The sequence below is a fragment of the Vanessa tameamea genome, chromosome 2 (genome assembly GCF_037043105.1).
Source record: "Vanessa tameamea isolate UH-Manoa-2023 chromosome 2, ilVanTame1 primary haplotype, whole genome shotgun sequence".
NCBI lineage: Eukaryota > Metazoa > Arthropoda > Insecta > Lepidoptera > Nymphalidae > Vanessa > Vanessa tameamea.
This window is the reverse complement of record NC_087310.1, coordinates 551,207-695,385: the sequence shown is the minus strand read 5'-3', so window position 1 is coordinate 695,385 and position 144,179 is coordinate 551,207. Positions and strand designations below refer to the sequence as shown.

General features: G+C 33.4%; 10 protein-coding genes across 18 annotated transcripts in view; 6 read left to right on the top strand and 4 right to left on the bottom strand.

The window, feature by feature from the left end:
- Obsc (Obscurin) overlaps positions 1-15,952 on the top strand; it is a 415,125-nt gene extending 399,173 nt beyond the window's left edge. The window contains exon 60 of the transcript XR_010309210.1: positions 15,943-15,952. The gene's annotated coding sequence lies outside the window, so the exon portion shown is untranslated. The remainder of the gene's footprint in view (positions 1-15,942) is intronic.
- LOC113398198 (uncharacterized) overlaps positions 1-23,437 on the bottom strand; it is a 125,018-nt gene extending 101,581 nt beyond the window's left edge. For 3 of the 5 annotated variants that reach the window (XM_026636816.2, XM_026636812.2, XM_026636815.2), the window contains exons 1-2: positions 23,330-23,437; positions 6,720-6,756 (exon numbers count right to left, since the gene is read on the bottom strand). The gene's annotated coding sequence lies outside the window, so the exon portion shown is untranslated. Of the gene's footprint in view, positions 1-6,719; positions 6,757-23,298 lie in introns of all 5 variants that reach the window. The other 2 variants (XM_026636813.2, XM_064215712.1) reach the window with 2 other exon arrangements.
- A 13,967-nt stretch (positions 23,438-37,404) lies between these two features.
- LOC113398199 (bromodomain-containing protein 7) lies at positions 37,405-46,376 on the top strand. Of its 3 annotated transcripts, none has more exons than XM_064216169.1 (13): positions 37,405-37,608; positions 37,682-37,797; positions 38,144-38,266; positions 40,598-40,804; positions 41,276-41,476; positions 43,169-43,192; positions 43,867-44,023; positions 44,151-44,276; positions 44,372-44,512; positions 44,719-44,855; positions 45,137-45,321; positions 45,672-45,850; positions 46,133-46,376. In XM_064216169.1, exons 1-13 carry the CDS (start codon positions 37,581-37,583, stop codon positions 46,225-46,227), a joined length of 1,719 nt encoding a protein of 572 aa, XP_064072239.1. In that variant the 5' UTR covers positions 37,405-37,580; the 3' UTR covers positions 46,228-46,376. The 3 variants fall into 3 exon arrangements, with proteins under 3 accessions (XP_064072239.1, XP_064072243.1, XP_064072242.1); XM_064216173.1 differs by having other exon boundaries at positions 46,121-46,237; XM_064216172.1 differs by lacking the exon at positions 43,169-43,192 and having other exon boundaries at positions 46,133-46,372.
- A 7,802-nt stretch (positions 46,377-54,178) lies between these two features.
- Positions 54,179-61,034, top strand: LOC113398239 (hairy/enhancer-of-split related with YRPW motif protein). Its single transcript, XM_026636876.2, has 3 exons — positions 54,179-54,458; positions 55,687-55,895; positions 60,485-61,034. Exons 1-3 carry the CDS (start codon positions 54,283-54,285, stop codon positions 61,003-61,005), a joined length of 906 nt encoding a protein of 301 aa, XP_026492661.1. The 5' UTR covers positions 54,179-54,282; the 3' UTR covers positions 61,006-61,034.
- A 5,222-nt stretch (positions 61,035-66,256) lies between these two features.
- On the bottom strand, positions 66,257-80,042 carry LOC113398240 (uncharacterized). Its single transcript, XM_064215766.1, has 2 exons — positions 79,921-80,042; positions 66,257-66,929 (listed from the first exon to the last, which is right to left on the bottom strand). Exons 1-2 carry the CDS (start codon positions 79,966-79,968, stop codon positions 66,441-66,443), a joined length of 537 nt encoding a protein of 178 aa, XP_064071836.1. The 5' UTR covers positions 79,969-80,042; the 3' UTR covers positions 66,257-66,440.
- A 12,427-nt stretch (positions 80,043-92,469) lies between these two features.
- On the top strand, positions 92,470-96,213 carry LOC113398204 (uncharacterized). The gene is made up of 4 exons (XM_026636825.2): positions 92,470-92,706; positions 93,129-93,219; positions 93,557-93,796; positions 95,962-96,213. Exons 1-4 carry the CDS (start codon positions 92,575-92,577, stop codon positions 96,003-96,005), a joined length of 507 nt encoding a protein of 168 aa, XP_026492610.1. The 5' UTR covers positions 92,470-92,574; the 3' UTR covers positions 96,006-96,213.
- Positions 96,214-98,409: 2,196 nt separating this feature from the next.
- On the bottom strand, positions 98,410-118,066 carry Hpo (hippo). Of its 3 annotated transcripts, none has more exons than XM_026636821.2 (12): positions 117,382-118,066; positions 107,546-107,648; positions 106,435-106,593; positions 105,853-106,080; positions 105,045-105,253; positions 104,455-104,564; positions 103,826-103,941; positions 103,315-103,456; positions 102,621-102,768; positions 102,424-102,530; positions 101,650-101,847; positions 98,410-101,543 (listed from the first exon to the last, which is right to left on the bottom strand). In XM_026636821.2, exons 1-11 carry the CDS (start codon positions 117,507-117,509, stop codon positions 101,675-101,677), a joined length of 1,623 nt encoding a protein of 540 aa, XP_026492606.1. In that variant the 5' UTR covers positions 117,510-118,066; the 3' UTR covers positions 98,410-101,543; positions 101,650-101,674. The 3 variants fall into 3 exon arrangements, with proteins under 3 accessions (XP_026492606.1, XP_026492608.1, XP_064071805.1); XM_026636823.2 differs by having other exon boundaries at positions 102,467-102,530; positions 117,382-118,065; XM_064215735.1 differs by lacking the exons at positions 98,410-101,543; positions 101,650-101,847 and adding an exon at positions 101,919-101,969 and having other exon boundaries at positions 102,467-102,530; positions 117,382-118,065.
- A 9,263-nt stretch (positions 118,067-127,329) lies between these two features.
- Positions 127,330-128,407, top strand: LOC113398233 (cilia- and flagella-associated protein 20). The gene is made up of 2 exons (XM_026636866.2): positions 127,330-127,778; positions 127,954-128,407. Exons 1-2 carry the CDS (start codon positions 127,503-127,505, stop codon positions 128,269-128,271), a joined length of 594 nt encoding a protein of 197 aa, XP_026492651.1. The 5' UTR covers positions 127,330-127,502; the 3' UTR covers positions 128,272-128,407.
- A 1,110-nt stretch (positions 128,408-129,517) lies between these two features.
- LOC113398213 (BOS complex subunit NOMO1) lies at positions 129,518-137,344 on the top strand. Its single transcript, XM_026636835.2, has 16 exons — positions 129,518-129,729; positions 129,888-130,274; positions 130,807-130,966; positions 131,053-131,301; positions 131,552-131,720; positions 131,879-132,043; positions 132,637-132,718; positions 132,853-133,043; positions 133,256-133,779; positions 134,106-134,286; positions 134,621-134,823; positions 134,994-135,184; positions 135,272-135,427; positions 135,538-135,643; positions 135,882-136,244; positions 136,644-137,344. Exons 1-16 carry the CDS (start codon positions 129,581-129,583, stop codon positions 136,791-136,793), a joined length of 3,426 nt encoding a protein of 1,141 aa, XP_026492620.2. The 5' UTR covers positions 129,518-129,580; the 3' UTR covers positions 136,794-137,344.
- A 2,195-nt stretch (positions 137,345-139,539) lies between these two features.
- Positions 139,540-141,293, bottom strand: LOC113398238 (uncharacterized). The gene is made up of 4 exons (XM_026636875.2): positions 141,157-141,293; positions 140,736-140,850; positions 140,181-140,273; positions 139,540-139,732 (listed from the first exon to the last, which is right to left on the bottom strand). The coding sequence occupies exons 1-4, from the start codon at positions 141,233-141,235 to the stop codon at positions 139,654-139,656; spliced, it is 366 nt and encodes a 121-aa protein (XP_026492660.1). The 5' UTR covers positions 141,236-141,293; the 3' UTR covers positions 139,540-139,653.
- Between the last annotated feature and the right edge of the window lie 2,886 nt (positions 141,294-144,179).

Here is a 144,179-nt window from a genome sequence, read left to right as displayed (position 1 = left end):
GAAAGTAAGTGATCATCACTGCCCATAGACATTGGCGCTGGAATAAACACATCTTAAATAATAAGGAATGTATCCCTTTTGCCTGTAGTTGCATTGGCTCACTTGTCCTTCAAACCAGAACACAACAATACTAAGCTTACTTGGGACTTTTACCAAGTAAAGTTTGTTTCTAAAGGCCTTAGATTTATTTGAATGCCCGTGAACACGTTCTTTTTATTAAATATGAGGAATACAGCGTATTTGTTGAGTCTATTTAAAATTGTATTGACACTAAATTTGGATTTGTTTCTCAGAGAAAACATGTCCTCGGAAAACAAACTCAAAAATTGCACTTACGCATCGTGATTATGTTCGACTAGCTGTGCCCGCGACTTCGTGCGCGTTTGAATTTAACATAAAAGTTATTGTTGTAGCCGAAGTTACTCCTTATTAAATCAGCTATCTGCCAGTGAAAGTCCCGTTAAAATCGGTCCAACCTTTCCAGAGATTAGCCGGAACAAACAGACAGACAAACAGACAAAAAATTGAAAAAAATGTTATTTTGCTATATGTACCGTGTATACATACAGATGCATTTAGTAAAACGCGCTTATTTTAATATTACAAACAGACGCTCCAATTTTATTATATGTATAGATAAGTAAGTTAACTTATATTATTTTGTTTAAAGTAAGTAAAATTGTAAAACGAGCGCGTCTTGCCGTTAACCGGAAAAGTTTGTCGAGGATCATTTTTTGTAATAATATAATATGTACCTGATGTTTATTCATGAAAATGTTTTATTTTTATTTACTCGTCGGTACCTAGTTATTACGAATAGTAGATAAGCCTTCAACTAGGAACTGATATATATGTACATAATAATAATGACGCGTCCTTAAATTTTTAAGCCGCTCTTAATATGTCAATTCCTTTTTTTAAAACTATGAGAACCTTCACATTTGATATATATTAAAATTGTATTATAAGAAAATAACCAAATAAATTATTTTTTTTTCAAATGATCGAATAACTAGACTACGTGAAGCCTTATCCTAATTACGGATTTAAACCCGGAAACGCTATTCTCCTAATTTTTGTGCAAAATCCTTGTCGTTATAATGCAAGTGAAGGTAAATATCCCATAATGAGATGAAATACCACCAATGCACCAACTTTAGAACAATGTCGCAGAATAAGCTCCAGCTTCAGCCCAGCTGTGGGATTAGTTAATGGTTATCTTTTACTTTCTTGCGACATTGAGGTACATCGGTCGAAACAGGTATTCTAGAAGAAAGGAAAGTTAAATACCAATTTAACAAATCTTAGCCGTGAACTTGAATATTTATGATTAGAAAATAGTCTCTGAATACATTATCAAATAGATCCTTATAATTTAAATGAGATGTGTCAGCTTTCTGTAGTTATTACTCGTTAACCACATGAAGTGTTGTTATTCGAATTAATAAATAAGTTTCAACATAGTTCATTACTTTACGTTGTTTCTTTATTCGGTTCTTCTAAGGTCGGGGTATTTTCTTTTTAACTAAACGATAAACTAAAATAACGAAACGAAAGGCTCACTACACCTAACGGAAGTAAACTTATTTTAGTTACAAAGGCCTGATGAAGGACTGAGGAGTCACAACTGCTTATAAATATTGCCACAGAAGAAAGAACCTTTGAAATTATGATGTCTGGTGCCTGTGCACAAAATCCAAACGAATTTGAAACTTTCAGATTTGAGATAATTAACCTGATCACTCAAAGGCCTTTAGCCCAGCAGTGGGAAATTTACAGGCTGCTAATGCTAACCTGATCACTCTCGCCACCATAAATCGTCGTTGCTTCTATGACATTTGTATAATAACCATAAAGAAAAAATATGTGACAGTTTTTAACGGCCAGTCGAATATCCCGATGCCAAGCCTTCCTGGTGGCACCATGAGAATTGTTGAAGCACTAAGTGTTGAAGATATTCCCACAAAAAATCCTTTACGACTAAAGTCCATGCTTTGACTGTGGCTTTATTCTACTATGCCTGAAACTACACGACTTGAACCTGATAAGTATAATGTGTTTGATATAATCGCATAGATATCATAGTAGCAAACAAACCCACAAATCTCAGCGCAGAATCAGCGTTCTCAACAACATCCTCAAGACGTGTTGCATATTAATTAGCGGACAGCTCTGAGCTACTTGTTCACATTGTTATAGTTTTGCAACGGAGAGCGGGGAAATAGAGCAAGACTCAGCATCTGTTGCGGCTGGCTGCGTCTAGCGTCTGTGAGCTCTCAACGCGTGCTATTAGCACCACCAAACGACTTACTACTGGAAATGGTATGTGCCATGAACATTGGTTTCGACAGTTTCCGACTTTGAATTATAATAATACTAATTTGTTAAAGTGAAACTTCTTTGGGTGCGATGAGTGAAATTCCAAGGTCGATTAGTGCAACGTTTTATATGTAACGTTTGGTTGAAACTTTTCTGGTGCAAAATAGTTTAAATCCTGTCTCGTATAACACTGAATTGCTTTCCTTATTTAGTAAATAAAGTTATAGTTTTAGGTAGTTTATAGTTACAAACGAGAAGATTGGTTCAATTTGGTCATCCCTCGTTACCTTTTACCGTTTACCTCGTTACAATGGCGGAAGGTATATTATTTCAGCCAGTGAATGTCCAAATGTTGGACTAGGGGCTCCACTCCCTTTAAGGAGAACGTTTGGAACTTCCACCACGCTGCTCCAAAGCGGTTGGATGGTGTTTATGAAAGTACACGATTATACGAAATGCAAAATGTAATCTAAAATCGTAAAGGATTAAAATGTACTCTTGTATTTATGGCCAATAGCTGTCATGTCTAAGGCAGCGAGTTCCCTATCTGTTGATTAATATCAACGGAAAGGCTAAACATGGATGTGAAGCTGCGTGATATTCGACCGACAAGCACTTTGTCATCTCATTTCCCGTATCTGCGTTTCCAGCGGTTCTGCACGTTGAAAATAAAAAGCATTATATTTTATATCTTACAAATTGAAAACTATAATGGAAAATTATAACAAAGGTAAAACTAAATTGTACTTTAATTAATAATTACAGTTATTTTATATTATATAGATACTATTATATAAGAATGAAGAGTTTATGTGTTTATGTCAGGACCGGTACTAAAAAGAGATTTGAAGCCTTTTTACGTATAAATAGCCCATTTATTGATAAAACACAACGTATAGTCCCTCGGCTCCGGGACAGAAACATTTACGGAGAAACAGTTAACGATCGTAAAATCAAGTAGATATTACTAACTAGCGACCCACCCCTGCTTCGCACGGGTGCAATGCTGATACCAAATATACTACAGAATGTCTTACAAAGTTCACAGATTTTTTTATTGTTTAATAAAATTAGGTGTCTATAGACAGAAGAGAAAAAACGGAATTAGAAGGTGAGTAAATGAATCATCTTATGGTAAGTTGTATCTTATTTACCTCACTCACTTTTACCTGGCTGACTCATCCTGCAGAACGAAACAAAATGGTTATTATTTCTAATCGGTATAATATCTAGCAAAAACATTGCACCTGCTGAACTATACGCTAAACGACGTAGCTTAAATAGTATTAGTTTTTTTAACGAGGGGTATTTCATGTTACTAAAATGAGGAAAATAACAACAGTAGTGTAGTTACTGCTCGTATTGTTATATATAGAATTATTGTAGAACGAAAACAGAGTGACGTGGTCAAGGAAGTGACGTCACCTTTGAGGCGTAGTAAAAGAAAGGGGCATTCATCTTTGGTTGTCATGATGGTGACGAGTTCGTAACTGTCACTTGTATTCTTGTTGAATTTCATAATATTTTGTTGAACTGAAACTTAGTTAATTAGTGTCCGTCGATATTTATTTTAAATGTTTCAGTGAATGGTCGATTGTAGTATATATTAATCAAAGCATTGCTGTAAAAAGAAGCTTTGGAGCTTTAGACATTTTTCTACTATGATACTGTATATATGTAAGCAGATGTTCAAATGGGCCGCGTGTTAGTAGGCCCACAATCTATAGAAATTAGCACTGTCAAGATATATTAACCATTCTTAAAATTATCAATGAAACTCATAAAGAACTAATGAGGTAATGTTCCATGTGCCTGAAATTACACGTATACAATATACGAGTACTCATATTTTATCTCGACTAACGGTTCCTTTCACCTCTAAAATTGATGAGATGGGTTATGAACAACGTGAAAACATAGTGAATTAATTCAGATTTCAACCCGCTACCCTCGTGCCTTCCATAAATATGTATACATGTTACCGTAAAAGCTCGAACTACGGTAAATCTTAAGATTTTCCAGTAAAACCTAAGATTTACCGATGATGAATGGTATAACCATAACCATTACGTATCGGTTGACATGACACACCTGTCTTATAATATAAAATCTATTTCTGCACATAGATGGGATCTATAAAGCGAGATAGTAATAAAAATACCAGAAAAAACATAGTATTAGCGACTATTCGAGTTATGTATTTGAAATAAGCCGCGTTTGAAATAGAATCACGCAGAAGCATTTAGTGACGTTAAATAACCAATGCTAGGGTTTCGTGGGAACATCAGCCTATATCTGGTATCGAGAGTCAAGACCGGAATAGGTACGTGCGACGATTCCGTCGCCGGCGAATTACTATCATCTGTACGAACTAAGGACGCCTACAAACATATTGTATCGTTAGAAAAACTCCTGCGCAAGTATATTACGATATTAGTTACAAGCTCTGAAGACGCATTATAAAATCAATTTTCTCGCCAAGATCAATCGAAACAGTTCCCTGTTCCCTGAATTTTTTTCATGACAAATTGTGAAGCGTTCAGAGGGTTAATAATGTTTACTTTGTCATCAATAATAATTATTATTTTTATTTCTCTTAATCTTGAATTGATTATAAAGTAATTCACATTAAGATTTATAGAACATGAAATAGAATAGATGAATTTTAAGAAAAACATCGCTGGCTCATATGAGTCGTATCTATAGGTATACCTTTAGCTCTTCGGTAACACAAAATGGCAGTGAAACTGTATGGATGAGCTCTTTGCCCAGTATTAGGACTTTACGGACTTTTATAGTTTTAATCTTACCTTACCTTAAAATGTTGTAAAATAAATAAATTACCCAAGTCACTCGTAATTGCTTCGCGTGTAAGCTGCCTTTTCATACTAACTACCGATCGATTCAAAATAAAGTACAACATTGTAGAACTGATAATGAGCAGTACTCGTTTTCGATAGATGCATCTAAACGTTTCGATGATAAATCTCTCGTATACTCGCTAAGAGAAAATATCTCGTTAACGGTAAAACTTTAAATGCTATTATTATTATTTAAATGCACTTTGTATTCGCAAGTTAGATATTGCAAACTTCATAATGGCTATAATTTAAATATATATGATAACTGGTTGTTACGCGACTTCGACAAAATAGTGAAACAAACATTTTTTTACACGACTACCCTGAATTACTTCAGTAGTCTCAATTTTTTGCCACGATCTCTATCAAATATCGTTTAATATCAACGGAATGTGAACAGCAGATGCGATTGCCGGATATTGATAATAAGGAAATTTATACGAAACGAGTTTATGCTTATAATATATTTTATGCCAGTGTGCCAGCTATCTGGACCAGAGACGAGTAAAAAGCGATCACAGCATCCATCAATCAGGCGATGATCTGTATAATCATTGACATAGTTTCACACGCGCGTTATTCTTATAGTGTATTATAGTTATACCCAGATGATGGAACACTTGGATCTGGATGTGTAAGATTATTATCGTCCGTGTGATCCATGATTATCCATTAAATCTCAATGGAACAGCGTGGAGGGTTTACCTCCGCTCAAGAGCTAAAGCGTTAAGTTTAACTTTATTTCACACGCCTCTATAGTATATATAACACTTTTAATAAAGTAACCAATACAGATTTATTTAAATATATTGATAAGGAAAAGCCTGGGAAGCAATTAATCTCAGTTATAACGATTCCGATACGGTCCTAGTTTTATCCAGATCCAACTTTGATTATTCTTCGCAAAAAATATTCTCAGCTGAATAAAATAAAATCTACTACTTTATATCAATCAAATAAAATGTATTTTATTTAAGTAAACTTCACAATTAACCTTTTTTGAATCGTCAACATCGCATCAACACAACCACCGTTTCGGAAATCAGGCAAGAAACTCGCATAGTTCCTCTTTTCAAATAAACAGATCTATAATGCTGTAATTCACAATTAGTGTTCAATCAGTCCTGTGATAGAACTCGAGCCTAAATCCAGGAGTGTTTTTTTTTTGTATTATTTTAATGAATAATAAGATTTATTGATTAATTTAGTCTTAACAAACTTTTTAATAAAGGTATAATACATTTCTGATTCTATTCCAAACTTACTTTATTTGAACCACAAAATCTTTGTATTATTATTATAGAAAAGCGGCTTGAAGGCAACGATAAGTCTCTATTCGAATGCGATAAATTTAAATGACATTTTGTTGGTTAGAATTGACCCCCTAGAGTGAATCAGCGTGATAGATTAAACACCACAAAGCTATTTAGTTGTTACTTTAGGTTAAAGAGAAAAACTAAAATTAAATTACATAAGATCATTACAGGTATAAAAATGCTATACTATAACTATTTCTATAAATATATCTTTAACACTTACAAGAAATTCCAATCACTGGCCACCAGCTATATTGCACCTGCAATCGAAACATGAATATTATTAAAATTATCGCGACATAATTATCCGTAGCCACGCGTGCGCAACATTTATTGATACTATGTCAATCTTCACGAAGTAACAACAAATGTACAAAACTCAATCGGGTGGACGATGTGCGAACTTCATTCAATACATACGAGTACAAAAACAAACGTAAATAATAGAATATCTGTCTGACTGACTCGAACAACGTATAGCTTTAACAATTATCCTATTTATTTTAATAATCCATTTATGAATGTCAGGGTCGATTTTTGAGATTAGACAGTAAAATAATATGTATACTAAATTATAGTCATTCTTAATTTCAAATGCAATTACGGCAGACCGTACTTTTATCTCCAGTTTCTGAAACGTTTACTGATAAAAGTCATATTCACTAATCTGACTAAATACTGAATGCTTATTGGTTGCCTATTACGTCATCGTCTACAACATACATATATTTCATTAATTGTAAATAAACCGAGCCTCCTCTAGTTTTTGAGAAAGGGTTAATCTTACCACTGGGACTACTCGGCTCGGCAAATAGGGTACAGGAAAGCATTTAAAACGTAAACAAGAATGTATTCATGTTCGAACACATCCGATTACAAACGCAACGCGTGTAATCACAAAACGCGAATCCATAGGAAATGGGACAACATTCCAGAACCATTAGAGCGATGTTACACTGTCGGACACAGTTTTATTGCGGGATTCGAGCTATAAAACACGGTTCTGTCAACTACAACTACGATTATCTTGATTTACAGCCTGATCCAGCTATGAACAGCCTAATTTCATTTATCTTATCAATTTTAGTCTGTTGTATCAATACTGTATATACAAATGATAGAATCTATTTTTTAAATAACTTTACATAATCTGTTTTAATATGAAACCTTTTTAAATTAAAGATCAAGTCTTATAACACAAAAGTACCTTTTCTTTATTATATTAAATAATTATTGTTTGCTATTGAAAGGCTAAACCTTTGGAGACAGAGAAAAATTAAATATATTATAATTATATCTATATCTTTCTGTCTGTTGCTCTGTTACGGCCAACCTACGTTAACAAATCGCTAGGAAAGAAACTTGAACTTTAAGACTAACCCCTAGAAAGCGAGCGAAGCCGCGGGCAGTAACTCGTTCACAATGAAATCAGAATTTTTATTCAACGAGGTTGTCAGCTACGCTTATTCCTTGTGCGTTTTGTGTCTTTTTCATATTTTTTTTACACCTTACCATCTCGGAGAGATCTCGAACGATTATTTTTAATATTTTCCGTCACTTCGGCAACAACAAAAGACATCATGCGCTGAACCCACAGCTTCAACCTAAACTTCACCATCCAAGCTTAAAAACGCGACAAAGATTATTTCCAATAAAAAAAAAAACTCAGTATGTATCTAAAATCTAAATCATAATTTAAACGATACTTTACATCCTTCAAGTAAAAAAATGGGACTGTAATAGTAATCTAATCGATATAGTATATCTAGTATATCTAACAAAAAGATCCCATAAAATATACTCGCATGGTATTTAACTGTTACGCCGTTCACCAGCGGCTAGCTTTTCGATAGAACGTTCAAATTTAAGTACAATAACATCAATACCACTTGAGAAAACCCTTCACACCAAAACGCTCTATTCGTCAGCGTTACAACATAACAAAAGCATGTTAATCTCTTAAACTCGCAATCACAATCGTGTTTAATAAAAATAAAAATGCTTGGGAATATGAAGTACATAAAACAATGAACTAGTGAGCGTTTTTTCGATTTTTCTTACTAATATTATATATGCGAAACTTTGGGTGGATCTATGTTACTCAATCGCGCTAGAACGTCTGAACGAATTGAATGAAATTGGGCAAAGATATAGATTATAGTCTAGAATAGCACAGGTTACTTTTTATTCCGGAAAAATGCACGGGAACATAGTTGGATATATTTTTGTTTTTCATATCGCAAGAGAAATTATGTTTTTTTAGCGATATTTTGGGGGACATTCTTTTATAAATATGATGTATTTTTTGTTTGTTATGGTTTTACGTCGATGATGATGATGGATTTGTTTCGTATCAATCGTAGAACTTTTCTTACACGTCAGAAGTTCAGAAAATGAGTAAGGTTACCTATATATTTATGCGAAATACCACTCATCACGACCACTCCGAAGCTGTAGGTCCGATTAGCATAATTATTCCTTTCCTTTAAAAAAAAATTTTTGAGAGTTTTAACTTCAAGGAAGGTTTATTGGAGGGGTAACTTTGTATGAATTTTTATCCTTACGAAGTCGACAGCGCGGAACAAACTCCAAGCCTTCTCAAGGGGAGGAAGCCATTGGAGGGATATTTCCAGATTGTTACTTTGATTTTTGAATTTTGTATCTTGAATTTTTTGAGTACCTTTTTATCACACTTTGATCAACAATGTTCCTTATTTATAAATGTTTATAGATGTAATCGTACCCGCGTCACCGAAGCCATCAACTCTAACAAAAGCCACAGAATATTGTTATACACAATGCCTTTCAATCAATATAGTGTCCGCCGTGTGAGAATACTTTTATTATGTAAAGATATATAAAGATCTATGATGACAGTGTACTTCTGTTTTTTGAAGCATTATGCTTTCACTTGTTATAAAGCTTGCTATTCGCTTTATCACATTTAAAAAAAATATATACGTACTTAAAAAACTCAAAAAAATATTTTTAAAATTCCACATTGTTAAATATTTCTTGCAACACAATAAATACAATTAAATTATGTGACTCGACTCCTTAACTAGTTTTAACTATATTTTAGGAATCAGAGCCACCCACATCTTATTGTACGTATTAACAACTATTTATGATGCTTAAGATTTATAAAACACACAATTTCCATATTCATATAATTACATTTCGAATAAATAAATAATATTATCATAATTTAGAAATGTTCATTCAAAACGGTTGAGAAATATGAAAGAAACTTACATAGAAAATTTATTAATAATAATCAAAAAGAAATAATCGTGAACAGTTAAAAGTAAAAAAAAAAAACAAAGTATTTATCTCTTAATAATCTAAGGTCAATTCGCAGGCTTCGTCGGACCCTGGTTATGCAACCAATGTCCAATACATACGGACGGACCAAACGACCTTTCTCCAGTGAAAGTGAACACGATAATTAAACAGGTTTCTATTATTGACAATGTTGACGCACAAAAAGCTGTCGCTTCGCAAAAACGTCATCATTTCTGTTTATCTTATTCCGCAAAAGAATTGACACTAGCACACACACAAATTTTAGAAATGCAGTACCTTTATTTATTTGCATTTTAACCTTAGCTATAGTCTAGTCCAGTAGTTCCTAAACTTATTTTTCTCGTGGACCACCTATTGGCATGTGTCCGTAACCACAGTTTGAGAGAAACACTAAAATATGAACTAAATTTAAATTTGTTTAATATTGGTGCTTTTAATTCTATCCTTAGTAAGCCTACGAGTATTTCAACAATTAAAATCTATGAATTTGTTAGTGATTCTCTCAAACTGATGACGAAAAGACTTTGCAAGTCTGTACACCAAATTGTACGTAATATCGAATACGCAAGATTGGACAAGTAACAGTCGCTTGCCTTATTAAAATATTATCTGCTTAGTTAGGTACTTAAAACAATGTAGGTAGGCCCTTATAAAAACTATGCTTACATTTTTGCTCTTTACTATCAAAAGTAGATACATTTTCGTGGACCCCCATTAACATCTTATGGACCCCCATTTTTTATTCACGCCTACGTAGACCCCCACCAAGTCTCCCGTGGACCCCTGGGGGTCCACCTGGACCACTTTGGGAATCACTGGTCTAGTCCTATCGAAAAGGGAATTAAGATAAAGAAACCTTAGATTTACGTACGCCACGCGATTTTCTAATAACTTAATATTATATTATATCGTGCACTACTAACAGGTCTTGATTATTCAATATCTTTACTTATAATACAACACTGTTCCACTTAACTACTTTTATCCACTTTAATTTCACTTACAATAGTTCCGATAATAGTTTCATCGACGTTAAAAAAGCAATTTTTTTGGAAATGTTATTTATTTGACTTTTTTCTTCTTGAAATTTTGAAATAGACTATAAATATGTGAAATCACGAAAAAATATATTGCAAGTACAGTTAATATCCCAAAAATTCCACCTCCCATTTAATTTCCATATCAAATAAAAATTGTAAACTTGTCTACGTATTAGGAAGGAAATCACGAATCGATCAATCGAGTTTTAATATCCGGATAACCCGTTAAATCACCTGTTACTTAATAGACAAAAAAACTATCTCATATGTTTTAAGTTAAAGCAAAAGATATTATAAATTAAATTATTGTCAATAAAACTCTAAGTATCCAATTGAGTTGAATAGCAAACATTCCTTCAGCAAGTTTCTAATAAGATTCTAGATTTTAAAGATAAAGTAATGAATGGTAAGTCTTAGCTTAAATCTTGAACCGTAAAGCAACATTTTCCGGCAATCTGTCTGCGAAGCTAATGTCCTGTTATCAGATAGTACTTTATCGGATGAGTCGGGACGAGCGTGGGCGGTGACGAAACTTGAGGTAATTGGAGACATTGTCCTTGCTCGTGGACCACAGTCCATGGTGATGGGGGGTTTGTATTGATTAATAAATTCAAATGTATTTTACTTTGATGCAACAGTTGATTATGGACATAGTTGTCTTTCAAAATGGTATATATACTATTTTAAAAAAATATATACGTAAAAAGCCGGTGTGTTGAATCGACTTGTTCGAGTATTGTGTATAACTTTGTAACTTTTTTTACTGGAGATCAAAAGAGTTCTAAATGTAAGTAATATTAAATATATATAAAAAACAAGTTTTCAGTGTGATGGAAACACATACAAACATAATACTATAAATGACCTTTGATATTTCAAAAAAAAACCTTACTAATACATTTAAAAAAAATATATATTGGGATGAATACTATTAAGAAAATAGTTTCAACACTGACATAACCATAATTGGATAACATATTAAGGGCAAAAAAGTTATAAGAATATCAAAATGTAAGCTGTGCTGTTGCTGACTGTACGTCATTGACAAATAGCAGCTCTAGTAATGAGGAACTCGGTCTAGGGAGCTCTAATGATCTCTAGAACGAATGCACGATGTGGGGAATTAATTGTAAGCAGATAACGAACGGTATAAATGGGTTTTGGAATATATCATTTTGATATATTTTTACAAAAGTACTACCGTAACATTGATATGTCAGACATTTATGGGATTTTATTTTAAGTGAACTGTAAATAATTCGCTTTAATGATGCGTGCATAGACGGCTGATGTCTAATTATAATGCTCGTTAAGTATATTTTGTAAGGTTAAAAAAAGTCTCGGGTGCGAAGCCGGGAGGATAATAAAAACACCGGGTTGATATGTTGACATAAAATTACCTATATAACAGCCAGGAGGCTGAAATTGGGCAAAGCTTACACGACCACGCCATTTACGGTCGTGTAGGATTTGTCTTCTCTTTTGTACATATATTCATCACGGTAATATTCTTACAAGCACTTTGAAAAAGACAAAAAAATAACACAAAAATTCAGTAGTTAATGTTTTCCATCAAAAGAATTCAAATCATCTTTTTAAAGTCATTCATAAGATAACATGTCACTACTGCCCATAGATATTGGCGCTGTGAGAAATATTAACCATCAATATCATCGGCAAGCACCACTAACCTTGGGACCAAGATGCCAAGATGCCCATATGCCTTTTGACTAACTGACTAATCCTTCCATCCAAATGTATGACGTAGTACCTAACCATTATTCTACCTAAACTTTACCTATTCTACACAGACGCCCTTGCTCAAAGCCCTACCAAATTACTAGTGTAAAAAAATATATACATATTTCTTAAATTTTCACTATTGGATAAAAATAACCGTTAAATTGCCTATTAATATAAATACATAATGTTTACCTAAAACTCTTTGTTCTAGCGCTAAGTCAAGGTTATAAAACATGTTACAGCCGGTACCTTGAAGTCAATCACCATTGTATCGAGGTTTCAAAACTTTGTTTAAGAAGAAGGCGATCGCAACTGGCCAAGGTGACGTGGTCATTTTATATTCGTGGGAGAATATTTGCTTCGATAGTCGTACGAGTTACAAGCGAAATGCTTTCGTTTGTTTTCTATGCAAATACTAACATAACACCGAGGCACCCGATCGTGTCCTACATATTAGTCGGTATTTCATAATGTATTAGAGAGTTCTAGGTATTTTTATAGCGTTTGCTAATTAATTAATCAAAGTGAATTTTCGCGAAGTGTCGGTAACCTAGGAAATAGATAAAATATTTTTTTTCTGTATATAAACGGTACAATTATTAATTTCCCCATTTTTTTCATGCATTTATCAGCTGATCATATAATATCCAACCACGTAATTATATAAATAAATATTTATTATATACAATTAAATCCATTATAATAATAAAAGCCAAGAAGAGTCATGACAGACGAAAGTGAAACTCAATTAGACATAGAAAAAAAATATTTTAAAAATGCCACTCAACAAACTATATCATATTTTTAAAATTAGATCAACATAAAACTGAATCGTTTTAAAATATATAATATTTCTTAATGTTTAATCGTTGGTAACTTGTACCAAACGACGAAGCCTGCACCTTACGCAAGTTGCGCCCGCGCACGCGATACCATTATACCTCGGATACAAAAACGAAAATGCTATTGAAATTTCTTATTTTATTAGCGTATCGAAATAACACTCGGTGCGATATTTAAGCCCATTGTCATTCATGCTGTTATTGTTTTTAACTGTTGTAACTGTTTTAACGGTAAACTTATATTGCATCAAACGTTTATTGAACAGAACACTTGCTATGAACAGATATCTCTAAGTTAATTGACTAATATGTTTAAAAAATTATCAATGCATCCGACTATCTAATCATCATCATCATCCACCTGCCCTTATCCGAATTTTACTTGAGGTCGGCGAAGCATGTCTTCTTCTTCCATACTTCTCTGTCTGTCACGCACATATATCATACCTACTGGAATGAAAACTGTTGGAACACAGGTTCATTTTATAACGAAAATATCCGCTGAAAAAGAACTTTTTGTAACTTTAAGTAGGACTTTTACGGTGGTTAGCTAGTATTTTTTGTATAACTACAGAATGTTGTTGAACTTATTACAAGGTTTAACCTTGTAACAATTAGCACGTGTGGATGAAAACTCGCAACTCACTTTTAAACCAGTTCCCTCCAATAGGTGGAACTGAAAATTCGCACATATTTTTGGGTTTGGTAAAGATACAATCTAAACTACAGTACACAAAAAAATATAAAACATATAAATTATACTGTCACAGTAAAATAAAATACACGAATATATGAACCTAATACTATAATTATAAAATAATAAAATATACTAGCTGTGCCCGCGACTTCGTGCGCGTTTGAATTTAATAACAAAGCGTGACTTTATTATTATTTTACATATAATTCTAAAATAAAATTAGCCTAAGTTACTCTTTATTACATCAGCTATCTGCCAGTGAAAGTCCCGTCAAAATCGGTCCAGCCGTTCCAGAGATTAGCCGGAACAAACAGACAGACAGACGGACAGACAAAAATTGTAAAAAATGTTATTTAGGTATATGTACCGTGTATACATACATATGCATTTAGTAAAACGCGGTTATTTTAATATTACAAACAGACACTCCAATTTTATTATATGTATAGATAAATGCAAATAGAACATCTTTGTTTCAATATTGAAATGAGATTTGTTTCTTTTTTCTTTAAAAAGTGTATTGATTTGATACGATTTGTTATTAAATATTTATCTTTTTGTACTTTAAAAAAATAATAATTACAGTTTTTGTATTATGTATTGTTAGAAAAGAAAATGTTATGTATGTATGTATTGCATTGTTGTGAGTTCACACACCTGGCCTCGTCTACCGAAACAGACAAAATTTAAACTTGATATTAATTATTTCCTAAGCGAATTTTATAGAATATATATATTCTTAAATATCACCATTTTTTTATTACAATAAAGTTATACTAGTATTTTATAAATATAGATATAACTGTCAAAGGTATTACCAATATCAATATATAATTGCTGAATTGTGTTGTTTATTGTGTTTGTGTTCTGATTACCGCTGACCTATAATATGCTTAAAAATATATTACTACTTTAATAATACATCCATTTCTCTTATTATTTTACAATAATATTGTTAATTCAATAATAAATCGATATATTTAGCTCGCTCTCTCAGTTCGAAGGCAATCTGATTTTAGCGTAATTTTGTCGCACCTTCAATGAGAGTAACACTGCCAATTTTCTGACAGGTTACTACTGCGATTATTTTTTTAACTACCTAAATACCTACCTAAATAGGTATTTTTATGACTTGGAATATAAACCCGGTTTCTAGGAATCTGCAACTATATAAGCTAACCATTCAGCTAACGAGGCAGATAAGTTACTACATATTAAAACTAGAGCAAAATCAAGACAAGTATTAATATAAATTATATTGAAATAATGACAGCGTCGCAATTCGAAGAAGACCTTGTCTGAAGCGCAATCGTAAGACGTTATTTGACAAATCGCTTAGTAACGTGTGAACTAGTCGTCGTCTCCTTGCGTGACTCTTTATGTAATCGTTATGAATTTGATTACATTTTTGTCACTTGTAAATGTCCCGCTGGGATAAGACTCTTGAAAAGGTTTCTAGTCTATACCACCACGCTGTTCCGATGCAGATTGTTGGTTAAAATGTGGTAAAATCACCATCGCCGAGAATACGATTTGCTTTCCCGGGTTTAAACTCACAATCAACTTAATGTTCACCGGCTTTAACTACTAAGCAGTCTCAGCTTTATACAAAATATAATTATTGATAGCATATACTATGAACCTATAGTAACTGCTCAGTTTCTTGTCTGTGTTCTTGGTGGATCTACATTTCCGTGTTAACTTTATATCATCTTAATCCTTTTATCTAAGTACAGTATGTACTCTATCCTGCTTACATAAATTAATATTTTATTATATTAACAAAAGGTATAAATCAATATCTAATATTAAATTGAGTTAAAATGTTGTCATCTCCTTACCTCCATCTAAATTAACCCTTTTTAAAATAACGTATATGTAGGTAGTAATTACAACACACATAAAACTAATTGACACGGCGATAGCACGGTGTCGACATCAAACGTGACACTCATATTTTTGACATTAATTGCCCATATTATTACAACAGACTACAATATAATTCATCGAGATGACACACAAGACACACAAGACACACAGACAGTTTGTGAGTTTTACTGGTTTATTTTTTTTTTTACATTACTCGACCGTGACGGAAATCATCTATATTGATATTATAAATGCTAAATAAAGTCTGTCTGTCTGTTGTTCTTTCACGGCCAAACCAGTATATTAGTATGAAGCAACCTTTAACCCCAAGGGAGGACATAAGCTTTTTATACCTACCTAACAGCTGACGACCAACCTTTAATAGTCGAACGAAGTCGTGCGCGACAACTGATCATCAAGAAACTAATGTATGAAGTATGAAATTTTGGATACATATTCTCCCATGCGATTTGACTAGACTTCGCTGATAAAAATGCTTGTGATCGCAATCACAAGTGGGAATAATTGTATACAAGGAAATTAATATATTCATTTAAATATCGAGAACATGATCAAGTAAATTGATACTAAAATATTTAAAAGTCAAACAGGAAGACCGTTGTTCATGGAAAATCGACATATGTATACATATCAACCAATCAATCAATAAACCATCAAATATATTATACTAATATAGTACAATACATAAAAAAGTAAATATTATACATGTCACGAACAATGCCGTTTAATGTTGCCATAAATGTTAAACTTTTATTAATGAAAATTATTTTAAAAAAAATACTGTCGTTTAGAACCGACATGAACAAGTAACTAGAACACGTAAATCTTAAGCGAAGATAGTGGGTTTAAATCCGTTGTTATGTACGTTTACAGATCATCTCGTGCTCGATACGAGAGTTTTCCTAAGGTACGTTACACGGGTTGAGTAGAAGTTTCAGAGAAATACAGACAAAGAATTATCTTGCCTTTTGGGTTACTTAAGATGACACGGCGTAGACATACCCATCGAATTTTCATCACGATCGGATCAAGAGTTGAGAAACGCATAGAGAACCAACATATAAACGATTATTTATATATATTTGTTGCAACTGTTACTTCAGCTTTAATGAAACACAGCTGAAACTGTTCGTTGTATGTTGCACAATTTTAGTTTGATAACGAGTTAAACCTATGAGCTCAGTCTTACATAGATATAGTGCAGAATATATGATTATATCAAATGTTAATTCTAATATTTTTTTGATATATTTACTTACATGAGTAAATCGAATTATCTTTAATACTTTAATAATATATTTTTTGCATGAGACTTTAAAGTTAATTTTATAACTATCCGCGGGCTGATACACGACTTGCAGCTGACTTTTTAAATAATTACTTGTTATTGTTGAGGTCCTAATAAACAAAATAAGAATGAATACGGTTCTTTTTGTAATATTTGATTAGACCACGATTGCATCTTATCCGATGATTGCGATCTAAACCGGCATGTGTGTAATTTCAATGAAATTCTCTCACATGTATATCCCGCGTTAGAGCAGCGTGGTGGAATTACCTCAAAGTCAGAGGAGGCCTTAGCCCAGCAATGGGATATTTGCAGGTGTTACTTTGAAGTCATATTTATCTAACCGTTAATAAGGTATTAACGGTAACAAATAATACCCTGTGGCTTTGCCGTCGTTGAGAAACGGGTAGTTATATCTCTTTTGATGTCATTTGACATGAAAATAAAAATATTTATACAAAGTTGACGAGGCTGGAACTCTATATTTCCGACTTTGCTTTATCTGTGAGCATCGAGATAGGCATCTAAGGAGGAAGACGGATCATGTATCAGGCGAAGAGATTCCACGTTCACACGGTTTGTTACCCACTCGACCGGATCGTAGTAAATCTTTTTTTTATTTCGTTATAAGCGACCCTAGTTTCGCTCAATTGTGATTTACCAGTCATTGTTTAGGTTCAAAATAAGCAACTAATTGTGTTGTTGCGGTCTTTGTGGTTGATGCGGCTTTTTTAATTGAAAAAAAAAGGTCAACATTTCTATTCTGTTACTTATATTCAAACCAAGGATATAGAATTTATATAGAGTAACTAGTTAGTTACTCGGACTATCATTTCCGACTTCGTCCGGGTGAAAAAAGGATTTACATATATACATCCCAATCTAAGCCATCCAGGGAACCATTGAAATACACACAAAAATTGCATCAAAATTCAACCACTTAGGAGGACTACAGCTACATATATACGTACATAAGATTTATATATAAAGAGTTATAAAAGAATTAAAAGTATTTAAAAACCATATGATATATATATTCACAACAATGTTGCTTGCGATTTTGTTATTAATGTCATTGTTTAAAAAGAGATAATACTAAACTAGATGACTCAAACTTGCCGAGTTAGAACAAAATAGTATTTTTTTAACATAAAATATGTGTATATGTAAATAAGTTAAACGATAAATTGTTTAGATAACACTCGTTCTAATAAAGCAGAGTGTGTAGCACACCATTCCCAGTATACATGGAGCTCCGTCACACGCTCTGTCTCAACGATTAGCTATAGTTCGCATGTTTGCGCAACGCGCTCTAGCAGACTATTGCGATGACAACTTTAAGTAATTAACAATAAAAGTGAAACTTTAACTTATTTATATAAGACATATTTTTGAATGTTATAATTATTGTATAAAAAACATTGTTCAACACCAACATACATAATCATCTATATTAATATTACTTTGAAATTAATCAGCTAATGTGTTTACGATTCATCCTTTTTATTTTATTTTTAATCTGTTTTACGGAAAGATTTGCGCATAAATAATATCTGTGGTCAAATTTATGTGAATAATTGTCATAGCGAGGTATTGAATAGCATAGACGATATTACTTGACGTGCTGCAGTTCGAATTACAAAAAGTGGATAGCCCACTACAATTTCCTGTTAATTGGTTAAAAGTTGTCGAAGTTTATTAATCTCAAACAGGTATAATTATATCCGTTTTTATACTAGACGTGATGGCGCCATTTTGAATGAGACAATGACATTTCGGCTGTCAAAAATCGAAATAGTTGTTTTTTTTTTTTAGATGACGATGAATTAAATTGAATCTGCTTAAAACGATTATAGTTATGTCTCATGACATTTATAACCTTTACAGATTACAGTATTTCTATTTTGAAATTAATTTTTACAGTAATTTTTATTAATATATTACTTTTTATAAATATAATTTTCATATTAATCACAATTTCAGAAACTAAACAGAATCCATAATTTATTTATTTTTTGTCTACCTTTTACGCATATAAAGTTCAAACAATCGTATATAATCAATAATCTTCTATAATAATTAGACTTGCGACATAAGTTCGCTAACCTGTGCACCACTCATCACTATTAGTACCGAAATGATTAATTTAAAGAAAACGCACATACCTTAAGGGGTCAATATTTCATTCCGTAGACTCCATTTAAAGAACAATGATTTGTTTCCTCTGTTCATCATTAAAACAATTATATTACAGATTATACTACATTGCTATATGCTCGACTCCGTGCGCTTCCTGCAATGATTTATTTGATAAATCGGAAGGAAAATATCGATGATAGAAATCGTTGATTTTCATGCAGGATAAATAATTGGTTATATTTACACACTTATGTAATTAATTGTAGGGAAAAGAGTAACTACTGAGTTTCTTGTCGGTTAACTTTAAATTGAATGTCATCGCTGAGGTGATATTGGAAAAAGTTATACTTAGGAATGAAGTATAAAAATAACAAATCTCACTGTAAACTATTCAATAGTTTTCACATAAAGTGTTAGCAGACGGAAATATATTGTATAAGAATTATAGTTGTTTGAACTTCGATTTTTTTTAATGTTGCTTTTTAAATGTTCCCAATTAATTATTAATATTTTCAAAAGAAACACGAAACTGTTAGTTCAGTTTTACGTATAAATATTACAAATAACACATATACGAATATATATTATGTATATATTATATATATATATACAGAGCGATAGTTGTTGATGTTAGATGTTCTAATCATCTTGCGTAATTACATATAAGTGAGTGCTAAAAATATAATAACTCAAACAGAGGTTCAATGACCTCCAGTTGAGTTTTCTAGTTTTAAAACGGAACTTCAATAATTACCCTATACATAAACATATTACGTAATTTATCAATTTCATAACAACATCTGTGTTACGTGCTCTGGTATCATTGACAGTTTCGCCTCAATAGTGGTGCGCCTGCGCCGCAAACCATTGCATTGCATCCGAGTTTGTAACCAGATAGTTTCACGTAATAGCCCTTAGTGGTATTACAAGTATTTTCGTATTTACTTGTGTAACCGATAGAATTATCTGAATATAGCCTACGCTTGTATTACAAACGGCCCGCAACTGCGTTCGCGTGGTCTCTGATTATGGAGATACGGCAGGCTTCGGCAAAATGCGTTCAATATTTATCGAAAGGATTTCTAACACCGCTTTTGTTTGACGAAATCGTCAGCAGATAAAATGACAATATTCGTTTATTTTGCGTCGTTCATCGTTCTATATAATAATAATATAAATCAATTATATGAATGGCTTGAAAAAAAATGCCTCTTAATTGACTAAAAAGTTGAATGGCTGTTTAAAAGATACATTATACGTACGTGACTAAATAATTGTCAATTATTGTGCAAATCATTTGCGTACATTTTTCTTCTATGTGCAAACGAAAGCAGTACTACTAGACCGGTTAGAGCCTTTAGTTTAGACCTTTTAACTCTGTGATATAGACTCGATTCCCTATTTTTAAGTTATTGTTCTTTATATTTCTTATTCTAAATATGAAAACAGTAATTTCAATCTTATTAGTATTTATTTTAAATTCCATTTGTATTAAGGAATGTAACCATAAATATGTTTGTCTGTTAGTTAATGTTAATCACAATTTAGATTATAAAATAATAAAATGTAATTAAGTTTAAAGAGAAATAAGATATATTCAAATATAATTGATTAAAATCCGACTTAGGTTAGATTTAACAGTATTTAAAACGGGATATTTACCATGTTTTTTATTTTTATTTGGTGGAGCTCGATATTTCGACATTATCTACGAATGCCTTGTTCACGAGAATATCCCGTTTTAAATACTGTTAGTAATAAAAATAACCATGTTCATTTAAAATCTTATATAGGTTAGATTTGTTATGTAGGTTAGTTTATTTTATTTGTCAACAATATAATTATATAAAACGCATTTTGTAAGGATAGGAATGTGTTTCATCCATAGTTTTTAACATATAGGTAGAGGAAATTGTGGAAATGTGCGTATTTTAAAATAAATACCGGGATGTCTATTATAGAAACCTCATTGTTTATAATCGTAATTGCGTTTGTTTAAACGATTTCATCTTTATTACTATACTCTTATTTTAACGATGTTGAAATAGTAAAAGGAAAACAACTCTTTAAAAATACATCGTATATAAAAAATTACAGCGTAAATATTCTCCTACTGGACAAAGACCCCAACTTCTTCTGAGAACAAATTGCGAAGCTTATTCTATCAAACTGCATGTTAGTTGAATAACATCTAGTTTACATGCGTAAAATTTCCATCAGAACATGCATATAATGTTCTGACGATGGTCTTTCAATGCTCATTCATTAAGAATTATAGATACGATTTAAAAAGCCAGTGCAGTCTGTTGAAAAAAATCTGCCTGGATTTGAGTCTGCGATCTCTATTTAAATTCACGTGTTTTCTGGCTCTTCTCAGCCACATAATCACCATAATATACAATAAAGATTTTCTAAAGGAAGTATTAAAACTTTAAAGTTTAAATATTGAAAGACTACTTAAGACAGCTATTAAGTTTTAGTGCTCTTAAATATATTGCGATGCGAACTTTATAAAGATTAATGTAGTAGTATTAAAAAAAAAATACCTACCCAAACATGCGAACTAACCAGGCCTTAAATTTTAAATATTTCATATTCAATTAAAATAGTTTTATTATTTAATTAGCATAACACACACAACTGTGTAAACAGAAAATATAAGATACAGTTTGATAATCTTTCCTTTTTAAATTAACGTAAAACTAAAACATTTATTAAATAATATAATCTAGGTAATTTAGTATGTAAATTTTAGTTTTTTAAGATTTTATTTTATTTTTATTATAATGTTTTACATTTACATAAATTTAATTATATTAATTTTGAAATTGATTTCAACGATATTTAAACTATAACTCTTCGTTTGGATATAATTCTCCGTCTACAAATCCAAAAAAAACTTATAAAGTAATTCATAGATGTAATTATGTATGACATTCAAAACGCTATAACTAAACTATTAATACATTATCTTCATAAACTTAGGTGTGCGTCCTGTCAAATAGCAGTAGGTAGATAAGTTAAGATAATGATGTTTAAATTTGACTTGTGCAACTGAATTTTATGCATTTCTTGAACTGAAACTACCTATTTAATTTGTGTTAAAATAAGATTGTTGGTTGTGTGACACACACACGTGTGATAATAGCCGACATCGCTACTATGTGTGAACAGCTGATTAACAACAATTTGTACATACGAAAGTAGACTTATAAATTAGAATTACATCAAAATAACACGTATTTATTAGAACAAAATTACCTGTAATCGATACCTCGAGTATTGTTAAAGCATCGTTAATTAACAATTGAGTGTATTAATTGTAATTAGAAACGTTTCAGGTAAAAGCAAGAAAACTTCGTTACTCTAAATCTCCGCCTGCGCCACTTTGTCGGTAGCGGTCGTTGAACCCTACATTAATCGAACGAGGGTAATTGGTATTAAATCGTAAACAAACTTTTTTTGAGCAATTTGCAAAGACGATTAATATTAATATCAAAAAGAAACCATTTGAAGTACCCATCTAGAATTAAAGGATTGTTAACTTGCATTTTGCTAAACCAAACTTGCGATTATTTTAATTATTTATTAAGCTACCCTTCAATTTATATATTGACGCATTTAAAAATATATATATATTTTGTAATATATAATTACCTATTTCCTAATCCTTTAATATTTTTTTTTCTAATAATTTTTTTAATGTCGTTGTCTATTTTTTGAAGAAGAAATAATACAAAACGAAATAGACTACCATCAAGCAAATTAACGAAACGGTAAAACTTTTACCTCCATTACAAATAAACGAAGCGAATCACAGTAAATAACCTAAATAAAACTGTTATAATAAAACTAACCTAATAATAATTGATTAAACACGTAAATCACCTGAATGTATCCTGGATATGCAACACGATTCACAACACTACAACGTGATCACAACACTAGCGCTCGTTAAACGTGCGCACGCGTCAACACACCGGCCCGTTATGTCGCGGCCGGCGCGGGCGCAGCGTGGAAAGCGGACACGCTGCAGAGATTAGTTTAATACAGAAATGGTAGGTCATAAATTATTTTGACGACATATAAATTATTATATCTAAATAAACAATCAATAGTCATGTACTAATTTAAATTTGTTGTAACTGTCTTAATCATAATAAAACTGAATCTGTAAACTTTTATAGTAATTTTGATAAACGCTATCGTATATCATACTACAAGTGTTAGAGTCAACTAGACTATTATAAAATGTACATAAAAATCTTTACCAGAAAAATGTTATCATAATTATTCATTTGAACGCCACCGCAAAAAAAATAGCTTATTAATTCCACAGTCGCAAGGTTCTATCCTAATATCTACTATACTACCTATACCAATATCCCATTACTATGAATTATTAATAAGCATAAGTCTTTCTGTTAAATTACATTTTCAATGTCAACGATACCTTCCTATATACGTTTACATCACGCGTAGTTATTCTTTGACGTGCGCAGGTTATCAATGAAGATGTGGATTATCGAGCTGTCGATTGAGGGAAAGTGGACGACACGACCTCCGAGAGCTGGGAGGTAGGTTATGGTCATGTCTCCGATACAACGTAACGCAACGCAATGCAACAGTGATATGCAATACAATTATGATACACATATGAATTACTATTAAAATATTTTTATGATACAAATTTACACCTTAATTTTTACTCTCTTGTTTAATAGTGCTACTTGAAGGTGGGGCGCTTTATAAGCCCGCCTGAGTTGGTACCACCTGCCAATCACATATCCCATTGCCAAAACAATGTTTACTATTGTTATGTTCCGGTTTGAAGGGAGAATGGGCCTGGGTAGGCACTAGGGACATAACATCTTAGTTCCCAAGCGTGGTGGCGCATTGCCGATGTAAGTGATGTAATATATCTTGCTGCACCGATGTCTATGGGCGGTGGCGATTACTTACCATCAGGTGACTCGGAACACCTCAGAATATTTCTTAAAAAAAATGATACAAAGTATTATTTATGAGGTTACCTAATACGGTTTAATTGAGTTTATTTATCGAGCAGTGCTCGATATGGTTCAGCAAGACTAGTTCCTATCGTCATAAAGCGGTTTCGTTGAAATTAACGATGTAATAAATAATGTCAGTGGAAACAGAATTGGTATGACAGTAATATTTTCTTTACCGGTGATAAAATATCTTAACGCAGGACCATCTAAGTCAACCACTGATCGTTTATTCTACGCAACAATAGTAAGTAGTTGTGTTCTCATTTGAAGGATGAATGAGCCAGTGTAATAACCGTCACAAATGACAACACGACTTGTATCCGTTGTCGTCGACATTGATATTGTAAGAAGTATAACATTATTTAACAAATAATATTTGCGAAATTATTCAGAGGCACAGTTCATATATTATCTTCAAAAATTCAGCAATTTGTCAAGAAATGACTGCAAGTGTTACCACAGAGACCGTCAGGAGACAATTTCCGCATGATTTGTCCAATGCTTTCGTTCAGACGTTACGTCCGGATATGGCAAATACAAACAAAGGCGATAGATTGTAGTGCCCGAAACGTTTTTAGAAATCATTTGGCTACACCAGTTGCTGAGTTAGTCAAGTGAGTCTGCGGTCCCTAATTTAAACTGCGTGATCTAAATCACAATCAAAACAAATGTTATTTAAGGAGGCTTTACTGATCAACATCAAATTAATTAACAAGATTAAATTAATTCAAGGCTTCCATCAGAAAATTCCAGTTCGGAATAATATAGATTATCAATATATATTTACAATGAAATTTCTGCACCCCACATGAAAATCATTTTAATCCAGAGTATAATATAATAATATTCAGAGAGTTTGTTCAATAAAGGCAACAAGAGCATTGTCCAGCATAAATCAAACAACACATCGTTTCAAATACAAAAAGAAAATATACAATTTATTGTAAGCAAATACTTTATGATCTGGTAAGGTATGAGATATAAGCATATCGCGCAGATAATTTTAATCGATCAACAAACAAATGAAATACTTCCATTTTGAATAACGATTTTGATTTTAACTGTAAGATATTTCGAAAACCGATATAATTTGCAAGTGAGAAGAAGTATTTCGCCTAACCCCAATCATTTGGTCCGGTCCATCTCACATCCAAGTCACGAAGTTCTCGACCTTGACAATAGCATACAAATCAAGAAGCCAAATGCATCCTGTCTGCCTGTTTATGTATATTTTAGAAGCGGGTCGTCGGGAGAGAAACGAACTTTCATCTCTGAGTTGACGTCACCTCACATGTTTTAAATGCGAAGAATTTGTTAAGTTGTTTTATCCGACGAAACTGACAAGAATGGTAAGTAGCTTAAGTACGAAACAGGTGGATCCGTATCGAAAAATTTTCTTATGCATAATTTGTATCTATAAGTTATCTTTTACGTCGCGAGAAACGTCCTATAATAGATGTGATTCAAAGATGTTCACAAACGTTTTAATAGGAGAGAAGGTTTCTGCCCAGTAGTGGGATCATTAAAAACTGAATTCTTATACCGTTAAAACAAAACATGACAATTTAAAAATATATCTTGATTGAACACTTAGTTTTGGACTCCGCAAAGTTAATACATCCTACCTTATTCGTTTCTATAATATGGTTCCACAGTTAGTTTTAAATTGGCCTAATAAAATATTTAAAGCTCATGTCAAAGAAACATTGATAAATAAGGCATATTACACAATAACAGATTTAATTTAAGATAAAAATGCATGGACTTAGTTTTCCAACAAATCGTCGTAGAAATAATTATATGCAGGTTAATAATAAAATAATTGTACGTTACTGAGATTGTAATTAAAGTGATGGAAAAGAGTAACTGGTGAGTTTCTTGCCGGTTCTTCTCGGTAAAATTTACGTTCCGAATCGATGATAACTTTACATTTATCCAACACTTTAACATGATGACCCAAAAGTGCTTTTATGGGCCTACTTGAATAAAGAATATTTTGATTATATAAAATGGCTACTTTTTAAATTAGAAAACTTTCGAAAATGTATAGGTTCGTGTATAGGTACGAAAATGCTAACAGTTTCTATTTTTGTTGAATCGAAAATGTAATTTCTCATCTATCTCTCTAGTCTAGTTGCTAGCTCATAAAACTAGAGATCCAAAACCAGAGATGTAACAGACAATTTCCGTAAGAACTCTTAAAGAACCTTTAAATATCAATTCGGATCTATGAAAAGTTATTCGTGGAAGAGTTTGAAAGTCGTTTTTATACCGTTTTTCGGAAAGCATGTGAAGCCGCATGTAAGGTTCTTTGCCTGAACTCAATTCGATCGTGCAGGGTCGCCTTCGTAGCGGATTATGAGAATGAGGATTTACTCGCATAAGGAACTGCGTTTGTGATAACACTTTTATACCATAATATCCCCTGCAGTGCGGCTGGACTCCAATGATCACCATGGCCGTTATAGGGTAGAAGAATGACATGAAATGAAATATCTCAGCCAAAAATTAGAATATCAATATTATCTTGTGGTGGAATTATTCTTTTTTTTAAACGGAGACTAATGGAATAAGTCTTTACTACAGAAGATGAGAGAAACTGACTCGGACTCACATATTTATAACAGTTTAAATATGCAACAAAGTAAGAGATGTCTTTCGTTGGCTGTTATCTATATCTGCGTTCCTTATCTCATGAGATATGCAACTTTGTAGGAATGTTTTCCTTAATACAATAACGTATTTAATGATTTTAATAAAGAACTTTCGTTACGAGATGTATATTTATCCGAATACGTATTCACACAACATTACAGATAAAGCTAATTTCACTTGAATTGAATCCAAGAAAGATTAAAATTTTCATCCGTTTAATCTTTCTTCCTTGCACCTTTGCGAACTCACGTTCTAGACGATCCCTTCAAAACATGTAGTTCTTAACTTATCAGATTTTACAACGGCGGACATTCTTGACCGAGACTAGCTCACTGCGAAGGAGATAATTTAACTATTCCGTGCACCTGTTCTGTACATTCCTTCTAATAATCATATATTATGGATTGGAACTCCAATTCGACTTCAAAGACTTCGGAGGTCACACCAATGCCCGTGTCTTTATCTTACTTATCAGCTGAAATCATTTGTAACCTAATAACTTTTATTTGCCTGACCCGGGATTAGAATTTAGGACCTTGGTATCCAGCCCATATAAACACTAGATACTGACACATAATAACTTACTCTTAAAAATGTACTGTAATTATTGGAAATTGGAATTTTATCAATCTTCTATTGTTCGATTCTGTGTATCAGAAGTATGAAAATGTCTTTATGTCTGTCACAATACACATCTGTAAATATGCCTACATATATCTTTCGTGTACATTAATCGCATGTATTATTAGCACATATACAAACTAACATAATCCGACACGTAATACTTCAACGAACACCTGAATAACTTCAGCGGTTTTTTTATAATGCTTTTTATAATTATTCATTGGTCGGCGTCAGCGTCGACGTTATAGTTATCCAACTGCGACATAATTATTGAACAAAAATGTATGACTTAAGCCTGTGGCTACATTAACATTTAACGTAATCGGCCGTCAAAAAAACAATGTATCCTACATTTAGTGGTGGGTTAACTGGTCACAATACGTATAACAGATAACTGTATACGTGAGTGTTTTTAATTATGTTATTGTGTAATTGAAGTGAAAAACTAAACTAAGATTTAAAAGTAAGATGGTCAATAATTCCAGATCGTCGCCGTTGTTGTATAGACATGGTTTGGCTGAGATCGCGTTAATGTAGCTTATGTCTAACGAGGCTTATTGTAAGTGCGTAATTTAACGGTTAAAACCCTTTGATGTGTCGAAAAACCTCTAACGGTGTAACCGTTTAATGCCTTACACCATTAGTAAATTAACGCTTAATTACGCTCAGCTATCTCTGCTTAATATTTTACTTTGGACCCAGGGAAAGTTGCACTGTAAAATAACTGCATATGAAATTGATGTTAGATTTATTTTTTATTGCTACAAATCACAACAATTCGAATTTCAAATAAAATTTCATGCGGCGTGTGCGGAATTATTGAGTCACCTGAAGGCATTGCTTCGGAAATAATACAGATTAAAAATAAAATAATAATTCAATTGTAATTTATTAACTATATAATTCAATGGTTGAAAAAAAATTACTAGTGAGTTTCTTGTCTTTTGTTCTCGGTAAAACCGGTGGTAACTTGAATTGAATTCATTTTTAATTCATTCATTCATCCTTCTTGGTCCCTGACTTGTTCCTTACGCCTTTCTGGTTTAAGGTCTCCATCAAATTTCAAGTCTCTTTGTAGGGAGTTTGTGCTGACAGTCACGTCATTGAGTTTTATAAATATGCTAACTATTTAATCGATTAATTATCCAATTAATATTTTATTATATAATATATTAAATTAAATTAAAAGTAATTATATAATTTAAAATAATTAAATAAATGTTCTCGTTAAGCCACTTTACTAATACGAATAAAATAAATAAATGTCGTAATAGCAGTTTAAAACTTGATACAAATACTATTAAAATTATTGTAACACATATTAGTAGCGATTTATTTAGATTTCCATGTAAAAACTCGTATCGATTTCCGCTTGCGCAAGCGCAGTGCATATAATATGTGACAATTTGCCATTTGATTTTAAAAACTCCTTCGACTGGACGAATTATACGTATTATAAGATTCTTATTTTACATGAAAGCACACGCTTTAATTTTTATCTAAAATCTAATTTGTATTCAGTTAAATTGAAATAGACTGAATAATTTTGTAAATACTTACTTTAGTATGAATATATCTCATTAGCGACGCAACCCGACTTTGCACGGGTGTAATTAATTAATAAAAAAATGGCATTGTATACAGATAATTTAAAATAGCTTATAGCACTCAGGAATAATGTGGCTTTCTACCAGTAGTTTTTTTTTAGATTTGGTTTATTAGATTCGGGGATAACCCTCTACATAGCAACAAATTTTACCTATTTATAATATTAGTATAATACAGACAGACAGACAGAGTTATTTTCGCATTTATAATATTAGTGTAGTATATCAAAGTATATATTTTTTTTTTAGTTTAAATGTAGTGGCAGCACATTTCTAAAGAGGCAACAGCGATCAAAAGTGTTACAACAGTGGCAGCATTGATATATATTAATAGGGTATTATATATATATATATAAGATTTTTTCTGGTATTCTTTTTATTAGGACGACACAGTTAATGAAACACAATTGAGTTTCTCTGTAAAAAGAGATTTATTTGTTTAATTTTACAATAATAAAAAAATAAATAAAAGTTTGTATTTACCTACGCATTATTTTACAAAAATAATATTTACGCACCTGTAAAAAGAGAAACGACATTTAATGTTTATTTATTAACAATGTCTGTTCCTAAATCACAAGATACTTTATACTTTACTTTTCACAATCACGAGATTGATTCTTGGTTAATATTTTTCATGGCTAACAAAATTTAATTGTCATGTCACTGCGCGTTCAATGACGTTTGATGCGCGGAATTCAAATTAAAGAAAAATACATTTTTTCTTTACATATATATACTATGTTTGAAAAGGTACCTCAAAATGTTGATTTCCCTATTAAAATGCCACATTCTTTTTATTATTTGTTATGCATATATATTTAATATTATTTATTAAGCAGCATCCCACGAAAAGTATAGCCAGTAAGCTTTATAGCCAGTCGAAATGTCTACACCCACACATCCGCATAATTATACCAATGTCCTTCTGATCAAATTTCGGCAAAGTTGACTAAACGTTTGTAGATTTAATTTTGATTTTACTATCATACGTAATTGAGCTTATATGCTCAATTGATAACAGAAAACCTTTAATTTAATATCATTACATGCGATGAAGAGTTGGAAGAATTCGTGTATTATTATTTTTTTTAAAGATTGTCGAATATGTACCTTATATGAGAATAATTGCTTAAAATTCAAATGGGATAGTTAGTGAGGATATTTTCAAAGATTTGCGATTACGTCAGTGTATTTCCGCGGAGGCGCCTTGGACGCGCCCACGACACCTAAACTTGGAGACAACCGGTCAAGTGTTGCAACATATTCGATAATTTGACAGATAATTTGATCACATTAAAACTTTAGTAATGTGCGTTAACGTTACGATAACTTTAAACGTTAAAGGAAAAATGTGAATTTATTTACACAATGACTTATGAACGGTGTTCATTATAACGTGGCGGTGACCACCGTTAACGGTGGCGCTGATGGTTCAGAATAAATTCAAACTTTTTGCGAGTAATTAACATAATAAGGAGTTTGAGTCAACCAGTGTTGGTAATCTCACATAATCATCAAAATTATTATTATTATTCGACAATCGGAAATTGAAAACCGAAAATGATCTTCGATTATCTAAAGTACCATTATGTTATCTTCACAAAACCGCGATCGTACTCGTAGCTCAGCTAACTTTGGGTACTTATTGTAATGCTTACCATTTGACAATTCAACAATTTTACAAATCACTAATTGTGACATGGGACGTTTTATTAATCTCGTACATTTTTTGCGCGCCTCTATGTCGCCTTTAAAACAATATAAGTTACGTATATTATTTTTAAATTTTGTAAAGCTTACCTCTGAAAAATGAAGAATTCTAAGATTTTTTATTAAAATTAAGAGGAAAATTTGGGCTATAGTAACATCTACGCGGTTCACTAAATTTTATTGCTTTTGCCCATATGACCTTCGCAATCAAATAGAACTGTGCTTAATAATATGCGTCGAATGCCAATATTTTAGCTTCACTGTATTATCAAGGAAAAGTAAACGCCAGAGTCGTACTGTAGGTATATAAAATTTAATCACGTCATACCGCAGTTGATATGGACCAGATTGGCGTGGACCTGGTATTAGTTTCATCATTATCATTAAAGTCATTTTTTTACTAAATTTGTTTCGGCGACATAAATAAACATACATAATCAGCCTGTAAATTTCCCACTGCTGGGCTAAGGCCTCCTCTCCCGTTGAGAAGAAGGTATGGAGCATATTCCACCACGCTGCTCCAATGAGGGTTGGTGGAATACAGATGTGGCAGAATTTCGTTGAAATTAGACACATGCAGGTTTCCTCACGATGTTTCCCTTCACCGCCGAGCACGAGATGAATTATAAACACAAATTAAGCACATGAAAATTCAGTGGTGCCTGCCTGGGTTTGAACCCGAAATCATCGGTTAAGATGCACGCGTTCTAACCACTGGGCCATCTCGGCTGTTGTTTCGGCGATTATACTAGAACTGAGATATATCTTTTTCCGAAAGCTATAGGTACTATTGTTCGACGAATAATACCCAAATAATTACTGTATTTTAAACTCTATCATGACTATTTTCTAACAGCGATACAAAAATGTTCAACTATGATGTAAATTACTTTTGAAGTAAAACATCTTGGGGAAAAACTCATTACGATTTGGTGTTACGTACGAATGTGAGTGTAAATAACATATAATATGCTTCATAAGTTAGCAGGCAATGAGTAGACATCTCTCTCTCTCGTTGAGAAATACATCATTACTTGAAGTTATTTTTAATAGTTCGCTATGTAACTACTACATAACACATTCCAAATTGATTTTTCCTTAAGTGAATTGCAAACCTTTCTTAAAATATATTTTAATTCTTCGAAATTTACTCTTCTAAAGGTGCGTATAGCCCGTGAAAATTCACTTACAGTATGGGTAGAGCTTACAGATATGTTCCGTCTTTAATTAAATAAATATTTATATCCTGAAAACACATTAAACTGTTATTTTCGTATATATCTTACTTGTAAAAATAAATATATAAAGTAAATTAATTAATATTTTCTATGTTATCTAAAAAATTCGAAGCTCGGCCGGTCTCCCAATTAGCATGCGAGATGAACTATCAGTGACGCGGTGACGAACAATGCTGCGCCCGCGCAGCTCGATAATCGTCCCCGCGAAAACAACATAACTTTGCGCATTTTATACGCGACAAGGACTAAGTGATGGGAATTTGTATTCGCGCTACGGACATTAAATTTGATGCTAAGGTCCAATAGAATATTTTTCGTTGCTGGACAGATGGAAAAGTTTTTAGAGTTTTGAGATCAATTTATTTATCATTATTTAAAAGTTGACTTTAAAAAAAGAGAATAACAATTTGTGTATATTACTCGTCATGTTCGCTGAAAGTGAACGATTTCAATTTCAGTGATTTTTTCATATGAGGCGTACCTCGATAATGTCGTAGTTTTCTCACGAACACAAATTTGGCACAAACATTATTAATAAAATATATTTCATGCGTTATGAAATTAATTTGTTATTTCGCCTATATCAATACCATGCTCACGAGAATAACAAGAGTTCTATTGGAATGTAAATTATAATACATTTAGCATATTTTTCAAATTAAATGTAGCAATTTACAAAGTGAAATCGTTTGAAATTTGCAATATTAAAAATGTCCAATATCATTAATGCATCTAAATTTAATTTTTGCTTTGCATAACATCAACGCATTAGCGAGGTCAATTAGGTCTTACGAAAATTGTAATATCGGTATTGACAAGATTTATGATATTGTAAAACTGGTTATTTCTTCAGATTAATGTAAAGATGTAATTTTAATCACAGTTTTATTCGTGACATGATAATGGAGATTTTAACAAAAAAACAAAATCAACGTTTACAGTTACGTACTTAATTCGAGTAGGCTTTTGCAAACACTTTTGTTTTTTTACCAAATAAGAGATCAATAATCCGAGAGCAAGGTATGTTCTATAAGAAACGCGTGCGGAACTTCATTCAGTACAAGATGACGTTTGCTGACTTTCGATGACGTTTCCTCACGATGTTTTCCTTCACACACGATTTACAAACAGAAATTATGCACGTGTAACCTCAGCGATGCTTGCCCGGGTGTATTCATTGTTCTAACAATTCACTTGTTCTAGCTACCGGGCCACCTACATAACATAAACATAACATAATCAGCCTGTAAATTTCCCACTGCTGGGCTAAGGCCTCCTCTCCCGTTGAGGAGAAGGTATGGAGCATATTCCACCACGCTGCTCCAATGCGGGTTGGTGGAATACACATGTGGCAGAATTTCGTTGAAATTAGACACATGCAGGTTTCCTCACGATGTTTTCCTTCACCGCCGAGCACGAGATGAATTATAAACACAAATTAAGCACATGTAAATTCAGTGGTGCCTGCCTGGGTTTGAACCCGAAATCATCGGTTAAGATGCACGCGTTCTAACCACTGGGCCACCTAGGCTTACACAAATATACTAATGAGTCTAAGTATATCTCTTAGTTACTATTAATTTCAATATGATTCTTCACATTTTGAATTGAAAACAACTTGATGAATAGATATTTTTATTGCATTGCTTATAATAAAGTTTAACATCAAAAACTAACCTAGTTACATTTAATTTCTTATGACTGTTTATTTTTTAAGTATCAAATCACATGTCAGAAATAAGAGTTCTCAACATCGACAAGTATTTCTTTGGGACTTCAAGCATTCCTGTCTCCTTTAACTATTTAATTCGGCCTTTTACAAGCCCATAAGAGATAATCTTGTCCTTTGTTCTCGGTCCTTCATAAAGATAATTCCGGTGGCATGCAGGACTTATGAACCTGATGGTTTTAGGTATTTCTTCGGTCCGCATATTATTGATGTATGCATAATAACTTCTTCCTAGTATTTTCCGGTAACTTCAGAGAATCCCCATTTTATTAGCAATGTATGATAGACGCGAGTATAAGTCGTCACAAAAGGCCTCCACAGAACTTTGAAAACAACTTGTCATCATTTCAAAATTACTCAAATCAGGATTCTGTTTTATAGATTACTTCTGCGGTGTTTTTATATTACTTATATTCTAAGAATTATGTGCTAATAAATAACACCCAAATATCTTACATTCATCTATCAATATAATGGAAAAATATTTTATAATTAATGACTTCTTCATAAAGCAAGATTATTTTTAGGTCAAGTCATGTTTTCTAAAATTCTGCAATCTATACTTGAGCTGCCACTTAATTCAATCTATTATTACAAATAATAATCTATCTCATTAGTAAATCCTTTTACTCTGTATCAGAATATATTCTGACATAAATTAATGGAATGAATGATCACTGAATCTTGTGTAGAAATCAACTAGTAATTCGTTACAAATATGATTTTTTTACTCTTGACAATTTATTTTTGTAACATAAAATACAATTCGAATAAAATTTCAACAATAAAGCTCAATTTTAAACAATATTGTGTGCAAATAAATTATAAATAAAATTCGAACCATAAAAAATAGCCAATATTTTTTCTTCAGGCGTGTTCGTCAGTTTGAAATGGGCCCAAACGTGGAAGTTTCCTAAACCTTTTTCGAAGTCGAAGTCGGTTAAAAATAATTTATATAAACTCGTTGTATCTTCCGTTTGACGATTCAAAAGTAGGTACTTTTCACGGAGGGTTCTTAGAACTTGCGTAAAGGCTTCTTAAATACTCATTATATTACATCAAAGTACAAACTTATAGCAAACACTAGTTATGCCATATAATGGTTGGTGCCAAAAAAGTCATAGCAATTCATGCTGGGCATTAGGTAGGTAGATAACAGATAGGCTTGTGATAGGGCGTTATGCAAAATCGTCTAGATATCACCTACTCGTGACATATTCTACCTTCAAACAGGATTTTTTAGTATTGTTGTCGGGTTAACCAACTACTCTTCCACTAACCAAGTTTTCATAGTCGGTGAGGGATTGACGATATAAGGAATGCTTAAGTGCCAATGTCTAAAAGATAACTATTTAAATAAAATATAATAAAAATATATACCTATATGAAGATTATTCTTAAATTAAAATATATTTTGTTAGATCAATCGCAAATACAATTGCAATCTATAAACCAGTGGTTGGTGTTGGTTCGTGCGCGATTTAATAACAACGAGATCGAAACAAAATAATAACAGGAAATAATATTAGAAGTCCGTTGAACAGCGTTTAACGAACTATCTCCGATGGGCAACGAGGTGCAGAGACCGTTTACACTGTATCGTTTCCATATCAATATTTGTGTCATTAAACTTACATACGGCACAACGAATAATGTATTCATTAAATATATTCAAACATACATTATAATTAAGAATGAGTCATTTTTTTTGTAAGCTGTAAACACCAGTTTCTTTTTTTTTAATTACATGGAAATTTTTATAATTGGTCGTATGCTCAGACACGAGTAGATATGATTTTATGATAGATTGATGTCCCAATAGTTCGAATCTAGTATTAAGTATTTTCGTGATTTTTTTCATTTCTGATATATTTTAAGAAAAGGCCATTGCACACAAATTTGATTAATAAATGTATATTGAATACGAATTAAGTGTTTACTAAGTTTGATTTAACAGTTTTTTCAGAATATATTTGTTATTCCTGAAAAACAATCTTGAAAGATTTGGCACTTAGAATCTTTGCGAAGAAAAATAATATTTCTTACAGATTCATTTGTATCGACCTCATTACAAATTTCATTTTATGCTGGTTTGATGCTGAACGGCACCGATATTGACAACCAGTAAAACTAGTGACTTTTATTTTCAACCATTTGTAAGTTGGTTAGTACGTTATAACCAATATTTGAACCAACTGTGTTTTTGTATACACATTTCTAACCGACTTCAAAATAAGAAGGTTATCAATACGTCATGTATGTATGTAACATTGTTAGAATTGTTAGAATATTTGAGTATGATGATCGATTTAGGCTTCTAAGCATGTTTGGCTAATTTCGTAAGTGTATGTTTGTCCACAAATTTCTCGAAAACTGAAGGTCGTATCGAGATGATCATTTTTAATTTAAGTTAGTTACACTACAACAACAAAAGATTTATTAAAATCGGTCCAGTAGTTTCAGAGATATAAGTAAATTACTCTTAAGAAAATATAGGTAGGTAGTTGTTCAGTTATCTACTATTTAAATCAATATAAGTAATATACAAAATATATATATTTACAATAATACGCGTGACGATGAAATAGAAACGGTACTATAGGAGATTTATTAAGCGCGTTTTTCCATTAGCCAGCTCGCAGTTGTGGCAAATTTAATTAGCGGATCACACGGAAGGATGCTGTAACAAAACGCAAGGTGTTCGAGTCACTTTCATAAATACAATACGTGATACCTACATACATTGAAGATGATACATACCAATTAAAATCACGACATTTTCTTCTATTACCTCATGCAAATCTAATTCAATTGAGTAACTTTGATTTGCGACCAACGCCTTATTAAAAATAAATAACTTTTTACTTTCTAAAATGAAAACCCTATATTATTTAAAAAATCGTTTTTATATCTTAGTTATTTGAGGAGAGCTTTATTATAAGCTAAGCTGCATCTTACAGTGATAATTGAATCTTTATTTACTTATGAAAAGCACAGGCTTATTACATTCAGCGTGAAGCGGATGATGATGATTTGTTGTTTGTGAGAAAGAGTACATATATAATCACTACGTTATAAAAGATATCGTTCGTTTATCCTTAGCCTATTTATATAAAAAGTGGTTTAATAATTATAAGAAACCCTTGGTCAAAATTTAAAAAATGTAATATTTTGATATTATTTCAATTTTTTTTATGATCAAACATTAAAATTTTTAACAGTTAACATATAACACACATTGCTTGGTATAATCTTATGATAATAATTATACCAAGCACTCTTTTCTGAAATGTTAGGTATTATTAATATTAAAGTGGCAACAATTGCGTAATATCATTGCATTATATTTTATCTATGGCTATAGCTTAGCTTGAATTCATAAACTGGCAACTGTCAACTGACTCTTGATTTGATTAATAAATTGAGGCTTCGTAATCATTCGAGCCGTTAAAATTCTGTTTAATCATTTTTATTTTTAATAAATTAAATATTTTGTAAATGATAAGTTAATTGATAATATTATAAGAAATATAAAGCATCTAATTGTGTTGACCATAAAACATGGATGACGCGGAAAAATTGAGTTGCAGTAAGACTGAGCATAGTTGTACATGTTTGGTTAAGTATAAATTATAGTTTTTAAACAAGTTCTTCTATTTTAGAGGAAGAAATCTGCGAAATAAGTGATGTTGAACATTCTATGATGTCTCTCGATGATTCAAAGGTGAATGAAGGGAAAGTTAAGAAAAAGCGAAGGAGACGCCGGGAGATTGACTTGGTTTGTGTTTACAAATATACACGTAGTATAGACAATATTAGGTGTTGAATTGGTTATATTAAACCTTGTTACTTTTAATGTATTTAGTGTTAGTCGGGAGGTGAAGTAATACTTGGTTGAATATTAAGTCACCATCGAATGTATGTTCTGTGTACTTTGTGGGAGAAAATATATAACAATTATTATGTAAAAGATAAATAAGATGAAAGCTTTTTAAGACAGTTCTAAATTTATAGATGAATGTACTAGTCACTGTATTTTAATATTGCTTAGTAAATAGTTTGAGAAAATTGATTATAATTGCTAGGATAATTATAGTAATATATTGAAATGTATGATTTATCAGAAGTCAGAGGACGATGAAACAGAAGATGAGGGGATGTCAAAAAAGATGTACCGTAGACTCAGTCCAGGACCCGGTCCCATTTCACCTGCGTCACACCGTGAACCTCGCACTTGTGTTTTGAAAGTAACATTTTAGTAATCATTCCTAGTAATATGCTTATGACTTATAATAACAGTTTCCTATCAAAACTCAAAAACCCTCTTAAATGATACATATTATTGACATACAAAGATCTTACAAGAAATACATTAATAAAAACCTGCTTATTAATGGTATAACAGTTAAACTGTTTTATAATTATTCTGCAATATAACAAAAAAATAATTGTACTGAACTATGTACCATATCATATCTGTTAAATATTTGTTAAACTGAGTGTTAAGTGAGTAAAAAAATAAATAATCAGAATATATTTAAAAATAATCTGCCTAAATCTAATGTTACATTTGGAAGTAAGTTCAAATATACAAATTATTTTTCTTGACTAAAGAGTTCCCTAAGATTTTCATACTCGAGAGTGATTATATTTGACATGATATTTATAAGTTATTAAAGTTTTGAATAAAGTGGTATAATTCAGTAGATACATACATAGGAGAAACCACCAAATTTGTCTCTGCAAAGTCAATTCATTCCTTGTGCAGTGTTTGATTTCATAGTAAAATTCCACAAAGACATTGACAACTTATTTTAAATCTAATGTTAAAACACGAATTATAAAAGTATATAAAAATGACCCAAACAATTATAGACCAATCTCTATTTTGCCAGTATTATGTAAAATTTTTGAAAAAATCATGCTTAATCAATTGTTGTTATACTTTAACTCGAATAAGCTATTGCATTCTCAACAGTTCGGTTTTACTAAAGGTCGCTCGACTACTGATGCGGGTATAGCATTTGTTGAACACATTTATGATGCGTGGGAGAAGTCACAAAATGCTATTGGTGTTTTTTGTGACTTATTAAAAGCTTTCGATTGCATTAGGCATGATATTCTTCTAGAAAAACTTAAATATTATGGAATCAAGGGCCCTGCATTGAAATTCATTTCCTCCTATCTTAATGAAAGAGTTTTGAAGGTTTTTTGTTAACAGTGCAAAATCAAATGGCGCTCTGGCGCATTTTGTAAATAAGACTTGTGACATTGTACTGTTTGCAGATGATACATCCCTTATTTTTAAACTCGACAGAAAAATAAACAACTATGACGTTGTAAGCAGTGCTCTGTCGCGGGCTCTTGGTTGGTTTGACATAAATAATTTGGTACTAAATGCAAAAAAGACTGAATGTATTTTGTTTCTTTGCCAAATGTCAAATCAAATTCATTTTGTTTAATGAAAGACTTGAGTATGTTGAGTCGACGGCCTTTCTAGGGATAACCCTTGACTCCAAACTTCAGTGGGGCACCTATTTGTATGCCCTAGCAGGGAAACTAAGTAGTGCCATTTATGCAATAAAAAAAATAAGAAAACTAACGGACATAAGTACTGCTAGACTAGTTTATTTTTGTAATTTTCAGTCTTATGTCATATGGAATGTTGTTATGGGGTAATGCAGCAGATATTGAAATAGTATTTATTCTGCAGAAAAGAGCTATCCGAACTATTTACAATAATAGCTCTAGGACATCATTACGCGAGAAATTTAAAGAAATAGGTGTATTAACGGCTGCTTCACAATATATTTATGATAATATAATGTTTATACAGAAGAATATACAAAAGTATTCCATAAAAGCTGATTTACATACTATTAATACAAGAAATAAGAATAAACTTGTAACCCTTACTTTCCGTTTGCATAAGTTTATTAAAACTAAATTAATAAATAAGTCTTATTATTCATTAAAAGAGTACTTTTTAGAAAAAAAACGCCTGGATTTAGGCTCGGGTTCCATCACAGGACACTAATTATTGTAAAAAACAGCATTGTTAATCTGTTTATTTGAAAAGAGCAACTATGCGAGTTTATTGCAGTTTCTTCTCGCTGGAGGCTGCTTTCCGAAACGGTGGTAGTATTTTAATATTGACGATTCAAAAACGCTTCGTTGTGAAGTTTAGTTGAATAAACTTGATTTGATTTTATAATAGTTTAATTGTATTCAATTAACACACCTATGTTATTAGTAGGAAAGATTAATTACTGAGTTCCTTGCTGGTGCTTCTAAGGAGCTTCTCCATTCTAAAACTTCAAAAGTATATAAGTATATAAAAATAGAAGCTTACTTGTATAAAGTTTATTTTCATTTATTATATTTAAAAAACTCACATAACATTGTTCATAGAACTAAAGTATCACTTTTTTTACAAAGACTGAAACTTGACTAATTGATAGATTATCAATTGAGCAAAAGGGTTATTTATACTATTATTATAATTTTTTAAAATAATAACCAAATTTAATTAAATAAATAGAACAAAAATAACAATAACATTTTCTGCCAACATTCAGGCCAGCCAGAAGCGCCGTCCACTCTCCCGGCTCCTGGAACAACTTCTGCGTAACCTTGAGAAGCGGGATCCTAATCAGTTCTTTGCTTGGCCAGTAAATGACAACTTTGCGCCTGGCTATTCCACAATAATAAAGCGCCCGATGGATTTCTCAACAATAAAACAGAAAATCGATGACAATGAGTACAAATCTCTAAATTGCTTTATTGTAAGTAAATACTTGTGATAATTTAGTATATACTATAGTAGATCATTTTGTAATGGATTATTTAAAACTGTAATATAATATATGCACTAAATATGATATTTATATATATAATATTATGTTTTCATATGATTACATGGGTTATTATTTTAATTGGAAAATAAATTTATGTTTGCTATGATAAATACTTGGTGGTTAGGGCATCTATGTTGCCACCGACTCATCAGATATACACTTTGTATTGTGGCATTCAAGTTTGAAGGATGAGTGATTCAATATAACTACATGTACAAATGCATAACATCTTAATTCCCAAGAGTGGTGGTGCATTGGTGATGTAAATGGTTGTTAATATTATGTACAGTGCCGATGTCTTTGATTAATGGTGATCATATACCATCAGGTATATGACCCATATATGACACCAGATGTAAAAATTCCCTCCGTAAAACATAATTGTAATAATAATTCCAGAGCGACTTCAAGTTAATGTGCAATAATGCAATGAAGTACAACAAGCCGGGCACCGTTTACCACAAAGCTGCCAAGAGATTGCTTCACGCGGGTCTCAAGCAACTCACTCCTCAAAAGCTACGGCCGCTAGGGGATATACTAACATATATGTACGAGATACCCATCAGAGAACTAGGATTTGATATTGGAAAGATGGATGTGGTGAGTGGATTGAAGGCATTCTCGTGAAATAATGGTATAAGCTGATTAATCTTTATCAATATTAGAAAACAAATGGGACCACGGTCAAATAGAAATAACTCTAAATTGCACATCTCAATTGTGAAATTGTTCAATATGATTTGATTAAAACTTACCAACATACTAAACTAAAAAAGATACAGTAAACATAACAGACAGAACTAATTATAAAGAAAGACTTGTGCCTTAAAGAGACTTTCCAATGGACAGTGATATTGTTTTATCATATTTTACAGACATATAAATATATGTAGATTAATGTGCCTCACAGTAAATTCTCTGACTTTAAATCCTCCCCACACTGTATGAACAGAATAATTGTTAAGCCTTCGTGCAAGCCCTTCTGGGTGGGTACCACGCCCTCATTAGATATGCTAAGTCCAAGGCAGATGTAAGTTATGGTTAAAATTTCTTACCACACTAATGTTTATGGGGGTGGTGACCGCTTACCATTTGTTTCTGTTTATTTATATATAATTATGTTTTAGTGTTGTCTCTTTCTTGTAGTTCACTTCTCTGTCTACGTCACAAGATAAATAATTGAGATATGCTATTTAAATAATATAACATAAATTACACATTATTTATACACAAATAAATATATAATGTTCCTTGATTGCAATCAATGGAATTAAACATACAGTGGAATCCGTTTATAATGACATCAAAGGGAATTGACAAACACGTCATAATAAGTGAACGTCACACAAAGCGCAAATATATATATATATATATCTATATATATACCTATATATTTAGCACGTAATATGTATATACGACACATGTATGTATGTACTATATTTTAATGTAAGTAATCTGTAATTTTGTCCGCTTTTGTTTTTTCATTTATAATAGTCTCTAATACTATTGTGTATAGAAGACATAGCCATGGTCGAATTATCATTTTCAATATTGCTATGAACAAATCTGCAGGCGACCTTTGAGTGACAATTACTTACTCAGATTAAAAACAATGAGCCAGGTGCCGAACGTCGCCGGGAACGTTACCGAAGGTGTAAAGAATCATGTCGGTCACTATAACCGGACACGATTTATTAAAAATGTGTCATAATAAGCGAACTGTCACTATAAGGAAAGTCATTATATCTGACTTTTTTACAAATAATTATATATGAGAACCAAACTTCATCGTGTAATTACGTCATTATAAACGGTTGGTCATAATTCGTCATAATTCGGAGTCATAATAAACGGATTCTACTGTATTTGTTCTGCGTAAATGTTCATTTAAATGATAATGAATCTGTCACTTGTATAAGAATAATGGCAAAAACAATGTTACTGTAAATTGACAATTTGATTTTTTTTATATGATAATAAATAAATGGACACACATGCGCGACTGCAACCAAGTCTCACTAATTGTATTTCGCAATTGTGGACGTAGCATTAGTTCATGAACTAATTGTTTGTCGGCGTCAATTTTCGCTTTGCTTGGTCGCGCAGGTGTGTACGCTCCCTTATTGAGAAATATATACATTTAATAGTCATATCTGTCTATCAATAATTGCAAAGAAATGTTACGAACTGACAAGAAATGCAATTATTTTTACGAAATCCCGGTTTGAGTTTCACATTTCGTTATCTTTATCAATACTACAGTATATAAAAATGTAATGTTTTGCAATGCAGCCGTTAAGGACTTACGGTCGAAAGGTTTGCAATATAATTATATTTCGTAGTGACATGCACTCAGGGTCAGCACAGACTGTAGACGAGAGTTAAGAAACTTAAGGCATGTTTCACATGAACAATTTATCTTGTATGTAAAATGTTTGTGGGGTTTTAGAGTTTTCAAGGTTATCGCCTATTCCTGGACGAATGAATAAGGTTTTTACTGTCGATTACTTTAGCCACGTAGGCCTCCGTTCCGTTCTTACGCATGTGTTTTCGCTTGTCCCACACGCACGCGGACCGGGAACGGTTTGACGAACGTCGACAACGAGAACGTCTCCATACGATGGTCACATCTACTCGTCGCATTGGACGCGGCGTCTCTAGTGTTGTGTCTGTGCTTGCCCTTAGAACTAGTTTATTCGCTTTACCGATTTGGATGAATGTTGTTTTGTTATATTAGTTTATCGCTGTTAAAGCGTCATATATTATAGTGCAGACTTTTGCATGTTCTGTGCGTAGTGAGATGAGATATTTGGCTTCTATCCGACATTCCTCAACATAAGCATTAAGCATATTATATCATGAAAATGAATATTCGCAAGGAGAACACGTCTTACGCCTCGCTAAGCTTAATATCCCATTTCGACTGCACAATCGTGTCTGTTTCGATATTCCACTATCGATGTAAACGAAAACGCTTCTCACTCCATCAGCACAAGGTCCTAAAACGCAGCAGTCCCATCAAGAGCGGCGGCTCCGAGGCCGAGGTGGTGTCGGACGGCGGACAGGACCGCCAGGACAGCGGCGACAGTGTGAAGATACAGATGGAGGCCGCCAGGGAGCAGCACCGGCGGAGGCTCGCGAAGAAAGGTACGAGTGACACGCGGAGGGAGGCCCCCGGCAGACCTCGTGACGTATGTTCGACCGAAAAGAGTCGCAATGGAGGGCCCCCGCGCGCCTCGCAGACCGCCCCGTGACGTACGTTCGCGCGTTGCAGCGTTCCCGCGCATGGACGCGGCGGGCCGCACGACGCTGCGGCTGGCGGCGCGCGCGGCCGACGGCGACGCGCCCTCGCTGGGGCAGCTCGTGGGCCGCCTGCCGCACGGCACGGGCTCGCTGCACGGTACGCGCCCTGGCTCCCTCCTCCCTCCTCCCTCCTCCCTCCGGCCGAGGGTCGGCGCCCCCGACTGCTTCAACCGTTTGTGCGTGTGCCCGCAGCCACGCGCGAGGACCGGCGCAACCTGGCCAAGTGCGTGAAGCCGCTGCACTACGGGCCCTTCAGCTCGTACGCGCCCGCCTACGACGGCACCTTCGCCACGCTCACCAAGGACGAGTCGCATCTCATCTACCACACGCTGCGTGAGTATGCGTGCGCGCAGTACGCGAGAAGTACTTGGTCGAATTTCTTAATAAAATATCAGTACGAGTTCATCGAATGTTACTAATCTTAAATGATACGACTTTATACTTAATTGTTTGTTACTATAGTTGATGTAAAAATCTGTTATTTTTGTAATACTTTTGTAAAAAGATACCTACTACTACACTATGCTGTATTATTCCAGCGTCAGAAACGGGACAAGGCAATGAGGAGATACTACGTTTCGCGCCCGATTCGCCCTGGCAACACATTTACGACATGGAGGCCTTGTTCCCCGACAAGAAGAACCAGCCTGAACCCACGCCGGTTAAGGATGATAATGTGAGTCAAATGAGAGTACTTATACTTCTGTTTCCTTGCTATTTTCGTACAAAAGTTAAAAGTTAATTATAAGATAAATCGATCTACTTTTAACCGTCAAGACATATATCTTTAAAATGTCATTTAATAAGCAATAGTTACTCCTTTTTAAATGGTAGAAAATACACACTTAGTGTACACAAAGTACAGGAAGTATTTCATTGGATAAATTAGAACTTATGAATACCTGTATTTTAAAATTAAAATCAAAGTTCTATCTACAAAGAAGTACCACTCCACAGGATCTGTCAAAGGTGAAGATCGACATGGAGCAGCTGCGCTCGCTGTCGGAGCTGGGCATCGACGTGGAGTTCCTGGCGGACATCGAGGAGGAGGTGCGGCTGGCGCAGCACGACTACGGGCTGGCCGGCGCGCTGCAGCACACGCACGGGCTGCTGGCTGCGCTCGAGCGGGAGCAGCGGGAGCGGTCAGTGCCTCTCTGTTTGCTGGAGCTGTTGCCACCGGTGACATGGGTGGATATGTTAATGAGCTTCGTCCAAATGGTTGACTCCATTTGGGCGAAGAAGCTTATCCCGATGTTCTATAGACTGCGAGATGAGTTTGGTATGCAATGCGCTTAAGTACAAAAGGTGCATAGCGTGCCTGTTGCGAGAGCTTTAACTGTCAAGGGCCTCAGTGTAACCACCATGGTTATTTTCTATTTTTGTACTCCAAAAGACATCCCCAAAGGATACTTAGATTTCAAAACCCATAAAAGGTAAGGCGAACTTCCTACTACAGTATTACCTATGAACAAGAAATAATCTGGGTCCGCAGGCTGTCGGCGAGCGTGCCGTGGCACCTGTCGCTGTGCAGCCGCGCGGGCGGCGCCGAGCGCGAGGCGGCGCGGCTGGCGGCGGGCTGGCTGCGCGGGATGCTGGCGCGCGTGCCGCCGCGACACGTGGCCGACCTGGCCGCCCTGCGCGCCGCCATGGGCGTCACGCTCGACCACCTCGGTACCGCACCCGCACACGACCCCGGCCCCGCCCCCGCCCCCGCCGCCGAGTCTACCTGCTCACTAAGATATTCACAATCCTAGCTGCCCGACCCGAAGTCGTTGGTCACTCGTCGTTTTCTCGCTACTCGAAGCTTCTAGACTTGTCCTTGTTAGCCAAATATTTCCCTGTACTCACAAGCACGTCAATAATTCTTAAACCCGATCTTTAATAATGAAACCTCTTATAACACCTGCGCTCTGTATCGAAATCAATTAATTAGTTGTAAAGTATAATTCGCAGACACTCCGATGGCGGTCGACGATTTCGAGATGGAGATGAACGAGCAGCGAGACACGGTCTCCGACCCGGACTCGCGGTCCAGCCACGACAAGTGACGCGCGGCTGAGGCGAGCGGGGCTGTATTTGCTGTCCATTGGAACACTATCTGTACAAAACATTAATAGCTACGACGTAATAAAGCTAAACATTGTAAAGTTGTTTTTTGTTTAATTAACATTTAGTGACACTTAAAGTGAATTATAATTCAATATAAATAAATATTAGTCCTTTGAAATAATCAGTTGAATATGAATATTATCAGGAAAAAAATTTCATTGTTAACTACTTACTTGCATGTCTTATGCTAGCATGGTGCACATGCTTACTTACCTCTCAATAACTACCAGAACATTTTCTATTCGGTTAGATTATTTAAAGACATTCAGACAATATTTCCTTATCAAACCCATAGTGTACAAATTCCATAAATTCAACTCATTTATCTCATTTTAAATCAAAACAAAATACTGTATTTGAATGAGCTCTTATATATTTCTTGATGGTAGGACTTTGTGCAAGTCCGTCTGGGTAGGTACCACCCACTCATCAGTTATTGTACCGCCAAACAGCAGTACTCAGTATTGTTCCGGCTTGAAGGGTGAGTGAGCCAGTGTAACTACAGGCACAAGGGACATAATATCTTACAAAGTTGGTGGCGCATTGGCGATTTAAGGAATGTAAAAAATATTTCTTACAACGCCATAGTCTATGGGCGGTGGGGACCACTTACCATCCACCTGATTTGCAAACACTATATACAAACAGTGCAGAATGTTAAATTGACAAACCGGCATAAAACTCTGTAGTTACTCTTTTTCATCAATCATACATGCACATATACATACAAGAATTAACTGTCAAAATTATTGAATTCATCTGAAATTGGTTAAGATCTAATAAAATCGACACATCCGTAAATATATATAACATAAAGAATAAGATCTAAATAAATGTTTTAATTTACCAAATTGTAACAAAATATTTGGCATTATATTTTTTTCCTTTATTCTGATCACTCGACGTCGGGTTGTCAAACAACATGTTATAATTATTGTATTTACTATTTGATGTTACCGTGCTATATATGTACGTTCATTTAATGGCGGCTTTCTTTAGGAGCAGTGCAAATTCTGTGTAAAGTATTATAATTTATTCTTTGCTTACCACGGGCAACGTGCACTTTGTGGTACCTCTCAAAACCTCATTATGAAAATTTAAATAACTTTGTAATAAATATGGTTAGATTATTACTATTTCGTTAATATAATTTTTATATCGAATATAAATAAGGTTTACAATACCTATATTATTTTATAAGAATAGTTTTGTAAATTAAGACATAAGAATGTATTTTATTAGTAAATAAAACGAAATGAATTTATATTTTGTTTCATTGCTTTGTTACAAAGGTAGTAAACTACGTAATTAATAATCAACATCTGGGCAAAGGTTTCCTCTTCTTTTGGAGATTACGCGGCTCCACTATGGGTTGTTGGATACATGTGCATGATTTTCATTCGCAGGTTTTCGTACGATGTTTACATTCAACGAGATGAATAATAAACACAAATTAAACACATGAATTCAGCAGAGCCATTGAACTCGAAATCCTGATGATTTACGTTTTCTCACCACTGGGCCCCCATGGCTCATACAAATAATCATAATGATAACTAAACTATAGGTGCTGTAAACACATTTTAATAAGCCCATAATAAATAATTTTTTATACATAATTACTAATGTAAGTAAAATATTTGAAGATTGATGATGTTTATATCATTTTAGGCAGTCAGCATTTCTTGACTTTGATTTCACCAGATTTAGATTTTCTTTTGCAACAGCAATAAATAATATTACAGCTTTTAATTTATATGACTACAACATACAGCGAAGATATGAATAGCTGAAATAATCTGCATCAAAAATATTATTTAAACTTAAGTTAAACGAGATGGCGCTGTTAGTAGCAATATTTAACGAATATGGTGTTCTTTTTTTAAAATTTGTTTTTTTTTTAAATTAAAATATTAAAATAAATCCAATTTATAAAATAGTGACAGATTACAGTTATATAATTATACACGTGTTCTTATCTAACGTAAGATTATTTAACTCTTAGTATAAAACAAAAAATACTGTAATGGTTTTATTCCATCGAAAAACATGAATACAGAGTACTTTGATTATATTGCACGATATTCCCAACGCTTGTTTATAGTAATAAATCAAAATATTTTTTTATTCATATAGGTAGATAAACTGACTTCTGAATCGTCATGTTACGTATTAAAGGACTTTTAACTGTAATATTTTGAGGTATACCGAGGTGGTATCATATTATATTTTCCTTTGACATAATAATTATTATGATTAACCATATTTGCTAGACCGACACTAATGCTTTTCAATTGTTTAGTTTTATTTATTAATAACTGTTAAGATTGTTGATATATATAATACTACTTTTCGCCAATTATATGCTAACTATAACTATTCTACTTGATTAGTATAATTGTAATATAATACAAATATGTTATATATGTTTAAACTAATAGTTATTAAATTTTAATCGGAAGTCATGGGAAAAATATTCACCCCACTGCAATAATATATTCGCATTGATGTAAACAATAGATCACCTGCTCCCAATACTTATCGTCCCCGCGACATTAGTTGTGTGAAAGGAACGGCGCGCGCGCTCACACGCGTTGCGCACGCGTCGTTCGTCCGCGCACTAGGGGCGATGGGGGAGTCAATAACGCGGTAAAATCACTATTAAATAGAAGATTATATCTCCTATTGTAGAAGATTATATCTTGTGAGTAAGAATATTGCGTTTTCATATTCATTTCTGGTAAATAATATTTTACCTTTAAAAATGTACTTTTTTTACATAAAAAATATTCAATAACGATGTCTTATGGCGTGATGTGTAATGAAGACCACAACATCGGCAGTATTTCAGATGTCACGGAATAACTTATATATTATATAAGTATAAGTTATTCCGTGACATCTGAAATGAATATTTTTTTAAATTAATTATATAGTAGAATATTTTATTTATACAATGGCGAAATAATATATCACCTCTCGAAAGCCAAATAAAAAAAAACTTAGTTAGTTGTCAGTCTAGTAGTGTCAAAATGAATTTCCCAAATATAAAACAAATTTAAGTTAAGTATGGAAAGCTTAATCACGCTATTAATATTACAGGATAAAAATTAAATTACTTATAAATACATCGTGAAAATAGAACTGACACGTTTAGTCAAAGTCAAAAATCTTTATTCAATATGGAAATGTGTATTACTTATTGACTGTCAATAATCTACCGCCGGTTCAGAAATTATCACCTCAGACCTGAGAAGAACCGGCGAAAGAAACTAGTACTAATATCCTGATTAAAACTTAACACATAACTTACAAACAGACTTGTAATAGAAAGTTCTATAATACTAGCTTTATAATACAATGTTACATTTTATGCTCGCGTGGGTACCAGCCACTCATCACAAATTCTATTGCCAAGCAGCTTTACTTGGTATTGTTGTTTCGGTTTGAGACTTAACACCATAGATAAGAGATAGTTAATATATCTTACAGTGCCAAGTCGTCTATGATGATAAGCATTACCATCAAGCCGATTTTTCAGTCTCTACCTATTTCTAAGATTAAAAATATGTAGAAATCGTATAAGTATTGTATTTTATATTTATGATGTATTCTTATTTCTAAAAATATAACGCAATATACATTTACCGTACATTACATTATAACACGGTATATCGGAATCCTTATTATTAAAGAGCATTTTATTTCTACATATTCAAAGAAATTAAACAATAATATTAAGATACAATAACAAAACATATATTTACAAGTACCGTCGATCAGTCAAGACCACTAAATGTCACCGTACAAATATACTTATCATAAAAAATATAATACATTATCATATATTGTTTCAATTGAGTGATGTAATGTTGCTTGAACCCTAACACGGTGGTGTAGGGTATAGTTGGAATATTTCGAGTGAATATGTGAGTTTGTATAGCTCTGTTCCCGTGTGAATGCGGGGTGTACGGGGGTTGACGAGGGTGGGTACCGTTTAAAAATTACTGTATTGACAATGCCGCGAGGACTATTGTTTCTTTATAGCGGAAAATTGCGTGGGAAAATTCGAAATGATTCTGTGGTTTGTATTGAGAAAAGATAAGATACAAAAATATATTTCATCGTTTATAAGCCTGTCAGTAAAAAAATATTACGGCGCCCGTTTTGCTGGGCGTCAAACGAACGGGTAGGTATGTACAAATAATGTAACAAAATAAATATTATACCATAAGCACACTCATTTTAAATTTTTTCTACATGTTTTGGGCTTACGTAAAATTTGTTATTTGTACTACAAATACTTCTTAACAACAATTGCGTAAGCGTAAATGTATGCAGTCCTTTAACTGAATAATAGAATAATGGTCCAGTAATTGAATAATATATAAAATTGCACACCGCGAAACGAAGTGGCGGTGGTGTTCTATTATCGACAAAAAAGTTTTAATTCCGCAGCTTATTTATTTCTTGGAACTTTTGAATTTTATATTATTATAATATTAGAATAAGTTTATTCATTATTATAATAAAAGAACAAGTTCTCTAGAAATATACACGTCAAATAATTTATAAATGAATATAAAATCATTGCAATCGCTTAATAAATGGCGGTAGGCTTTCGCCACCAAATTGGAAAGGCTTACCAAAAACCTGAACACAACCACTGAAAAAACTGAACTAAATTGTAACCAGAAACACAACAGTAGGTATTAAATTTTATTAGTAGGTACATTTGTATATATTTTTTTTTAAATCTCTCCTTTTTTTGAGGCACTTATCATGGAACGTAGCGTACTGACAATGATTTTGTTACCAGCTGTTAAATCGAAAAAATGTAATGTTAAATATTTGCATATAAAGCCCTAATATGTATTATTAATATAGAACAAAACACATTGAAAAATTTCCATTTTTTTTATTCGAACAAATTCAGAGGCATGTTGATTTAACCGCAAGAATATTGGAAGCATAAAGAGAACACGACTTCAGGCTAACTCATGTATTAAGAAAACGTTAAATAAACACAGACAAACGTATTCCCACAGAGAATAAACACTCGCAGTTAATAAAATGTATATTTTATACACTCGACTTGAATTTTTCGTCCCAATTCTTTAAAAAGGAGCATTTCGCGTACAATAGTCCTGTCACAATGATTCTATACACCTGCCGAGTTCTTCTCACGCCTCCAAAAAAACGGGTTAATACTTAAAGTCGAAAAAGCTTGAGGCCCACGTTTTGGGATAGTTTTTTTTGTATTTATAAGCGATTTGAATCACATGCAAAAATACTTCGAACATTTTTTTATACATATTTGCAAAATCTTCATATGATTTTTTTTACAGTAAAAAAATAAATTAAATTTTTATAAAGTTTCATACACCTACCAGCAAACTTAAAAATAAAAAATAAAATTTGAGATAATAAGAATTGTTTTGATAACATATTATAATGATTTTTAATTTTCTACATGAAAGTACTTCGAGAGACCAAAAGTAAAAAATCCCAACGCTGGGTAAAGGCCACCTTATTTCACCTCTTGAGTGAATTTTTGGGTCTATTTCCACCATATTTCCAGCATTTTCCAATGCGGGTTAATAATGCAGATTTCCTCACACACATACAATTTGAAAGAAAAAAAAAACAAGCACATGAACTATAGAAAGCACGGTGGTTTTCACCCGGGCTTAGACCCGTAATCATCGGTTGAGATTCATATTTTCTAGCGATGCCATCCAGTTCGAGAAAATCTTACCAACTACTTTTCTATAAAACCTAGACTAGGTTTTCGCAATTTAATAATACTATACAACAAATATTCGTATCTCCTCAACTTATATGCAACAAACAGAGGTTGAGCGAGAAATCTCCATGCCTTACCTAAGTTAAATTAAACCGATAATCCGTCCCGTTCAAAAAGCCTAAAAAATCGTACCTATATAAAAGTATTCACATAAGCTTTTCATGTTATGTAATGATTAAAATTTTAACACAATTCGTTTTGAGTAGATTTAAGAATAACTTTGATATATTTAATACTATAGTTACAAGCCGGCTCTTCAACGAAATAGGATCAAAAAGAAGACAATGAACTTTAAAGCATGGATTAACTTTTTACCGTATCGAGTCTTGGGATAACTATAAAAAGATCGCGTTAGTATTTCTTTACAAAAGAATAGAATCGTGCGAATTATTCCACATCTTAAATTCTTTCTGCTTTTAATATACACGAGATAAATATTAATCCTATACCTGATACGAGTATATCAACCTTTTTTTTTAACTTTAAAAAAGTTCTACTTGCTAACTATGTACATTAAAATGAAAGTCCCCTGCTGAAATTTTTGAGCCTATAACCTGACGACCAACCGCTAAAAAGCGAACGAACCCAGGGGCGACAACTAGTTTTATTATATACTAGCTGTTACCCGCGGCTTTGCTTGCGTAGCATATGAATATATTTACAAATTAACTTAAAATATTACGTTTAGGCTTATTAATAGCGTATTTCATGTATAACTTTGGTGTTTCTTTACCGATTTCTATGATTCTTTTTTATGGAATAGTTAATACTGTTAACTTTGTTAATTAGGGATGACTGAGAGTGTTATAAACGTATAAACGTAGGAGACACATATAATCAGACAGCTTCGAACTGCTAAGATATCGGGAGTTACTCGTGTTATTGTGAGCCAACCATAAAAGATATTTTTTATATAATTTTAAGGAGAACATTTCCGTCATACGTAATTTCTGTGTAGCTTTAACCATTAAGGTTGTAAAAAATGGAGTAACTTCTCCCGTTTTCCCAACATTTCCCTTCACTGCTCTGCTCCTATTGATTGTAGCGTGATGAAAAGTATACTATAACCAGCTCAGGAGTATGAAAAATAATTGTGCCAAGTTTCGTTAAAATCCGTCGAGTAGTTATTGTTTCTATGACGGTTATACAGACAGACAGACAAAAGTTTTACTGATTGCATTTTTGCCATCAGTATCGATCCCTAATCACCCCCTGATAGTTATTTTGGAAATATATTTCATGTACAGAATTGACCTCTCTACAGATTTATTATAAGTATAGATAATACTTATGTAGGTAAGTTCAAGTTGTCAAGTTTTTATCTCATCTTGATGATCTCTACATATACGTTCACAACTTAAAATATTATTGGTAAGAGTTATGAAAGTTTCAAGTAAAGTACGTAATATATCAATCAATATATTAGAAATTAAATTCGCGATACATAGGATGTTTGGCACGCTTTTCGTTTTATCCCCAAACTTTTCCTTCACAATAAGCTATTGTTCGACGAATGAAATTGCGTTTCCCTAATTGACGCTGCTTCCCACCGTGTGCCGGCCACGCGGCCTTTTCAAACATATTATACAAATAACGCAAGCATATTCCGCCCTTATTACGATCGCTGCAATAGCTATGTTCCTGTATACACACGTCTAACTAACATTTTTGACTCGAGTCAACCCTCTTTGATCTTAAATGCAGTTGTTTTCATTTTTATCTGCAGAGAAGTAAGGTCTATTTTTAAATTTAAAGCATGCTCATGAATCGTGGTATTGTTGTGATATTTACAATTTTATTATGCGGTGGCGTTAGTTTTAATACAACAGCATATGGTTGAGATTTCTATAACATTTGGTTGTTGTATATTGGTGGTAGAGCGAGTGCGGCCGCACAGGGCGGCGGCGATGCCGGTCACGCGGCTGCACACTCCGCGACCGGCGGTCGACGCGTGCGCACGTGTCTACGTGTGCTCCGCATGCGTGCCCACTGTGCTAATTATATCAAGTTCCTGAAATTATTGAAAGTTATACCTTAAACTGCAAAGTGCATAAGATAAAACATTGTGTAATAGTGATTTAATTTAGGACAAATCCTAAAAGCTTTCATTGCGGAAGAGTCCAAAACTTTGTGAAACGGTGTTTTTCGGATTTTAATAAAAATATATAGTTTATTAAATTTTTTTACTATGGAGTACCAAAGGCATATGGAATCCAATTCGCTTCAGCAGCCTCAACCCCAAAACCCACAGTGGGGCTACGGTTGGGGACCTCCAGCACCTCCTGCGCCTACGCAGAGGAACAAGCGCACACACTCCGAAAGTGAAGACGACGCTTTTTCTGAGGAGAGCAGTAAAGATGCGCAGTACGTACATAGCTTTGATTAAAAAAATCACTTAACTTCTTCTATTATTATTTATTTCATTGAAAAGTTTTTGCATTTCCTTCGGACGGAATCTTTATAGATAACAAACAAATCAACTTATTAACACGAGTTTATTTTCAATACATTTCAGTACATACTGAGAAAAAAAATACTTCATTTTTTTTACGAAATTTCACACAAAAATCTAATTGTTTTCATGAATAGTAGCAGTTATGTCGTAGAGGCTCTACACTTGTAGCTAAGCTACGCGCTACAGTATATAATTGGATTGCTTCGAGTATTCACCTTGCTACGACCACTTTTTTATTAGCACGCTGTCATATTTAACGCAATATTTATTATAATTCATTACTTTTAAATTTTAAATCGACTTAAGGTTGATGATTATGATTAATTCTGAAGCAAGTAAAAATGGGATATTTGCGTAACGAGCTAAAAAACTGATTTGCATTGTTTGCGTTATATTACTGATAGCTCTGGCTATCTGGCTGCGTGAATGTATATTTAAAACACTACTGCGCAAGTTATATCCAGATAATAGACCAAATATCGTATATTATAGAGAAAGGCGTGAATGATGATGCATTGCATTTTTAGTGTATTTTAATATAAAAAATAAATGTAAAAAACCATATACTTTATTTATATTTATATCAATTAATATTGCAGTAAATCATTTATAAAAAGACTTATCTAATAGCTACTTAGTATCAGTAACTATAGTTACTAACTGAAGAAAAATATAAGTAAAATATTATTTTTATTAGTTATTCGTAATGCTGAATAATTTTAAATATTTTCTGTTCAATATCATATTGATACATTTGTTGGAGGAAGAATTTAAGCACCGACATAACCTTTTAAATGTCACATTTGAGAGCGTTTATGCCGGATGATCCGTTTTCATGGGTTTTCTTAAACAAAAATACTGTGTGAAAGTTCAGTATTTTACTCACACACGCGCTCGTTTATCGTTATATTTTGAGGGTTTTACCTTTTACTGTAATCATACAATCTAATTCTATAAAGGTTATATAATATTTATATACGAAAAAAGCCTTCATTAATTTATATATCAAAATATCTACGGCGCGAATTATGACTGCGTTAAATGTTAGCAAAAATTCGTTATTTCTCTCCCTTACATAACATTCAGCCTGTTTACAAAATGCCCGTAATTCATATAAAATTTCATAATTTATTGCAGATCGCCAGGAGGAGACTCATGTCAGCTGATGACACGGAAACGTCGTCGCGGCGTCATCGAGAAAAAACGAAGAGACAGGATCAACACCTCGCTCACAGAGCTGAAGCGTCTTGTTCCAGCTGCTTGTGAAAAGCAAGGCAGCGCTAAGCTGGAGAAAGCAGAGATATTACAACTGACTGTCGACCATTTGAAGATGCTGCACGCTAAAGGTAATTAAAACGATTAAATTATACATCTGCTCTACCCATATTTGTAAGTCTATTTGTAAGTCTAATCATCACAAGAGATCGCCTGTAGATCGCTATCAATGATAAAACCGACTGCGTATAAATCATTTTCTATTTTCCGAATAAGTTGTCATTTTTGTATATAACAAGAGGGCAAATATAGCAGAGTGCTTATTGAATTACTTACTATTATTCTATATGCTCTTGGTGTTATACCAAGTATTCTATTTGAGTGACATTTCTCATTTTACTTTTTTACATAAACTTACGAATCATTATTTTTAGTGACTGGTATGTTGGAGGCACGTAATTGTAGTTCCGTAAGCACGTTTTAACCGCTAGACGTTTATCCTGTCATTTGTGCGTTCAAGAATCATTTCCGTTTCCTTTAAATTAAACAAAATCCCGTTAAGATTACGCAAAAAATATTTAAGTTGTACAAAAGTAAAATGAACGCACTAGTCGTTGTATTATATCACTGTGAGTTATTTTTAGCTTTTATTAACTCTGACGTTTTCGTTAGTTTGTAAATATTTAATTGTAGCGGTTCAATAAAATTACGATAACGGACGAATACGCGATGGAAATGTTTTTTCCTTTACGTTTATATAAGACTCGACGAATTGTCGCGAAATTACTCAAAATATTTTGACATTCGTACAGTAAAGCTGAATGTATAACTGGAATTAAAACTTTGATCCAACGTTAATTCTAAGCCCAAGTACTTCGAGAGTAACTGCGAAATAGCTTAATAATTAGATTTATATTTTTAACTACTACATAATAAATACAGACCGTTGGGACAGTCATTATGCCCTTGATTAAGTAACTGATAATTGAACTGAGTTAATTATTTAAAAAACCAACGTATATCCGGAGATACAAACCCTTATTGCATTATTTAGAAACACGTCACGTAATTAATAAAACATATTAATTACTAAAACATTAACATCTAATATCGCACGCATACAATCCTTATCAGTTTATCATTTACACTGAGTTCCCACGCTTCTGTGACAGGTGGTTACACTAACAAAGAAAACTTTCAACCTTATTGGTTTGGTAATAGAGTTCAAAATGTACTTTAGTGTACATTCGTGGCCATTTTTTTCGGTTACTTTTTGCTATCCCTTTTTTTTTAATGGCTTATTTCAAATGTTTGCTTCCGTGAAGCAATATTGGATTTTAAGTATAATTCATAGGATTTGCTTTTAGTTTTAATCTAGTCACCGAAATTATATAAATATATAAAAGTAAAGTAACATAACAACACCTGTATACACGTGTCACTATGAGGATAAGGCCTACTCTTTTGAAAGTATGGAGCTTACTCTATCACGCTGCACGAATGCGTGTCGAAGGGTTGAAATATATACATATATCACGACATAGTAACCACAAAATAATTATAAAGTAACTAACTCTTCCTTCCGCCGTGAAGCCATTGACCTTTGAATTATTAAAAATCTCGGTAGCATTTTTGCGGTTAAACTTTGCGGTCAGTAACCGTCGGAAGTAAGGCTCATTCATTATGTTGATTATTTTCCATGACTATTTTAACGAACTTTTTTGCTGTTAACGACAAGAAAACGTGCCACCTGAAGACAAATGGTCTGTGACCATAACTTGGACACTAGACAAGTTATGGTCGTAGTCCTATATATATTAAGCGGAACTGTTTTGCGGTCGAATTAAGATGGTCAAACCTGTTTTTCAACAATGTTTTGTTATCTAACAACAATTGTTTGACAAACAATTTTCGCAATATAAATTGTAAAATAAAAAAAAGTTTGTTGAAAAACAATCTTGAATGATATAAAAAACTTCAAAGTATCAAAAGCTAGTAAATCGAGTATCTAAAACCACATCATAATAGGTCCGAATACATTTAAAAGGCCATCGCTAGTCCACCAGGTAGAGGGGACAGACGGACACGCACCTGGCGCTAGAAAAACTTAACAAACAGGAAGTGGCCGATAACCCGGCTTAGTGATATGTGATCTATTTTTTTGTCTCTTTCGCACTTATAAAGAACTACCCGAATATTAATCAATATATTGATTTTGATGTTTGTGTATGTAGGTTAGTTTATTTTAATAATTCTACTGTTATTGGCTAGCCACGTAAAAATATATGCATTGTTCATAATTATTCGACTACTTAAAATTTGATAGATTTATTAACTAACGATCCATACAATCCAGTTACATATCTGTTGTGAAGTGACGTTAAAATAACTAAGAATGTGTCATAATTATGCTACATCGACTACACGATAGGTAGTCAACTTAAATTTGGATTCCTGTCATACAACTCGAATTCCTTCTACGAAGACACGTACACAGACTCTAAGTAAATTAAATTTCGTATGTTCGTGTCTGGCGGTCGAGGCTTAGATTAGGAAAACACACATTCTACAGACTACCTACATACATTCTTAATTACAGCATTACGTTTTGCAGAGCTTCGTATAATTAAAACAATATTAGTATTAATAAATAAATAAATATTGGATAACGTCACATACATTACTCTGATCCCAATGTAAGTAGCTAAAGCACTTGTGTTATGGAAAGTCAGAAGTAACGACGGTACTACATACACCCAGACCCAAGACAACATAGAAAATATGAACATTTTCTATATCGACTCGGCCGGGAATCGAACCCGGGACCTCGGAGCGGCGCAACCATGAAAACCGGTGTACACACTACTCGACCACGGAGGTCGTCAAATTTTAGTATTATTACCAGACTAAGACTGATTTACAATAAAAACCGTAAACAATAAATTGGTACCAGCCACCATTATTCAATACGAATTCAATGAATCTGAAACTAAAGATAATCTCTTTTCGAAATGGGGCTGCGTGGGAACCGAACCCGCGACTGCGTCTCACTCGCCCCAGTGAGGGACGGTCCCTCTGTAGTCAAATAATACTCATAATGTTAGTCCACTTTGATTTCATAAAATGACTGCTTGACTATTCGTCACTCCCCCCCACTTTTGCCACTTTAACTACTAACATTTATGTAATATTAATAAGGAATGTAATTTCATTTAATTATTTGTCCAGTTTGGTACTTTTGCACCGTACACGGACGGACTGATTCTATTGCCACGAAGACTTGTATTATTTCTTCATTTCAAATTATTCATTTTGGTCTAAATTTCTGAAAGCTTAACTTAAACTAAACTTAACAGCTTAACACGTATAAGAAATATATTATATTAAACTTCCAAACAACATTAACGTAGAACTAAATCTAAACTCCTAATTTGCATCCCCCTAATGTATGTATCCAACAAGCAACGGAAGTAAAGAATGTTCCACCGAAAGGGTAGTTACCCCACCTGTATCTAAAAAAATGCTTAGGAAAAAAACGAGGACCCTACGGAAGTAATGGAAGAACACAATAAGTCAGATAACCAAAGACATCCTATTTAGTTTCTTAATTATTATTTAAACTCACCTACAAAACAAACCTATTCAAATATAAAGATCGCTGTTTTTAAGCACGTATTAAATATATAAACCGATTGAATATTATGAAATTAAATTTGTAATATTTTATTCAGCATGTTGCACAGAAGGTTTTTGGCTAAACAATTTGATACGTATAACGTAGACAGAGCACCGCGTGGCCGAGTCTAATAATATTAATATAAAATTTATAACTTACGACTTTTCATAATTTAAACTCAAGCAAATTGATGACCGTATTTTGACGCTTCTTTTATTTGATAGAGAATTCGCAATAATTTCTTTCGATATATTTAACTTTGAACTTTTAATAGCAGATTGGAGCACAATAATATTTTAAAAGCAACAAATGTACGCAATAATGGCCGAGCACTTTGTCAGCTCCGCAACTTCTTGGCCCGGTGCCCCACTGACTCCAGTTCGGAACCCCTCGTTTCTTTTTCAATGGGTCTAGAGGATAGCGGATCTTGTTATTAATTTTTTACCCCACGGAAGGACGCCGGAAACTCTAGGTTCCCGTTACGAATCTCTCTCTCTCTCTCTCGCACCGTTTGCTACCAATTATGCATCACTCTCATATATTGCGTAAGTCAGGGAGGGTAAATATGAATGGACTTGTGTTTTCTTGATTTCGAATGAATTTCTTTTTGAAAGCTTTTTGTATACTTAATAAGCGCATCTGCAAGAACAAGTTATTTTTATCTTCAACCCTTACATTTTCATCAACTGCAGCTGTAGTTTGCACAATAAAAATTTGGAAATACAAAACTTTATTTTATGAAAGAAAAGAAACCGGACAATGAGATGGGACGTGACGGTCATCGGTGGCCTCTGCCTCGGTAACGGCACCGTTATAAAGAAATCCTGTACTACAAGTTTTTATCTTAAATCTTATTCGCATACTTATATGTACTTAAGAATGAATATAATTTTGGTGGAACTAAGCCAACCAAGCTTAAGCAAATTTAAATGCGTTTGAAACGAACACTATTGCTTTTAACTGTCGTTATAATATTTTATGAATCTTGAGTAATGATTCGAAATAGAAAGCCTAATAAACTAATAAATCAATATTTGTTTGCAGGTTTAGACACATATGCGTACGATCCTCAACGCTACGCCATGGACTACCACAGCATTGGCTTTAGAGAGTGTGCAGCTGAAGTCGCACGATACCTCGTTAGCTGCGAGGGATTGGACATCCAGGATCCTTTACGCCTGCGGCTAATGAGTCATCTTCAGTGCTTCGCTGCGCAACGAGAACTAGCTGCAAAGTCAACAAACTGGGGCTATCCTCAATACCCCAGTGTACCTCAACCCCAGCATGGCTACACAGATTTGAGACAAGAACCACCTGCGTCAACAGCTGCAACGACGATATCAGCACCTCCAGCGATCGCCGCTCCTCTGTCTGCTGCGCCTAGCTATCCCCATTACCCTCCAGGACCACCGGCTCCGCCAGGTCCCTCAGTACCTCCAGGCCCACATCCCGCCCCAACGGCACCCCACTACCCCGCTCCTTATCCGCATCATCCACCCCATCACCAATACTCACAGAATAGTTCAAAGCCGTATAGACCTTGGGGTGCGGAATTAGCTTATTAGAAATTGCTCAAGAAATTATCCGTCGATAGAAAAAAATGTTGCATAAATGTATAATAGCGAAAAACTATAAATATTATCGATATTTGTAAATAAAATCACTCTTGAACATTTTAAATACTAAACATTTTTTGTATTTAAAAAGTCGACTGGACTGATTTCGTATATTGAACATTTCGCCGAATGATGAAAATTTGAATATTGTTGTCGATCTCAGAGTTTAATTTGAAACATCAATTTTGAAGACTGTTTTTAGAATAAATAATATTTAATAAGTTGTGTGATACATATATAGTATATTGATAAGTTTATCATTAGCTTAGAAAATATTGGGACCAAAAACCAAGCTTTAATGTTATAATTTCATAAATATATAAAGTGACACTGTCTTCTTCTCGCTCATGTCTAACTGTGTTTGTTTAACAGAGACGAAATCGTTTCATAGTTAAACTTTTTTGAATTCACTTAAAATTAAATTGTGATTTGCACATGGTTGTGAAGATTCCTTATACATTATAGTGTGTTTAGATATACACATCTAAATCATAAGTATCCATACGATACGTTTGTATATTTTTGTATAAATTTGTAATCGCTTGCGATGTTAAAGAGAGAAAATAAATTATTTTTTTAAATATTTAAACAATGCTTTCATTTGGGAACCTTTGAAATTGTTTTTTTTTTTTGTTATTTAAGTAGGCAAACATACAAGCCACTTAATATAAATATGTATGTCCTTGAAAGTGACCTAGCAATTCATAAACTAATTAACTATACAAAAGGCTTTGATTATTAAGGCTAGCCTTAAATGGTTAGTACCTTCATATTGAGATAACAAATATATACAATGCATTAATAAAATAAAATAACAGATAAATAATTATCGTTTTAAATTTAATCATTGTGGTAATATTACCACATCAAACAAAGGGCTATAAGTTTCCGTGGCAAAGTAACCGTTTACATAATAAATTAGCAACACAGGTGTCACAATTAAACTGACCCGAACAGATGCGACACTCGGGGACCAGCTAATGTTATTCTAAATCCACGCATAGCGTCCCACTTCAATGATTGTATGGGATATCGCTACCCCAGTCATTCCCACGATTGGCGTCTCGCTCGTATTTACGATTTGCGTATGCGTCGTCTCGCTCGCACAAACTACTTCCGTAGGAAGAACAGGGTGCAAAAACTTTAACTTTTTTGTCTGATCGTGTGCGTGCCGTGTGTCGGCATGTGTCGGTATGTTTGTGTGTTCGTTTTATGTTGTTACGATGTTCCTTCCGCATCTTTTGGCTTAGAGGGGAAATATATTTATTGAGTTTTTTATCTGTCTTAATGAAAAAATTACTTGGTGGTAGGGCTTTATGCAAGCCCGTCTGGGTAGGTACCATCCACTCATCAGATGTTCTACCGTCAAATAACAGTAATCTGTACTATTGTGTTCCAGTTAGAAGGGTGAGTGAGCCAGTGTAATCACAGGCACAAGGGACATAACATCTTGGTTCCCAAGGTTGGTGGCGCATAGGTGATGTAAGGAATGGTTAATATTTCTTACAGCGCCTTTGTCTATGGGCGGTGTTGACCACTTACCATCAGGTGGCCCATATGTTCGCACGCCAACCAATGCCATAAAAAAAATCTACTGTTTTCTCTTGTTATATTTGTATGATTCGCTAAAATAATTAATAAATAGGTTTACATATTGAAGCTCTAAAATAAATTAATATTTCTAGTTACCATTGCTATGTTCAACTTAATAGTTTAATTTATTAATTTTAGTAAATAAAAATAAAAAAAGTAATTATAAAAATTGTCTTTAATGTAACTAAAAAACCTTTTTTTGTTAATAAACATTTGTTCATTTTTACCTCGATCACAATAACATTGCAGATGGGATTTGGATTCAACTTCAACAAGAAGTATTTGTGTCAACTATTTATTTAATCCTGAGTTTTCCGTTGTTTTAGAATTTAGACTACGGAAACATTGCAGGTAGGTACGTACTACGGTAGATAGTACTTCTATCGCTCACTTATTCGTGACAGTTTAAAAGATATTTTTTTATATATATAATAAAATAAAACACGATGACAACCACGTAATGATTACTGTGTCCTTACATCTTGTGTACACAGCAGAGGCGTTACGTGACGCAAGAAACGTACAAATAAATAAACATTTGTTTATCGTTTGTAATTGTTGTAATCGTAAGAACACGTTAATTATGTGTGTATAAAAAAGTTTTGATTGCTTTATTTGAACATGAATTTTAATAAAACGTTAAAGTCATCTAGATATACCTCGATTACAGCATTGTGGTCCTGTAAGAATTCACTTCGTATCTCACTCGTGAAATGTTCACAACCGACTTACGATGATACGCCATTTTTGATATGTGTATATGATACATTTCAATGTCAATGTCGCAAATCACATTCTGACATTTCATACTTCTCAAAGAATAGTCCTACAGGATCAAGTCTAAGACTTGAATATTAAAAGATGAATTTAAAGGTAATAAAGTAAATATCTTCAAAAGTAACTCAAGTTAATCTTAAAAAAGTGTACAAAACTTATATTAAGCACATGATTTTCATTGTTATAATTAATTTTATGAGTTAACTTATATTTCAAACATTCTTTCAATTGAAATTGATTTTTTGCAAAGTAGTTACAAAAAAAAAACGCAGTCGTCTTAAAAATTATTTACATATGGTATAATTATTAAAAGAATAAAAACTTTACTGACACGATTCTGATTATTATTGTGTATATGTAAATATACTCAGTATAAATTATTTAAACAATAAACGTCCAACGTCGAGGAACTAGCAATAAGATATTCTTAATAAGGGTTATGTGTGGAAATACTGGAAGAGCCAATCTTAAGGGAGACCAGCCGACTGCGCAGAGCATATTATAGTGCACAAGTGTGTGCCCAAACCCTGGTGTGTCTATTGCCTCACTCTCATAATAAAATGGGACGGCAAATCCGACTCGACCGGAAAGAGTTCAGGCGAGGGACCAACAGCTTTACATGCTTTTCGAACCACGGAACACACATCCAAATGACTTACTGCGAGTTTTTCGACAGTCTGATCAGAAACAATACTAATACTACTTGTAAACTGTATCTAGACAACGTGATACACCATGACATTATTAAATTCAATAGTTCCTTTATGTGTATATATTGTATTATATACAATTAATATCTTGACAATATTTTGTCACATCGGTAATTCTTTTTTCAGAATACATAATAATTATACGTACGAAAAACCAGTCTTTAATACAATAACAATTATTTTACGCATAAATCCTTTCTCATTAGACATTCTTCACACAATATGTTTGTATATGAATTGTTTACTACAATGAGCTGTTATGACGGCACTATTGGACACAAAATAAACCTGAAGAACTCGTTTTTGGAATTAGCTAATAGGCGTCTGGTTACAAAAGCTATTGATGATCGCGAAAACTGGTTTGTTTATTGAGTCAGTATTGACTTGCTACCCCATCGCAAAATATCGGTCGTTTCTGAAATATTTTGGGGATCCGTGTTTATTATAATTATTTCTAAATCCATAGACTTTCCTCGTGTATTTTTCGGTTTGTACTTGCGATATTATTTCGCTCCGTTTCATTTAATTATATTTGATTAGATAGTTAATCATTCTTAATATAATATTATAGTAAGCTTCAAATAAAAATGTTATTTCATCAGCGGTGTTTGTCTATTTTATGTATATTATCGACAGTTTTATGAAAATTCTCGTACGCTAGACATATGTATGTATGTGTACTATAAAAATATTCAATACATTTTGATTTGGACAAAGGATTTTGATATATTTAAATTATTCTATTAAATTTTTATTGATATTCGATAACGATCGAATTTAATTGAGCGTAGTTAACGCGGTAAACAGAAACACAAACGAGCACCAATTAACAAAAACAAAAGTAGGTACCTACAGTAGGTACCTATTACTCATACAAGACCCATATTCGGCGCTGGACTGACACAATACTTGTTTCATATCTTACATAAATTGGATAAAATTAATACATGAATGTAAGTGACGTACAATTATAAATAAATAACCACGAAAAAGACTAATTTTATACTTTAATAATTAACATTCTTAACACAAACGTTCCTATGAGCTTCCATTATCTGTCTGTTCAAAGGAACCCGTTTTAGATCTAACGGAAACTGTCCATAATGAGAATTATAAGTTATTTTATTAAGTTCAATTGTTGAAGGTATTTTTTGTTAAATTACTTGTTCGTAAATAAAATTTTGGTGTGTCGGATAAAATTTGCCAATAAGAATAATGCTAAACTCCTCTGAGAGGATGGAACGTTTTTTTCAAAAACATTTTATATAAAATGTGTCTTTAGAGCGTGATGTTAAAGGTGTTATTTAAAGTAATTATCAACTGAATTATTAAACGCTGTTTTGGTTTTAGAATCTCATTATTATTATTAACATATTTTTTTGTATATAATGTAATAATATCTTTTTCAGATGAGGTAGTTGCTGGTAAGATAGTTAGTATTTAAAATATTCAACTCGTCGGAGACTATATTAATAAATTTATGTTAGTGCTACAGAAAATAGACTGTTTATAGTTTTAATTCAACCTCAACACATTTAGAAAAAGAACCAACAGACATAAATAAAACAAAACATTATATATTTTATAATATTTATTTACAATTGTGTCAGATGATAATTAAATCTATATAAATTTTATTTGAGATCAATATCATAATTACACATCTATGCATTATCACAATAACTTGGTAATCACTACATCTAATTATAATTATTTATTTCAATACAGATTTATAAATTATAAACAAATAATTCATCATGTAAAAAAAACATCTTCACAAAAAATAGTGTTGCCAGTGAAAGATTTTTTATTCAATTGTTTATTTTTTTTCGGTCATATGTAAATTTTACATTAATCTTAATTATTTTATATTCATCCCAATTAAATATATTATAAATATTGTCTTTATATTTTATTTATCTTTCAAAACATTGTCGCGAATAGCGGATGAACCGATTAACTTAAACCACTTTTTGTAAATCATTTTCATTTGCGCGTGTTTATACGGAACATATTTACAAGTCGTAAACTAATTTCAAGTAACTGTATTGGCTTCCTGTTGATTCTCTGCCATTTTCAAATGTGATTTTAAATCATTCTCAAAGAAAATCGATTACAGAATTTACTATATGGAAATATCAAAACTTGAGCACAGATAAAAAAAAAACGTAATGAAAAAAATTGTCGTTTAAAAATCATAATATTTTAAAGTAAAACTAAACACCGATTTATAACACCGGCTTTACAATTTATTTCTTTTAACTTAACCATAAGAAATCCGTTATTATAAAGTTTATAAACAATTCATAACGTACTAACTAATTCCAAGCTTTCATTTATCATATTCTGAGCTTTCTCATCTTCATCAGCATCAGGATCATAGTCAAGGAGCGTATATTCGGTGTGAATGCTGCTACTGTCCTCGCTGTCATTTACGTTAAAGTAGGTGACCGTGGCGTAGCAAACGGGTCTGGTGTGGGCGGGACTGCTACGCGTCGAATCATACGCGGAGTCGGACCGTCCCGAGCTATCGCAAGTTGAATTGTTGTAGCTCTGTAGGCTGTCATTGTGAGAGTCGTAGCTGTTGTAACTGCTGTAGTAGGATGTGTTCTCGTAGGACTCATTCGCGATGTGTAGCGGTGGCATGGAGGTTCTACAGGGGCAGAAGCGTTGTAGATCGATCTCCGCGCGCGCGTCCACCGTTCCATTATATGACGGAGAGCGCACCAGCGCTGGAGAGACCCGGTTTCGAGCGCTCTTTTTGTTTTTATTCCGCTTAAACAGCTTAAAAGCCTGAAAAGAAAGACAAATATTATATAAGGACGAAGTTATCTATGATTAATGTTGCTCAGTAGATATTACGAGTCGAGATTGAAATAACTTGACATTAAAGAATATATCTTACGAAAAACACAAGCATGAAACATATCATAAAATGTTCTATGTGAATTATATATATGTACATTAAGGAAATATGAAAAGAAAACTTGTTTAATAAAGTATTTAGTTATAAATGTGAAAATACATGTTATACAATTTTAAACGATCTGCAAATGTTACCAATCGGATAAAAATGATTATATTTTAATAACGATTCCATCAATATGAGAATAAATCGAAAAAACCTCAAATAAATGTAATATCAGCGCGATTTTCGAATCGTCGAAAACCTTATTACAAACAAAACGAGTAGTCGTCGCCATCGACACCGAGTGCGATTTATTCCACACCGACTTACGTTGAAATCGCTTTTCCATATCGTAAAGACTATTCCCCGATACTTGGATTCTGATATTATTTCTAACTTTTATTGTAACATGTGCTAAAACAAAAAGCCTACGTAAGGCCTTGCTAAGCCTTGCTAGTAAGCCTAGGATTGAGACAATGGTCACTGAATGAATTTACATGTGTTTGTTTTTTTGACATTTTGTGTTCGGCGCTAAAGGAAGCATCACACGTGCATCATTCAACCGCTTTGCTTTAAAACTTCCTCTCAATATGTAACAAGCTCTTAGCCCAGCTGTGGGATATAGAAAGACTTTTACTTTACTTTCATTATTGATTATTTTGTTCATATCCGTTCATCATTAGCATTTAGCATTAGCAGCCTGTAAATTTCCCACTGCTGGGCTAAAGGCCTCCTCTCCCTTTGAGGAGAAGGTTTGGAGCATATTCCACCACGCTGCTCCAATGCGGATTGGCGGAATACACATGTGGCTGAATTTCGTTGAAATTAGACACATGCAGGTTTCCTCACGATGTTTTCCTTCACCGCCGAGCACGAGATGAATTATAAACACAAATTAAGCACATGAAAATTCAGTGGTGCCTGCCTGGGTTTGAACCCGAAATCATCGGTTAAGATGCATGCGTTCTAACCACTGGGCCATCTCGGCTGCTATCTCCGTTCATCATTGGTTTAATAAATATAAATAAGTAATCGTTACGTTACTCAGGTTCTTTACTTTAGTAACAATAATTTATGCTACTAGTTACTGCTCAAAATGCCTAACGATCTATGTTAGATGTACCATATCAATAAATACTTGGAAATTCGGCCCCTGTCTAATCCAGAACCGTCTATAATCCGACATCAGCAAACCAAAGGTCAATATATAAACGTGTTTGAACTTGTTACGTGGTAGTCACGTGTTGCCTCAGTTCTCTTGCGTTTGAAGTTCGGAAAATTTCATAATCCGACACCGCCATCCAAAATATATATATTATATTAAATTATTATATATATTTAAATTTATATATTATATTAAAAGTAAATTTTCTACATTATGAAGTTTAATACCATAGATATTATGAAACTATTATCAAACACACGTTATCAGATAATGTAGAGCTATATTAAAAGTAGGTCAATAGCCAGTCAAGGGCTTATGCAACACAAAATATACTAAAACCTAATGATAGACGTGACATCGAGATCATCGAGGGAATCGGACGAAACAAACATGGCGTGTGTATGTAAAAATAATTCATCGATTCATATTTTAATGCCTTTGATTTAAATATTTACTAGCGACCCGCCCCGGATTTGCACGGGTGCAAACCTGATACTAAATATGCTACAGAATGTATACAATAGTCACGGCTTTTTTTTTAAATTAGAAAACACAACCCGCTACGTAACATCTTCGAAAATATTATTTTATTTTACTTGTGTAAAAGACCATATTGATCTATATTAAATATACAATTTATTTAATTAAGGAACTTCATTGAATAAGGATTGATGTTGTATTGCTTAAAATCGCTTCGTAAATAAGTCATTATTTCTCATAAAAAATAAAGGATAAAAAATGGTTATTGTGGGTTATCCCTCAGAGATATACATATATCATCGCGGACTTTTTGTAGATTTTTTTAATACTATAGTATATTATTTAGATCAGTCTCGTAGGGTTCAGTCAGCTTTTGCAATGTAAGTGCAAAGAAATTTATTTGTTTACGAACTCACATTAGAAATCTCTAAAATTATCAGTGTTTCTCTATTACCTTATGCATGTAATATATATATAAACCTTTCTCCTGAATCACTCCATCTATTAAAAAAAACCGCATCAAAATCTGTTGCGTAGTTTTAAAGATCTATGCATACACAGGGACAGACAGACAGCGAGAAGCGACTTTGTTTTATACTATGTAGTGATATAGTAAACGAAACATATAAAAAAACATTAATAATAAAAATTAATGACGTTCGAATCGGTTTTAAGTTGCAATAATTAAAAAAAAATAAAATATTGCGTAATTTTTTATCAATGAAATTATTTCCAAGTCGGTGTCAAAAAAAATAATTAATATATTTTTATCGATTTTCTTTATATGATTTAACTGTGTAAGTTAGTGTGAGCCGAAATTAGCTGATTTTTATTTTATAATTGTATGATTCCCGAAAAAGTAATTGGACTGCAATTATTACTGCATGTTGCGAAACGTAGTTATATCGGCGACCGGCGCCCGGCTGGCTGAGAGTTCACGACTTTTACTCTGACGTCACAGCGCTGCTGCGATTAAACTATCGAAAACATATTTAACAATGCACTAAAACTAAATACTACGTCTCCATAAAATAATACCAAAACGAGTTAAGAAGACGCGTAAAATTTTTTATTTAAGATGACTTTTTAAAACATTGTAAACAGTTGTCAATGCTTTCAATGCTTTTATTTATGTATTGTGTCAGTAATTAGAATTTAATTTATCGATATAATGATGTCCTATTTCGTGTTCAATTAACATTGTTATGTTCCAACGACTCGACAACAGCAGCGCTTATCGGGGATCTATTAAGTTTCATTACTATTTAGAAATATGAACACTGGAAATGCCATCACTAATTACATTACATCAATTATTTCAGTTGAATATAAATAGTAATCATGTGTTGAACATATCGGTATAAAATATGTCTTTACTTCTCGATCACAGCGCCACCGAATCTAAACCATTCCGGGATAAATAAACATGATTTACCGAAATAAGTCCAGCCGTTGAGGAGGAGTTCACTATACATACGTACAGAAGATTTAGATATGGAACTACCTGCTAGACCCTTCGCACGGGTAGAATAGTTGTCGACATATAAAATTGGTATCATTGGTCGGCATTTCTTTTCTGATATCTCTAGAATAATCTCCTTTCAATTCAATAATTTCAATAATTACCTTTCTCATGAATCATTATGTCATGTGCAAACCATATAAAAATCCGATTGGTAGTTTTTGAATTTATCGCGTACAGACGCGGCTGGGGGACTTAAATAAAATTTGTATTGAAGATCATATTAACTTGAGACAGCATTGCATAATTTCTCAACGAATACAGAAATGTTATCGTTGCGTCAGGTTATGTCTATGTGTCTGTCATTCTGTCTGCCGCACGCTTAATGTGTATCGAATTACGGAGCGATAAAATCATGTTGTATATTTCTGCCAAGAATTTTTTAGTAGGAGTTCAGTGTTAGGAAGTTGGCAGCGTTGCACTTCCCTTGCTAGAAAAGCAGGAACCGAATATATCTGTTATCTCACTGGTCGTATCAGATTGTCGAAGATATTAAAGCGACACGTACGTACGTACAGATGCCTTCTCCATTTTCTCACTCTCATAATTCAATGTGATCGAACCCAAGACTTTGGAAACTGTAGCTAAGCTTTAAGTCAAAAAGGCTGATTTATGTGTGAACTTATTGTAAAGACTATTAGGTGACCGGAGTAACTTAGTTTTGTGTAATGTCTCTTGCGTACATTGCGACACGAAGAGACCCGACCGAATAACTTTACGTAAAATGTCGTCCAACTTAGCGCATCGACCTATAATTAAGTTTTCAGTGTCACCTGACTAAGCACGCGCACATTCGATTACACTTCACTTAAAGTTGTATTTCGTACAGTCGGCTCCATATTGTCAAAACACAATAATACAAAGTCTGTACGCTTGATCTTTTAATCTACGCAACGGATTTTAATTCGATTTCCATCAATGAACACAGTGATTCAAGAGCAAGGTTTATGTGTATAATAAATGCATATTATAAAAGAAAAGCCGAGATATTCAACTTTTCTGGTCTTGTTTTCAACCTTAAAATTATATATAGGCTATTTTACCCATGTGAACTCGGGCGGGTTTTTAGTATTATTAGTATCATAAAAGATTAACGTATTTTTTAAAGTAATCGTACTTTTTATAAATAGTTATCACAATTATAATTCATCCTTTGCTAGACGTGTTAATAATATTATTGTCTGCGTATAAAAGTCTTCAAAAACGTAACTAACTTACTTCTAAAGTGTGTCAAATTAAAAATAAATGTTTCTGTAAATGTATCCAACTGTACTCTCTAAGTAGGCTAAGCGCGGCTTCATCCCTCAAGGGTCTAATCTTGCGTCACTATTCGGCTAACGCGTTCGCTAGTAGCTTAATTAATTACGCCTGACTCACATGTAAAACATAGCCCTAAATAAATATTATTAAAACACGTTTAGGTAGCGAGGAGGTGCGCTATTTTTGACGAACCAACTCATATATTAAGATAATAAGTAATTTATTATTATGGTTAAATAAAACTGATATATAAATACTGTTACAATATTTTAGTTTCAGTAAAAAACCAAATTCTATTTGCTTGTTATTTTTCTAGTATTCATAATATCTATTTGTGTTTTTACGCACACATATCACAAACTGAAGGTGTTTATGTAGCTATTTAAGGAGAGTCGATAATTAATTTAACGACCAAATATAGAGTATATAAATAATATATATCATTTTCTTTTGACTTGACTTCAAAAAAAGTATGTTTTGTATGTCCGCGATTTTCTCAAAAACTACTGAACCGTTTTGGATGGGATTATCAAATATTTTATGTGTCAAAATAAATTTAGTTAAAAAACATTTGTTTTCTTATTGTTTGTCAAACTCGTGTAGATTGCCTAGGATGACTGATGAAACAATCTTCCATAGGGAGGTGTATATGTGTATCTACATATATACAATCTCCACGTGGACGATCGTTTCATTTGAATTTGTGTGTACTACAGAAACCAGCGTGTTGATAGTGGTCGAGAAATCTCAGTTCCTAACACCGATTAACAATATATACTCTTTCGAATTGTGACTACATATTTAATGTTTTTGTCGTAAAAGTTTCAAGAGATAACTTCTGCTGAACTAGAACACGTTGTTGTTATTTAAATTTTTTTTAGAAATCAATGATTTTCTAATAACATTAACCGACCGTTGATGAATAATAAATACTAAAGAGTATTTAAGTATTTATTATTAATCTGTTTAGTTTAATCAGGAAGTTATGTAGAGGGTGCTCGGTCACCGTAACCACACATCGGTGGCGCGGATACACGCAAAAACCCGACACGCACGTAACGGACTTTAAAACCTTGGGGATTTGTCATGTTGAACCTGTTGAATTCCTTCGTATGTGAATTGGAAACTTTTATATACTTATTTACGATGTCATTTCAGAGACCTTGCGAATGACAGCCAGGCTGAAAAAGTAGATCCTATATATTTATATTATCGTGAGAGATTAAAGATTAGATTAAAAAATTTAACAAGACAAATTAACCTTATCTTCCTACTAACATTTAGATGTAATATTACGAAGCAAGAGAACCCTGAATATCTTCTAAGCACTCCCTGATTTGGGAATTTATTCATAATTCAGACAGAATCTTAAGACAGGCGTAATTGAAATTCCAATCCAGATATTGAATATCCCTTTCTCTAAGTATTCCAAATATGTCATTTATTTAAGTTCCAAAGGCAGACAGGATTAATATACATATTTAATATGATATTTATTGACAGGGAGAAAGTTGATAAGTTCACTAACAGATATAAAGGATATTTTAATTTCATCATACATTGTGTACAAACAAATAATTTAAATGGGTTACTTGAAATCGATTGAAACTAATTATCTAGGTGACATTTGGTCTGTCCTAGATTACTGATCTCAAATGGTTTGCCCGGAGACAAGTGGTTCATAGATTCAGTTGTTCAATGATTAACTTTCATCAAACAATATTTAAATATTTTAATTTAGACGCTGACTCAAAATTTCAAGATCACTCCACGTACTTTTACGTATAAAAGTTTTAAGACACGCGAAGACCAACGATAAAGAAAAAAACATATTAAAATATACTTTAGAGGAAATTAATAATTGAATTGTTGACTTCCGAAAATAGATTCCATAATATAATTTAATATCGTCATGATCGCGTACAGTTGTTCCGAAGACGACATTGGAAATACGATTTGAAATTTTAGGCCTTACTATTGTTACTACATTGTTTAAATGTACATTTAAAAGGAATTTATTACACAAACATATATTTTATTTTAATATAAATATTAATAACACAAAGCCGGTTCGAGAATTCATAGTATATATACATATATATATATCTTTTAATATCTTTAAGCTTTAGGTCTGTCTCAAGTGTCAACGGATAAATCTAAACGCAGTGATCAAGAATGTAAAACGGAATATTCAATTCTATAATATAGAATCAACACGCGATAAAACATAACAGTTATATATTGGAGCGATTATTTGTGGAGCGATCAAAGTTGAACGCTCAACCCGCTTTCATTCCCTTGATTTACAACCGAGTGTTACAACTAACGAAAGAGAACAGCTACGACATTTGATACACGCACACACTTATAATAAGCGTACGTACGTTATATATATGTAGTCACATAAATATTTATCAGTAATAGTGTTAAGTATTGTTTTGATAGTACTTTTTACTTTTAATATTTAAACTGACATGGCTGCAATCTTATCAATTGAGCATAAATGACCGTGGCCGGAATTGATCATCATGTTGACAATATTTTTTTTATAAATTTGTAATATACAAATGTGTTTTATTTTGTTTGATCTCCGTATGCAACTATTTGGTCCGTGATAAGTCCGTGATAATAAATATATTTTGTCATCAATTCTCGACCAATACATAAGAGTTCTATTTAAATGTGTAAGTAAACAAATAAATTAACTTAAATGACCAACAATATATCTGCGGACTGTTTGTCAAACATTTGTAATCAGACCCCCATTTTCATTTAAAAGCAATATCGTAAGAACAAATCGCGTAATCTAAGTTTACCGGTCAGAAATTAGTCACGAGACATATAGACACAGATGAACATTTTAAGAATCAAAAATGGAAGTTTTGTATACTTACAATTATGATATAAATTATTACGGCTACGTTATTTTTATTACAGTAATGTCACAAAAGCATAGAGTTAGCCATATTAAGTCGGGTAAGAGTTTAATTATCAGCTTCGGTTATAACAAATAGCATGTTTAATTTTGTAAATTTGTTTCAAATAAGAACTTTTTTAAATAAACATTGTTTATTAATGTATAATCAATGGTTTTATCAATAGACGCTTGATCACGATGCCGCAGGACTGTTGCCTTACGTTCAAAGACGTTTTTACGTTTCGGTCAGTTAACGTCTCGTCAAACTTAAATCTAAATTATTGAACTATAATAAAATTACTTTGATCTTTTATTTTAAGTTTTTAATTTTTTATGAGCAACAAAAGGTTACTCGTTTACTAAATAACTAAGTTCAATAAGTAAACATATAACGGATTATTCATTGAAATAATTTCCAACGAAGTATTGTAGAACTTTAGACAGAGATTTCTTGTAACCTATTTATATTTTATTTATTCAATAAATAAATTAGTTAGACTTAAGAAATTGACGTAAAAGAAATGTTTTTTTTTTCATAATTTATGGATTCAATAAAAAAAGTCAAATTAGTTTTACTATAACACATAAACGTATCAATATCTAAGCTAATTTATCAGAACAAGATATTGCTATCTCTTTCAGACGCGTGGTCTTGAAGAGGATTTTATCATAAGACCCGACAAATAAGTTTCAATACTTTTCTTTTTTTATTACTTGTGAAGACGTCTTCCGTGTAATCGAATATAAAATATAAATGCTAAATGCAATCTTGCAACTCGAGTCTTCTCTAGAGAAACAGTAGTACTTAAAGATCCTTTATTCTCAATTTTCAAATTCAAATTCATTAAATAACCACTAGTAACGAAGATTAAAGCACCAAGTGTCCTATTATGTAAAGTACACAGCAGTCCTAGAGCAAGGAAATCGTTCCATAATATAATACGAGCTATAAACAGCCAATTTTACGCGTTCCAATTGATGAGTTCGATGTATGAAGTGAAATGAAAATATAAAAACTATTATTTAGTTTTGATACAATACTATAAAGACAAGATAAATGCGCGGAACGGAATTCCTTAATTTACATGACAAAAGTGCCTTTTTCTTGGTAGAATCCATATCCATAACGTGCTAACTTTAAATTTGTAAGATGACAATTCAAAAGTTATTACAAGAGTGTACTTGAATAAACTATTTTGATTTGATTTATTTTTATTATAAAATGAAATTATCATGCGATATAACGAACAATGGCACTTCAAGGAACCGATCGTGATACTTATATTTAAAGTGAACGAGTCTACTATCAATAATCGTCAATGCTTTGTCATGATAATGATTTATACTCGTAACAATAACAGAGCAAAAGTCATTTGTCGGCGTCTCTCAGTTGGAATTATCATTTAAATTATTCTATATAAGGATCGTATGAGCCGAGATGGCTCTGTGGTTAGGACATCTTATCCGACGATTGCAAGCGCAACTGAATTTTCTTCTGTTTAATTTATTTTTGTAATTCATTTCGCTCTCAGTGCTGAAGGACAACATCCTGTGAAAAATTGCTACTTGTACGAAAGTCCACCAATCCAGACATTCTTCGAAAAAAGAAAGACGTTTGCCCGATTCTTCGCTCTGAGTTTAATAAGAAATCGTATTGAAATTAAAGTTAGTTTTTCTACATAAGAGTATATACATAGAATTATAAAAATAAACTTGGTGGTACGACTTTATGCTAGATAGGTTCGACCCTCTGATTAGATATTCTACCGCCAAACATCAATATTAAGTATTGTGTTACGGTTTGAATTTGAATAGACGAGATATATCATCTTAGTCCCCAAGGTTGGTGGCGCATTGGCTATGTGAGGAATATAAAGAGTTTAATATTTCTTACCAATGGCTATTTACCCGTCGGCTTACTCAAAATATAATTTATATAAAAAATCATAGAAGTTGTAAAGATTAAGAATGTTTCTTTATTTGTAACGTATATACTTAACGATTCAACCTAATCAGTTGTAACTTTTAAAACAATTAGAGAGATATGGCAGACAAAAACCAGTAATGTATAAAATTGTTCACGGTCATTATTATTAATTATAGTCCACCAATTGCAGAACATTTAACGTAGAAGATAATTTTATAAAATATTTTTCTGTCCCCTTGTACACTATAGTCGCAGGCCGAAGATTGGAAATAGATTTTATTGATTGATTATCAGGATCAGAAGCGGATTTGAAGGTTAACACATGAAGGCGTGCGGCGCCAGAATATATTGCCCTGAATTTTGGAGCATGCAACTGTTTTGAAGAAGAAAGATTAAATAAAGTAGATATTTTGTATTAGATAGAGCAGAAACTTTCAAACTACATTGTGAGCTAAAAAAATTTACATATTTATGTGAAACGTGTAAAAAACGTGAAAAAGGACCTATTTCTATATATGAGACATAATTCATGCCGCATCAAAATTTTAATTGCATTGAAACTAAGTTTAATGGCCCTTTTACCTGTGATAAACTCAGTTCATTGATTCGTATTCTGCTTTCCAAAAAGTATCTGAACTCAATTTTCTAAAAGCTTTATTGATTTTTTTTAAATAATTCTGATTTGAATATTTGACTCTATTATGATAAATTTGCACACTATGCAAAAATAAATCAAAAACAAAAACTTCAAAACCCTGCCTTAATTCTTAACTTGAACCACATTCAATACATGACGACTGAAATGTATTATGTAAGCGCAGCCTTAGTGAGGTAACAACGGAGGGTTAATATGCTTGCTCTTCGAGGCGCGGTGAAGCACTCTCTGAAGATAAAGAATTCAAGTATGTTAAGATATTTTTAGAACGGAAACCATAATTTATTACACAAAAATTTCATTATATTTCTATATAAAATGATTGCTTTTACTTGCAATATTACAAATAATACGATTTTGATTAGATTTTGTTATTACGTATAATAGTATTAAATTAGTATGAAGGTAAATTGATTTATAAATATCAAGTTATTTACGTAGCCTCTTATAAACACTTATGAATCGCAATGTTGCATTATAAAATTAAAATTGTAAAGCTACCTCCGTTCAGAAGGCACTACCGAGTAGAACCGGCAACGGACTGAGAAGATAATTTAAAATTTAAAACACATTCCTTATCAAAACAAAATGAAACCAAGCTTAAACGAAAGAATTTTGGAGGCGACTAATTCCTTTATTAATTTAAATAATATCGTAGTATAACAAAAATTTGCAGACGTGAATTACATTGATACATATATAGCATACAAAACACGTTATTCATACATATAACATGACGATGAAAACACAATTAAATTAAAACGCAAGAGTTTATTTTCTTTCCTAAGCTGTCATTTACTCGCACCTTCCGGCGCGTGCTATGAAGCAACATCGCGCAAACAAACACCGCTTATATAATACCGATGACAATAGACGAGTAAACAAGAGAAGTGTAAGTGAGTATGATGTGTTGCAAACAAATCATTGTAGATATTGTCCATTTAATTGTTATCATTTTGACACTAGCCAGCCTGCCCAGGCGGTCTGCGTTTGCGATAATGAGAGAAGTTAGCGGAAACTTGTACAGCCGCTCGCTAAAGTAAAGCATGTAAATTGAATTGATTGTTGTTTATAAGTACTCTTATGAAGGTACAAATTATGAAGGTTTCAGTGAAGCCATTCTGAACAAAAAGTTTGAACTCCTGTCACGTGTTATACGCCCTTCGTTTTAATTTAAAATCCAGTTTAAGTTCCCTTCAATGGAATACTCGTGATATTTAACGGTTACTGCATCGTTGGTAGTGGCTGGCCTATAATCTCAAGCTTATTATTTATATCTCGTGTTGGACCAGTAAAAAAATTTCGGATCCTCTATAAAGAAGGTCAGTACCCTGGGTTTGGAATTGGGTATTAAGAGGGACGTTTAAATTCGATAGTAGAACAAAAACACTACCCTTCTTAACGTAATGGACTGACTAACAACGCAGAAATCATTACGTTAATTAGACGTTAGTTTTTTTTTTATATAAAACAAAACACTAATTACCGTCATTTGATTCAAAACAATAAACAGATAACGAACTGTTTATTAAAAAAATAACTTTTTTAACAATCGCCGTGACGTATATCGCTTCAAATTTTTTTTTTTATTTACACATTACAATCGTCTAAAGTAACCTTCAACTCATCATATTAGAGCTGCGACGTAAACTCGTTAAAAAAGTAACCTCCAAAATTATATCTCGCAACTTATCTCACAAATGTTTTAAATGCGAAAGTTTGTGTGTTCGGGATTTGAATGTTTGTTGTTATTCAATACAAAAACAAGTTAAGATTGGTCTAGAATATAGAAATTCGGATTTAGAATATAAATGAGCGGTTATTACATCTCCAAGAATCAAAATAAAAAAAAGAATCATTATTTTAGTAATTCTAATAAGCACAGTTAAATAGTAACTTTACAAGAAACTTTAACTTTACTAAACTGAAGTTAAAGCTACAACTGTTTCGGAACTTACATTGCAACAGTAAAAACGGCAAGAAACTCAGTAGTTGCTCTTTTTTTTACTAATCACATACAATAAAATCTATCCTCTATATTGCTGAATTCTGATTTGAAGGGTGAGTGTGCCATTATTATATAATATAACCGTTCCTGCCTACAAAAGGCGTTATAACCACATCTTAGATCCTTTGTAACCCTTGTGGACTTTGTGATATGTGATTTATATTTCTTGTATTCTTTCCAAGTTCATATTTATAAAATTTAAATAAAGAATACATTTCCTAGCTTTGGTTATCGCTCTTCATAGTGTTCAAATAAATAATTAAGTATAATATTGAAGGCAATTGACTAACGATATTCACGTCATTATTGTACCAATATTGAGCGAGCTCCCGTCCGTCTGCTTCCTCCCTTTTATCTCAGACAAACATTTATTCAAACCAATCGCTATGTTATTCGTTATCTCATTTTATCATATTTCCTAAAATATGTGCAAATAATCATAATATAACCGCAATTTATCTTAAATCATATACTAAGTTATTTGAGAAACACGTAAACTTTATATTGTTATTGTTAAATCTTATTTATTTATAAGCACATTTAAATGGATATTTATTTTAAACGCTTTTAGAAAACTCCTGTTCTTTATCGATGGAATTTGGAACTGGAAACCGGATACATTGAGAAATCTTTGAATTCGAATATGAAAATTAAAAATCTAATGAACGGGTCTCGTAGTATCACTTCGTACACAAAACAATTTATAAATAAATGTACATATATCACAACAATAAAATTAATTGAACTAATTATTATTATTATGAGATTATTCCAAAAGCCTCTATGAAGCTTTGAAAGCTCCTGGTAATAATTGAATTGAAATACTTTGATTCTTTGATATGACAAAAGTTTATGTGGTTATCAATATTTTCTAGCGACAATTATAATTAAACTATATTAAAATAAAATATCAAATAACTGGAAAAGCGTAAAGTCTCTTACCTGAAGCCACTTCTTTCTTGTATCCGTCAAAAAGTCTGCAAGAACCATTTTCACAAAACAAATCGTAATGATAATAGAATTTGACACAAACACGCGTGCGTCCAACACCAATGTCTGTGAGGGAGTGAGCCGGAGTAAAGGCAGAGGGCTAGCATGTGTGACCCCTCCGCCCCCGCAGGTGCACTTGTAGAGTTGGCCCCTCACGGCGAGTGACTTTAAAACATAGAGCATATCTTAACTAATATAATAAAAGTGAGTTTTATTATTTCTTTGTTTGTTACAATTTCACATATTAACTACTTAGCCAAAATTATCATAACACAGGACAGTACCAAACACCTGCTTACACGTGGTTGATGTCGCGGGCGGAAACTTTATGTTTTATAAAGATTATTATAAAGTCCAAATTGAACGTCCTACAACTCACCTTAAAATAATTATGTATAAGTTGTTGCTTACTCTATATAAATGAATCAAACATTAAATTATTATTATTATTCTCGTGCAAAACCTTTATTAAAAGCATAACACTTATTGCCTCCACTGGTGACAGGAGCGCTGGTTCCTTTTTTGCAACCCACGTGGTCTTGATATGTAAAGGAACTTTTTTGAAAAATTGTTTGAATATAATTTATAATAATAATAAATAACAAAAATAATATATATCAAAAAAACGTTTAATCAATAACTTATTTAAACAATTTTATTATAAAACAAACTCAGCTCTAAGGTAACGTAGAGTTTGTAAATATTAGAATAAGGTCATTCTGCTCGTGCCGAATTTGACAGATTAGAGAATTAACAAGATAACTTGAAGGTTTGTTTCTGCTAAAAATTACAATACATTAAAAAACTAAAAACCAAAATGATGTAATCTTTGGAATATTCATACATCGTTGTTTTAATAAAGACGTTGGAAACGATATGTCCAAATGAAGATTTTTACAGGATTATAATTTAAAAAAAATATTTAACAAAATTGATTATTTTGAATTAAATTTTTTTTTCAAAAAAGGTTTTTAACGCAAAAACAAAAGTCAATATTTAATTTTTAATATGTATATTCGATATTATAGTAGCTTATATGAAAATCGTAAAAATACTGGCAACTAACACAGTATATATATATTTTTAATTATAATTCATTTCAAAGGGAGAAAAGAAAAATGACTAAATTATTCGATTAAATGACAATAATACAATATAAAAAGAACAACCAAAGAAGGCTAAGTATACTTTTTTTTAGTATCTTCATAATACAACTTTGTACATGAGTATTTCAGATAAGCACGTAACAAATAAATGCGACTATTGTGTAATAAAATAAAATAAAGTAAATAAGGTCTGATAGATCTGGCATTTTCCTATTAGATATTTGTTTTAATTTTACGTTTTTCTTTTATAAACAATAGAAAAATAATTAAATATAAGAAGAATAACATAATACATCCATAAAAAATCCTAAACGCTGGAATGCACTACTAACCTCTTTTCTTATCAATGTATGCGTAAATTAAGCATTTTAATGTTAAGCCTTTATTTAAATAAACCTTCGGAAGATATAAAAAAAAACATGAGATTAGACTAGTAACATTAGCTTAAGATAATAATGAGATTTTATACCCGTTTCTAACTAATGAAATATTAAAATCATTCGCCAACTTATTCGTCCGTACTGTTTTAATGCATTGCACAACGCAGGGTGCGTGCCTATTTTTACGCATTTATTTAAAAAGTCGTAATATTTCTAAAAGGTTCGAATTTCAAAACGGTAAAGACAACATCAACGTCAAAAATTAATATGTTATTTATTAATAAGGTTTTAGTGATTTTGACAAGTTAAAGTTGTCGGTTTTAGTAAATAATTGTTTTTACCAATATTTTTCGCTACAAATCTATGAGATGTACTTAACACAACTGCATATAAGCTGCTAACTGTACCAATTTAGCTGGGTTTGTAGTAGCACTTGGTAGTTGTGTGCAAGCCCGTCTGGGTAGGTGCCACCCACGCATCAGATATTCTACCGAAAAAACCAAAACCTATAATTATTGTATGCCAGTTTCCAGGATGAGAGTGCCCATGTGACTTCAGATCTTGGCATCATATTACCAATTTATAACTGACATAAATAGTAAAACCTACTTGGCCGTCAAATCTTGGCAGGATACGGCTTCCTTAATAATACATAAGATCTTGGCCCAGTACGTAAATAGGTCAGACTAATATATTCTAGAGCGCAATGCTTTAAAACTTAACCTTCCCTTAATAAAGTACTACACTGAACCCTCTGTAAAAAGCTTATCATGTTGTTTTTTTACATCATCTTGTGAGGTATATCGACAAAACAGTTTGTGACTAAACTTAAAATAGTCAAATTATTTGGTTGCAGCGGTTGTCTAAAATTAAAAACTAATTTGATTGATTTTGGTAACTTGCAAACAGCTATATTCTATATCCTAAAAACTTCAATTATTGAGCTGTCTGGTAATAACAGCCAGGCACACTGAAATAAAATACAAAACTAAAAATAAGATGGAAATACAATCCAATGGTCGAGATACAAAAAAAATACTATATTAACTGAAAATAGGCAATTATTTTGATATAACATTGATGGAGATTTGATTTCAAGATCTCGGTATCTGGAATATACTTAATATTTATACAAGCCATTCAATCAACGAGACTACTAAACTAAAATGTACTATGTTAACTCATAAGCTCAGATCAATAACTCTGCCTTAGATTAATAAATATTTTACAATGTTTGTCTCTCCGTTGAAAGAATGATTGGTGTAAACATTATATTATATTGTGCTAATACAAACAGCACGCACCCGTATTTTTGCGCTCTGACGTGATAGGAGGAGTTTCAGAGATTTTTATAAAACATTTTTTTTTTACGAAATAAGTCGTAAGTATTTTTTTTAAATATATTATTTAGTACTGTACTGTATCTCTAGAACTATTAAATTTCCAATCAAAATTAATAAACCAAAAAACATATACATCAATTTGAAATTTAATATATTGAGTATTGTCTATGAATTGTCTGTAGATTATTCCAAAATATAATTATAAAGTAATTAGTAAAATCGTCTAATAGAATATCTAATTAATAATTATTCTAAATGAATTCAAAAGCAAAGCTAATTGCGATAATATAACCCCAAAAATGTATATAAGATTTTCAAGCTGCAACTACCAGAATTAAATACAATATTATATATTCCGCCTTGATTCACCACGAATGGAAATCAAACCCACGAGTTACAAACAGTATTATAAAACAATAGCACCCACTCTTGCTCATACGAGCTCGTGTAACTTGTATATGAAAGTAAAGCGTAAAGCGGAGCGGCCGCGGCCCTTGGGAGTGTGAGAAATGTGACCGCCGTGGGTGCCAACTTCATAGGGGCGGAGTCGCCGTTATCAACTATGCATAACACTTACCGCATACTAGTAAACAAACATTTATATGGTATTCACTAAAACTTATATATAAACTAAAACAACATGCACAGGACATGCATAACCCCTTATAAAAAAGGGACTTTGTCCATCCTAGTACCGAGTGATCAATTTGCGTTTTTTATTTAGGTAAGTGGTCACTAGCCCTAGACATTGGTACTGTAAGAAATATTTCTCATTCCTTATATAACCAATACCCACCAACCTTGGGAACTAAGATGTGATCCCTAGTATCAATAGTCAAAATGGCTCCCTTAACGTTCAAATCGGAACACAATGATACTAAGCATTGCTGTTTGGCGGTAGAATATCTGATGATTACCTAGCAAGCTGGGCACATCTCCATCATCTCATCTCGCACAAAGCCATACCATAATAACACAAAGTAAGTGTTTTTCCATATCGTCCCGTGTTATGAGATTATGAATTAAATCAAATGAAACAGTATTTTCGCTATTTTTTAATATAATCGCATACAAATGGAATTTTCCCGTTTTATCGAACAAAGGCCAACCTTTAGCAAAGATCTTATTACTATACTAATATTATAAAGAGGTACGGTTTGTTTGTTCTTGTCGGTTTCATGCATGACTACTAATCCGATTGATCTGGAAGTTTCATACTATGATCGTTTCAGGACCAATAAATTCTATAGATATAGCATGTTTGTATATTATATAAAATAAAAATCAGATTTTTATGCCAAAAGTCCACAACAGGATGTACGAGTATATACAAATATATTTTATTTATGTATTTTTCCCATCAAGATCAATTGATAGATAGATGCACTCTGTTTTCCTTGACTCTTAAAATCCAACACTTCTGGAAAAGTTCAGATACAGGACCAAAGCCTGTACCTGATATCCAAGGAAAGAGATTATAAACACTGCCAATTTTCAAAGTCTGCTACTGAGAATACGAAGACTACCTTCGTAATACACCCTGGTTATGGGTATTGATATATATATATATATACACTTAAATCCTTGGGAAGAACGTGTGCGACGGATTGGTTGAGCTGCGGGATAATTTCAGCGAAGACATCCGCCACCTTACAAATTTCGTGCCCCGCTCGTGGCTCGGATAAGCTCTTTTCAGGAGAATAAAGGATGATCTTGTCGACCCCGCAATAGACATGAAGCCTTACCGCTGGACACTTGAGGTCTACGCATGTTTTTCCAAACAGGTGACTATCTCAGCCAAAGGTAATCGCTTGCAATACGATAGTGAATCCGCTCGTTTTCCTTCTTAAATATTAAAAAAATTAACCGTCGGGTGGCTAGTAATTCCTATAAGTAATGTATGAACGTTGCTTTAATTGGGTACATGAAACGTGCCCTGGAGTTTATTGTACGACTAACTAGGAGTTACTGTACGGAACGGTTGTAGAACCGTCATTGTACTGCCAACTGCGGCCACGCGACTGCTGTTAACGTAACATGTGCTACGAAGTAACTGTTGTTTTCTTTCACGTGCTTCTGCAAATACATTTAAATATTCTAAGAAATCATGCCTTCAATTGTAGTTAATGATATAATTAAATATCGTTTTGTACATTTATTATTTCTCTAATATAAATATTATGTAGTAAAAGTATTTACATTAGTGATAAAATAGTTTATCATCATAATCATTGAGAAAGATCGAGAGACAAAGGTAAAAAAAAATGTTCCAGAAAAAAATCACGTGCTTGAGTCTCAGTATCTACTCGAGACTGAGAAACATTTTTACGAAGGCAAGTCCACACTCAAAGGCCCTTAAAATTTTACCTCGATCGCGTAAAGAATTTTCACTTCAAAATGGCAAATACATATCTACAAATAATATTCATACAAATAATGAATGAGTTATGTCATAAACATTTTAAATAATTAAAAAAGGGTCAAAACATAAAATCGAACAAGTGAAAATTTGGAAAAGTAACTTTCGCCGTCTAGATGATTACAGTACGTGGGAAAGCCTTAACCACCGGGTCACACGCCGAGCGACACGTGTCCGAGAATTAATATATATAATACCTACACGTCCACCCCTCAACCCCACACAACCATGCGAATCCAATGCCAAGCGAAATATAACTCTATCTTAATGAACTAGGGTCGAATTCACATAAAACATAAAAAGTGATTGATTGAGCAAATTTATATAATTACAGAATTATGGAAAGTGCTAGCTTAATGCAGGCACACGAATTGCGTTTTTGTTTGTAGAGTTGAGTTAAATATAGAGTTTATATTATGCTATAGAGTATATTATGTTATTGTAATACTTTAGAGTTTATAAGATACATAAAAATAATTACTTTTTTTTTCATACATATTAAAATAAATTCAACTGAATTTAAAATAAAAATGAATTTATATTCTTCTATGAGAAACTTAGCTTCCCTGCAATACATAAATATATTTAAAAAAATAAATGATTCAAAGATAAAATACTAATCCTGTCGATACATTAATAATTTATATCTATAAACGCAATATAGTTTCCCCAACAAAATACAAAACCAAACAAATGGATAATGAAACGAAAATATCCATAACGTAATGAATAACAAATATTAAACACTTTAAAACCTTCAAAGCATTTCAAAGACAACGTCAATCTTAATTCCGTTAACAAGCACTAGAGGGGATTAGTCTTAACACAGAGAACAATTATATTTTTGCTCATTATACAAAAAGTAAAAAAAATATCTATAGAAAAATGACGGGCGGCGCTCGCGTGCGCGTCACGTGCCCGGCGAAAGTACTCGTACTCGGAGATTAATGTTGTTGTTTGCTTTTCAGACTTGTTTATCACAAAGCTTTCAGTTTCACGGCGTACTTTAACAGAATATTTAGTTTAGTGTAACGATCTGTGTTTGTAGATATGGTTGTGATTTTAAAATTATTACTTTTTAGCCGACTAAAAATAAAGGTTTGACTTATTTTACTTCGTGTAAATCGATCGTAGAATATCGATTCGACTTTTTTAGAATCGTTTTATTATCTTCGCCGATTGTAAACCGATTTTAATATTACATAATAATATTTTTAAAAAGCGGTTAAATGGGTATTTTTGTTGTTAATAATTAACATGTATGTGATAGGGTCAGAAACTAAGACTATCTTCTTCGTAACAAAGAAATGGATAAAATCAGATTAGTTAAATTCTAAAGATATAAAAAGAAATGAGAAGTTTATGTCGTTAAATAATATATTATGTAGTTACCCTGTAGTCCCAGTGTATATTTAACTGAAAGAATTGAATTTTCAGAATTTAGATAGTCAATCCCAATTCACTCCGAGAATAAAGAAATATGGTTATCAAGTCTCGCCTCTGCGAAATTCAATTTGTCGTTTTTTGGAACGGACTGCTCGTTGAGACCTACGAGAAAAGTTCACGTGTTTTCATCTCGTCCCTGACAATAGACAAAGCTATAGTCTTATATAATGATTAGGTAACGAAGAAATACATTTCAGAGCACTACGGTATGATTCTGAAGTAAATAACAAGTATGCACTTAAATAGTGTACTTACATTTTAAATCAAATTTTAACTAGGATGTCTTATATGAGATGGTTATTTTTAAAAGTATTTTATTGCTCATAATATGAATAAAACTTTCTTTTTCGTCTTAATCTTACTCCAAGTTCTATGAAAAAGTTATATAATTAAGATTCGTAAGTAAGTTTCACATTTATTGTTCGGAGCGATTTTAAAACAAAGGCAGATGGAGTGATTATAGTGACAACAAAAGCGAAATCGACCTCCCGGTAGTGCGAGACGTGTCTTTTTGTTAATATATCAAAAGTGCTGTCACTTTAATTGTTAATTATTGTAACGTTCCACGTCGTCCAGGTTGCTGGTTTTAATTCTAAAAACAATTCGATTTTCGAAAAAGTATGTCCCACCAACATTGGAACTCGAATCGCCAGATACAGAGTCCACAGTACTTACAATTACCACGCCGATATAGTTTATCGTGGACTTATATATTAAAATGATCAGTAAAAAAATTGTTGGTTTTGTGCTGTTTAATGGGTTATTGCCCTCTGGCAAAGGCTATAATCATAAAAAAATAATAACGAATGCATTTAATTCAACGTGGATACATATATTTGCTATAAATACGTTCATTTTTGTTAAGGTGAAATTTGGATAAAATTCACGTTAAAGGCTGCGCTATATATGTGCAAACATGCACTCATGCAGAATGATACGAGTACAACCATATCCGCCGGTCCAATAGAAAAGAGCGAAGGACGCAATCCGTGTAGGTGACAAATTTTGATGATGGTACTTTCAAGCGAAATATAAATTTTTGTAGCCTTCAAATGAGATACACGGAACTGTGCGGAAAAAAACAGAACCGCCAACCCGACGCAAATCATAATGTTAAAAAAAACATTTTAGTAAAATAATAGTAATATTGACATAAAATGATTAAAATTGAATATATTTTTACATATACTAATCATATTTGCATTGCATTGCAATTTTAGAATTCGTAAGTAACGAAATTTACAATAAAATAGGAACGTGAAAAAAAGGATTATTAAAAAAACTATACTAATAACAAAACGCCATCATTCTATATTTCGCACAGCGTATAAATTATATACTTAAGATAAATAAATTTAACAGTATCTCTTCAATGTATATAACAGTGAAATGTATATTCGTAAAAAATATCGAATAATTATAACTAATTTCAAAAGGGTTTCCCCTTTCAGTAGGGCTACATCTGTGTTTTTGTATGGACCATTAATTTTTGTTGGCAAGAATTTTTAGGATGCCGTTTACCGCTGAACCGCTGGAGGCAGAGCGCTTTCTCGTAATGGCCTAGAAGTCATTTGTTATTGCTTTGGCGAACATACCCACAGGCTGAATTGGAGCCTATTTGCATTGTGAATGTACACTATTCAGATACTTCATTATATAGAAGAGGTTTTATAGGGAAGCAGGCATGTTGAACGTATATATGCCTATATACTAAGACGAATTGATCGACTTAAAATGTAATCTAATAAGGTAGGTCCCCAGTTTATTACAAATTGCAAAATCCCATATTTTTTCACTCTAATAAAAACAGAATAATAAATGAATTTAAAATGTCATAATATATATTACACTTGGAGGAAAAAAAAAAATGTTTATCTTTCAGTATAGACGTTACATAAAGTTTTATTATATATTATACTATTTTACTTGTAATATAAAAATAGCTCTGTAATAGATAACAGGTTCGAAACCAATAAACAATTCGGTCGATTGAGATATATGTATGTAGTTACGAAATTAATTTTGAAATAACCGCGTGTTACAAATGTTTTCATTCAATAGAATGCGAATGAAACATCATAATGAAATTTCAAATTGTTGATTGAGCGATTCGATTATAATTGTAATCGAATGATGGATCGGTTAAAATATCAATCGTGTCAACGATAACACAGGAAGAGTTGTCCCCAGTGTATGATGAAGTGATGTTACAAATTTGTAGAGCTCTGTATAATAATAATAATAATATCACTTTTCAAATTGTCTGAAAATATATATTTCGAGATTATAAAATAAAATTAATATCTTATTTATTAATAGTATAAGCCGATTTTTGTCCCGGTGACTATGGGACGATAGTTGCACATAAAAAATCGGTCATGTTCTCATTTTGAAGAGCAGCCGTAGATGTGCAGAAATTTAATGAGGATTCTTGATTGCAATTTACTGGATACAATTTAACAAAGAATTAATTTTAGAGAGCCGAAAAATGTTACTGGCTGGTTAGAGAGCGGTACTACCACTGTATAAGTATTCTAACTGAACTAATGTATACTATTTGACACTAAAAAAATTAACTTCAAAGAGGTTCATCATTTTGGCGCCAAATGTAGACGAGTGACTTGCACTTTACAATGAAATGAAATAAAAACAGAACCTGTCATAGGTTTCGAAATTCCTAAAAAAACTTTTGTTTAAACGGGAAGTTCTGCGTGAGACACACTAGTACAAATTTAACCAAATAAATTATTATAAATCTAGAATATATTTATTATAATATAAAGAAAGGAGGCAAGAGCAATTTCAAATATTATAATATTCTAAATCTCGTTGACGTCAGTGGTCCACCCCATTGGTCACGTGAGTTATGTACGCAAACATTTTGAATATCATATCGTTATTATTTCACCGTTATTGACATAACATCTCAATTATTCAGATAGTATAATAAGTTACTAGGAATAATAGGTCTTGATACATGAACAGAAAAAAGAATTTCCATCCCTTACCATTAGGTATTATTATTATTTCTACTATATTTATGGATCACGTGTTATAATATTATATAGTTTAAACTATAACTTCATGAACATATGTATTTATTATTTACTTTATTTCCGTCTCGTCTGTCTAATAAACAAACAATATCTAATAAGATTTGAAACATCGAAGTTGATGGTTGTTGAATTAATGTATAATTAAAGAAAACCATTAAATAAATATTATATTAATGAGTAAAATAATTAAAAACCTAGAGCATGACGGCATAAGAGAGCGGCACGCCGCCGCGCCTTTTGCCAATACGGTATACGAGACGATCTTATCCCCAAGGCGTGCGAAATGCTAATAGATGACATCAAATAGTATTTTCCCAGGCTATCAATCATCATCCCACCTATCACATTAATCCATTTCCTTTTGCTTCGCTGTAAAAATAATTTGTAACACTAATAAAACAAAAAATAAAAATATTTGTAGGAATAGAAGAAAATAACTAAACAATTTATCTAATAAACCAAGTATCAAGGGAATGAATCCTACTACAAAAGCTCGATTGCAACAATATATATTGCGTCAAAGCTTTCACAAGCTTCGATTGGCCATACCGTTTTATTGCTCGACAATTAACTCGATAGGGAGCGGCTTTTGTGTTCGACAACCCTTATCACAATCGTATAAAGTTAAATTTGCTTTAACTTTTAATATTAATTTGATTATCTGACCACTGACCACTAAACTAACCGATGTCCAAAGAAAACATATAGAGTCCGATCCAGTAATGCATTAAAATGTACATCTACTGTGTAACACTTTATATTAATTTGATTATATCGTTGTCTTAAAAATCTGGTATATAATATACTTACTATGAGCCTTCACCGACCAAATATCTAAACTAAAATTACTGCGTTATTAAATTTCATATGTCTTTTATGCAAACATTAACTGGAAGAGCCTTATAAACGACGAAACAGTAATTGTTTTTTAGTCAATACTATGCTTATGGAGTATCTTATTCTACGTTTTTTTTTAAACGTAGAATAAGATACAACAATATGTTTAGAATGATTTCTGTATGCTTTCACAGAAGTAAGTAGTAGTTGTATGAACTATGTGGAATTGTAATATAGAAGTTTATTTTTTTGAAATTATTCTTTAGAAGTTCATGATTTATATTTATTGTTAAAATTATTAATATACCAGATTAGCCTATAGCAAAGCTATATAATAGGTATTTATTAAAAATATCATAAGTTAATTCAAAAATTAAGTACCTACTTTATTTGAATCTAAAAAGAATTAAACCATACTGGATTTCATCAAATCACACATGATAGGGCGCCCGCAATCATTAGTCGCCATTCAACGGGCGCGGTTCAATCGAATTAAACCGATTGCATTACAATTAATTCAATTATAAATTATATTTACGATATGTTGCCGCTTGTAAATTCTATCCGATTGTCCGAATGACGATTTATTATTTGGTTACAACTGGTATACTTTACGATTACACTTTTATGATTATCTATTTTTCATAGATATTTATTACCTTTATTAAATAGGAACATTTAGAACTGTCGAATCTGAAAATCTATTTTGATAGACTACGTTGTGGTTCTTCAATCTGCTTTGTGAAACAATATTCATTTGATCTTTGTAACCGACGCAATGCTTACAATAAAATATAAATGTTAAACTTTAACAATAAATGTTAATTAATTATACGCAACGTTTAACGAAATAAATCGAGGATTACATTTTTTGTATGCAAATCTCGTCATTCTTGATTTGTTGAGAAGCGTGAACTATTTATATTTAATTGTATTTTTTTTAATTGTTAAAGTGATGTGCGGTGACTATGGACGTCTGTGACAAATGTTCGAGAAATAAAATTTAATTGCTTTCATTGTGTAATCTGTGATATTGAATTCTGAAATCATTTACTTTCTGAGGCAGATAATTTTTAAAAAAGTGTGTCGGCTATTCATAAAGATTATTAATACACGATGTAATTTTCTAAATATCGTAGTAAATCCACGGTTTCTACACAATATATTTTATAATAATAATATTAATTTACAGTGTATAATCATAACACAAAAACTAGTACCAAAAACCATCGAAACAATAATTATCATATTAAGTTTTATAATTTTCATATTAAGGATCCATGATTGCAATTTACTAAATTGTTACAATTTAACAAATAATTTATTTTAGAGCGGAAAAAAGTTATTGACCGGTTAGAGAGCGGCAATACGACCATGTAAGAAAAAATAAATAAAAACGTAAACAAAATTAAAGTAAATTGTTATCGACTTACTCCAATTCTAGCTGAACTAATGTAATCTATTTGACACTAAAAAAATCATTTAAAAAATGGTTTCATCATTTTGGTGCCAAATGTTCGTGAGTTACCTACAGTTTACAATAAATGAAATCAAAACGAAACCTGTCATAAGTTTCGAAATTCCTAAATAGTCTTTTGAATAAATATAATACAGTAATCCAACATACAAGAGTACTGATTATTCTAAGTAATTTCGACAGTTTTAACTTTTAAGATACTGCTGGCGCCATCTAGTTTTAGATAATAAACATTATATGACTACGATAAGTAATTGATTTGAAAAAATGAAATAATTTATTTAACAGAACGCTTAAAATACATTATTAATATATGTCTTAACATTAACTTTATATTTATTTTTTACTTAATGTAGTACTTGAAATCTTAAAACATATTTATTTTAGACAAGAGTAACATTAATAATTACCCAGTGACATTGACATTTACAAAATCATATTGTTTGTATTGCTATCTATGTATACAGTGCGAGCGCGTAAATACGATACGGGGCTGTATTGATTTTGTGTCTAAAAAATATCAAACTGCTGCATGGTCACCCATGAATGAAAGTACAGAATTAGGAGAGGACTTCAAGTGCAAGCTCCCAAACGTTTCGATGTCAACTCAATCAAAAACAATGCCAATGATTGATTTAAAAGTTTACATCCGCGTTGTAGCCGCAGTGTTTTCGGTAAGGTGTAATTATTACTATATTTTTACTTTTAATTAATTAAAAAATAAACTGACAATTTTCATTTCGTTCATAGTGTTACATATATCTTCTGTAAATTTTATTATTTCAAATGGAATTTGCAAAATCAAGTCTCGTCATAAACAAAAATATTTTTTTTATCATTTATTTAATTTATAAATTTTCGAAATCTTAACACGATAACTACATAGCTGCTCTAAGCAGATAACATGTACCAATGTTTATATTCTTAATTATCACATTAGTAGTGACACGAACAATATCTGAATAACATTTTATCTTTAGAAACTGTTACATTTAGTCCGAAAATTATATAATTCCGATATATTTACATTTTTGTTTTTATTCATTTATAAAAAATATATTTTAATTCCATTACATTCCAAAGTATCTTGTTTCAGATTTCTTCAGCAACAGCATTAGTGATGGCATTGCTCCGGCTATTGACACCTAATCTGTTCTATGTGGAACCTCTAGATGGCAGCAATATTGGTAACATTCATATAATGAATACAAAAGGTTTTGTATACTACAATATTATTACCCTGAGACTGTTCTGGTGGATCATTAGCAAAACTACATTAATAGTAAAAAGGCACCGTAATACATATTTTTCTAAATTTGGAATAAGCCAATTTATTTCTTTCACACAACAGCAATAATATTATATAATCTCAATAAAAACCAGTATTATGGGGAATTCCAAACCTACCAATTATTGCAAATAGTGTTGCTGCAATTATTTTAAAGTCTATAATGTATAAATATCCATTTTTAAACTTTAAAGTTACTGTGTGCACCTTCTTTATAAAATTTTTACATTTTTCAGTGTTGCACTACTTTATAACCGGTTTAATGGTGGTCACAAGTGCCATTGGCCTTCTCAATAGCTGTGTTGTGATGAACCGCAGTGCTGCAAAGAACACAGGCCGCAATATAACCACTTGGCTCCTGCTGGACTCCCTGTTCGAGACAACCAGGGTTGTGTACGTCTTCATCTGTGAGGTTGTGATAAAGGGCCGAGGCTCTTTACAGACATATGAGATGTTGATAAGCATCGCGCAATACTGTGAGTATTCAAGTTTTTAATTTTATAATTAAGAGAGTTATAGCAATGTATCTTGTCAACATTCAAACAATTACTTATATTTCAATTTTCCCCTCGTACTAAGCAAAATAGTGTTTTAAGCATAAGGACTATAGCCTGACTTGTCACGATTGAAGCAGTGCATTCACCTTGCTATGCGAAACTTGTATACTATTGAGCTTCCAAATCTTAATTTATGTTTAACAATTCACTGCCTTCATTATAAATATTTTTTAGTGAGTGACTTGTTAAATATTGTTTTCTCTTTTGGTGTCATGTTAAAATTGGTGGTAGTGCTTTGAGCAATCTCATGATGGTTCCTACCGCCAAACAGCAATGCAGCATTGTATGAAGGCAGAGTGAGCCAGTGTAACTACTACTAGCATGAGATACATTTCTTGTTGGTGTATTGGTGATTTAAGGAATAGATATTTCTTACAGCACCAGCATCTCTGAGCAGTGGTAACAACCTACCAGCAGGTGGCCAATTTGCTTGTCCACCTAACTATATTTAAAAAAAAAACGAAGTTATGCTGTAACATTATTGAAAATATTTATTTCAAGTCATTAACAGTCGACCTTAGACATCGTTCACACTTTCGTGTGTTCACCTTGACACGTATTTGTATTTTTATAAATTTATAGAACTAGTCGCCTGCAGCTTCGCTAACGTTGTAATTGTTGGTCGTTAGGCGTGAAGGAAAACTTTAGCCTTTGTCATCCTTGGAGTTCAAGCTTTTTTTCATACCAAATTTCATAAAATTCACACATTCACAGACAGACAGACAGTTCGCCTTTATAAATACTATTCTTGTTAAAAGTTCATGTAACGTTATTTTTATAAAAATCTGTTATTATCACTTTTGACAAATTATAATTGTAAAATTAATATTTGTTTTAAACGGCTCGTAATACAATAAAAATTCAATGTCTCGTTGGTCTTATGGCTATACTAAGGCTGTAGATCCCAAAATCTTAAGTTCAAATCCTGGTTCGAGTGAATTTATGGACTGTTTCTCTCTCAAAACTCTCAACAACCGCCCAGTGTTTCAAATTTTAGTATCATCGTTTCGCAATTCCGTCACATCGGGATCGTGATAGCGAGGAAATAGAAATTGCACCTGTTGCTGTTAATACACCTTCGACTTAAAATATCTCGTGCGCAGTTGGACATTCTCCCTTGAAACTGTCCGCCGCCGTGGCCGAAGTCGGTCAGTAGGATGTCATTAATCAATGTACCGGTTTCAATTACGTGAATAATCGAGGAATATTCGATAACGCGTCCGGAATGGTGGAAAATATCATTTATATTTTCTTTACTAATATTATAAATGCGAAAGTTATTCTCTGTTTCGCTTTCAAGGCCAAACCACTCAGCCGAATTTGTTGAAATTCGATTTGAAGCAAGCTAGTACCCCAGTCTCCATTGGCTACTTTTTATACACAAAACCGAACTTCTACGACAACAATTATATTATGGCTATATATATAAATGCTAGAGTGGATTTGCTTGTAACGCTTCTAGGAACCTAGCTTAATACAGTCTAAAGTTTTGTTTTCATTGTTCACGTTTCTTGGTAGTAAGAGTAATATAATTTTTAGTTCACAATTCTATACCGTTGTATGAGACACCGCTTTGACAAACTGTCGAGACCGTTAAGTCAAGTTTTCTTATAAATAAAGCAAAAGTTTAACACACTTTGGAGGGGAAAATATAAATAATATTGAAGATTTGGAAGCGTTGCTGTATTTAATATATAATGTAGAATTATTAACTTTTATATTTTATTTTCATAACATGTCTATAAAATCCAACTAACTTTTTCCATCCCGTTTGGGTGGGTAGCGAACATCTGTCAATTATTATTAGTATTGATGTGTACCGATTTGAAGAGAAAATCAGTATTCTAATAGGCACATGGGTTATAATATCCGACTGGCGCATTGGCCTTTTAGGAATCGGGTTACATTTCGTACATGTTCGTGGGAACTACATATATAAGTCCTCGGTAGAATTTCTTGAATCAGTATGAACCAATGGTAGCTTTAAATACTGTTTATCTTATAAAATGGAATTTAAAAGAGTAGACTAAGAGAATATTTCAACATACATAGTTTTGATTTTGTACGTGTGTTTTTTTTTTCAGTATTGGACAGCTTCCTGTATTGTCAGATGATACTCAGGCACTAGTATAGAGCGTTACTTTTATTTTATGTATCCTAGATAGTTATTAGTGTCCAAGTTATGTACACAAATGTAAGTATTGCAGACATTCCAAAAAGTAGTGATAAAATCATTTAAGTCACACACGTCAGGGGTGTCCAAACATTTACTGAACGGTGTTATTATATATGAAATATAATTTTACATATATTATTAGACTCTATTAAATAATTTTAAATTATAATTGTTAGGAAGAAAAACGAAATAATATCTTAAGAATATCTTAAAATAAAATAATAATATCTTAAGCCAGTTAGATGGTAATCAACAGGAATTTGCATCGTGAGAATGTAATTCATGGCTATTATAATTGCGAGTACCTGTGCAAGACGGTGCTGGCATAAGCATTAATAAAGTCGCAAAAATAGTTATTTTTTACAAAAAAATCAAAAGTAATATCATACGCAGACTGATCCGACTTAGTCGATTAAAAGTAATGCATTTTTGTGTCAGAAGCGATTGAAGAAACGCTGCACATCATCATGCAATTTCTCATATTCGAATGAGTGTTACTTCAAAAATATCCTTCCGAGATATATTTAAACGAATTGCGGACGACAGTTTCGACACCCCTGATATTAATCACAAGTTATATGGATCTCGTTTGGAAATGAAGTATTATTTTATGAATCAAAGTGAGATTTAGTTTAAAGTTAGAGTTAAACTCCATAACGTGTAGTGACTCGTAGTATTAAATACTTAGATCTTCACTAGAATCTTTATTCACTGTGATCTTATTTTATAAACTTTAAACGATGTTCCTTTTTGTAACTTTATTTTTATGTATTCTCTTTTGAAATTATATTTTGTTTTATTTTTACTAGATGTTTGTTAATTTGTCAGGGATTAAAAACATGCGGTTCGTGCATATTTAATATAAATCAGGCGCTATACATTTGTGCAAAGGTTTCATTACACTAATAATATTTACACACATGATACAATTTTTGTAAATATGTTGACACTTGTAACACTGCGAAATGATTTTAATGTAAAAAGTTTTTTTTTTTTCGAACTAATTTCACGATTGTAATTTTTCCTTTATTTAATTGCCAGTTTCATTAATTGTCTGGCTTACAATTTATATTACCGAAATAGCTTAATAATCACAGTGTTTTCGTGTCAATTTGTAGTTTGTGAGTATTACTAATTAAGCTTCATTGATTGTCGAATGTGTGGCGCCAGTTTTGCCGTTAAATAATAAAATTAATTCGATATTTGTAAAAAATTAAACGAGCTTAAATGAAATTCAAAATTATATCTTGTATGGAAATTTGATTCAAAAATATTGTATCTCGTGTAAAATAATATCCTGACAGAGTATTATTAAAAAATAAGTTTAAAATATGATCAAGTTCACTCAGCTCGAAGCTTGTTATAATTTATAATACGTAAGATATCGTTTAGCTCTAATCATCACTTGTTAAAACACCATTGTACTATATAAAGTTAATATAAACTGTTAAATATTATAATCCTCTCGATTAACAGGCTAAGTTATATACAGTAGGCATAGCAAATTTGAAAATCATGTCAAATATATGTACGGCTGAACTTAAAACTACCATAATGGTGCCAATTTAGCTATGGGGTTAAATCAATCATTATCCTTTTCCAATCATAGTCCACAGCTGGACACAAACCTCTCCCAAGGTGCGCCAAGCTCTCTGGATCTCTGAAATGGTACATTTTTCTTGAATACATATACTTCACGATCCTAATGAAAGCAGCTGAATTTACATATTTTTATAAATACTATTTGATTTATTTACAACTATTTTAACAATCGACAACAGGGGTAACTTTTAAAAAGGAAATAAATTTTTGTCTCCCAGACGAAGTCTGACAAAGTCTGGAATAGAAATTAATAACATATTTCAATTTAAAAAAAAATGCACTTTGGTCCTAGAATAGACATGAATAATTCGTTCGATTTTTAAACAAAAATGACGCCCTCTGGTAGAATTTTTGACATGATTTCCAAATTTGCATGTATACCCTGAATACCTTTGATATAATTAAAAAATACTCTGATAAGTTATAATAAATGTCCAACTAATCGCTACTTCCAACCATCACGTAGAAAATCTAACAATATATTTTTTATGCCTTTATTTGATTAAGATTATTACCTGTATATAAGTCAATTTTATGTCACGACTTCCATAGACGGACCGACATCGAATGACGCAAGCGAAGTGGTAATTGAAAACAAAACAATCTACTCTAAAACCTCCTAAACGATTTTATTAGTAGACTTTTTATTTATATCATGATATTATATTTTGCACAACAGATACGACTAGTCGAGCAATTTTTTTTTATATAAGACTTAAATTACACTAAAAATAAAGGTTAATAAAATAACATGTTTATAATTTATCCTTTTTAATCTGTGAGTCATCCGTCCAAAAATATAATGCGTACAGCTATCAACACTCCAACAGGCTACAGAATTACAGAAGTGCACTTCTCGTCTACAACAAATTATAAGCGGCTGTACGCGTGGCGACCTTACCCAGCCATCATTGGGTTGATGTTTTATTATTATTAAACACTTTGATTACTCTTCCCAATAATGTCGAACAATCCTCGACAAATAACGCATTAGTAAAACCACAGTAATTAATAATAATACAAACATTTCTATTCATTATTAACATTTCCACATCGCCTTAACTTGTATGTATGTATTGGTTTTGCTCGATGCAGGCACGCATTCGATATAATTAGGCAAACTTTTTCGTGACTTTCAAAAAAATGAATTAAGTTACATTGGAACATCTTTGAATATAAACGAATGTCGCAAGGTCGCCACGCGTGGCCTGCGGCGCCGGCGGCTGCGGCTGTACGGATTCTTACATATTTACAAACTTACAAATAAACTGTTAGGTGAAATCAAAAGTCATCGAGTTTTCTCTCTATTGGACGCGTTACTGAAATCCGTACAGCTCAATCCTTTACCGATAACCCTTATTATCTATCGCGATAAGGTTCAAAATCGCGAACCTTTAAAAGTAATTATTATCAAACCATGTTCCCATTCCATTGCCTTCGACAGCATCAGTTTGATCGCTTAAAGAGCAAATAAAAGCGAAATGCGCTTTTAGCAAAATTACACACGTATTACAATTGTTACCCTGTACAATTTTTAGAGAAAATGTTTATCTAATGTATGTGTAGGCCAATTTTAGACTCATGGCCAGCAAAATATGCAAAACTTTCCAAAGTATCTTTCTATAATAACGCCATTAATGGCAACAATAATAATATCTAAACATTAAATGAAAAATTAATTTAACATATAAATATTTCAATATCATGGCAATATCCAACTCGTTGAAGTTTAAACAAACACAAAATATAAATAAAAAAAAAAATATCGGATGTAGCAACAAAAATAGCACCGCTTAACATTTCGAACGAAAGCCAACCAACATTCTGCTGACCAATATCGCCTTTCACAATAAATATTTCGCCAAAAAATCAGGACGAAACAATTTTCAAAACTTACAATATACATAAGCGAAAAATTTCAAATGAAAATTTCAATCGCAAATGGCACGACGTACACATTGATCACCTTCCCATCGCTCCATAGATAAAAGACTCTAAATTTTAAATCTATTGCTCGAATGTACGAAAATACTATTATATTACACTTAATGGCACTTCTAAAAATTTGTAACTTCTCAATATCTCATCGAAGATTATTCATTTAGCAAAATACGATCTGTACAGGTAGGAAGAGGGGCACGGGGTTGTAGAGGGGGTTAGAACTTGATAAACATCAAATTTATCACAAAGATTAACATTTCAAACAATCAACGTCCCTCCAACGGCTCGATCCCCATTCCGCGGGACAGTCACCCTATCTGTCATTAAAACTTTTTCTCTACAAGAACATTTTTACAAATCTAATTATTAAAATATAGCATTTGTCAAACTGTTAAACTAACGCAAAGTACACAGTTACCTTTGCATATAAATTTGGAAATATATCTGTCGAATCTCACAACCCGCTACAATGTACAAGAGTGGATACATCTAAGGTAGAATTACACGTATAATACAATTGAGATGACACGCCTGAGATCCAAACGAGGAACTAAATTAACTACACGACGACGTTATTGAATACAAAACAAACTCTTCACCTTCGGAAATTAAATGAATCCTCAAAAAAAATAATATCTACATACATAATATTGTCATGAATTAATTACAATATACTATGTCTATACAAAATTAGTATACGTATATTCTTAAAGGGGGTTTTGTCACACAAAGAAAATACTCTAAGTTCCCGCTAGAGGACTTTTCTAATATGTATAAATCAGGTCAATATTCACAGACAAAACGCTTGTGTACATATAACGACTTTATTTTATCTACTATAAAAAATATGAAGTATTTGTGCTGTCCAAGTAATACAAAACCGTTCAACGCCATCTAGCGGGACTACGCAGGCCGCAAACTGCGCGGATATGTCTCGGCTTCCTTACGTACGAATCCAAAGTCTACTCTCTAAGCTAAGATAACAGCTTAATCTAAACTATATCTACGGGAGAATAGTTCCCCAACATCTGTAACGAGTTCTACGCATCACGCGCACAAACGCGATAAATCTACGGAGAAGATTGAAAATTTGGCCGAAATATTTCAATTAAATGCTTAAGCCGTGATGACGTGACAAATGAGTGATGAATGAGATTAGGAACAAGTTTTAGCGGTTGCATGAGCGATTTGGCACCTCTACTCCTTCAAAGCACCCGGTTATTATTATTTGACTAAATCTAAAAGTTGGAACTTCTATTGATAGAAATTTTATAAATCTTAGGCCAATCATAAAAGTTTTGTTTGAAATTTAACCGAAACACTGCTTCTCGCATGAAACTATTTTTCGATTAAATATTGAAATAATTGTTAACGAAATGCATCGTACGTATCTACAGATCACAATTGCGTTAATGAGGTGTAAAGACGTTTTAAAAATCACAGTTTGCAGAAAATATATCGCCCAGCTCTTTAGCAAGCCATATAAAGCTTGACATTAAACTTAACCTTGTAAAATTACGCTTCAGAAGTGCTCGCACGAGCCTACTTGAATAAAGAATAGTTTGATTTATGTAATGTTCAACGTTAAAAGAACATTCCAATTTTTAGTACTCTGTATGAAACAAGAAACATTTATTTAATCTATATTGAATTGTTTTTTTTTAAAACGTTCTATTAAATAAGTATATTTTTTCATTCATTTGATGCGTACTTGTTCAATTCAGTTCAAGTGAACCAAAATCTGCGAGGCCCTTTTTCATCGTTACCGGTAAAAACTAAAAAAGATCTTTGTAATTTTTCAATAAATCACAATCACAAGCCGATCCAGGCTTCATTACATTTGGTGATTAGCGCTAATTTGTGAATTATTTCAAAGCATCATGTAAATAAGAAGATTCTCGAAATTGGCCATTCGCGGGCGGCGGGGCCGACGAGGCGCCGGGATTCCTAGAATTAAGAGAACGAATTTAGTAGAGATCCGTCGATGTGAGCGCAATTATCCTTGCGAAATCACTCCGCTGATGTCATTCAGAACCCGGGAGCGGGACGGTACCTGCGGCGGTGGGGGGGGGGGGCGGTCACAGCGTGGCGGCTAGAAGTTCTGCTGGCGCTTGCGCTTGAGCGAGATGGCGTCGAGGATGGGGCGGCGCTTGCGCTCGTAGCGCTGGTGCAGGCGCTCGATCTCCGCCTCCATCTCGGCGTCCAGGCGCGCCATGCAGGCCTCCAGCTCCCCCTCCGACAGGAACGACAGCTGCGCGACACACGAGTTAGGCGGCCGCCGCGGGGGCACGACTCGCCCTTTGAATATCTTTACTCCTTCTTCGGGTGGAACGGTGCTTACATCAAGAGCGATTCGAATCGCACGAAGAGATTCTTAATCAAATCGAAGCGGCGACCGCCGATTGAGTTGGTTTTCTTTGAATCTTTTATTTTAATTCTTTTTTTGGTGGGCAACAAACGACGGGTCAACTGATAACGAATCATGCGACCCGGCTAGTGATATACCGAGGAGCCCCGTAAGTAGCATTTAAATTATTTCGAGGTTTTATTTAAGAAAGATAAATAATAAAGAAAAATAGAAACTAAAAATAACTAAATACAAACTCTAGACATTTTAGTAGTATTAGTTCGAACTCTATTAGTTACTCAAAAAATATAATAAATAAAAATATTCAAATATATAAAAGCGTAAAATAGTACGGCCAACGTCGAAGTACGTCCGTGTCGATACAAAAATATTAGTCGGTTAAAGGGAAACGAATGCGACCGCGTCACCAGCGGGAGGGGGCGGGGCGGGGCGGGGCGGGGCGGTGGGGGCGCGACTTACGGGGCCGCAGCGCGAGCAGAGTGACGACGTGCAGCTGACTTACGAATTCGAAGTTCCCGTCGTCCAGCAGCGCGCGCTGCAGCGGCGCGCCGTCCGCCGGCGCCGGCCTGCGACACGCGCGCGGTTAGCGATCGGGCCGTCGGAGATTAGACAGGTATTTTACCACATATTGTTTACGTTACTCGTGTTCGGCGTACCTCTCCTCGTCCGACAGTCTGAGAGGGCCGGTGAGAGTGCCGTTGGTGGCGGCCATGCCGAGGTGATTCACCTCCTTTTTCTCGAAATGCTCCAGGAACAGCGGCCTGTATTTCGGCCTGTTCGTGTCCATGGGGTCCGTGTCGTGACCTGGAAATTGTATCATTTACATTAATTATAAATATATAAATATAAATTATATATAAATTATAAATATATAAATATAAAACGAGATGAAAGAGTAGTTTGTATAAAAACTCACTTAATATTTTTAGATGTTTGATTTTTTAATATATGTATGTATATAGTATCGATAGACAAGCAAATAGCCGCCTGGAAGACTGTAAGAAGGACATCGTCAAAAACCAACTTTGGGAACTAAGACGTTATTATCCCTCAAACCTGTATTAAACATTCTTTCCCTTATAAATTAAAAAAAAAAACAGATGCGAACATTAGGTTTTTTTTATATTGTTTGAATTTTACTCTATCATTTACAACAATGTTGGGCTCAGTTCAAATTTTCTTATAAATTTACAGAATACACAGACTTACTATATTTTTTAATTATACAAATTAGAAAGAGATAGCCATACTTCTATTTCTCTTAAATAATTTAGAGTAAGTATCCGACAAATATGTAAATAATATTAATAGGTCAGTCAATATTTCTCTCCCCTATAATATTTCACTCACGTTTCATGGTCGCCAGGTCGTGGTCGTTAATGACCATAGTGCCCAGGTCAGCGGCCAGCTCCAGTGACGCGTCTCTGGGCACTAGCGTGGCTTCTCTCGAGGAGCGGGCCTTCATCGTGGCCTCGCTGTAGTCGTCTCCGCCCTGGTGGAATAGTGAAGTAATCATTGCATGAAAAGCTCTTCATATATTTTGCCCAAAGACAAAGGCACTGTAATATATAGGTATAATCTATTCACTCACGAAGATAACTCACAGTTAAATTAGTATTTAAAAAAAATATCTTATCAAATATAATATTTCTTTGTTTTTGCTGACTTTACTCTAAATCGTCTCACGTACACTAAGACATCTTGTAAGCATGATTGTCACTTATGCTAACGCATGCCTGTAGTGCCTTACGGGGGGGGGGGGGGGGCGTCTTCGTGCGTGAATAGATCCGTAACCATCTACAAATGTTTACGTCTGTTGACACGTCATTCGAGTGCAGTAAGTGGCGGGGGGCGTACGTACGGGCGCGAAGGCCTTGGCGGGCGGGGCCTGCGTGGCGGCGCGGAAGGCCTGCGTCTCGCGGATCTCGCGCGCCTCCGCGATCATGCTGCTCAGGATGCTGGCCTGCTTCGCGTTGCCTGCGACACACCTCACCTCAGCTCTCACACCTCACTCCGACCTCACTCCGACCTCACACACGCTGGACTGAGCGCCTCTATGTCGGCAATATCACGCTCTGCAGTTACTGACTCTATGCTTTTTTAGAATTTAGGTAACTTTCTACACCCTTCAATTCTACCTACTATTTGAGTAATCGGTTTTCTTAAATACCTAATATTTTTATTATAGAACAATCTTGATCTCCAAATTTGTAAATACATAATGTTTTATGGAATATAAAATACAGCATCTAAAATGTTTCAACTACTACAAAATGTATAACATTGAGCTCTCTACTTATTTAAAAGTCAAAAGTTTCTGTAATCACTGCAGTTGTCAATAATATAAAACGTGATTCCATTGAGTGACTTTCTGAAGAACGTAAGCAAGTAACGTTACAAACAATATTAATTTATTTATATAAAATTATCAACAGCAAACTCTCGTTTACGTTAGTTATACAGTCGAGGATATTCCCAGCGCCTACGAACCTATAAATTCATGCGCCAACAAAAACTCGGCCGTCGCTCGCTCCTCGGGGTTCTTAACGAGGCACTGGCTGACGAAGTCTATGAACTCGGGCGACCACTGGTCCGGCTCTCTGAAAGCATCACGCGACTCATCGTTACTACTCTGCTACCGGTCGGGCGGGGAGTCGGCGTCTCTCCTGGCTCGGGAAAACAATCCAAACATTATACTTAAATTAAAATATCATGTTTTCCTCGGAAATTTCAAATGTTTAAACTAAACGTGTAACGTGTTTAATATCGAAATAAATTCAAGTACACTTTATGCAAGAATCTCTGACATTAATAAACTTTACAATGTTCAGTAGCTATATATCAATTATTGAAAACATAACACATACAATTCCAGCTACATACAGGGTTATTAGTAATTCGATGTATTCCCGTTAGGAGGTAATAGGGGTGATTATTTGCGATAATTTTAACTCCCATATGCATTATGCAAAAATAAACCAATTTGAGTTATCACGTTTTTTAGATTTTATCAAAATAAATCAAAAATACAACTTGAAATATTTATTTAAAAATATATATATTTGTAGATATAAGCTCACCTAAAGGACGGCGGAGGTTTAGTGGGTATCATAAATATCGCCCTCATCGGGTGTATGTCTCCGTACGGAGGTTTCCCTTCCGCCATCTCTAGGGCAGTGATGCCAAGCGACCAGATGTCCGCGACACAGTCGTAACCAATCTCTTGGATCACTTCCGGCGCCATCCAGAACGGCGTCCCAATTACTGTATTCCGTTTTGCCATTGTGTCCTGAAAATGATAAATAGAATACATAGGGCTGGAAATTAATGTTTTTTTTAATACAAATAAGTTGACTGACCAGCAAAACGGCTGTTTGATGGTAAGTGGTAACCTATACGTGTATATTGGCATAGTAAATACCTTATGATGCCCATGCACCAAATCTTGGGGCGTCAGATTTTATGTCCCTTATGCCTGTAGTTACACGTGCTAACTCATTCTTACTAATATATAATGCTATTTGGCGGTAAAATCTGTGTAGAATGGGTGGTACCTAACCCAACGGCCTTGCACAAAGCCCTACCAAGTGAATGTATCCATATTAGGGTTTTCTGCCAAGAAAGTTTCATTAAATTAATAGTGTTTACACTTCCGTTCCTTGGTCAGAACTCTTGTTCCTACGCCTGAACTATCTATTTCAGTCAGATCCAGTGGCCATCCCATCGAATTGGGAAAGTCATACAATAGATAATGCTCTTGTTTGGCTAACAAACTTGTCCACTATAAAATATGTCCTGAAAAGTTGGTCACCAACATATGTATTTATATTACTTGTTTCGATAGTCAATTAATATTATTTACAGCTTAGATATTGTCACGCAACTCACTGTCAACTGTCCAGCGACTCCGAAGTCTGCTAATTTAGCGTGACCTTCAGTATTGAGCAATATGTTCCCCGCTTTGATGTCTCTGTGTATCTTCCGTCTCCGGTGCAAGTACTCCAGGCCCTTGAGCGTGTCGCACAGGATGGTGGCTATCTCGTCTTCGGAGAGCGTCTTCTTCCTCAGTCGCATTATGTCTGATACGGAACCCGCGCCGCAGTATTCCATTACGATCTGCAGAAGAATGAACGTCGACATTTTACGATTTTGTTAAATCTTATAATACGAAAGCTACTTTGAAGAAAAAGTTAGTAACAAGAAAATTTTGAAGCTCGAAAAATATACATTTTGTTGGATAATATGGTAAACCCAAGATAACTTGACGGAAATTTGCGAAAAATAAAATATCATCAAAATATATCCCCATTACTTAGTCAGTTAGTAAGTCATTTCAAATTAATCTGTCTTTTACTTTTGCAACAGTCCCTACTGCTCTGCTCTTTACCGAGCTTTACTAACTCAAAATAAGTGAACGGAAAATATAGATAATTATTGTAAAAAGACGAACTTTATGTAGTTAACTCTCACCCACAAGTCCGTGTTCTTGAAATAACTGCCATAATATTTGACAACGTAGGGGCTGTCGCACTGTTGCATGATGGAGATCTCCTTGATGATCTCCTGCAGGTCCGTGTCGACGGGCACCTGCTTGATGGCAAGCACCTGTCCGCTCTCTTTGTGTAATGCCTGAAATGGTAACATTACATACATACAATTTTACATAACACGCCGATGCTAATTCATAGCATTTGTTAAATTTGGAATAACTAATTATCGTTGATTTGAGATATATTTTATCGTATTCACCATTCGTATATATTTAACAAGCGTTTATTATTGTCATATCTCTTTTTATCTAAAAAATACCATGAATATCACCCAGTACTCTAAAGTTGATTAGAAGGAATCTTTTTTGGTTAAGTTCATCTTTGTTCACCTATAATTTAAATTAGGTTTAGGTATCATGATATGCCGGTAAAACTTAACGAGCAATTAATCCACTATAGATCCAAAGCCGAACAAGCACCGCTGAGTTTTAATGTGCTTAATTTGTGTGTACGATTCACCAAGTGCTCTGCGGTGAAGGAGAATATCATGAGGAAACGTGCACGCGTCTGATGAATTCCTGTAAAATTTGTATCAACCAACCCACATTGGACCAACGGCAAATAAGCTCGATAACATTCTCATTAATTGCTGTTTATAAATACAATACCTAATCCCCTATAATCAATAAATGGCACACACACTCATAACGGTTCAACGAATTCTTCGAAAGTAAGGGGTTAACAATATGCAAATTCATTGTTGCCTTTTAAGGCAGTCATTTAAACCGCGATGAATTGAATATTTAATGTTTCTGACCTAATTGTATAATTTACCCAGAGCTTAGAGCTGATGTTTATTAATAAAATGTAGGTTTGTAATATCTATTATTAATGATCTGATCAAATAATTTACGTGCCGTTCTTTGAACATGATTAATAGTAAATAGACTACCTGCCATTTTATAGATTTGACTTATTTACTAATTAGAAAAAGAAATGTTAAGGACTATAATTATGTTAATCTTTCATTAAATAGGCGATTGGTTAGAGGATTAATTTTACAGGCTATCTTAAGAAAACCATCTGAAAACCTTATAAACGCTGCCATATGATCCTTCTCCAAGTTTGCAGATGATGTCAAAGACCTCTTCAGGCTGCCGCGTCAGACTCTCCTCTGATAGTTTCTTGAGCTCGCTGAAACAAAGATAAGTTATACGTAAAAATTAAATTCTAAATATCATTTTCTTTATGAAGACTGATCGTTAGTGATCGCTTTTGACAACTTTCATTCCCTATTCAAGTGTTTAGTTGAATAGGGAAAATAGGATTAAAAAAAAAAAATTATCCCGCTGAGTTTCTTTCGCCGGTTCTTCTCAGGTCCGAGGTGTTAAATTCCGAACCGGTGGTAGATTTTTGACTATTAATAAGCAAGTGTAAACACTTCTATATTAATTAAAGATATTTGAGTTTGAGTTTTATGTTTAACTCGATTACTGACAAAAAATATCTATAGAAATATTTTTTGTTGATTTTTTTGTCTATATATGAGATTAACCGATATTATGTATATATTATAATAGACACGAATATTTTGAACTCGCTCTATTGTTCTCAACTATTGTTCTCAATCTGACCTACATAGGAACCCGAGCCTAACACCATGCATCATAGTAATATATAGTAATATGCAATTGCTTGTACTTAATAAAGATCTGATAAATAAATATATATTCTTATCCCTGGAATAAAGGTCTCGCTTATAGCGGGTGCTTAAAGTTTGTGCTAAGGTTAGGTGTTTCAACAAAGAAAGCAATGCATTTCAAGACATTATACAACTACATCGCTTCGAATACAATGACACCATAGTCTTGATTGAAAGACTTCACGCACAAAACGGCAGACTGCCAAGTTCCACGGAATAATTTATACCCGATGTCTATTTTTGTATGAAACAGACATTTTCTGATATCGAAGGTGAGAAACAGATAGTTATTACTTGGAAACATAAAAAGGAAACATTTAAGAAAATAAGTACGTGTATTACCTGCGGGGAGTATTGAGACAGTATTGCTATTTGCTCACTACTTTAATAACTATTTCTTATGATATATCCAAACCACACTAAACCGCCTTGTAGCAGCGAGTTAGTTTTTTTTTATAACATAGGCGGACAAGCAAATGGTCCAACTGATGGTAAGTGATTACCACCGCCCATAAACAATGGCGCAGTATGAAATATTAATCATTCCTTACATCGCCAATGCGTAACCAACCTTGGGAGCTAAGACGCTTAATCCCTTGTGCCTGTAGTTACACTGGCTCACTCACCTTTCAACTTGAACTTAACATCACTAAGTACTGCTGTTAGAGTATCTAATGAGTGGGTCGCACAAAACATTAACTATTTCCGTTTGGCGGTAGGATAATTTAAGAGTGTGATTTATCTACCTCACCATGTCTACCTTCTTAAGGTCTCATGCAAAGAATAGTCTAAAATTTTGCATCTATTACATTACTAGACATTAAGACAGTATTGATATTGTTTGAAATAATCTAAAGTGGATTTATGAGATAATCTTGTCAATGATGAGTCTTGATGAATGTTGTCGCCCTTGACACAAGATATTCCGTTTTTGTGTCCGGAATTGTAGTGTTTTATAACCTCCACAGTGAGACAAAAGTAGCTAATTACTAGATGGTGAACCTAATTGGAAGAGTGTTCGTTAAGTAGAATTAAATTCCAACAAATGACTTAATTTCGATAATACTACGTGCGATATAGTTTATTCGGTCAAAATTTCATATATTGCATGAACGGTAATCTCATAAATCGAAAGGTTCTTTTACGTTAAGATATCCCGTATATTGAGAGACTTTATGAGCCGTCTATGAAGGTACCACCATCATATATTCTACCGCCAAGCACCAATACTTAGTATTGTTGTAAAGAATGCTTATTTTTATAGGGTGTCAATGTCTACGGGCAAAGATGACGACGTACCTATTTGCTCAACCGCCTTTAAAAAAAATCCAAATCAACCGCAGATGACACCGTGTGTCACGGCTAGTTCAAAGCTTATAGGTATATTTAAATGAATTATATGCGCCTGTTAAGATCTGAACAGCATTATAAGCCCGGTAAGATGACCATGATAACAGAAGGAACTGATAAGTATATTTTACTGCTCAATTTTAATAACTATTATAAATGCGGTTAAACGGTATAGAAGTTGAGCGCCATCTAGCGGCGATTTGCATCAAAGTGAATTATATAAAAAACAATAATCTCCATGAAAAAATAATATCGTAAAAAAACGCTTACAAACCTAACTGTAATCCTAAATCTCAATTTATTTATTTCTGAGTCAAAATTAGTAACTCTGACTCTCTTCGGGATGTTTTTAACAAAATAGGAATACTGACTGTGGCGTCACAGTATATTTACAACAATATTATGTATATTCACAGTAACATTGATCACTTTGATAGAATCAGTGATAATCATTGTATGTGCACCAGAAGTAAGGATAAGCTTAGAATGCCACGTTTCCGACTCCGCAAAGTCAATAAATCATTTTTGTGGCAAGACATTTTTAACTTTGCCGTTTCATAGATTCAAGTAAATTTTAAAAAATACATTGGTAAAGAAGGCATATTATTCGATACAAGATTATATTGATGATAAAAAAGCGTGGAGTTAATGCTTGTTGACTTCCAGGCAGGAGATATAACATACATATATAATTGTATTTAACTAACATGACTGTATTTTTAGATATTGAAAAAGAGTAACTACTGAGTTTTTTGCCGGTTCTTCTTGGTAGAATCTACATTCCGAACCGGTGGTAGCTTTACTTTAAATAGTTTGTTAAATGACGATTCAAAAGCCTACTTGAATAAAGTATATTTTGATTTTGTCCGTCTGTTACGCTTTTACGCATTCACGGCCAAACCACTTAACCGGTGAAATTTGCTACAAAGCAAGCTAACCTAACACCTGACCACCCACCCCTACATTGCGGCAAAGCCGCAGGCGACATCTAGTTTATATATAAAATTTAAATTATGACATTTAAAAAATAGACTTTATATTTTATTATACGTCATCAAAATAAATATCAATAGCATTAAAGCATTATAATTAGCATGAGTTAATGTTTTATTTGTAATACGCAAACAGATAATATTGATAATGTTATTATTTCAAATTTATTACAAAAAAAAGATAACAATAAGCATTTTATTATTAAATTTCCTGAAAGATCAATGAACTATTATATCACATACCGTATGTATGAATGTATACAGACGTAAACAAGGCGCCCTATATAAAGCATTGGTTACGAAAATCAGGGTCAATGAACGTTTATCATGCAAGTTAACCCCTGATGCCATGTTCACCCCATTGTCTTTCCTATTCGGTAGTACATACAATTCAACCTATACATGTTACAAAAATATTAAATGGGAAATATATTATAACTGAAGAAATGTCAACTGACTGCATCTATTTTAATCAATTCCCATATGTATAAGGCCCAGTGGTTAGAACGCGTGCATCTTAACCGATGATTTTGGGTTCAAACCCAGGCAGGCACCACTGAATTTTCATGTGCTTAATTTGTTTTTATAATTCATCTCGTGCTCGGCGGTGAAGGAAAATATCGTGAAGAAACCTGCATGTGTCTAATTTCAACGAAATTCTGCCACATATGTATTCCACCAACCCGCATTGGAGCAGCGTGGTGGAATATGCTCCAAACCTTCCCCTCAAAGGGAGGCCTTAGCCCTGCAAAGGGACAGGAAGCCTTAGCCCAGCAGTGGGAAAATTACAGGCTGCTAATGTAATGTAAACCAAATCTGACTTTGAATGCAAACACAATTAAAATATTTTTGAATGTTAAGTTAATTATTGTTTTTATATTCATAATTGAAAGCAATAAAAGTGTCAAGTTATTCAATATAAACATAAGAAATAAACTAAGTACAACAAATTTGCGTATTTATTTAATCTCTCTCTCATATTAAATATAGCATCTCAAGTCCCGTTCCTCGCTGGAGCTTTAAAGTGAATCTAATTATAGAATTTTAGTGAGCTAATTTCATATAAGCTCCAAAACGAGACTTTTTATGAGGTCATCGACAGTTACTTTACTTTGATTTCACCTGCGTGCAGGCCGGGCATTTATTGAAATGTTTAATGTTATCCAATCATTTTTAAAATTTGTACATCAATAATAATAAAATCCTTAAGTGCGCATAATCGAAACAGACTATTACTACAAACGCACGCTACAAAACATAATATGTGTAATTCCTAGACATATATTTTATGTAGTTATTAGTAATTATAGCTACTTAAAGCATGTGTATATATTGGGAAATACTATAAATAAAATTATAGTAAATTCAACTATGTATTTCCTTTTTATAGTGGTCTAATTGTTTTCGGGTTCGATCTATGCCGCAATACATTTCGAGTTTAAGAATAAATATTAAATCGCCATAACTTAATAATAAATACCAAAGAAATGAACAATGTTCATGTACTTATATTTTTAATACATGAAGGCAGACGACCTTGTGAATCACTTGATGGTAAATGGTAACTGCCGCCCGTAGATATCAGAGTATAAGAACTATAAATCATTCCATTCACGACCAATGCAATGCGAACTATGGCAACTGAGATGTTGCATCCCCTGTGCCTGTAATTACACTGGCTCACTCGCTATTTGTCGGTTGAATACTTGATGAGTAGGTTGTATACCCAGACGGAGTTTTACAAAACCTCACCACTAAGTAAAGACCAACCTCCCAACTATTTATAACGTAAGGTTATAAAACGATACCAATACTGAAAACACATGGTGTGTTAAATACCACGAGTCGCCGTAAAGCACGAAACCAAGACAGTTCGAATTAAGTGCTTGAAATGTTGAAATATTCCAAATATTTCAAGAAATAAATGTCTCAGAATATCTCTAAAAGACGAAGTATGAAACAAAAGGAGAATTATATTGAGATTCTTAACGCTGAGACAGCCACGTCGTCGGCGATGACGAGAAACGAACTTAAACATATTTCATAGTAACACATACATTATGAGAGTTTACTATTGTCTGTTTGATTTATTCAGATTCACGTGAACTTTATGAAACTTTTAAATTATGGTAGGTTGACGTTAGAGGACGGACACGACTTTATGTTATTTTTTTTTTTTTGCTGAGTCAACATGTGAATGTATATTTCTTTTTAACAAAAAAAAAAATCTATAAAAATTTACATCTTTAACGCATTAACGATAAAAAAAAATGATATTACCTATCAAGTCTGATCATCGAAATTGATTTTTTTTTTTTATATTTCTGTTCTTTTAAGAACTTTAATTCAACCGCACGAAGTCGAATTGGGCCGCTAGTGTCGAATGAAATGGTTGAAAATTCCGAAAGCGCTGTGGGAGCGTCTCATTTGTCGTTAAAAAATAGCTAGTGTTGATGTCGCGGCAACACGTGTTTGCTGCTCGGACATCTGGGCCCGAGAGAGGAATGCGATTTGTTGTAGTTTTATTATAATATAAATAAACACACTAACGATAAACTCAAAGCATAAAAAAACGAGACCAGAAACTTTCATTTTAATTTAATTTATTCCAAAAAAAATAGTAAGGTAAAGTACTTTAACCTGTGAATGTCCCATTGCTGGGCTAAGGCCTCCGCTCCCTTTTGAGGAGAAGGTTCAAGACTACTATACATATACATAGATAAGGTCTTATTGCTTAATAGGACTCAAGAAGAAACTACTTATTACAACCTCAATGCCAACTGTGGAAACTATGTTAAATCCTTGTGCCTAGCACTATCAACTATCAAATCGAAATATATTTAATTTGTATTGCTGTTTGACGGTAAAATCATTTATGGGTTGATGGTACCCCCGTAAACTACTGCACAAATAACTCCTCAATAATCAATCAATCAAAGGAAAAGTAAATCAATCGATTATTTCCAATATTCAATACATATAATAAAATTGGAGTGTCTGTTTGTAACATTAAAATAGCCAGTTTTTACTAAATTCATATGTATGTATACACGGTACACATACCAAAATAACATATTTTACAACTTTTGTCTGTCTGTCTGTTTGTTCCGAAGAATCCCTGGAACGGCTGAATCGATTTTAACGGGACTTTCACTGGCAAATAACTGATGTAATAAAGAGTAACTTAGGATACTTTTATTTTAGAATTATATATAAAATAATAATAAACTTATTATTTTAAGTATTACATTCAAACGCGTGCGAAGTCGCAGGCAAAACTAGTCATTTTATAAATGTATTCATTGTACAGTCCTTCTCAGGCCCGAGTTATTTGTAAAGCTTTGCTTTGCTTGCTGGGGCTTAGTGTATATCCGTCTGAGTAGGAAATACCCACTAATCATAATTATAATCTACCGCTAAGCAGCAATACCTACTTGGTATTATTGTGTTCCTAAAGTAGTTTCAAAGTTGTGAGTGAGCCAGTTTACACACAGGCACATGGTGCAAGGATCATAACACCGTGTTCCCATGGTCGTTGGCGCACTAGAGTTATAAGTAATGGTTAAAAATTCTATCGGTGTCTCGTCTATGGACAGTAGTGTTCCTTTAGCATCATGTGGTCGAAAAAAAAATCATCAATATTAAATAAAGATCAAAACAATAACTTTTGACTTTGAAATCATAATTACAATAAAACAAAATTATAGTTAATATTTTTATATTCAATTTTAGAGCGATCGCTTATAAATCAACAATAATATTATCTATAGAAGAATGTATGTTGATTACGCAAACACAAAAATAATATGAGTAAGCACAATATCTATTAAATCAAATAAAATGCAATCTACTGACGCAATACCTTGATGCGGAGTTCAAACCGGCGGTCAAAAAAAAAAAGGCGTTTATTTATCGAGCTATTACTAAATTATTTACCTAATTGAGTTCTAAATATGTATGTAATTTGGAATAACATCATAAATGCGAAAGTAACTCTGTCTATCAGTTGCTTTTTCACGGCCAAACACAGAACCGAATTTGAAGAAATTTCGTATGAAGCAAGCTTGAACTCCAACGAAAGATATATAGACTAACACGTAAAACGAACGAATCCGCGAACGACAACTAGTGCAATATATATTGGCAACCAAACACTGTATTTTACATTTAAATGGAATATTATCAGATCGAAAATTATTTTGAGGTTAAAAGTATTCGTTGGTTTTGTACAGTCGTAACTAATATTATAAATACGAAAGTGAGTTACTTTGTTTGTGTTACGCGTCCACGTCTTAACTACTCAACCTATCATTATAATATTTTGTCTACATCTCGGTAGGGAAAAGAACATAGGGTACTCAATAACTGTTAGTTGCAAAATTCACTATAGGAACAAGAAATGAAACAGAAGAAATAACAAACGAGAACTTAGTACATATGTAGATACATTTATAACGCATGCCTCTCCCTTGCAGAAGTCTTCTAACACAGCCAACAAAAATATATAATAAAAATAATAAATAATGATCAAATAAATCCTCGTTTTTATAGTATTTTATATATTAATAGTAGCTGAAACCGCAGCTTTGCCTGCTTGGAAATCAAATTGTGACAAAACTATTTCAAGAACTTATTTACAACCTCAAAATTACCCCCATCAAAGGTTGGTAAACCTATATCCGTACTTGGGATTAAAACTGTCGCCGTACCAAATTTCAACAAAACCGATTTAGTACTTTAACTATGAAAGCGAAACAGACAGACTATCTGTCTGTCACCAACCGCGTTACTTTGGCGGTTATAATATTAGTAAAGATTAGTCCAATAAACTAGCAGACACACAAACACTATATTCATAGCAATTTTACAATCGATAACTAATTAGTAATTACCGACTTTATAACCATTCGAAGACAAATAACATACAAATTACACATTAAGTCATCAATTAAAAGCAAGCGACGAGTCACAGCTGTTTAAATATTACGTTTGAAATATGACACCACATGATAAACTAATCAGAATTGGATACTGATGTACGATTCCGTTAGAATTCACAGCGTATCTCACTCGTGTAATGTTCACATTCGACTTCAGTGATACGGCATTTTGACACCTATATCGTATAAATTCTATATTTATTATAGTCAATATTGCGTATCACATTTTGACATTTCACGCTTGTACTGATCACGATAATATTTATAATGTCATTGTACTTAACATTTCGTTCAATTATTATAGAAGCATCAATTATGAATACATATAAATTATTTAGTAAGTGTCATCTATTTTGTATGATTATTTCGTGGTCTATCAGCCCAAATGGCACTTTAATCCGTCAACTAAATCCATAGGTTAGAATCTATATCTATATATATACATATATTTTCATCTTGAACATTATTAGGAAAATGATGTCCGATTTCGGTCATAGTCCCATTCGTAACGGGTCCTAGACAAGCACGACGGAAACATTACAGAACTCAAGTGTATGTTGAAACACAGATGCACCATATTCCCTTACTCTCATAATCTGATAGGTCGGCACACAACCATGATCGGACCCGAGTTACGACGGTTTTCGTCTAACTAGCCATAAACATGACACTATGATGTGTAAACGATTTCTGAACGTCAATGTCCTGCCAACCAAAAGGATAGATATATACAGCCAGCACAGGGCCGGTCCCCGGGAACATACGCCTGTATTGTAAAAGATTCAGATTCGAGCATTACAAAAGTGAGTGACATAAACTCAGCATCACATTGCCCTACCTACAATGATAGTTTGTAATATAACATCAGTACGAGAAAAGAATCGAGCACTGAAAAGTAAAAACAACTGTCTGTAAACAGCAGGCGCTGTTAAATAACATTCGAACAAAGCAATAAAAATTATAGATGTTTAGTCGTTGATTATGATTCTGACTATCACTAGTAACAACTTGATAATCATAAATTCACCTTAATCACGTTTTAAAAATTTAACGTACAATATTGAAGAACTCTTAACGAAACGTCAGCAAAAAAAAATTCTTGCATCCCACATGTATAAATATATTTATGTACGTTTCTCAAACGTGGTTAATCTCGTCATTCAATATTATAACGAGACAATAATATAACAGCAATTCTTTTGTTCCATTGTACTTCTGTATCTTGATACGATATTGAATTTACTGATCTCGATCGGGTGTCAATTTTGAAACTAACTACTTATTCTTTCACTCGCAGTATCCAGTGACTCGATAGAAAACGTAAATGTAGCACAATTAAAATAAATCCAAAACAATTTTAAAACCTAAACGTGTTTGGACTTACTTTGACTTGGGCCGACTTAAGATGTGAAAAATACTACTTTCGAACGTAACACTACCTTTATCTTAGACATCGAGAACTAGGCATAATACTTCCCTATTTTATATTTTTCTTGTTATAAAAAAATATACATACAGGTAATGATAATTTAACTGTGTGAAGCTCAACTATTAGTACAATAAGGTTTTAATTAAGTTGAGCTAATTTTTGGCCTTTTTAGTGATATAACTTCACTATGTGGAGCATAATAAAAAACTATTTATTAATATCCAAATAAATTATGAAAATTTACGTTAACTCTTGCAAATAAAAGTTTTTATATATGTATATGTACACGAACATAATATTAAAACAAATTTTATACCAACACAACCACTAGGCGAACCAAGCCAGTCCTAAAATTTTATTCGAAATAATATTTATATAAAAAAAACACGAATAATACAAGTCTCAGTCTCGGCGAATTATCATAAAGTCTAGATCGCATATCCCTCAAAGTAAATTCTATCATTGAATTCGCGCTTCATTTAGTTTAGAGGAAAACGATAATTGCAATGCTTACCCCTGAGGGCGTTCGTTGGCGTCCATTCTTTCAGAGCGTCTCTTCTTACAGGTATTACAAGTGAGGGTCGGGGCACCCCCTTCCCACATGCCACCCTTCCAAAACACGAGCCTACCCTCCTCGTCCATGAGGCATCGGCATCTTCACGACTAATGCATCTTTTCACATCTCAACCACTCATATTGTTGACAAATTTTCTTCGTCAAAACAGTTATATAGAAAACTATTAAAACACAACCGTCACAGTCACAAAATCACATGGAATTATTTCGCAAAAAAGTAAAATACATCACGGCATTCGACGAAGCATGATAGTCTAATCAGAACACTCTAAACACATACAAATACAGCTCCGAACCCGTTTACTAAGTAAACACTTCATGACTTCATTCTGCACGAAGTTAATACTGTTCGTTCGATAAAGTCGATGTCCGACCACTATCTAAAATCAAAGACCAATTTATTCCAAAATACTCCACGGTGAATATGACGCGCAATTTTTACGTTTAAACTATTTTAAACGTAAGTATATTTACGTAATGGCACGTCCGCTGCAAACATTTAAAAGCGATTAACAAAAGTTAAATCCCAAAATAAACTCTGGTATCCTTTCCAAGTCATAATAACCGGTCGAAGCGTGCGCGACTAAGCGAACGTCCCTTGCGCCGGCTCACACTACACTGCACTTTGTTACTATGATTCCATCCCGTTGAATACTGACAGATTTGGAAATATGCAAAAGAATTCCTAATGTGACTCACGCTTTGAGTTTTTCCTCAACTCGCTGGCGTCAAAATACGTTAGAGCTAGACCCAGCTAAGGAAGGAACGCTGTTCAGACACATCAATACATAATAATTCGAAAGTGCTTGTCAACTACGTATATTTCGATTTAAATTATCTAACTGGCGCTTGGAACTTAAGTTGTATTTAAGATCATCCTGTTCTATTCGTATTTTTAGGTATCCATAGTAAGGAAAACTTTACACAATTTAAAGTGTAGAGGATAAACATTAGGTATATGTTTTATATTTAAATGTACCGCACAGTTACAGGCAAAATTTTTGATTGGCTTTCATTTTTAATATACATATATGATTGCTTATAGTATTGTTAACATTAACTTGTATAATATAATCACGCACACCTCAAAATATTGTCACTTCTCCAAAAAATGTCACAACGGTTACATAAATCAAATTCTGCCCGTTGTTTATACTGCCGCCTGTGTCACGCGAGCATGCCGGGAGACGGGTGGGCGGCTCCAGATAAATAAAACAGCGTGTTGGTCCATCTATAAATACGACTGATCCTATGCGATACATCGACACGATGACCTTTTTATTGGCACGCTTGTACTCCGTTGTATTGACACTAGGTTGACCTAGTCTACAATACGAGGAATTAGATGAGCATGAATACGAGTGAATAAACGCGCGGTGCAACTTCTGTTAGTTTCCCGTGGCAAATATTTAAGCGAGACTTTTTACTAAATCTTTTGGTATTTTAACAATTAAAAAAGCCTTTTTATTCAATTTATTATGTATTTATTACCGCTTATACATAAAATTACAATTAAAATAAAAAAATACTAGATTTTACCGAAAGAAAAGTATTACGAACTACATATTCCTCTTGTACACTGAAGATGTTTAAACAAATCTAACAACTATTTATTACGCGTGACCAACGATATCCAATTAAATTTTAAATGTTCAATTGATGACCAACAAAAAATTGAGTAGGTATGGAAAGAAACTACCGCAATTAGTCATTAAGTAAGCTACCTCTTAATACAACCAGCATTAATACGTCGAATACAATGCTACAAGTATGTGAATTCTCTCATGACATAAATGTTACCTGAACCACGGGAAAGCACGTATTTACCCACAGAGATATTTTAAATTAAACGCATCCATTAACTAGAAGCGTTATCATAATAAATATAATTGAAATCAATAACAATGTAAGATAAAATGAAATATCGTGCTAGTAACATCCTGCATTGAAGATAAATAATTAGGTCGTGAGAAAGGACCGCAAGGGAACGTAATATATCTTTACATTTGTCAAGAAAAGCCGATGAAATGTTGACGCATCTGTTTCCGCTAGTGATATTTTTGCGAGCAATCTACAGAGCGTTGAACCTAAAACTCTTAAAGCTATACCTGTTGGTACGTTGAGTTTCCGTGTAACGATTCCTAATCCAACATATTTAAATAAAATAGGTCAGAGCAATATTGACTGTGCCACTTTCTCATCAAATCGTGATGCTATAGTTATTGATGTAACGTTAATCCACTTTTTAATAGAAGTCCGTAGAATTGTTACTAGCGGAACCTCGAAAATATATAGCCAGACCCTAAGCTGAGGTTTATTCTCATTTTGAGGAGATTGTTTCGAAGTTATTCAATAATGCTGTTCGAATTCGACTTGTGTTGTAGTTGACTTGCAAATATAAAGGTTCACAATGTTTTCACTCAACTGCGACCATATCATAAAGTCATATTTGCCTATTTTTTAAAATTTACCATTTACCAGTGATATTACAGCTCGAATTTAAGCCCAAAATCTTTGTTAATACACAAAAGTTACCACTTGGCCATCACGGCTTCCTAAATATTTGATAAGTACATATTTTAATAAAGCGAAGATGTTCAAAAATCTTCAAACTTTTAATCAGGTTCGATATACGATAAACCAAGTGTAAAAAGAAATTCAAAGACGATCAAATTTATCAACAGCTAATTGTTACTATAGACAGAAAGAGAGCAGTACTCCGACACGGGACGGGTCAGCTCAGATCGACGACCCAGAATCTGGGAACAGCGCACGATCTAGCTCGAGATGCAGAGCCCACGCGTTTTGCAACAAATCGCACGGCCAACTTTGTCAATGGCGATTATATACCTACTAAAACTATATGTATTAAATATATTAACTGGTTTTGTTTAAATATATGCAACAGATTTAAGTAGCTTATCTTAAATGAAACATTTAATTTATTGGCATAACAATTAAAAATACTATTTGTATCTGTATTTGAGATGTCTGAATTCGTTATTAATATCATTGTAAAAGCTCAAAGCTCAATCAAATTGTATAATGCTTTGAAAAACCCTGACCTTACCCTGACCTTATAAATCGACAATTAATTTACATGTATAAAAAAGGAAACATTTTTTTGTACCTACGTAATGGAGAAATTAAGATTTGAATTTATTATAAAAACCAAACCAAATGATAATAAGACAAGTATTTATGCCATAACCTCCATTACGGATACACAAAACCAAACTTATATTGTGCCTAGAGAGTACCAACCAGTGCATCTACACACAGAAATAATAAAGCATGAAATATTTGACAAAATAAAAAAATCTCTTCAGAAATGGCACGATAACAGACAGGTTTGGATAACATTAACTAAGGAAATCAAATCAACATATTTAGATGATGACAACTTACAGTTTGATGGGTTTTTACTTGAAAAATTAGAACAAAGAAATGAGTCCTTAACAGCAGAAGATAATTTAAGGACGGTTAATATTATTGATATTCATGACATAAAATGTGATCAAGCACAAAATTTGCAAATAAAAGAACATGAAAAGAACATTGTGTTAGAAGATAGAATTTACTATAAAAAAAGTGGTAAAAGTAATAAAAAAATTACTTCTAAGTGAAAATTACAGTAAAATTATAATAAAAAAAACCCATGAAAAATATTGTCATACTGGAATAAATCAAACAGACTCTAAAATAAAACCCTTTTATACTGCACCGAATATATCAGAAAATATTAAATATATAGGCAAAAATTGTGAGACTTGTATAAAAAATAAAACAAGATTAAATAGAAAATATGGCTTTATATCGCAATTGGGCCCAGCTAATAAGCCCTTTGAAATAATGTCACTAGACACAATAGGAGGATTTGGTGGGCAAAGATCATCAAAAAAGTAATTATATCTACTAGTTGACCGCTTTACTAGATATGCATATACCCTATGTTCTAAGAATCAACACGCTCGAGACTTCATTAAACTTATAGAAAAAATTCCTAAAGAAGAAAAAGTCGACATCTTACTCTCTGATCAATATCCAGCTTTTAATTTTTAAAGAATAGATTACAATATGATTTTAAAAAAGGAGATATGGTATATGTTGACTATGGGAACAAATTAAACAAAAAAAAGATAAATGAAATTAGAATTGGTCAGATAACTCTACAAATCGGAACGAAACTGTCATTTTGTCTTATAAATTTAACAGTTCATTCAAATTAACAATATTCGTAATCAAATAGTGTTTCACGGTCAATCAATCAGTATCAAATCAAACGTAGATGTTATACCAGTGGAACAATGGCCGCAAGTGGGTTACGGCTCCTAATAGTCTGGCATCCGCATTGACTCACTCCATTCAATGCCTTCTAGATGTTAACAATCAATAGGCACACCAAAAAGGCTCCGCATTTCCAACGTAATCGATAAGAAGCTTCCTTGTTACCGCTTTGATTTTAAATTTGGAACTCAGAGGTTCTTTAATTAAAAACTAACCCTAACTCAAAAATAAGCGATTAATTAGGGTAATTATCTTAAAATAATCTTTTAAAATCATCATTCACCGAGAAAAATAAATATCAGGTATTAAAATTAACATCCTGCATCGCTTATATCTCAGTTGGCTTTTCCAATTAAGTAATTAAACGTGCAGCAAATGAAAAGATGTACGGAGCTCTCGATATAAAAGAGTTTTTATTAGTATTTATGTTTTATTTATAAAAAAAAAATGTTTGCTTTTTAGATGAAATGGCGTTTGTACATTCATGAGCTGGTATCGCAATGTGTTCCACAAAAGCTTTGAGTTCAGTCATCTTGATCAAGATGCGTTCGAAAAAATCAAAACAATGGCCGACACGCTTGGTTCCCGCGCGCGGGAATTTTGCGGTCACATTCCATAAATAAAATGCTATGTATTTTTTATTGTATCCACTGCCCTGTAATAAGTATACATCGCACTGCATTAATTATAAAGCAAAATTTCGCAGGCTCCAGTTGACTGACCGCAAACCGAGTGGAATCGAAACGAAGCCTTTCGTTTCATTCATTCAATAAAGGGAATTTCCAACCTAACTATAAAACTGCATACTTTTATAGTAAGAACTGGTTTATGTTGAAGCAGAGAAAGTACGCACATAAGTGGGTCAGTTTATGTTAAAAATACATCCCTTTTTGCAAGTTAGTTAAACTTTGCCACATTACATTTTAGCTTTTATATTTTTACCGTTGAATATAATGGACTTCCTGAATGCAAAAGGTTAAATCTTAAATTGAAAAGGTTATTGATTTATCAGTGTCAATATCGGAAATAAGAATCCTACTTATTTGCTACCCATATTCCAAAAAATAAAATAATTATTAATAAACTAAATCCAGATCATTGTAGACAACAAGCTTTATTTAATTTCCATGTTAAAAAAATAAGCAATTCCGAAAAAATAATGTTTGTTCCTTTGACCACAAGTCGTATTGAGAAGTTTAGAAGTAATATATTGGCCAATCTCCCACACCTATCTTTTAGTGATAATCCCAATGTTTTGTATAATAATCTATTTAAATTAATTAGAAAAAAGTTTAATGCAATATTCACTTCTAAAACAGTTAATACAAAAAACTTTTTAAAATTCAATGATTGGCCTACTATTGGAATTCATAAAAGTAGGCAACGAATGTACGAGCTTTATAATGAAAGGCCGTACATATACATATGTAAGTAACTATTCAAAATTATTTAGAAAAGTGTGCTTTTTGGCAAAGTCTTTAACTATAAAAAATAGAATTAAGAATGCACATGACAAAATAAAAATGACTTGGAAAATTATTAATTGTGAAACTGGTAGAGGTGGCAGTCGCAGCTCCGAATTGAATTTAAATTATAATAATAAAGTCATAAATAGTGAACGGGAAGTTGCTTCAGTTTTTGAACAATTTTTTTCTGACATACCAGTTTCTACAACTAAGTTACTTATTTCTTCTCCAGCAGTTGCCGAATCATTGATTAAAGAAAATGTACGAGAATGCAAATCAAAATTTAATTAGGGGTAATCCTATAAACACCAATGACATAATTTGTACATTTAAGTCATTAGACATTAAGAAAACTGCTGATCTATGGGGTATTTCTGTAAAGGTGATTAATTCAATTATTGATGTGATTGCACCTTATCTTGCAATAATATTCAATGATTGTGTTCAACGTGGTGTATTTCCTGACCTGATGAAACATAGTAAAGTCATTCCAATATTTAAATCTGGTAGCTCTTCAGATCCTAACAACTATAGGCCAATCTCAATACTACCAACCGTCAGCAAAATATTTGAAAAAAATATTCTAAATCAATTATTAGCATATTTCAATAGATACAATCTGCTCCATAGAAAACAATTTGGCTTTACGAGGGGTCCCTCGACTACCAACGCAGGTATCGAACTTATAAAAAATATCTATGCCTGGGAGAAGTCGCAGGATGCCTTAGGGATTTTCTGCGACTTATCCAAAGCCTTTGATTGTGTTCAACATGAAACTCTGGTCAGGAAACTATATCACTATGGAATTAGAGAATGTGTACTGGAGCTTCTGACTTGTTATCTTAACAATAGAATTCAGAGGGTTGACGTTAAAGGGACAAGGTCTCCTGGGGTCTCAGTTGGTATGGGGGTCCCACAAGGATCAATTCTTGGACCTTTTCTATTCCTCGTATACATAAATGACTTGCCCTTTCTTGTTGGGAACAAACATGATATAGTATTGTTTGCTGATGATACCTCTTTGGTTTTTAAAATTAATAGGAAACAGGTACAGTATGACGATGTAAACAATGCTATGTCTGATATAGTACACTGGTTTAGCGTAAATAATCTTAGGCTGAATAATAAAAAAACTAAAATTGTAAAATTTAGCACACCAAACATGCAAAATGTAAAACCCGATGTACTTATCAATGGGGAATCGATGGATCCAGTTGAAACAACTGAATTTCTTGGCCTTACTCTTGATGCCAAGTTACAGTGGATCCCCCATATAAACGGATTAGCGGGTAGACTGAGTTCTGTGGCATTTGCAGTAAAAAAAATTAGATTATTTACCGATGTTGATATGTTTCGCCTAGTTTATTTGAGTTACTTTCACAGTATAATGTCCTACGGTATTATGTTTGATAGCAGACCTTGAGAATGAAACGATCGCCTCCTGGCTGTTTCTATTCATATACAATTATGTATCTACTTAATTTGATAAAAAAAAAAGACCCGCTGAGTTTCTTACGCCGGTTCTTCTCAGGTCTGGGTGGTCCTTTTTCCGAACCGGTGGTAGTGTTTAATTTGACCATCAATAAGTAAGTGTGATGCTTCTATGTTGAATAAAGGAAGTTTGAGTTTACTTTAAATACCAATTATTATTTAATCCATTCCTAGAATAGTAAAATATGGTCCGCAGACTTGTTATTTATGAACGCTTATAAATCAATGTGGGTGGCATAGACAATTTACTATCCTGATTAACTTTATAAGGTCATCGATGAATAATAAATTATAGCACAACCATAGATACTATTATATTGCAATGTAGTAATAATATAAGACAAGTTTTTTTTTGTGTCAGTACATATTTTATAAGAGAAACCTCGTAAGCTATTTTTCAATAGAGTGCATTGGATGTTGACTTTTCGTCTAGAATGTAATGGGTACAAAACAGATAGAAACAAATATGACCTGAATCTTCTAATCATATCTGAATTTACCAATCATTTCAATAGATACATCAAAACTCCTTTCATTACCACATTCAGAATATGAAAGTATCAATTACTAATAGAACTAAAAGTTATTTAACTAAAAATTAATTTCTTATCAAATGCTGTCCGGATGTAACTATCATAAAAAGATAAATAATGCATGTTTGTTCACACACCCCCACATAACATTATATCTAATATACAATTTAATTCTGTTTTCTAATTTCACTTGAACCAATTATTTTGTCATTGTTTACATGTTTATTATAAACAGTAGACTTGTACAAATTTTAGTATCCAAAAGCAGGCAGGGATCAATGACCGATTAGAAAATTAATCAAGAAAGGTACTAAAAAGTTGCAAGTGATTGACAAACTAATTAAAAACTAATCATTATAGAGATAATTTAAACAGAGTGGTATTATTAAATATCAAGTTAACGTTTAAACCATAAAATAATAAGTTAAAAATTTGTCTCTATCCTAAAATATATTTTGTAATGCTCAAAAACAGTTTAGTAATGAAAAAGTAATAATTTCCTTGACTCCAAATTTTATATAATATTGTAAAACACAACAACAAAACAAACTCAAACCAATAATATTAACAATAAAAGATAACAACAGGAAATCAGACACAATTAAAATGACAACTGCAATTTAAAAAATAAGTAGATTTGAGTTTTTTTATTATTTCCTGAGCTTAGGAAAAACTTCAATGATCCAATTTATTTTTGATCAATTTTAAATGGCATCAGCCATCAATGTTATGAATGTCAAATAAACTGGTTTGATGTAAGCAAATACATTGATTTTTTTTTACATTAAAACAGACTATAAATATTGCTAACACAATTGTTTTATTTTAAATATTCAGGCATATCCTTTTACACAATGATTCACACAGAATTAGTATTCAACATGTTACACATGCTCAGAAATCTTTTTATATGTGTGTATATTTAATATTAAATTTCAAACCAATTAACTTCTGACAGTGTTATAAATTTAAAAAAAAGTAATCAGTGTTCAGTAAATGTTAAATATGATTTTGTTGATTCTTTGTATTTAGTATATTGAAAATACAAAAAAATATATATAAACAAACAATTCCTCTCATACTCACATATTTTTATCTGTATATACAGTTCATTTTTTTACAAATAAACAGTAAAGAGAATTACTACTAAATTTTAAAATAGACAATAAATTTCAAGCTTGTCAATTTAAAAAAACATTCAACATTTTTGTTTTGTCATTTCTTTTCTCTATGAATTTATTTTAAAACAACAATTGACATTTCTCACATTTCCAATTATTATAGATTTATTTTATTAGATATCATTTTCGACATGTTACTATATCATTAAAAAATAATAAAAAAGTATTTCGACAAATTTAACAACCATCATACTACATACATAAATAGAAACAGCGAACCCGTTCAAGCATTTGTATCTTACTACTTCTAGCGTTCAGGTAAATTTAAATATACTTTTAGGGAAGTAAAATATATTCTATTCAAAAGTATAATATATAACTACTTACTTTTTCGAAGAATTTTCCGTCATATTCGGTGATTCACTAATACTTTAAGTAAATACATAAACAAACTTTCATTATCCTAAAATGTACCTAAAGGTATGACTTATTTCTTCATTATGATTTATAGTTGACAAAATCAAATACTAAATTTATAATTTTATGATGCATGCGATACAATGCATCGCATGATTCGCGTGTAGTGTACTTATCTGTCAAAATTCACAGACAAGAGACAACGTTCACTTCAATCAATCGCTGTCATGAAAGCGCATTACGTTCCATTATATCCGGTTTACATTGATTATATCTTTAAAAGCCCTTTATAATGAATCAAACAAAAAATAATTACATATTTGAACTAACTAAATGTAACCATTAACAACAATATTAATTTTTCTCATGAACTATTCGTCTAGGGTATTTATATTTAATTTTTCAATAAAAAAAAAAAAAGGGAGAAACGGATATATACCAAAAAATATATTTATGTTTAACTAAAGTCGTTGGGATGATTTATAATAATTTATGAAAGCAGTTTTATTTATGTGGTGAAAGGAACATGAGTTAAAAGAAACGTTATATTTTGTATGTTGCTATGGTAATGCTGAATTGATAACAAACGCATGGCCAATGGCGGAGTTCAAAATTCTTGTGTTTACTGTCATGCTGTCAAGTTTCAATGCAAACCCGAAAAAACATTTTTTATTGATCAAACTTTTATAGTAACTATCTGATAAATGTTGGAACACAGAGGTTTCTAGAATACGAATAGTAGAGATGTTTAAAAACACTTTTCAGTCCGGGTTTTTGTCAATTCTTTACAGTATAGGTAGCAAACCTTTGCAAATTTGGGATAAAAAAGTTCGAAATGGGCACATAAAACGAATCACGGACAACGATATACAGAGCTTAGTATTAGAAATAGTTGGGACCAATGTCAGCACTACGTATATCACTTGTCCTGCCGATCCAAAGAAGACTCTTGGCATCAAACTACCTTTTTTGGTTATGATTATCAAAAACCTCAAGAAATATTTTACATTCGAGGTTCAGGTGTGCAGCATATATTTATTTTAACAGTTACAATTATACAGTTCAAGAAAAAACGAGTTATTAAATGTTAAAATTGTTATTAAAATGAGTACTTTTAAAATTTTGGAGTCAAGAATTGCTTTTATTTGTTATAATTAGTTATGTTATAAAAAAATATTCAATTGTCATATTTCAGGTTTTAGATGACAAAAATGTGCGCAGGAGATTCCGAGCAAGTAATTATCAATCAACAACTCGTGTGAAACCATTCATTTGTACCATGCCTATGCGTTTAGATGAGGGTTGGAATCAGATTCAATTTAATCTTGCTGATTTCACAAGGAGGGCTTATGGTACCAACTATGTTGAGACTCTTAGAGTCCAAATTCATGCCAACTGTCGTATAAGAAGGGTCTACTTCTCAGACAGATTATATTCAGAGGATGAACTACCAGCAGAATTTAAACTCTTCCTTCCTATCCAAAATAAGGCAAAAACAGCAATTGCTACATGAAAATCAAACTGACGTTACCTTAGTAAATGTATTTTATAAGTAAAATTTATTTAGTTTTTGTTTTATGAAGCTTCATATCATAATATTTATGTATTTTGTGATCTCTCACAGAAATAAACATGCACACATTTTATAATTCATTGTGTTTAATTCTAAAGTGTTATAACCATTATTTTAATTTTTGACAAAATACCAACTCAAACTCGAACACTATCCAACAAGATTAGTCAAAAGTGTTTTTCTCTAATTTGAAATTATGAAAGATTCATAACATGGAAAAATTAGAATCTAATAAAATTGTATAAAGTACATACACAAAAAAGAAAGAAAAATACACAAGGAACATTATTAAAATGGAAAGACATACTTATGTTAGTATGGACTGCAATAAATCTAAAATGTTATACATTTAGGAGGTAGTGACATTATTTTGTACTTGTATTAAGCATTGTGAAAATAATGCAAAATAGAAAATATAACTTAATGTTCATTTAACGTTTGCCCTGTTTTGTGAATCACATGACTCATATATTTTTGTTGTCTCTGAGTTGTGTATGTTGTTTGGACCAACAAGTTTGTATCCATCTAGACTTCTTCAGTTTTGTATACGGTCGACAAATAAGATTGATTAATTAATTTATCAAAACTAAAATTTAATTTTGTCTTATAAAAAATCTGTTATTACTGGTTGCCATTCAATTATTAGGTTTTAAGTAAGTTTTTTTCTTCCGTCTCAACCCAGGACTGTCCTTTTTACGAGAAATCAATTTACTATACTATTAATAGATCAATTGAATTAAAATTTAATTTTAATGTTGTTTTAGTTTTTGTACATTTGGATTATAATAACTGACTTATATGATTATGATTAATAAAATATTAATGAGTGGATTTTTTTCTTGAAAACGAGTTTCATACGTAAAAAAAACAGCATTGATTGAATACTTTAGAAATTTCCAATATTATGTGTAAGCCGTAAGGTACATAGTACTTACAGAATCTAAATTGAAACGGTAATGTTATAAGAATAAAGAATAAAAAAAATTAACTAATTTTTAAACATGTATCAACAATATTTTAATAAAAAGATATAGTCGTACAGTTTTATGATTGAAAATAATTTTAAATAAGTGCTTCACAAGTTATGTCGGTTAAATGATTAGCTCAGATTTAAAAATATGACTTATTATAATTGAGTCGTGATAACTCTTCGTAGTATTATTATTCTGTGGTGATAATGATAAGTGCCAACTTCTTTTTATCAACTGTCAAAAAGTCTGAGGTTTAGGTAATTGGTTAGAATGCAGAAATGTCTCTTAAAATATCCGATTTATTAAATTTATTTGTAGCATATTTAGTCACATTTACATCGACATGTTATGCCAATGATATATTAGGATGTGGTGGTTTTGTGAAAAGCCATGCAAGCTTGGATTTTTCCAAAATAGAGATCGGCTTGTAAGTTAACCTAAAAATCATAATTTAATCTATCACGAATTTGGGTCATAATTTTAAAAGTTAATCTAAGAGACTAATAATCTTAAAATATATTGTATTTTATCGTTAAATGACAATTTCATATTGCGCCGTTGAAAAATAATATTATTAAATTTTAGGTATACGAAGGAAGGTAGCTTAAAAGAGAGAACTGAATGCGCCCCTACTAATGGATATTATTTCTTGCCATTATATGAAAAGGGCGAGTATATACTAAAGGTGCACCCTCCTGCTGGGTGGAGTTTCGAGCCTTCACAAGTAGAACTCCTTATAGACGGTGAAACAGACCAGTGTTCTACTGGTCAGGATATAAATTTCTCATTTAATGGTTTCGGTATAACCGGAAGAGTGATCACCGCAGGACAGAAACAAGGGCCTAGTGGTATTGATATCCAACTTGTAAATGAGAAAGGAGATGTTAGGAACACAGTAACAACCACTAATGGTGATTTTGATTTCACACCAGTTATACCTGGAAAATATGTAGTAAAAGCAACACATTCTAAGTAAGTTATAATATCATTAGTTTTGCTAATTACTATGATAACTAAGTGTAATAACTATGTTACTCATTGTCCAATTTTCATTATATTTGGTCAATTATATTAAATTCACACTGAAAACTATCAGTATAAAGAAATGTACCATACCTTAATATACTAGGAATGTTCTGAACACAGCATGCAGATCTGACTTTGAAATTTGATCTCCTTTTATACAAACAATATAATACAGAAGTAACCTCATGTTGTTGCATATTAATTATATAGATTATTATTGTTATATACAATAAGTAGTATTATATATTTAAATGCACGGATAAATCTCACCAATACCAATCATCACTCAGTATGTCTCTGTTGCCAATATACAGATGACTGTACTATATAATTGACAAAATAGAAATTGTGTGAGTAAAATTACTCTGATGATCTGATGCTTTAAAATTTAGTTGCAATTTAGGAGAAATATTAATTTAAATTATAAGTATTCAAATTGTTATAACAGATTTTTGTAGTAATGATATTGTTATTGCAGATGGAAAATTGAGCCTGCTCAGACTGTAGTGCAAGTGAAGGAAGGAAATACAGCTTTGCCTATTGGATCTTTGATTGTGAAAGGTTATGATGTCTCAGGATCTGTCATATCTTTCGGCAGCCCTATCAGTGGAATCTATGTTCTTCTATATTCAAAAAATGTAATTTTTTAACATTACTATTACAACATTAAATTAAAGTTGATTCTTTTAAACTTTGTCTAAAATATGATTTTATTTTTATTTAGGAAAATCAAAAATTCCGAGTAGAAGGTTGTAAGACTGCCCTTCTCCAAGGAGTTCCAGATGCTCCGATTTGTTACTCAGTAACAGATGCAGCTGGAGAATTCCAATTTGGTCTGGTACCGGCTGGGGAGTACAAGTTGCTGGCTATGACCAGCTCACCCGGTCAACCTCTTGTCACATACAATATTAAGCCTGATGTGGTGCCTTTTGCTGTGCTTCATGACAGTTTATACATCAAGAATGCTTTTGAAGTTAGTAAATATAATACAAATTAATTAAAGTATCATTTCTCTATTTTAAATTTAGCTGCTCGCACAGCCTTTAATATGAAAGTGAAATAACATATAACATAATTAATTTATTGTAATGTTCTATTGCTGTTTGATATTTGATTCTACAAGACAGATTTAAGATATTTTCTAATATACTTCATAACGAAGGGCTGCACAATGCACATAGCAAGTAGTAAATATAGTATGATTGAACATGTTTGGTCCTCAGGTGACGGCGTTCAGTGTGCGCGGGCGGGCGCTGCGCGGCGCAGACGGCGCGGGCGTGGCGGGCGCGCGGGTGCTGCGCGGGGGGCGCGCCGTGGCCACCTGCGACGCGGACGGCAGGTTCACTCTCACCGGACTCAAGCCTGCCACCTACACTCTCACCTTCCAGCATGGTCGGTTGGATCTTTTTTATTTAACTCATTTTTTTAATAAACTGAAAAATGTATCACTCCATTTAATAACGAATGATCCTCTATCAGCTATCACATTGGCTCACAGTCCTTTGGCCGGCAATGTTGTATACATGAGCATGTTGTCTGTTCGGCGCCAGAGGAGTGCGAGTGGGACGAGGTGCAGCTGGTGGTGTCGAGCGGCGGGCCGAGCGCGGCGCTGGAGGCGGTGGCGGCGCGCTGGCGCGTGTGCGGCCAGCTCACGCCGCCCGAGCCGCGCACGCTGCAGCTGCGGCCCGACCTGCGCGTGCAGGCTGGTGACGATGGTAACGTTAAAGATCTTATTTACATATAGTATCTATGTACTATTGAGAGTAATGCAATTTTCTGGAAACCCAGGATAGAATTTTATTTAGATATGGTGCACAAAATACGAATAAAGTTCAATAAAAGTTTGTTCACGTTTTACATTTAATACTCGTCTAGATACCCAAATATGTTTATATTTATATTCTTGGTATGGTTGTATACGATATATAAAAAATTAGTCTGATACAAATAACCTAAATATACTAATTGCGAGATATCAATGTTCACTGTCTAACTTTCCTAACTGCATATGCTACAGAGCAGACTGTACCTGTATATTATGACAATGAGAAGGCCATTGGAGTTTTGACTCTAATGTAATTCATAAAAATACATAGGCATCACTAGTAAGATATTTATTGCTTAATATTTATTAGCTACGTAATTTGGATGCAAACCAATATAAATCCATAATATATTTTTTTCCTTTTCTGCCAACCGATTTTATTATATTGTATTTATTTATTTATTATTATACTATTTAAATACATTATAAAAATGGGTGGAGTCACTGAAGCGACGTTACATTTTGCGAATACCATTTTTTCAGGTAAATGGTGTGCCTTCGTACCTTCCGGCGAGTACACGGTGAAGGTCGAAGTGACCGAGCAGGAACAGAGAGAAGGCTTACAGTGAGTCAGTCTTCCCCACTATCGCATTCACTAGTCGACTATATAAATATTCTGGTCAACACCATGAGCCTAAAATTGAAATAGGCTTTAAAGCCGATTCGTATCTGTCGGATAACCGGTAATAACCGTTGCAGGTTCTTCCCCGAGTGGCAGACGGTGCGCGTGCGCGGCGCGGCGGTGGGCGGCGTGGCGTTCGGCCAGGTGCGCGCCACGGTGCGCGGCCGCGTCGAGTGCGGCGCGCACTGCGCCGGCCTGGCCGTGGCGCTGCGCCCGCTCAAGCCCGACGGCGGCTACGCGGGCCCCCCGCGCTACGCGCCCGTCGTCGGTGGGTGGCGGGCAATCGTTAACGATACGACTGTAGATATGCAAACTATCTCGCTTCCGAGAACTCTCGTTAAGTAAACACAGACCGAAATAAGGCAAAAAAACCATCTCTGAGCGTTCCAACTCGTTTCTCATCAGTTGATAGAATATTTTCGATAAGGAATTAGTTTCGACTCCTAGTTAAGTCGAAGAACGCTTTACGATACCCCGCAGACGGCGAGTACAGCTTCGAGGACGTGGTGCCGGGCGGCGTGGAGCTGTCGGTGGAGGCGACGCGGCTGTGCTGGGAGCAGGCGGCGCACAACGCGGCCGTCACGCAGCGCCTGCACTCGGCGCCGGCCTTCCGTCTGCGCGGCCTGGCGCTGCTCGTGTCGGCGTCGCACGCGCTGCAGCTGCACTACGAGAGCGCGGACGGCGCCGAGCGCGGCGAGCTGGCCGTGCCGGCGGGCGACAGCCGCCAGTGCCTGCCGCCGGCGGAGCGCTACACGCTGAGCGCGCGCGGCTGCCACCGCGTGCAGCCCGCCAGCGCGCCCGTGCGGCTGGGCGGGCCGGACGCGCCGCGGGTGCGCTTCGTGGCCACGGCGCACGCGGCCGTCGTCGATATCGTCTCCCCGGAGCCGGCGACGGACGTGCTCCTCCAGATCGTCCAGGACGGACGACCGCCCGAGGAGGTGCCCCTCCAGCCGGTCCGGCGGGATGGAGTGTACGTGTACGAGCACACCATGTATTTGGAGGAGGTGAGCGAAAATGATTGCTATGATTTTTCATTTTCGCATTTGGGCATAAGGTTTTCTACTTGTATTGAAAAAAGAGCCCCAGTAGTCTCGTGAGTAACATGTGACATGATATTATATCTATGTATGTACTATCTATTGCGTCCCGGCATCGCGGCAGTGGGACGGTCGCAGGAGATTAATTTAATTTTTCTTAAAAATATAAATTGAGCACCCACCCAGGTAATAATACTTTGCACATTTAATTTCGCTCATCATTAGGCTTCCGAAATAATCCACGAATCCGATCCAAAAATAAAGATCCACCGAGACGAGTCCGTTGTCCGCAGGGCGCGGCGGCGGAGGTGTGGGCGCGCTCGGCGTCGCTGCTGTTCAGCCCGCGCGGCGCCGTGCGCGTGTCGGGCGGCGCGGACTGCGCGCGCGTGCTGTCGCTGCGGGCGGCGCGCGCGCTCGTGCTGGCCGGCCGCCTGCAGCCCTCCGTGTCCGGCGTGCTGGTCACCCTGGAGGGCGGTACGCACGACCGCTTATATGTTATTCCTCATTGCGTCTGCGTTTATTTTATGCACAGTTAAAAGTGGCTGTGGTTTGTTCGAATGGCACTACCGTCGAGGCTCAGCCGGAGGTCAGCGTTGACGAAGAGGATTCGAGTCGCTCCTGAGCGGCACCGTAAATAAAAGATTATATTTAAAAAAGTATATTGTACCTTTACTGTGCCTAACTATTTCATTAAAATGGTTATCCTTCGCTTCAGATGGGGATAAATAGTTTAGAGTAGAGTTTAATGATGTACGTAGGATGATAGCTACCTGGTGAGCCGCTTTTGAGACATTCATAATTTTTTCAGGTGATGTCAGACTGACGCAGACGACGGAAGCCGACGGCAAATACAGCTTCGGTCCGCTGGACGCGGACATCCAGTACACGGTGCGGGCGGAGAAGGAGTCCTACGCCTTCGACGAGCCCGACGAGAACGGAATCATCGTTGCACACAAGCTGGCGGAGATCGCCGTGGTGCTGCGGGACCGAGCGGACCACGCGCCGCTCGAGGTGAGCACGGACCGTAGAATAGTGAAGATTCTGAACCGAATGTAACGAGATATCAGGAGTCCCGAGGGAGTCGTAATCCGTAAATGCATCCAAGGTTTCTAGCGAAACAGGTTCTAAATTAGCATTTTCCATGAAAGTGTTTTCGCAACAATAACGACCGCCCCTTGCAGGGCGCGCTGGTGTCGGTGTCGGGCGGCGCGTTCCGGCGCAACGTGGCGTCGGGCGCGGCCGGCGCGCTGCGCTTCGCGGCGCTGTCCCCGGCGCAGTACTACGTCAAGCCGCACATGAAGGAGTACCGCTTCGAGCCGCCGCACGCCATCGTCGCCGTGGAGGACGGCCAGGAGCACCGCGTCGTGTTCGAGTGCGTGTCGCGCCCGCCCGGCGCCGCCCGGGCCCGCCCGGCCCCGCCCGCCGGCGGCGGACGACGGTAACGGATCGCTCTGTGCAGGGGCGTCCGCGTGGCGTGGTCGCTGCTGGGCCGCGTGGTGTCGCTGGGCGGCGCGGGCGCGGCGCGCGTGGCGCTGCGAGCGCGGCCCGCCTCCTCGCCCGCGCGCCCGCACTGCGCGCAGCAGGACGCCTCCGCCTCCGACACGGGACACTTCAGGTACCGGGCCTGGCCGTTGGGTCGTGTCTATGATAATCGTGATATGAGATCGTTTTAATTCGAATATATGATGTGCATGTTTTTTTCAATAAATTTGTTGAATGTTTTAGAATACGAGGTCTATTGCCGGGTTGCGTGTATGTGGTGGAGTTGAAGGAGTCGGTGGAGCCCGAGCTGGCCGGTATCGTGCTCGCGAGACAGCCGCCTCCGTTTGAAGTAAGAGCGCTTAATGCTTGACACGGGATTGGCTCCGATTATATAACTTTTACTTTTATAATATTAGGAAAATGAAGTTGCCTGTAAAGTGCAAATGTAAATTATGATTTCGAAACTGCTATTTGTTTTAAAAAACGGTAATATAATATTAACTGTATGTATTATTTTGCCTAACTAAACTAAAGTATTTGGGGAATGTAATTCTATACTCAATAAAAAAATTCTTAATCTATTTCAGATGAAAGAAAAAGATATAGAAAACGTCCGACTTATAGTTGTCCATCCCAATCACTTAACAGATGCGAATGTTTTAATTCGGACTCCCAACATAGACCACTACAAGACCCTCAGACTGACCCTCGCCTTGGAGTCGACCCCACACAATCTGATATACTCGACGAAGCTCGACCCTCTAGGCTATAACCAGTTCAACAATCCCGGACTGATGTACACAATGCCTAGGTTGCCGGCGGACAATAAGACTTATGTCGTCCAGATAGAGTCATCATTGTCGAAAGTCAGCCATTCGTACGAGGAACCGGCGTTCTATTTTAATTCAGACGGGAAGTTTAAATCTTTCGATATCGACTTCGACCCGAAGGTAATATATATTCTTATTATCGTTTTGAATTTATCAGCAGCACTTTGTGCCCTACAACCGGTATGGTGGTAGACCAACTCGTAGGGTGAGGCAGGTCGTAAGTCTCTTGAATCCTTTTCACTATATTACGAATAATAAGAAGCACTATATTAGCACCAACTACAAATAAATAGAAAAAGACAAATGAGTGATGATTTAATGAGAGTAGACATATGAGAAGCAGTCATGTGAAGCTATCAGATTATGTTTAATCATATTTTAATTTTACTTTTTAACAACAACACCCTCGAGTAGTTCGCCAGTAAAAATATTGACTAATAATCACGGGAGCGTCGACGTTAAGTCCAAACGATCGCGACCGTGACGCGGAGACGGGGGCTAACGAGGCCGTGGTTGCAGCTGCGCTCGTCGGAGCAGGAGCTGCGGCACAGCCCGCTGGCGCTGCTGGCGCTGCTGTCGCTGGGCGCGCTGTACTCGCAGCGCGCGCGCCTCGCCGCCCTGCGCCCGCTGGCCGCGCGCCCGCGCCGCGCGCCGCGCGACCGCTCCTAGCCGCGCTCATACTGTTGGAGCAGATACCAGACCGTTTGCATTTTATTCTATTTCTAATCTCTAATATCCGACTACAAAAATATGTTTTCATGTTGATCTGTGTGTCTCGATGGATTACCTCCTGGGCATGACCTCCAGCACGGCTCGGAGTGGAACAGGCCCGTACTTCACATAAACTACAAATTGATTTAAATGATTTTAAAAACTATAGCCACTCGTTTCGACATGTTCAGTCATTGAGTGTTTCACCTGTTATGTTCAGTGTATTTGTCCATTAAAATAAGTAATTTGAGAAATGTTTTGATAGGACTAAACTTGATCGAAACATTCCATTATGGAATTTGTTTTAAAGATATCAAAATGGTATTAATATTTATTAATATAATTAAACCAAATGGTAGGAACAAATTATTTAAATTGAAACGAATTATTCCATGAGTTATAAGAATGTATTAATTTATAAAGGTTGTTTTTTATCTATATAATTTATGTGTTGTGCTGTAATGAGTATTCTTTAGATATAAATTGAAATAAAAGGTGTGTGGAATGTGTCCTCTGTTTTATTTTATACGTATTATCCGACTCACCCTTATAAACTGTGATCCAAGCAATTATTTACATTTTAACGTATGGAAGTTGTGATTACGAATACGGTGCATAAAAATGGGTTGGGTTTAGTAAAAGTCGCTACGATTTTGGAGAAACAAAGTGTTGTATATGTTAGAGGTTTGGTCCTTGATTATAACAATACCACTCGCGTCGAGCGAAACTGCTCCGTTTTCGAGAAAATTAAGAAAAACTATCATAACCTATATACGCGTAAATATGTCAAATAAATCGTATTATCACTATAGGAGCAGGATGAGTAACTATTTTGTTTCAAGTTCGACAAGGATGCAATATACATAAGGTGCTTGTCATATGTCAAAACGCTAAATGAATTTGTCAAATATCACTAATGTGTTCTGACATTATTCATATTTAAATATATTGTTCGTTGTTTCTTTTTGACTCGCGTAATTCGAATGAGTGCTCATTTTGTTTGTTGTGATTAATTTTAATGATTTTGCTAGAAAGCTTTATACATTTATACATTTGATTGTAAAAAAATTGACACAAAATCGACTCTGTTAACTCTGACTCAATATGGTCTTGTCGGTCTTACCCCTAGAGTGTTGTTTAAAGCCACTGAGTTTCGAAAATCGAGTTGATAAATAGCCTGATTTGAGGTTAGAATTATAAGATTTTGCCAATATCTCAGGAACGGAGCAAATTCGCAAGATGGGAATGGCACCAGAGGATAGAGAGTCTACCCGTAGCCTCTCCCACATCCCCTCTACCCCCCACTCCTGCACCCGATTACTAAACCGCAACCTAAAAAAAATAATATTTATTAACGGTTCCTATTCATGTATTAAATTAAAAAAAAAGTGCCTTTGTGTTATCTTTAATTCAATTTTGCAGATATTTATGGCAAATATTGCAAAAAATAGTTATTCGCTTGTTAGTCGTATTCATTGTGTAGTATACATATAAATATTCTAAATATATGTTCAATTTTGGATTTAAAAAACTTCTCTTCGAATTACCTACAGGTATTTAAATTTTGTTAATTTATACTATATTTTATAAATATTCGACTAGGTGTCAAAGATCTCAGAGACTCAAGGTCCACAGCATTCGCGGTTAGAAAGGTTAGTCAACTAACTGATGTTGGCATTGTTCGATTAGTATACATTCTATTATGTCTTACCAAATTTTGCTTTGGATTAACGCTACTAATATTGAATCTGTTTTCATATTACAAAAAATACCGGTCTGGTGTATTTATAATCTTCGAGCTCGAGACTCCCTTTGGGATGTTTTTAAAATAGAGGGTGTGCTTACAGTTGCTTCACAATATGTTTACAACAATATAATAGATATTTTTGAAAGAGACGGTGACAATCATTGTATAGACAACGAGGAAGAAAGATAAACTAATAACACATAGTTTCTTCCTGGGACATGGTATTCGTAATAATAAGATATATATATATATATAATAATATAATAGGAATATAATAAGAAGATAAAAATATAATAAGATTCCACAGTTATTTTTGGAATATTAAACAATTTACGGCTCACGTTAAAAAAACTTAAACAAGATATATTACTCAATACAAGATTACATTAAAGATAATAAAGCGTGGACTTAATATTTATTGATTTCTAGGCAGGATATATAAAATTTGCGAATCGATACGGTGAGTTTCGTTTGTCAAACACGGTATCGAGTGTCTAGTGCACATAAAACAAACAGTAGGGGCGAAAGTGACAATGGTAGTGGTGACCCGTGTTTACGCAGCAAACGTACGAGAAAGGAGGTAGTCCGATATGGACACTTCTAATGCCGTCAACATCTACCCGCAAACTTCAGTCTCGTGAACAAGACATTCGTAGATAATGTCGAAATATCGAGCACCACCAAATAAAAATAAAAAACATGGTAAATATCCCGTTTCAAATACTTATAGTAAGGATATATGAATATACAATTGTACTTTACTGACATACAATAATTAATATGGTGGAAAAGAGTAACTACTGATTTTCTTGCCGGTTCTTCTCAGTATTATCTAACAAGACGATTCAAAAGTGCTTCTATGATCCTATTTGAATAAAGAACATTTTGATTTTGAATATGTATTAGTCTGGTTTGGTTTATTGTTACCTGAAATAACGAATAAGTAAAAAACAGAGATGATTGTCATGATATTTATTTTTAGTTTTCTTACGTATACAATTCTTAATACATATATTACTATCATTACATTACGTAAATAAATAAGTATTTTTACTAAGCTAAAACTATTGTCTATCTGTAACAGCTGTAACGCTGATGACACTCGGAAAGTGATCGTGCGTGATGATCCCATAGACGAGCATTCTCTTTACTGTAAAAAACAAAAAATGTAATTATAGAAAATTTTAGGAAAGAACTGGGGCCCTTTGCAACTTTTGAACATATTTTTATACTCGAACTTCTATTATTTTTATTTATAACAGTAAATGTCATCAATAGCTCCAAAAAAATTCAAAAAAGCTTCAAAAAAATTGAATAAGTGATCTGTTTTTTTAGTTTAATTGTTCTTAGGTTTAGCGTACGTATGTTAGAAAGAATGGTACAAAGACTATTGGTAAAAGACGATACTATTTACTCGTACAAGAACATTGTTAATTATTTTACTAATTAAATTAGTGGATTTAAATATGGAAATATATAAAGGCCACTGTTGGATTTATATATGATGACAATAACTGATAGATTCCCGCTCGAGATTCATGAGGGGGAGAGGGATCATGTCATAAACATTGCCATAAAATCACTTATTATAAACTTACTTTACGAAGTACAGTTCGAATGCTGCAAAGAAGTTTGTATTGGATCGTGCGTGAAGTAAACAGAGATTCAGCTTTTCACATTCGTCCTCGGATCTGCATTTTAAAAAAATCAGTAAATACAGTTTTTCTAGATCTAAATAAAGGAATACTAATATTAAGTTTATCCACTATAACATTTGCATATTAATAAAACTTTTTGTGTACTTTATTGTATCTACATGAAAAGTTTTTTTTAATACCTACATATTAATATTTGCCCGTATCAGTCGAATATTAAGTGCATTAAAACGTAGTCATTTTCTTTGAAGTGCATTATTTATGAGAGTTGATTCTGTTCCCTTAACGACTTTTGTCAAAACATCGGCATGAATTGATCAAATATCCAAATGGATCCCGATCGTGTTATTACTACTTTTATTAATTTATCGATTGCAAATACTCTAACTGTCTATGATTTTTCTTTAATTTAATTATTCGTAATATTATATCTATTTTTTAAATGAATTTAACTTAATAAAAAAAGGTTTTAAATATATATAGTAAATTGAGAATTACCCTCTCTTGGTTCTAATTTTTGAAATGTCAGCTCCAGAAAAACTTCCAATAGTCAAAGATGGGTTAATGAACCTCTTGATCAATTTGTGTACGGGATTGTTCTCTATTGCAGTTTCTGGAATAAATAATAGAAATATATAACAGATTATAATAATATTGAATGAAGCATTTGTGTCCAAGCTCAATACAATTTTTTTAAGAGTTATTAATCACTACGTTACATAAAACCAATGCTACGAAATAGTAATAAATTATTTTTTAAGCTATTGAAAATTTTTATTCAATATGATTTTCGTTTTCAAGTTGAATTTATGCTAATAAGTATGTCTAATACAATAAAATATTATTCAAATTTATATGCAGAAAACTATTCCAGTCGCATATTTTATTGTTTTTATTTTTGATACATAAAAAAAAATACCGTTTTGAACAATATCCAACGGCTTGCACAAGACGGATACGAGTGCCGCCAACATCAACACTAAGATTTTCGCTTCCATTATTGTTTATTATAAATTGTATGGTTAAATATCAGTATCAAAATAAATTGTTTCAAATACTACATTGGAATATATACTAAGGTAGTATTCCCCCCACTCGTATTTCACCGACGTAAATCTGACGTGTTTCGTGCTTAAATACATTAAAAAAGTAAATATACAGGTACTATTTGTTATGTCCAATTAACAAGTCCAGAATGTTTAAATAAAGGCGCTTTGTGCTTTATTTACAATTTCAATATATTTTAATATAGAGCAGTTGTAACGAGTTGTAACCGTTGTTTTTTTTTAACAACCCGTAATGTGATCACATTTTATTTTGGGAAATATATTGGGCTTCCCAAAGCCAACATTGTGCGCAGCACCTAGAGCTAACTTCAAAAAGGCATAACTTCGATTGCACATTTGTGTACCTATATGTGTGTCATTTTTTTATTGAATATTTTATTTTTAGAAAATATTTATCTTATGTCTTATTAAATTTAAAAAAAATCCTCACATTAGGGACAGCCAAACTAAATTTATTTTGACATGGGCTGCAATGCCTCCAATAGTAACAGATTAAACTATTGTAAAATTGTACATTTTTATAGTGTCAATAAAAACTTCTTTTTTGATCTCAGTTTATTTTTTTTCTTATTTTTTTATTTCCATGTATCTGCAGTAAGTTTGTAGTCTGGATTAAAAGATCGAAAACAGATAGGTAGGTAAATAAATTGATAAGTTGTGACAACATATTGTATAAAGATAGTGATTACAACTTGACTATGTGTGGTAAACAAATTGTAATCCAAAAATAAATCGCAAAAACTAATCCCCAACGTACTCGTATTCTCAATTAGCCGAGCACGATTTGCGGAAACATTGACATAATGTGATTCACGTTTACGTTTATTTCCACTATGGTGAAAAATAGATTTGTTTGTTATTTTGTAACAACGTTACTTTATATTGATTTTATAGAAAATATTTTACTCCCTTTATCCTTGAAATAAGTTAATATTTGTTTTATGTTCGGTATTCGGCAGGTTTAAGTTTTTCTTTAATTATGTCCATTAAAAATTTGACTTTATTTTTGAAGATAATTATATACATACATAACAATAAAATATATCTAGTGTGCAACTCAAAATATTTCATTGTTTTAATATTTTTTTTATTGTTCATATTCAAGATGAAACAGCGTGTACGCTCTACAACAGACTCTAAATACTTGTGTATATATTCGTATTAATAAAACGTCCAAATATAACTTTGAAAGGCATCATTCGGTTTTTATTACCAAATAATTAGAGTAATATTCAATACAAATAGGTACTGTTGTGCGTCAAACGTTGATCAAACATTCATCACGAGTTATTTACATAATTCATGAAATGAGTGAGTGAGAAGCTTATTAGAGGGAAATTTAGGTTCGTGCGGTTTAAACTGATTCTGCATTGATTGCAAGCTCGTCTGCAGAGTTACTTATAGGATAGTGTAGGCTGAGTGACTTTCACAGTATAATGTCCTACGGTATTATGCTTTGGGGTAACGCAGCCGCTATCCATACTATATTTGTGCTGCAGAAGAGGGCTATTCGCGCAATCTATGAGCCAAACCTAGGAGCCAAGGAATCATTAAGGTATAAATTTAAAGAAATTAAGATATTAACTGTTGCTTCTCAATATATATTCTGTAATGTTTTGTATGTACGGAAAAATATTAATGTTTTTATGAGAAAATGTGATTCTCTTAACATTGGTACCAGGGACAAACACAATCTTGTTACTCCTGTTATTCGACTGCATAGAGTCAGTAACTCTTTTGTGGGGCAATGTATACGCTTCTACAACAGGATCCCAGAAAGCGTTCAAAATGCTTCTATAGCTAAATTTAAAAAAATTGTTAAGGAACGCTTGTGTGCTAAAGGTTACTATACAATTAGTGAGTTTATGTTTGATAGCACACCTTGGGAATGAAAAGATCGACTCCTGGCTTCTATTCATATACAATTATGTATGTAATTAATTTGACAAAAAAAAAAAGACCCGCTGAGTTTCTTTCGCAGGTTCTTCTCAGGTCAGGGTGTTCCTTTTTCCGAACCGGTGGTAGTGTTTAATTTGACCATCAATAAGTAAGTGTGATGCTTCTATGTTGAAAAAAGGAGTTTGAGTTTGAGTTTGAGTAGGGTCCCTCGACGGCTAGAGGCCTCCAGGCAGGCCATAAATCGGGAAATTTGAAATTCATTGTTTCTGAAATCATTGAAGATAAATATTTCTCCTATTTGAATAGGATGGCATACCTCCGTAATATAAGCAGTAAAAAAATATTGTAATTATGAATAAAACAGCGGTGTGGTACAAAAATATATTGAAAGAAGTCAAAAAACGTAAAGTGTATTGCCTAGGGACCCCAACATTACCCATCCGGACCTGGACCTAATTAAGTTTCAGTTATATTAGGATCAAACGTTTGGTTTCAACAACTGGATTGTAAGTTTTAAGACCACCAGCGAGGGCGAGGATCGCAGCGCAAGCAAATTGCGTCGAAGATTCTACTAGATTATTATATAATTTCTAGATTAACTAGAAAGTAAGGACAAAAATCATCAATCCTTGGATATGGTCTGAGGCACGTCAAAAAAGAATTGTATTTATATTTGTATCAATTTAAGCACTTAATGTTATCAATTCTTATGTTAATTAAATTATTTTATTTTTAAGCTTAAATAATTAAAAAAAAAAGAAGCGTATCAAAATATTTGTCAGTTCCACACCGTGTTACCAACGTGTCCAACTAAATCGTTGGCCTAACTGTAGCAATTAAATAACTCGAGGACTTGGAAAAAGAAAATGGGGAAATTAAAGTTATTGGGTTTTCCTGTCGAGCTTTTGTGAGAGTAGCCCTCAGTTTGGAAGTTGCCAGTGTCTGGCATTGTATGGTAAATATTATAATAAAAAAA

Coding starts and splice junctions, on each gene's coding strand:
- LOC113398233 (XM_026636866.2), top strand. CDS start 127,503: ATGTTTAAAAACACTTTTCAGTCCGGGTTTTTGTCAATTCTTTACAGT. Junction 127,779..127,953: donor ATTTTACATTCGAGGTTCAG/GTGTGCAGCATA, acceptor GTCATATTTCAG/GTTTTAGATGACAAAAATGT.
- LOC113398239 (XM_026636876.2), top strand. CDS start 54,283: ATGGAGTACCAAAGGCATATGGAATCCAATTCGCTTCAGCAGCCTCAA. Junction 54,459..55,686: donor GAGAGCAGTAAAGATGCGCA/GTACGTACATAG, acceptor AATTTATTGCAG/ATCGCCAGGAGGAGACTCAT. Junction 55,896..60,484: donor GAAGATGCTGCACGCTAAAG/GTAATTAAAACG, acceptor ATTTGTTTGCAG/GTTTAGACACATATGCGTAC.
- LOC113398238 (XM_026636875.2), bottom strand. CDS start 141,235: ATGGAAGCGAAAATCTTAGTGTTGATGTTGGCGGCACTCGTATCCGTC. Junction 140,851..141,156: donor GTTGGATATTGTTCAAAACG/GTATTTTTTTTT, acceptor TATTTATTCCAG/AAACTGCAATAGAGAACAAT. Junction 140,274..140,735: donor AAAATTAGAACCAAGAGAGG/GTAATTCTCAAT, acceptor TTTAAAATGCAG/ATCCGAGGACGAATGTGAAA.
- LOC113398199 (XM_064216169.1), top strand. CDS start 37,581: ATGGATGACGCGGAAAAATTGAGTTGCA. Junction 44,024..44,150: donor GCGGAGGCTCGCGAAGAAAG/GTACGAGTGACA, acceptor CGCGCGTTGCAG/CGTTCCCGCGCATGGACGCG. Junction 44,277..44,371: donor CGGCACGGGCTCGCTGCACG/GTACGCGCCCTG, acceptor GTGTGCCCGCAG/CCACGCGCGAGGACCGGCGC.
- LOC113398204 (XM_026636825.2), top strand. CDS start 92,575: ATGAATGAAAGTACAGAATTAGGAGAGGACTTCAAGTGCAAGCTCCCA. Junction 93,220..93,556: donor TCTAGATGGCAGCAATATTG/GTAACATTCATA, acceptor TACATTTTTCAG/TGTTGCACTACTTTATAACC. Junction 93,797..95,961: donor GATAAGCATCGCGCAATACT/GTGAGTATTCAA, acceptor TTTTTTTTTCAG/TATTGGACAGCTTCCTGTAT.
- Hpo (XM_026636821.2), bottom strand. CDS start 117,509: ATGGACGAGGAGGGTAGGCTCGTGTTTTGGAAGGGTGGCATGTGGGAA. Junction 106,081..106,434: donor TCAAGAACACGGACTTGTGG/GTGAGAGTTAAC, acceptor ATTCTTCTGCAG/ATCGTAATGGAATACTGCGG. Junction 104,565..105,044: donor AAACCTCCGCCGTCCTTTAG/GTGAGCTTATAT, acceptor TGATGCTTTCAG/AGAGCCGGACCAGTGGTCGC.
- LOC113398240 (XM_064215766.1), bottom strand. CDS start 79,968: ATGGTTCTTGCAGACTTTTTGACGGATACAAGAAAGAAGTGGCTTCAG. Junction 66,930..79,920: donor CAAGAAAGAAGTGGCTTCAG/GTAAGAGACTTT, acceptor CTTTCTTTTCAG/GCTTTTAAGCTGTTTAAGCG.
- LOC113398213 (XM_026636835.2), top strand. CDS start 129,581: ATGTCTCTTAAAATATCCGATTTATTAAATTTATTTGTAGCATATTTA. Junction 132,044..132,636: donor CGTGCAGGCTGGTGACGATG/GTAACGTTAAAG, acceptor CCATTTTTTCAG/GTAAATGGTGTGCCTTCGTA. Junction 135,428..135,537: donor TCCGACACGGGACACTTCAG/GTACCGGGCCTG, acceptor TGAATGTTTTAG/AATACGAGGTCTATTGCCGG.